The sequence below is a fragment of the Cottoperca gobio genome, chromosome 3 (assembly GCF_900634415.1).
Source record: "Cottoperca gobio chromosome 3, fCotGob3.1, whole genome shotgun sequence".
Classification (NCBI taxonomy): Eukaryota; Metazoa; Chordata; class Actinopteri; order Perciformes; family Bovichtidae; genus Cottoperca; species Cottoperca gobio.
In genome coordinates, this window is record NC_041357.1 from 17,443,786 (window position 1) to 17,587,964 (window position 144,179).

General features: G+C 38.2%; 5 protein-coding genes and 1 long non-coding RNA gene across 8 annotated transcripts in view; 3 read left to right on the forward strand and 3 right to left on the reverse strand.

The window, feature by feature from the left end:
- Positions 1-16,367: 16,367 nt before the first annotated feature.
- Positions 16,368-36,679, reverse strand: LOC115028129 (uncharacterized). The gene is made up of 4 exons (XR_003834521.1): positions 36,544-36,679; positions 17,437-17,560; positions 16,884-16,950; positions 16,368-16,769 (listed from the first exon to the last, which is right to left on the reverse strand). It is a non-coding gene; the product is annotated as an uncharacterized LOC115028129 (long non-coding RNA).
- A 536-nt stretch (positions 36,680-37,215) lies between these two features.
- On the forward strand, positions 37,216-69,159 carry lgr4 (leucine-rich repeat containing G protein-coupled receptor 4). Its single transcript, XM_029461570.1, has 18 exons — positions 37,216-37,434; positions 46,413-46,484; positions 53,829-53,900; positions 54,654-54,728; positions 57,484-57,696; positions 58,997-59,068; positions 60,426-60,494; positions 61,141-61,212; positions 61,445-61,516; positions 61,693-61,761; positions 61,849-61,920; positions 62,261-62,326; positions 62,484-62,555; positions 62,660-62,731; positions 62,854-62,979; positions 63,708-63,805; positions 64,532-64,585; positions 64,697-69,159. The coding sequence occupies exons 1-18, from the start codon at positions 37,253-37,255 to the stop codon at positions 66,103-66,105; spliced, it is 2,937 nt and encodes a 978-aa protein (XP_029317430.1). The 5' UTR covers positions 37,216-37,252; the 3' UTR covers positions 66,106-69,159.
- A 1,858-nt stretch (positions 69,160-71,017) lies between these two features.
- On the reverse strand, positions 71,018-103,077 carry mybpc3 (myosin binding protein C3). Of its 3 annotated transcripts, XM_029426142.1 has the most exons (33): positions 103,011-103,077; positions 98,439-98,708; positions 96,721-96,873; positions 95,998-96,075; positions 95,495-95,643; positions 94,955-95,072; positions 94,792-94,840; positions 91,439-91,498; positions 91,321-91,323; positions 90,521-90,544; positions 89,255-89,418; positions 89,034-89,166; positions 88,896-88,898; positions 88,627-88,751; positions 88,422-88,527; positions 87,303-87,469; positions 85,619-85,784; positions 85,429-85,535; positions 85,290-85,319; positions 85,066-85,205; positions 84,521-84,592; positions 83,209-83,368; positions 82,370-82,474; positions 82,084-82,272; positions 77,812-77,946; positions 77,060-77,227; positions 76,844-76,932; positions 75,705-75,900; positions 75,458-75,597; positions 73,708-73,867; positions 73,473-73,609; positions 72,756-72,942; positions 71,018-71,435 (listed from the first exon to the last, which is right to left on the reverse strand). In XM_029426142.1, exons 1-33 carry the CDS (start codon positions 103,033-103,035, stop codon positions 71,407-71,409), a joined length of 3,837 nt encoding a protein of 1,278 aa, XP_029282002.1. In that variant the 5' UTR covers positions 103,036-103,077; the 3' UTR covers positions 71,018-71,406. The 3 variants fall into 3 exon arrangements, with proteins under 3 accessions (XP_029282002.1, XP_029282009.1, XP_029282016.1); XM_029426149.1 differs by lacking the exon at positions 84,521-84,592; XM_029426156.1 differs by lacking the exon at positions 98,439-98,708 and having other exon boundaries at positions 71,407-71,435; positions 103,011-103,071.
- Positions 103,078-107,068: 3,991 nt separating this feature from the next.
- On the reverse strand, positions 107,069-117,171 carry spi1b (Spi-1 proto-oncogene b). Its single transcript, XM_029428540.1, has 5 exons — positions 116,795-117,171; positions 116,188-116,278; positions 114,630-114,826; positions 112,270-112,420; positions 107,069-108,705 (listed from the first exon to the last, which is right to left on the reverse strand). Exons 1-5 carry the CDS (start codon positions 116,834-116,836, stop codon positions 108,395-108,397), a joined length of 792 nt encoding a protein of 263 aa, XP_029284400.1. The 5' UTR covers positions 116,837-117,171; the 3' UTR covers positions 107,069-108,394.
- An 11,567-nt stretch (positions 117,172-128,738) lies between these two features.
- On the forward strand, positions 128,739-140,397 carry slc39a13 (solute carrier family 39 member 13). The gene is given in 11 exon segments (XM_029455124.1): positions 128,739-128,979; positions 129,934-130,299; positions 131,958-132,065; positions 132,580-132,617; positions 132,619-132,726; positions 134,562-134,681; positions 135,820-135,909; positions 138,127-138,177; positions 138,366-138,498; positions 138,600-138,699; positions 139,643-140,397. Coding segments are annotated over 10 exon segments (1,152 nt in total). The 5' UTR covers positions 128,739-128,979; positions 129,934-129,971; the 3' UTR covers positions 139,719-140,397.
- Positions 140,398-142,587: 2,190 nt separating this feature from the next.
- tmem276b (transmembrane protein 276b) overlaps positions 142,588-144,179 on the forward strand; it is a 10,500-nt gene continuing 8,908 nt past the window's right edge. Inside the window, exon 1 of the mRNA XM_029428670.1 lies at positions 142,588-143,243. Coding sequence (XP_029284530.1) covers positions 142,847-143,243 — 397 coding nt within the window. The 5' untranslated portion in view covers positions 142,588-142,846. The remainder of the gene's footprint in view (positions 143,244-144,179) is intronic.

The following is a 144,179-nucleotide window of genomic DNA, read 5'->3' on the forward strand; positions in this document are numbered from 1 at the left end:
TGCTGAGAGTAAGATGAAAAAACAAAAATACCCCTCCCATTTATGTCGGGAAAATATGTAGCTGTAGCCAACAATTAGCTTAGCTTAGCATAATGACTCGAAACAGAGGTGAACAGCTGCCCTGACTGTGCGAAGGCGACACAACCTACTCTAAGCCCCTCTAAAGCCAAGTAATTAAACTTTAAAAAATCAACACAATACAGTGAACAGACTCAAAGTGGAAAAAGAAGGCAAGATTTCAATTATGTTTTATTAGACTTTTCTAAGTGTAGAACCTGAACCATCACACCAATATGAATATCTACTTTATCAACTTGCCAAGCTTGTCTTCTGTTTTCCCTTTTTGACTGTCTGTGATCTGCACGCTGGCCTGCAGCTTGACCTACGCTCTGTCTTTCCCAGTTTCTGCATCCTGGCCTTTGCCCTTTACACATCCCAAGACGCTTTTGGAAGCTCTTTCTAGGGGTTAAGAGCATGTTATTTATTATAGTCAGAATCTGCTTGCAAGCTGTTTTTCTTTTTTTTAAAGAGGACAATGTCACTGTCACTTCCAAGCTGAGTAAAAGCAAGACTCAAACAGATGCCTGCTGAGTTAAAGACAATGATACAAAGTACAAAAACATGGCATTTTATTTCACAATATCTTCAGCACTTTCAGATAGAAAGAGCTGAGTGAAAGGTACTAAAAGGTGGTTACATGTTGGTATGAGAAATGGATGTCCTTTGAGTCGACCTTACTATTGATTAAATATTGATTACTTTGAACATTTAGCTTTTTTGCATACATCTTTTTTATGATCACTGAAACCATGTCTCTTTGGAATTATGTTAACATATTACTAATTTGTTTTGGCAAATATGTTTTCAAGGAAAACTTAATAGTTGTAACATAACCATAAAAAACAATCCCACTTTAGTAGTTATGAGCAGATTGTTTAATTTGTAAAACAAATTAAATTTGTCAGTAAACATTTTGTAGATATGCTCAACCTCAACATTTTGATATGTTCATTAACAAACACGTGTTTCAAATTAATAATGTATATATGTAATTACCAGGAGACAGGGTTGTGTTCTGTCATGGCTTTTTTTCTTTTCCATTTTGATTGACATTTGGCAGATGTGATGTGACTGAATTAAACTCACTTTCACTTTTCAACTCGCCTTAATATCTCTGTTCCGCTGAGTTTATCTGACAAAACAGATTCTACTCTTGAAAGCATGTATTTACATAATATTCAAACTTAGATGTTACTCACGTATCAATCTATGTCATTTAACAACTTCCTAATTCATGACAGATGCAAAGAGGGAATTAAATAATGTGTAAGCTCTGTGACTGCTGGGTTGCTGGTTTAAGTCTCTGGACCGACTGGATGAATCATAACTAAATCACTCCCCTGTATTTCAAATCTTTCTATGGTGTGTCTTTGGCCAGTTCCTCCAAACTCTGATTGTAGACTGTGGCAGCTTATATGTTGAGTTCAACAAACAAAAAAATCTACTTTTGAGTCACGGTTTGTTCTGAAAGTTTGTTCGATCTAGGACTTGGGTTCCTCAAGAAGAACATATATTCACAAAATCTGGACAATGAAATACAGCTGGCCAGGCCACTCATGTCAAAGTGCCATTCTCTGACTCACGGTGCCTACAATGGGGGAGGGAAACTCAGGAGGCAGAGAGAGACTGGAGAGGTCTGATACTGAGAGTGGGATGAAGTGTTTTCTCCCCCTACTGACTGAAAAGCTGTCTGTTATTTTCAGAGGAAATTTCACATAGATGCAGATGACAAAAAACTGCTTTTATGAAACATCTTTCTGTCTAGGTTAAGGTTTCACTTTCACAAATGTGTTTACTAGTAATGTAGCATGAAGCATTAGCATTATTGTTTAATATACGTTGCACAATCATGTTAGTAGTAGTAACTGGCGTATAAAACTGTGAATAACTTTATTTAAAGACTTTTCCACGCCAGGTGCGGCCTGCAATTCCTTGTGAGGCGGTTGCAGCGCCTGACACTTCTCTCATTGAATCTGTTTAGGTCTAGCTTTAAACTATTCTGAGTAGAAAAAGTTACACATAACTTAATAACAAAAAGATTAACTGAATCTGTCATCATATTTAATTGACTGAGATGTCAGAAACACTACAGGTTTTAGTGGAAGCCTGATTGATGAATGAGTTGAATACATGTTTGCCTTTTTTCTAGTTATGTACAGCATTGAAGTTAATAATGTAAAAACATAACTCCTTTGTATATTGCTTTTTGCAAATTAAAAAAAGGGAGGAGAGATTCACATTTTATTCAGGCCATTTTCAACTTAAATAACTTCAATAGACATATAACAAATATTAAATAAAACATACGAAGTCATTACTTTTAAAATAGTGACAAACTAAGGTAAACTTATACATGAGTGAAGAGGTGTAGGCTGAACTCTTAGCTCATGCACCTACCCTTTATACATGATTAATTTTGTACAATCCTCATTAAATGTATACACTAAAAATAAAGGAAAAATAAACAAAACATATGTATATTATATATTCGCTGATCTGGTTTACTTTATCAACCAAGAACCTGACATTTTGAATTCAAATGTTAGAGTACATCTTCCAAAACACAAATGGCAAATTACATTTAAATTTGATTTAAATTTAATATTGGTAGTCCTGGCTTTCCATACAATTTTGTCAAAATGTGGTTATTAAATACTTACTGTAAAATAAAGTAAAATAAAATAGTAATAATGACAATAATCTTAATGATTATAACAATAATAATAATAATAATAATAATAATAATAATTATAAGTTAATTAATTATGTATGTATGTAAAAAATGTATATATTTCCTATTGCATAAAAAAAATCTCAATGAAATCAAATCTCTCAGAAAAGAGGGAAGATACCATTTTTCAATCAGTTTGAATTTAAAAAAAAGAAAAACAATTAATGTATTATTGTCACAGTTTAAATATGCATCCAGACAATAATTAATTTCTTTAAAAAGTACTTTATATTTTGCACTTTCAAAACAGGCCAGATCATATTTGCTTTGATTTGTTGTCTGTCAACATCATAAGTTGTCTGTTAAATGTGTGTTCTTGTGTTAAATACAATTCACAGGTGTAAAAAGGCAACTTAATAACTTTCAGAATTATTTATCAAATTAAATTCATAAATTAGTGCATGATCAATACTACACGCTTCAATTAAAATACTGCATGCTACCACTACAACAAAAGAATAATGTCACAAAACAACCACATTTTCTTCCTAAAACAGAGTTTTTGTTTGTCTGACTTCACAAAATTCAGTTGGTCCCTTTTTGAAGCAAGACTTTATTGTATCATAATATTATTTCATAGCGTAATCGAGCAATAAAAAATGAAAACCAAGGAGGAATAGAGTTTATCATATTAAATTGAATGTCATCACACAGTTATCACAGTAGATGCAGTCACTTACAAAACAACAAATATAGTTTTGAATTGAATAATGATAATTATATTTTAATGTCAATACAACCTCCAGGATATCTTTTGCAATGTGCATTTTTTATCGTTTGATACTTTAAGGAATATAAACTTAATATAAACAAAAACATGAATAAATAGTGGAAAAAAGTATGTTTTGAATCTGATCACACAAATAGTAACAAGACTACAAATCTGAGTGAAAAACTCTCAATGCTTTCAGTACTTGACAGTTTTCAATACTGTGTGCTGCAGGGACATTTCGGATAACTCCAACAAAGGATAGAGCTTTGCGATGCAGCCCTATCCATCAGTAACAGTCTTTTGTCTTTTGACTGTGTCTTGCAATATTTTACATGAATTTATTCTCTGTGATGCAATTTGTAACTGTTGTTTTGAAAAGCGCCAAAGATGTTTCTTTCCAACCACACCGTTTCCATATTACATTTTTCATGAATACTTTTTTAAGCATGTTGGATTGCAGAGGTCCATGTGAGCTCAGAGATCTAGATGTGACAAACCAGGATAATTCCAGTTAATACTTTCCCCTGTTGTGAGGATATTACAGGTGACAGACAAAACATGTCTGAAATCCTTCCATATCTGATGCACCTCAAAATGTTTCCAGATGTTGAGTCTTAATAGTCTTAGTGTTTCTGTATGGTTTACGCACATAAACATAGTAACTCCTTTTAGTTGCTGCATACCATTACATGTGCAAACTAATTTAGCTCGTCAGCAGGTGTGAATATGCATTTTCCTGCTGCACACACACACACACACACACACACACACACACACACACACACACACACACACACACACACATACGTGATTGTCTGCCCATGTGCACATGAGTGCATCAGTGTGTGTATGTTATGTGTTTGTATTTTGATTCTAACATGAAAAGGCACTTCCACACCCATATATTACCTTCTAAAAATAAAGTCATGACGTCAAACAACAGTTATTTCAGTTGGTCAGCTAGCGTTCCCCCCTCCCTTCTCAAAATGCACTCAATAACAGAGCAACTTTCAGGCTTATAAAAATAAAAGTATAATAATGTTTCTTAGCAAACAAGCAACACACAGGATAAATATGCAACATTGTATCTTATATTAATGATTCCATAATGCAATGAATTACTATTCTCTTTCTAAACCAATAAAAGTAAGGCACACTCCAGAAATCACATCAAATATTTCCTTTTTTATTCTTTTTCAAACAGCACATCTGCATCCTTTCTGTTGTCATGGCGTTAAGTTGTTGATATACTTACATATTAAAAGCAAACATTATGTCCCACTGATTTACTGATAAAAGATGTATATGTTACTACGAGGCTGAAGTGTAGTTTAGGATTGTTGCCATGATAAGTATTCACATCACATATAACTCTCTGCAGTGAGGCTTAGATATGAGTCATAGTCTAGAATGGTAGGAGGGCACATTAACAGACTGACATTTTATCACCACTCAGCCGAAAACAATAATCAACGACTGGATGAATGACTGTGGAACAATAATTAGGAACTGACTAATTAAAGAAACATTAGGGTGCTTATATACAAACAGTACATACTATAAAACATTGAATTAAACAGGAAGTGTTGTGGGAAAAGTGATCAGGCTGATTTAAAACCAACAACTTTAAAAGCACGTACACGTTATTTACAGTTATAATGTTTCAAAATAAATATTGACATGAAATTAAGCTTTGATTACGGAGGCTGAAATGTGCCAATGGGATAATACTTTTTTTTTAGTGATCAATTATTAATTATTTCACTGATGTAACTACATAAGGTAATTCAACTTCAGTTTAAATAGTACAATAAAAAAATAATGAAATAAATAGAATAGCAATATTAAAAATAATTATTTATTTAATTTATTTGAAAAATAGATTTCTTTAAAGGATTCTCACTTCAACATTCTTGTTTTCTCCTGCTTTAATATTCACATTTTCATTTCATCCACACTTTAAAGACAACTTTGTTTGATGGAAAGACACAAATAAAAATATGAAATTAAATGTAAAATAAGGTCCAACTCCCAGAGTAATATTAGGAGCTCAGCCATCATTTCCTTCAAATAAAACTGCTCTGTTTTGTCTTGGAAGTATGTATTAAAATTAAAACAGCAAAAAGTATGTACAATAATGTACATATATTAGAATATGTATGTGAGAGAAAGTATATTAAATATAATAGAATAATCATAGTGGAAAAGGATAATCCCCAATTAATGTAAATGTGTCTTACTAAATTCAGTAAAATGTGCATTTCCAGTTCCATCCCAGTAAAAGTCTTGCTGCCTTACTTCATAGGCAGGCTTTTAATGTGAAAAACATTTGAAGCGGTTGCTGACGGTATCTTAAGATCGGTGAAGTCTACGGCAAAGAAGAAACGACTTGAATATGAAAAGATTTTCTGTTAAAAAAGAGAAACAGCAGCAGAGTGGTGATATGGATATTTTATTGTACGATGGAGTTAGTGCTGTGAAATTGTTTGTTTTTTATTAATGGCTGGCCTTGATTCGTTCCTACTGGTCACATCCTATAATTTGAATAACAGCTTTTATATGAGAATTCACTGTATTCCCTTGTTTTTTACTTCCGAGCATACGACAACCACAGCTGTGTGAATATGTTTTTAAATGGCCACAGGAAGTTTATTCAACATTTCTCATCCAACAATACTTCTTCACTTCCTCAAACTTTATGTCTACACCTCATCTGATCTCTGCTGTCCAGTTCCTCAGAGGATTTTCTTTGATCTCCTCATACCTACCTCTGTACCTCGGAGAAGCATGAGGAGGTGATCCTCAGCCTTCGGACCTGATGCCACTCTTGATCTGCTGCCTGCTTTTGTGTCACCTTCAATTTTGTAAGAAACATCCCGTGTGATCATGAGGACTGGAATCCATCACAGACGAAACAAAACAAGGATATGGACAAAAGGAAAAACAAAGAAGCAAATCAAACTCCCTCACTTCCTATTGATGGTGTGCGATCACACAAATGTAAGTTATAATGGTATTAATTAAATGCCAACAGACTATAGAAGTATACAAGTGCTTATTTTATACACAAATATTACTATTAAACATGAGTTATATTTGATATGATGAAAGAATGCAGACTTAAAGTCAGATAACAATACCCGAGTGACCTCCCTGTCTTTTCTTTTTGCTCATAGACACAACTTGAAAACACCTGTGCAGGTACTGAATGTGGCTGAAGCAGGGCTCATTATACTGCCAACTCTTTACACACAATGATGACTGAAGATGTATGTTTACAATAAGTAAGTAATAACTGCGTTCTCTTGAAACTCTTAACTTTATCATTCAATTCTCTGTAACATTGTTAACAAACTACTGATTATGAGCCTACTTTCTTTCTCATTTGGTGCCACTGGTCAGCAGGTGTCACTTATGGTTACCATGGAAACATGGCGCTTCTGCTCTGTAGTAGGCTAACTTTTTAGACTTGAAATAAGTCAATTTTTATGTTTGTGAAACTGTCGAGCTTGCATCAGAATAATCTAAGAGGAAATGTAAGACTGGCATAAACAAAACGAAAAAGAACACACAAAAAAAACTATTGTCAATATAATATAACATTTCAATATAATGCATTAAATCAGGTTTCCATCTCTTCTCTAGGATTAAATAAATAATAATATTACCCGTGCCAAACCTCTATTTTAGTAATGTAAATCTCAAACAATTAATCAACTGACAGAAAATGGATTTGCAAATATCTTATAATCAGTTAATCCTTCACCAGCTTCACCAGTTGAGTTTATTTTCTGTGCTTTGTATAACTGTAAATTGATTATGTATTTGTTTTGTGCTGTTGTGAATAAATACGTCACCTTGGGCTCTGGGAAATTTAAATGAACATTTTTCAACAATTAATCAGGGAAAATAATCAGCTGATAAATAGATAACAATTATAAATTGCAGCACGAAATCAATTTATACAAAACAGGCACACAACACAATACAAATACAAATACATGGAACAACAGGTATTCTTAAACTATAAAATGACACTGACCCTCAACACTTAGCGTTTTGACAGTTACAAGACAAAGCCTGTAAAGGCTTCAAATTCCTCAGAGGGAGCACTTCAGATATTTTGAGGATGAGGAAGTGTTTCGTTTTGAAGAACAAAGCAAGAGCTCTGCTCAATATTCATCCCTCTTTTGTTAAGTCTGCTGCATTTTGATGCCACAGAAAAATGTAAATATTGAAACTTGTCAGGAACTGCTGCGGGAGCAGGAGTCAAAGCCGGCTAGCAAATGACAGTTTACATATTTTAGTTGTGAGAAACATATTTCTGAATGAGTCTTACATAAATATCTGACATCAGCTTTGTCAGTGGAGTATTTAACTCACTTCAATAAAGCAGTTTCAGTTGCAGGTTTCAGTAAGACTTTTTCCGATAAACTGTTTCACAAGCAAGCTGGGATGAATGGCAGATATGCTCGTCCTACAACTTCAAAACATCCTGATGTTCCCTCATAAACTTCTTGAACATTTCTTCCCCTCACGTTCATTTTCACGAGTCATTTTGAATGCTGCTCTTATTCCATCTGGGGTGTTTATTTCAGGTTCTCTTAATTTCCTGCATTTTTTTTTACTATGCAGTAAAGCTGTTCCATTTTCAACTCATTTTAAACAGTAAAGGTGTCATTTATGAAAGTGTGACGCCGATCATTTACCTTCCATAATGACAGAATTAAACATTGTAATTTTAACATTTACATTTTCCCATACATGTATTCACTTTATACAAATAATTATGCACAGCAACGGCAAAAACATCGTACAAAGAGATTCTGGAAAAGCAATTTTAAACAATATATTTTAAGGAGGCTGTGTAACGATTACTAACCAAGCACACAGTTTTCTGTATGAAATTAAACAGATAAATGAAGGTGTTGTTAATGAAATGCTATAACATGAGCAGCGACAGAAACACTACAAAGAGAGCTTTAGATGCAAGTTGCAGCAGAGTAATAACATATGAAGCTGTACATGTCCTGCTGTCTCACTGGTAGTTTATGTTCCATTAATTATTGAGATAATGTGATATATTGAGGTAAGGAAGGTTGATTTTGCTCATATATTATTCTCCAAATTAAAGTTATTACAACATCGTCCTATTTTCATCACAAGAACAATGCAGAATATATGTTGTGGAGAATGATGAGGCTGAAGTGCAGCTCTTACCTTGTGAATAATGCGTACAATTCAAAAGCTATGTTTGTGAAATACATTAGCACACTTTGCTATTTATTTGAGGTATAATTTTGAAATTAAGTGAAGGAATGATAGAAATTATAATTCTGTTCTCAAGTTAGTAGACACAAGTAAGGATTAAAGGTTCAGCAGGTTGTTTGTACATGTGTGCGTGTGAATGTACACGCGTCTTTGTTTATAGAGCAGTTGTCGAGGCGGTGAATGACACAAGGTGCTTGTAGCTACAGCAAGAGAGGAAGTAATAACTCTTAATGTTGGGCACTTTGGAGATGCACGAGGGCCTCATTATCTTCCTAAACGCCTGAGGCTTTCCGATGTTCTCACCTTACACCCACTGCTGACCTATGACTCACCAGCCCCTCTATCCTAATAGTAAACCTTTATTACATTACCTTAATCGTGAAGCATCATGTTGGGAGGTTGGAGGGCAAATCCTCGGCCAGACATCATTTATAATTTTCCCATCTTCTTATAAATGATGTAAGCATGACTTGGTCTATTTGGCAGAATATTGCAAATACTATGCATTCTTCTGTCATGATGTACAAAAAGAAGCATTTCACTTTTATTTAGATTCACCAGACTGGTTGTGGTGTTGGCCGACATCCCTGCGTGACAGAACACAGGGCTGTTTAGATAGACGCTGACCTCACTCCGTTGAGGTAAGGAGTGACTTTTCTCAGAGAACTGGTATGTTTCTGCTCAATAATGTATCATCAGTTGTTTGAGTTGATGTAAATGTGAATTTGTCAGTGAACACCTTGAACCATAAAACTCTAATATCTCAATTTTAGGTTTACAAATTTCTAAACTAAACTCAGAAATGAGGACCCTCTCCTTTGATTTCAGTACAGATTTAACCAACATCAGACCAAGTGCTGTAAATGTAATTGTTATTATTTAAGTGTCTCAGTTTTTTTGATCAATTGTATCTAACAGAAAATGAGTCTGTATTTATTTTATTTTACTGCTTTTATGATTTATTGTCTAGGAGCTTTTTAGAAGTATCCTGAGTCACATAGCATAACGGTAGCTTTGCAGTCGTATCTCAAACTTTCCAGGAGCCATTTTTGGTGTTTCAATCATTCAGGTACAGTATTGCTCAGTCACAAGGTATCCATCAGAGACGATCTGTAAAAATACATTTACTATAGTTTGGTAAAATGTTGGGTTATTTGTGCACGTAAACATACAAATCTGGATCTTTAGAGATATTTAAAAAAGCTCAAATTGCTTATGCAACATGTTCATCAGGATCCTCTTCTTCTTAGTAATCATGATTGCCTCACACTCCGACTGACATTTTACAATCGAAATATGTGTTGTATTGTTTCGCTGTTGGTCAGCTTGAGTTCAGGCAAAATAAAGTTCCAATTGTGACACATTTTCAAGAATCAAACATTCACAAAGATCTCTCAAACAAACCCTGCTGCGTAGTCCACCTCTTCAGTGTCCAGCCATATGCTTAGTAAAGTTACCACAGAGACACAGAAGCCAAATTACAAATTACATATTTAGTAAAGAATTTGTTCCTGCGTAAAGAAGAAAAACTCTGGGACATACTGTTTTAAATATATATATTATTTGTTTTAAAAAAGAAACATAACAAGGCTTATAGAATATTTTGTTGTAATTCTTCAAAATGATCGGAGGAGTTCTTTAGACTCATCATGACTTCAGTATTTTCTTAGCTCTACTTAAACCTATGAATATGCAACATACTAGGATATGGGTGAACAGAGGAAAAATGTGAGCAAGCTGGATTTAAGGAGATGAGTGTCCACAAAGTGTATTCTGAGTTTCAGCATTCATGTGTTAATTTCACTAAATTTAAAAGAATGTGTTAACTAAAGGAATCACTCCAGCTGCGACACCGAATCGGGCAAGGGGCGTAAGGTTTGTGTAGGGGGGGAGTGATCTGGAGTGCTCGGGGGTGGATCACCACCTCACCAGCTGGATCCTGGACTACCTCACCAACCGTCCACAGTATGTGAGGACCCGGGAGTGTCACTTGGACACGATTGTCTGCAGCACGGGGGCCCCCCAAGGAACGGTTCTGGCACCGTTTCTCTTCACCCTCTACACTGCAGACTTCACCCACAACACAGCAAAGTGTCACCTGCAGAAGTTCTCTGACGACTCTGCTATTGTCGGCCTCATCTCTGATGGGGATGACGAGGAGTACAGAGAGCTGACACAGGACTTTGCCCTCTGGTGCCAGAGGAACCACGTCCTGCTCAACGCAGGGAAGAACAGGGAGCTGGTGGTGGACTTCAGGAGGCGCCATCATTCCCCCCAACACCAGTGAACATCCTGGGTACGGACATTGAGATTGTACAATCTTACAAGTACCTGGGCGTTCACCTGAACAATAAACTGGACTGGTCAGATAACTCTGCTGCTCTGTTCAAGAAGGGACAGAGCAGCTTTATCTGCTAAGGAGACTGAGGTCTTTTGGGGTTCAGGGGGCACTCCTTAAGACCTTCTTTGACTCTGTGGTGGCATCAGCTATTTTTTATGGAGTGGTCTGCTGGGGCAGCAGCATCTCGGCTGCTGACAGGAAGAGACTGAACAGACTGGTTAAGAAGGCCAGCTCCAGTCCTGGGGAGGCCTCTGGACACTGTGGAGGTGGTGGGAGACAGGAGAATGACAGCTAAACTGTCCTCTCTATTGGACAACATGTCCCACCCCCCCCCAGGACACTTTGTCCGCACTGTGCAGCTCCTTCAGTGACAGGCTGCTTCACCCGCTGTGTCTCACAGAAAGATACCGTAGGTCCTTTCTTCCTGCAGCGGTCTTATATTACTGTTACTGTATTTTATTCTATTGAATTCTTACTCGTCACTTTACTCTCTTTGATGTAACAACGTAAATTTCTCCGTCGTGGGCCAAATAAAGGATTTCTGATTCTGATTCTGATTCTGATTCTGATTAATGGCCCCTTCCCCATTCCCTACCCCCCTACTTCCGGTCCTGTAGCTCGGCCCATCTTCGAACTTGCCCTTCATTTTGATCTGAACTGCACACCTGTAACATTTTGTGACTGCATCTTCCCCGGTTGAGACGCTATCGTGTTGACAAAATCTGTCCACAGACAAATACCAGGAAGATCACTCAAAACATCTTCTGTGATAGTTTCCACTGCAGTCGGTGTCTCAAGGAGCACATTTTGCCACGATGACACATAAACAGACTCACAAGGTGAAAAGCGTCGCTGTCACAGCTGGTAAAAATAACATGGGGTAGAAATGTCTGCACATTTATTTGTTAGTAAAGTGAATCACTGTGTTGCAGCCATGAGGAATTATAACATTATCGATTTATGGTAACTGAGTACAGGCTCACCGATACAACAAGGGATGCAGCGATCTTTGTGGGTCACCTTAGTTGTGCAGGAATGTGTCTGTTTCTCAGAACCAAAGGTTTTCATCTCAGCCAGAGGCCACAGTCTCTACATTCCTTGTTTCCAAGCCTCACTTCTGCTGATGACTCATCTCCCCTGCCTTGTTACAGGGAGCAGCACTCACTCTCCATCGTCGGACAACAGGGTTTCTTTACTGCACGCACCTTATAATGAAATGGTGAACGCCGACTGCGAAAGGCAGAGAGAGGCGACAAATTGATTCTGTTTTTAGTTTAAGACTTGAGACTTGCAGTTAACCTTAACCATGTGTTTAATATTGTAACCATTAATGTACATATTTTTGCATTTTATTTTTCTCCTTTACTATATTTATGTGTATTGTACTCTTTACAGTATTTTTTCATATCCTTCTTGTGTTTCTCTTCTATTCTATATGTATCCTTCATTAGTTTTGCAATACTTGCCTTTTTATTTATTTTATTTATATTATTTGTTTATGTTATGCACCAAATGATATGTGAAAACCCACTTGGTTCCCTAAGTGATGAGTTATTTTAACCCAAACTATGGTCTTCCCTTAAAGCTAACCAAACCTTGAACCGGCTGTAACTGATTTGTTTCGGCCACTTGGAGGCGTCAGAAACGAGTTACTAAAGCCAACGTTGACATATCATCACATTATCTGCGGATTGTAAGAACTTGTTAGGAAACAGTTGCTTTAAAATCCATCAGATACAGAGCATCATTATCATTCGTTTGGAGTCGTGTTTCTGGCCACCTGATGAATGCAAGTCCAATATTTACTCACCTTTTATGTCTGTTCCAGCAACTCCTGAAGGAAATATCTGGCTCTTTAGCTGCTAAATGCTCCACTATGTTCGCCATCTAGTCGCTAACTGTGTCTGCTGTTTGGTAGCGGACAGTTGGTTTTTAAAGCTTTATCTCTGAAAACAGCTGCCTGCTGTGACGCCATGAGAGCGGTGAGAGTGAACCAAAACAGTAAAGTCGCGGACCGAATAGCTAAATAATGAGAAGAAACTCTTTAAACAGCTCAATGAAGCCCGAGGGGAGTCAGATCAGAAAACATATTTTGTTGTTTATTTGGTGGACACAGTGCCGGAAACTGACTCCAGTGGGATGACGAATAATTAACAGCTGTGTGCAATCAGCTTGTTTTGGAGTTCTTCTGCCCCCTAGTGGCCACAAATTGATTATTGCAGCTTTAAGTGTAGGTCTCCATGGTCACCGTTCAAATAACACTGCGGAAACTCGTGTCCACATTCTCAGGATCTGCTGTCCACTCTGTATACATCTTTAATTTATGTTATACACTAACCAGACGTGAGATAATTTAACTTTTCAAATATGCTTTAAATATACTGTTGACTGCTGCCTGTGCAGTCTTTATAACCTTGTTTACTGTATTCTCTTTATTTATCACTGGCACATGCATAGGGCCCAGTATGTTCAATAACCCTCATTTTTCACTTCCTTTATGATTTAATCAGTGAGTTTTGGCAGGAGCCTAATGGCAAGGCCAGTGATGAGTCAGCCAGGCTGCAGTTTTGGGAGCTGGAGGTGAGAATAACACTGAGGGGAGGAGGAAGGCAGGGACAGAGAGAGAAAACACAAGCAGAAAATAAGACAAGGAATGAGGGATGCCATTGTGAATAACACTGAATTTGTAAACAGGATTTTGTTTGCCTCTAGTATTCATACAGCTTAAGAACTGTTGGAATGCAAAAGGCATTTACGTGCCAAATCTCTTGAGACACCTCGTTAATTGTCCTCTTTAAAATGTTTAACATCAGGATGACAACTAACCTTTGAAATTAGCGGATTAGTTCCATACATAGATCACATTCCAGTCAGAGGATGCCTTCCCTTAACCAGGAGACTGAGTTGGACTCATGTGTTATCAAGGCAGCTCTACTTGGTTAAGATAACATGGAAATTAAAATATTTCCTCCAGGATGCATAACTACGTTAGAGACATACCTCCTATCAGACTGATTGATGAGCCAGACTTGTAGCATTCCTTCCATATCACACTAAATACTATTATGACAGGAGAGCTTTCCATGCCTGTGTTTAGTCCGTGGCCTGAGGTCTTTATTTTCAAACATTACGGAAAATGTTAGGCTAATTATGGACCCATTTAATAGTTGACTGTAATTTCACTTCCAGAGGCATCTAGTGACATTGTTTGGGTATGAGACACCACAGTTTAGACAGTGTGGTATTTTCATTCATAACACTCTAGCTATTCCTGTTCCCGCTATTGAACCAAAGCATCCAAATATGTTAGAAGACATCCTCCAGCTGTGAAATGCTTATTTCTGTATTTCAGTCTCATCTAAAAGATATCTTGAATTTTAGAAAAAACTATTTGAACACTCATTTGTTAATCTGTACACTGACGACAACGTGGTGCCTTAAAATAACTACAGGACATGGATCCATGAGAACATTGTGTTTGTCTCTTATTTAAACATTAGACCTTGTCAAGGGATGTCAATCAGAGAATTAACGATGGCTGAATTCCATTTAGCTGCTTCAGTTTCACGGTCCTGGTATTGTGGCTCACCGTTACACTGTCATGGTTTACTGGTACACTTGAATAAAACAGTTATTGCTAATTGATCAACCAATTGAATGTAAATCACGTTTAATATATAAGAATTCAAATTAAAGATGTTTAGATGTTAGAGTTTTTTAAAAGAAATGTTTAAAACAAAAAGTTGTGGTTTTACTGGAAGTTTCATGTTGTGACGATTTCTTGGCTGGGCGTAGTGACTTCCTGTGGTGTGGTTGCCAGGAAACGTCAAAGGTATGAGAAGACTATATATAGCACATGTAGCATGTTAACTAATGATCTTAAGAGGTGCTGGTATGTGGATTTAGTCATTTTGGACACAGCCAGGATAGCTCTTTCCCTGTGTTTTCAGTCTTCATTGTTAAATTAAGCTAATCAGCTGCCGGTCTTAGATTCATGTTAAGTGTACGGACATGATATGATATTTAACTTTTGGCAAAAAAAAGTGAATAAGCGTACAGTATTTCACAAATGTTAAAGCAAAGTTGCTGTTTTCCAGTCTTTCCACTGGTGTATGTTGAGCAAACATTGGCCCATCTTTTGAGAAATGATATTATATAACATAACATAAAGCAATATCATAATCATTGAGAAAACAATTTAAGTTTCTTCATACAACAGTAAGGTTTTTGTCTTAAAAAGTCTTTCTGACTGAAAAGGAGGCTGAAGTGCACAATCATGGACAGGACGAGGACAGAAGGTCTCATTCTATTCTTAACAATACAGGTTACAGACTGTTTCTTAATCTGTCTACACATTTTAAAGTAAAAACTCAAGGGCCGATGGTCGGTGAGGTGGGATTTCTCACAGTTATTATGAGCAAGAACTCAAAACTCTCACTCATTTCCATCCATCCAGCCACAGTGTTCACAGGCAGCCGGGTGAAGCAGATGATTGTAAATGTATAAATCATATGTAATCTGGCTGGTATCTGTAAGAAATATTTTTCATTGATAAAATGTCAGTGACATACAAATGTGTGAAAATATGTGAATTCTAATTAATTATGTATTCAAGAGCTGGGTGTGAAATGTCATCATGACATGGACTGCCTGTGAGCTGACTTTCAAAGAAAAAGAGGATGACGCATGAGCTCAGGTTCAGTCCGTGTGAGAGATGGACCCGGAAAACTTCTGACCATTAGGAGATGTAAGTGACATTCATTATTCTGCAACTTTGAAACTGTAGCTGTAAAGATACTTATATATCACTGTAAAAAAACATCCAATTCAACAACTAATTTGTTCTCAGGTTCAGCTTTCAAGACTTTCATAGAGCAAGAAAATATTTAACTCAGCACACGAGACAACACCACTCATTTCCCAGTATAGATTTCATGTTCCAGGAATATAATAGAAGTGAGTGTCAATATCTTGAAACAAGACAGAGTGGGCAGAATGGGCTATGATTCTAGAAAAAAAACATCTCACCTCTTGTCAGATTTTATATAATTTTTATGGTTTTGTTAAGAAAATATGGTTGTTTCCCTCTGAATAGTTCTAACTTCATCACCACAATGTTGCCCTGTTCCCCACATTTGTTGTGAACAAGTCTGACTTGCATGCTGATCAAAAACTGTTTCAATGTACAAATGGGCATGTGAGTATTGAAATGTAAACCTATACTTTAATCCGCTTTTAAAGAATTAATGCACTGCAGTTTATCCAGTTTATTAATATTATGAAACATATGTACCTTATAAATAAATAAATAACCAATTAAAAAAACAAACATCAAACAGCAGTGACTTTGTCCATTGGTCTGCTTCATGTAGTACATTTACCGCTGACTTTCTATCCGTTATGGAGTTGATGCAGGTGGTTGTGGCTGCAGGCTAAACGAGGTAGCCCAGATGTTTATCTTCACAGTCATGTCTTCCAGTTCTTTCTGGGGAATCATGAGGCTTTCCCAGTCCAGATGGACTCCAAGTTGGATGCAGAGAAGTGTCCAGGAGACTGCCTGATCAGATGCCAGAACAACCTCGAGTGGTTGGAGGCAGCGGTTTGACTCGATACTCCTTGTTGATGTCTGACAGTGACACCAACAGACAATTATACTGATGAAAAGAACGCAGAGATAGTTGAAAGAGTTTTCTATGCAAAAAGAAAATTGCTTAAATATACTCTTATAAAATAGTTTATACTTGCATTTCATAAAAGGCATTACTTACCCAACCCACTTAAATCGCCTTCTGTATCATATTGTATTATTGTAACCTTCTAGATGTCCATAAGAGCCTTTATAGAACATAGAAGCAAAAAAATACTGCACGTATAATTTACTGAACTGCAACTCCATATAGGCACTGGAACAACTTACTAATTAAGACATTAAATGAATACTACTGCAAGTAAACAATATCAGAAAATACCAGCCCAACAGATGATGAGCCATATATATATACATATACATATGTGTTATTTTATAATAATATTTTTTTTAGTAAGATAACAGAAAGTGGAGAAATGATAGCCTCTATATGCGTCATAGTAATCCAAGGCATGTTTAGTTGTTGTGTGTTTTCAAAGCAGACTGTTGAGAGCAACATTGAGAGAGTGAGCCGCTAAACTCAACAGACAAGTATATCAAAAGTATTAAGGTTGTGTGGGCATTCAGTAGGATTAAGACAGCCAAGAGTGAGAGAAGTATTCAGGCCTGACACTATAGATCGGCTCACATAATAATGATACAATATGTCATTGCAGATGCCTAACAAATGTCACCTGACCACGAGGGACGGAGCTGGAGCAATAGGTCGCAGCGGTCATGAGGCAGGCTATGGATGAGGCAAGGACAGGAAGTCGCAGCATGTCAGGTTGAAAGTAGTTTTCATCTGATGCCCGTCACCTGTAGATACAAAAAAGTGCAGAACTTGTTTCCTACTGATATGCCGCAGTTTGTAGGCCATGCTCTGAAAATATGTTTTGTGAAGATTTATTTTGTAGATTAGCCTATTTTCTCATGCATTTTTTAGTTTTGTGGGGGATTAACAAGCTTACTGTGCTATGACAGTCAAGTCAAGTCACATTTATTTATGAAGCACATTTAAAAATTACCCAAAGTGCTGTACAGACCATAGCAGGAAGTTAATACAACCTTTATCACAAATAAAAGAAACATCAACATAAACATCAATGCACACAGCTCATAGGCAGAAATTAAAAATACATAAAAATACATAATTAAAAACGTTGCAGTAATATACTGTTAATGTGATATATTTTGTTAGATTTGAATCTCCAAATCACAATAATTGCAAACACAATAAAAACGCACTGTGGGGATTATTACCATTGTTTTATAGTTGTTTCAAAGAAAATAACTTACATGTTAGTCCTCAATTATAAACAATTAGTGGTAAAAGATTTAAATTGTCAAGTAATTGGCCTCTTTATGAGGCTAGCTCACTTTACTGCGCTGTTATAATTTAACAACGCAGCACTACCATACAAAAGTGCAATGTGCTAAAACAAAGCAACTCATCTCCTGGGTGTCGACACACAGCCTGTGTCCGCTGTGTTTTAGCAAACTGCTGTCGGCTTTGTTAGTCATAATATCTGCGCATAAAAACAGAGTTTCTTTTTGTTCTTCACACAACTCAGTTACAGATCCAATAAAAATACTGAATGCCATTAAACGTCTTTCTAAATAACTTTTTTTCAGTTTGAGAGAGTCTGTGAGCTTTTGTTGCCTTCTTAGTCTAAAATGTCAACTCTGCACACAAGATGTCTCATAATATTATTGGTGGTTTGCCATGAAATTGACTGCATTCATCCTCCAAAGAAGATAAACCATGTTGATGTCAATGACACCTATACGACCTCTACTCTATAGCCACCTACAGCACAGACTTGACATATTTAACCCCACTATAATAAGTCTCCATGAGCAGTAAGTAAATGTTGAGAATGAACATTGCAGATGTCGGATTCACATTAACACCTTCAAGCGAGTGAGTTTTTCCCCTTCAAATTCAGCCTGCACGCTTTTGACTTTGGGAGGAAAACTGAGCACCTGGACGAAACTCAAGTAGACACGGGGCGAACATGCAGAAACCCAGGACCTTTTTGTTCTGTGCAACTGTGCTAACGACTGTGCTGAATATGACAATCATTTTCCAAAGACTCACCCCTGACATCATTTTCATCATAGCTCCACCACAAAAACTTAAGCAGAGGTCTGATCAGCCAGAGCAACTAAAAACACCTGTGTAGGTGTACAGGGCTTTTATTAGGTAGTCACGCATAAACCAATGTCGGAACCCATTGGGTATCGGCCTCACAGCGATTTAGGCTCTGAGGGCAACAGCCAATGTTTCCAAGACTTCCTTTTCTGTGCGTCGGCCATTGTTTACAGTTTGATTGGAGTTGGAGTTGAGAGATAATGTCTACGACTGGATTGTCATCAGATGACAGCCAACGGGTTCTAGGATTACATTTTGTCCAATGCATACGCCGTCTTTTGCTCTGCACACTGCCTGCAAAAGGACTACAAACGGAAACCAGAGCACTTATGATACAACATCTTGACCCGTTGCTTACAGATTCTGCATTCATACGCATAAACTGGACTCCTCATGTCAAAGAAGCAGAAAACCATCCCTCGCCATATCTGGTTCTATCAGCCATATGCCAATACAATAACACATGTGGGTCCATGTAATGAACAAGTTTGTGCTTTATGGGAGCTTTATGGAGCGAGCAGCTTGTTCACTAAAGCACTCACTGATTCTGCAGTCTGTTCTTAACACCTTAACTTGACTATCAATGTTCATCTTACTCTCAGCAATAAAGATAATAAGTGTCTTTCCAAAAATGTTTAACTATTCCTTTAAACACAGTGTTTTCTGGTTCAATTGGATAAAAGTGTCATATTTTTGAGAGCACTGTCTTGAATTTGCCACATCAAGCTCAAAGAAGGCACAAATTAAATGTGAGCATGCCACATGTTCAATGTTCAGTGTATTTAGTTAAATAAATAAATGGAGAGAACATGTCATATAACACATAATCACATAACATATCATATTTTCCATTTCTTTTAAAACTTGGGTAGGTAACATTGGATAAGTCAGCTAGAGTAAACTAGATTTATTTTTTAATTATCCAACTGAAAAACCCAGCCCAATGTTGCCAACTCTTTTCCAATTAAAGTAGCGAGTAGCACTCTCTCCAAAAGCTGCAAAATCTGGCGAGAAAGTCGTCAAGTTGGCGACACTAACAGCCCCTCCGTGTGCGCAGCATAGTCAGGCAGGCAGGTAGACAAGCAGGTCAGTCGTCCAATTTACGGACTTATTCCAGTCCTGCACTCAGAGCATTTTATATATTGATTGCTGTCGGGCTGTAAAGAGAGTTTTAACAAATATGACAAAGAATATTCTAAAATACATTACGCACCTTAGCTTTAAGTGACTAATCTGATCTTTTTTGGACAATTATTTTACTGGAGCTTCTGTTGTCAGTGACTTTCCACTTTTCCAGGACCTAAGCAAATCCTGTAAAGCTTGGGTAAGAAAAAAATATTAACAGGCCAGATCTAACTCACCAGCTGCCTATTGATGATGCCTGTTCCAGGGACACGGGAACTTGTTACATCTGTTGTCTGGGTGCTGTGAATTTTATCTTTCCACTCTTCCCTATTTGTTTCCTGTTATGTGAGCCATGTGGGAATTACATCTTTCTACTGCTATGCACTCATTCTTAGTTAATTTGTATAAAGTCTTAAATAGAAAATAAAAAATATTAATAGCTCTAAAAACCTAAATGGAGGATGACAGAAACAAGGAACAAGAAGCAACAGTGCAGTGTCTTGAGCTGTGTTTCTGCCACAGAGTGGGACATAATCACTATCAACTCTTCCTCAATGGCTCATATGGGGATCATTCTATGGTAAAGCAATATGCTGTAAACTTCACGGTTTCCATTTTACAGCAAAAAATAAGTTATATTCTCTCGTTAATCAACATAAAGAGAGTTCATGTATTATCACTTACTAGCAGTTCTCAGGCCTGATTGATTACTGCTGCATGCAGTAATGTGTCAACAAATATTTCAAAGGGGCAATAATCAATTGTTCTATATTAACAAAGGATCATAACAGTACTTAAATGTTTTAGTTCACTCTCGCTGTTATATCATCATTTTTAGTCACAGGACAAAGATGTTGTCAGCAAAGAAACCTCGCTATATGTTACCTGCCCAGCACCACGCAAGCAGACACAGTGAGAGACTACTGTAGCTGGTCAACACAGAGGAGCATTTAGCAGCTAAAGAGGCAGATATTTCAGCTAAAAGGAGAGTCAATATTGGACATACATTCGCCAGGTGGCCAGAAACATGACTCCAAATGAGTGACGTCACTCAGTAACCGCTAGATGTGTAAGTGAGCTAATGTTTGCTCACATGTGTGCCATATCAACTTAAAAGGTGATAATATGTCAATGTTGTGTTTAGCTTGTTGCTGCTGCCCGCAAGTGGTCAAAAAAGTGTCATTGCAGGTTTGAGAGTTATTAGTGGTAAGAGTACAGTGTGTGTATGTGTATGCATAACAACATACATAATTATGTGTTTGTGCATACTCTGCATTGTTTTGTTTGCTTGTTCATGATTGAGATATGTTGTCAACATGAGAATATAAAGATCCAAAGCTGGTGCAGAGAAATAACAAACTAAAGTGAAAACTAGCTTCATATAACATTGTGTGCAGTAAGGCACTGTGTAAATGTGTGTGTATGTGCTGTGGCTGTATGCATTTGTGTTGCATGACACAGACCATCAATTGTGAGAGGCAACTACAAGCAATCCTGTCGAGAAAGAAAACAGGCGAGCAGTCCTTCTTGTGGTTGCAGTTATGAAATAAGCCTAAAGCATGCAAAGCCCTCTCTTATTGTAAATGTGCAGTTGATTAAGCCACTATGTCAAATATATGCCACTGTGTTGCCAAAACAGTAAAACGTTTGCCTCATCACAGCTCGTGCACAGTTATTCCCTCTCAGCCCCGCTGCATTTCTTTGCTTCATGGTTCCTTTATTAACAGCATCCCATCAAACACACAAACGCCTAGAGGTCTTTGGGAAAGCCTTGCTTAACTGTGCTGGAAGAAATATGTGCGCAAGAGAGATCCAGTGACGTGCTTCAACCCTCTGATGTCTCTCATGGAGGACATCGGCTGAGAAATTATTAATTAGTTTTGCACAAGAGCGGTAGGCAGGAAATACTATCAGCTATACTTAGGGCTATAAACTTTGGCTCCTATAGACTGGTATGGTTTCTTTTAATGGAAAGGAGGTCTTGTTTATATTTAAACTGTACATGTATATTCCTGTCCCTTGTATTACCTTAATGGCTTACAGTAATATGGTTTATTTGGATACCACGGGAAGACACGGTGGTAGAATAGACATGATGATACCTATCTGAGAAAAGTAAATCTCAGTGTCCATGTGGCAAATAAAATAACATTGCATAATAAATTGAACTTTGATAAAAGTAACTCACAACTACATAAGGAGCTATTAAAGTGAATGATGCGAGGCAGAAAAAGAGGTCTGATGACCGTCACTAAAACACAAAGGTTACACAGAGTAAAGTTAAATCTCACAAATAGACACGTACAACTATACAAATCTGTTATTTTTAAATATAGCAATGAATTGCCCCCACACATAAGACATTTTAAAAATGTTCATCTGGTTTCATTTAAAGGATGAATAACATGCAGGTCGTTATGAAAGAATATTTATATTTTACCATTCCTTGCCTCTGACTTGCCACCTAGTGTAACCCCTGCAGATATGAATTTTTAACTGTACTAGGTAGAGATAGAGAGGGGGAGGTGTATAATTGCTTCTAATGCAAAATGTCTCACTTATTGAACAAAGACTTGGCCTGAACTGAACTGAACAGCAAACATGCAGCACACAATGCTTTACTTTTTGAACACACCAACTAAACCCTTCTACCGTACCTGGAACTTTACTGTTTTGGTTCACTCTCATTAGTATTGTTTTCAGAAGACAGACAAAGTTAGCAACTAGCTAGTGAAGTGGAGCATTGTGCAGCTAAAGAGCCAGATATTTCCCTCAGGAGTTGGTGGAGACCAAAAACAGAGCTAAAAGAGAGTAAATTATGGGACTTCAAGGCCTGAAATACGATTCCAAATATGTGACGATTGCCTTTGCAAGAACACAGTAGGCAGAACAATGGCACCTCAAAATGTCTGACTGTAAAATATTAATTAATTAATTAAACATGTTTAAAGAACCGTTTTCAAGCCATAAGCACAAAGTACTTTCCAAGGTAAGGAAATTCAAAAACATATAACATAACAATTTCAAGAAGTAAATTTCTTCTTAAAAGAAGATGGCATGAATTGAAGCGGTGGAAAGTCTAGGCGTCACCCCTTATAAATGCGCTTTAGTTACCATCAACTCTCTGCGGTCGCTAATAATTTCACTGTAACTGCGTGCGGCTATTAGCGCTGGTCTTTGTGAAATCGACTGTTTTTGGAATGAAGCTCATTTGAATAGAGAGGGGCCAACTTTGCACCAAACATTTGCATATTGCTTAATTTAAATATACAAATAGCACTGGACAACCAAGACTTTATTTGCTAGACAGTACAGTTAGGGTGCATTTCACCCTTGTGCATTGAGCATTACACAGTTTCTTTTTGTCTTATGTGTGTAGAATTAGGGGCTGCAAAATCCCTGCAATCCTTTTGTGAATTTGCCACTAAGTCGTTAAGCACAGCCTTAAGGCAGTCTTAACTACACATATTTGGATGTGACAGTATTGTTTTTGATCCCACAGACCCAACATTAGATATTGCTGGATGACCTTCCCCACACTATCCAAATCTAGTCATGCTCTCTTAGCATATTTACAATAAATCTAATCTATACTGTTGTCATGTGGGGTAATCTATATGCCCCTCAACAAAGTCTTACAAAGCTGGCTTGTGGTGCACTTTAATAATGTCCATCCATCTTTCTTCTAACCGCTTATTCTGGTCAGGGTCACAGGTTCTAGGGCCTATCTCAGCATTTATTGAACAAGAGGTGATCCACACCATGGACAAGTGGCCAGTGTATGATGTCACAAGGTATCAATACACATAAAAGACACCAATGGATGATTTAGATTTACAATTAACCTGATCTGGATGTCTGCAGTTTGTTGGAGGAAACCCACACATGCTAAATCCACACATAATGGCCCCAGCATGCTTGCATATTTAAACCCAGATCCTTCTTTCTGCAAGGGGACGGGGATAACTGCTGAGCCACCATGCCATCATTAACATAATGTGTTTATCATAAAGGTTAAATTGCATTATGCGCCCGAGCTAAGCTGACACATTGTGCGTAGTTAGAACAATTTTCAAATTAACTGAGATTCAGAGCTCGATTTCAGTCTACAGAAATATTATTATACAGTGACAGGCTGCTTATTAGCAGATGAATAATATCAAATTAGCCACTTCAAACAAATTTTAATGCTCTTAATTATACTAAATTGAGTTTGGCTGGACTGAGTTGCCTCTTGCTTGTCAGTAGAAATTCAACATAATTTTTATATAAATAGATAGAAAGCAGCTTGGAAAAAATTAATCTTTTCCAGGCAAATGTACGTAATATGTGCGTAATCTATACATTTATGCTGCCAGGAATTCATACCCACACACACACAAACATACACACACACACACACACACAGTCTGTGATCCTATATTTTGTTTGCTGAAAGTGCTTTAACAGCAGCATATAAATAGACTCAGGAGTCAGAATCTTTAAACAGCTCCTTTACAAGAAATGCTTACAGTGCGATGCTTTGTTCAAATGTTCATGTACTTTTATTCATCCTCACATGATTAGGCCAGCTGTTCAAAGTGAGCATGACTGACGCACAGTCATGTGCGAGCAGCGCATGAATTGGTTGATTGCTATATTAATAGTAACATATTTTAATGATTGTGTCCACGTTTTTTGGAGGGTGTGGTGACTCATATCTTGTTGACATGGAGACCAAAATAGCAGCCAAATGGAAGAGGACATTCAGTCTACCCTTGAGACTTTGCACGATGGTGAAGAAAATGGAGAGAGAAACATAGAATGAGAGGAGTGACAGAAGGAGAGAGGAGAGGAGAGGAGAGGAGGGCTTAGAGAACTATGAAGGTTTGTGTTGTATAAGCCAACGGTGAGTCACACTCACCGTTTGAATCTTGAGAACTAATAGAAAATCGTTTGTTTTCTCTCACTAGGGAGTGGGTTAACTCTGCAAGGACAAAAACGGAAATAGGGTGATTTGAGAAACAAGAAGGAGTTGTCTTATGCAATGCATGTCAGGGTCATTGCAGAGTGACACCAAATCTTTGTACATTAAATGCACTTGCAGGAGTTCAGGTGAGGTTCTGAGAGGTAGGAATTTTACTGCTTTGATTTGTCATCACACAGCGATGTGTCAACAGTGCAACAGATTTTACCACCGGGGTGAACTCTAACGTGCCACTTACGGGTCAGAGGCTAAACCTGTTTTTACTCTACAGATAGCAATGTCGTCAGTTGTTCCACCACTTTGGTCCAGACACATGGTCATCAGTTGGGATGTCATGATACCAGAAATTTAGTAGTCGATACCAATATCGGTGAAATTCCACGTTTCTCGATGCAAATTCGACACCACTGTAAAAAACGAAACAATAAATCCCATGTTATTCAACATACACTCCTTTATTACGTTTGAATACTTGTTTAACAGGTCATAATTCTCTTTCTAATATATGGCTGTAAAAACATCTCCTTCAACTGTAAACTTGAATAAGTTTCTCGGCAAAAACTACATTTTACAAGATTACACATGATGATAACGTTATGTTTCACCTTCGGCCAAAACACGTTTTTACTAACGTGAGCTGTACACCTCCCGATTTGATATCGGGGGAAAATAGGCTGCGTCTCATGGACGCATAGTGAGTTTAAATAATAAATTATCTGTGTAACCTAACCCTAACCCTGCGTACTGTGTGCGGAGCGATTGTTTAGTTGAGCAAAAGAGAGAGAGAGAGAGAGAGAGAGAGAGAGAGAGAGAGAGAGAGAGAGAGAGAGAGAGAGAGAGAGAGAGAGATACAGACAGACAGATAATAAATAAAGAGAGAGAGAGAGAGAGAGAGAGAGAGAGAGAGAGAGAGAGAGAGAGAGAGAGAGAGACAGACAGACAGACAGACAGACAATAAAGAGAGAGAGAGACAGAGACAGAGGGAGAGAGAGAGAGAGATGGGGTATGGAACCCTAACCCACTTTCTTATACTTCTTTTATCTAACCTTTGCTGTGTTTCTTGTGAAACTCTGCACAGTTGAACCTTTTCAGGCCACAAAGACTTATCAAGAGACACTCAATCTGACAAAAACAGTTATTCGATTGATCTGCTCACAACTTAAAGTAATTATGTATAGCAAATAGGGGTTTATTCATATGAAGGAGTTTTTGCCCATTAGTGGCGTTATTGAGCAATATTTAGTATATATATTTAATATATTTAGTTTAATGAATAACAAAATTACAGATTATCCTAAAACCCTTTTGAATTTTGAAATGTGAATTTACACAATATGAATCAACTTCAGAAAGTATAATATGTAACCAGTTTATTAAACAGCTTTTGTTTCAATTCTATCCGTCAATAGTAAACAACTGACTAAGATGACATTTGCTTTGCCAATAATTTCAGCCGAAACATGTAACAAACTTGCAACCCTTTTAACTGATTTTTATTCCCCACCCCCTACGTACTGCACTGTTCAAATTACACCACTGTTTATTTTCATTGTCTAGACTTTGCAGCCACACAAAAGGAAAGCAGCATGGTTTTCTGGTGCTCCATCAATTGCAAATGTAGCCCCACAATGAACAGGCAGGATAAGCTAAACCTCGCCATCAGCGGGACTTTAAGATTGAGAGGTTGAAAATTAATCTGACAGCATGCTTTCAAAAGACAGCCTGGAGCTACAGGACACACATGGGCTAATATGTGTTTCTATGTTTCTCTTGCCTCTGTAGTTTTCAATTATTATGTTTTGGAACTGTTTGGGCAGAGTTTCACACAGGGCTGCTCTCTGTGGCTAAACAGGCTCACATTTAATATATCATCAACTGGGTTTTTTGTGTTGTTGTATACTATTGATATGTTTGACTGATACCAGCTTGTAAATGTTTTATTACCAGGGAATGTACCAATGCTGATTTATTTTAAAGCACAGATACCTTACTGTAAAAACAAAAACACATCTCAAACAGCAAGGTGCCATGTAGTATTAAAAAGACAGAAATAAATAAATAACAAGTCTCTAAATGTATTAGTTGATTGACATACATTTAATCTGCATACATTTTGATAATTGATTAAATGTCAAAAATGTACTTGTACAACGTGCTCAAATGTGGACATTTGCAGTTTTTTGTTCTTTACGATATTCAATTTAATTTTGTGTTCGTTTGGACTGTTGCGATTGGCATTTTCTCCTATTCTCTGACATTTTTAGACCAAACAATTCATCTATTTGATTATAAATGTCATAAGAGACTCTAATTATTGTATTGTTAAGGAATTGTATACCCTTTATTGTATATTAATTGCTATGCATTGCATGGTTTAATCCAATATTCATGGATAGTTAAAATACAAAGAAAAAATAGGAAATCCAGAGGACATTTAGGGTCAAGATACAGACAGTAAAATCCATCATGTCATCGTATAGTCAGTTCTGAACATTGACAGAAGTCAGGCTGATGAAGACACTTCCTGTTCATCTGTTCATGTGAGAGGATACTATATATCAAACATGTCACCAACTGCTGATAAACAACAGTGAGCACTGTACTGACGCTCACTAGAATATGTAGCTTGAGGGGGGTACTATCACAATGAGCATTTATACAGACAGAAAGGATGAATGACAGGACCACATAGGCCGATCATTCAAGAATGGAATTACTGGACACGCATTCTGTCAGATTTTAAAGGGTAATTTGAGGATAAAACGCCTTAAATTTGTGCCACAGTGTTCCTTTGCTAAGAGCCTTTTCACACAGATGACAACTGAAATGTATGCACCAATATGTGAGAGTGGCTTCAATAATCTGTAACAATTATTCTTTGATTAAAAATCCTGGAACAATTTGCCCTCTTTTGTTGGTAGGGCATTATATCCATGAGTAACTTTTAATGAGAGTGGTAGCTTTAGGCCTTAAGACTTAGACGCTTCTTTAGAGCAATTTGTCCTCCATTGCTGCTGAGGAATTATATCCATGAGTAACCTTTAATATGAGAATGTTAGCTGTAGGCTTTAATAGTTAACATTTCTAGGTCACCATATCCGCAAGCCTCATCTATCTGAGTCAGAACAACCCGATCCAGTTTCTATTTAGTTCCATCATCGCGAGTTTATAGTAAATGTAGTAGCTCTTGGTTGGGCGATATAAAATTGGTGTAAATGACACTCATGAGCAACAACAGCACATTGAAACTTTGAATGACTACAACTATGTACATCCTCAAAGCCCCCTTTCAGAGGCTCAAAAACACAGAATTGTCCCAAGGTTATTTATATAATACTGTCTGAACAAAATGATAAGTGCTTCATTACCTTGAAACACCAATGAAGACTTTATTTTCATTCGTTCACTTCAAAGCCCGCTTTGTTTCTGTGGTCTTTTCGCCTGAGATAGTTCTTATTTTGTGTCAGCTAGGTCATCAGACAAAAGAAGCTTTATAACAGTCTGGAAATGACGAACATCAGACTTCCAAAGCCGTTGTAGAAGAAGGTGATCATTGTGACCACACACTCCTCTGAGGACAGACAGATAGCGTCATCTGGCGTTAGGGTCACACTGTCCCTTACTTGCTAATAACTGTTCCGGCCTAAGCATCAAATTGTCCCTCAGGGCTTGCCTTTCTTATTGAGCATCAGAGCTAAAAGGAACAGCCTAGCAGAGAGAAACAACAAAGTGACAATCACTGACATTTCTTAAAAGCTTATAGTGAAGCTACATATATTTTATGATAACAGGACAGGAAAAGTCCAACTCGACATCAGCAGAGGAGGATAAGCCTGTGTGAAAGCAAGGTTGTGTTCTGCATGAACAGGAAATCAGAGTTGTTTGAAAGAACTCTGTTCGTCATATCAAAACAATTACAGAGAATTAGATGTGGATGTTGCATTATGTCTATTCTATGTCCCGTTATTAGGGCCAATCAGCACTGTCCGCCCGCACACACACACACACACACACACACACATCTGAGCTTGGTTGAGGTGGGGAAAATAAGCTGCAGGCCTGGGTAGTTTAATTTATAACAATTTCTGCAAAGGTACAAGTACCGTACAGTACTTTAGTAACTTGGTTACTTTCCACCTTTGGGGTTACTTTATTTATTAATTTGAGTTGATTAATGACTTCTTTATATTCTGTTTAATGTTACAACTTATTTTGGATGTGTGCTGTTCAGATGATTCCTTCTTTTCAAGTCTTCAAGACACAAGTCTTTCTGACAACAGAGATGACATTTGGTACAATAATGAAACTCATGTGACACATTTGAATTCCTCCATGCCTTTTTTTCTGTCGTGTGAAATACATTAAAGTAAAGTTTTCCTTCTACTGAATGCAACACTTGCACAGTTTCTGCTTCAATACAGTGGTATACTCCTGGGGGGGCAACATTCATTCAGACTAGAGTGTGAATGGATAATAGTTTGGAGCACTGAGAAAATCTAACCACTGTGGGGTAGTGTTTCTCTTCATAAGAACTCGTCTACACCCACTGTGTTAAGAAAGAAACTATTATAAAAATGAATGCACAATTGTGGCTCAATATCTGTGTGCTTTTGCTGAAATATCAGGGTGTACATATTAAGTAAAATAGTGATTAGTCCTTGTTGGCATACTGGCTTTAAAAACCAAGATAAACTTTTACATCAGGTTTGTTTTCATTTACTTCCTCACAGACCTTTCACATGTATGTCTAAGTTAAATGCTATGCTTAATTGTTTTTATTGTTTAAACAATATGTAGTTTAGTTGAAAGCATCATTCTTGAAAACAGGCTAAGTGCAAGAATGTAAGAAAACACCGTAATTAGGTAATACTATCATTGTGGACCAAAATAAGTTGTGGAGGAAATCTCATATAATTGTTTCATGTCTGTTCTTGATTTTTACCTCTAAACTTTAACAAAAACTAACTAAAATAAGAAGAAACACAAGAGGATAGCACTGATATTAAATTAGATTATTTAAAAAAACACTGCCCCTCAGAGCATGTTTTCATCCATGCAAATAGACACAGACATCTCTTGTCATAGTAATGCAAGAATTCATTTTGGATGTTTCAGGGAACTGATTCAATAAAGCAAAATGGAAGATATCCACATGATAACCTCTGTGTGGGTTGATTATTTATTTATAGCACGTGGCACAATGTCCTCCAGGCACTACTACTGGTCTCAAGGTTGTCTACAACTTCACTCTACTGGATAATTCATCGTGTGTTTTGACTTTTTGCCTTGTCTCACTCAACCAGATCAGAAGTATGATAACTCGTCCTACAATAACACGCTTTAGACATTAAATAATTGCTGCCTTTCACGCTAAATATCTTGTACTTCTTTTCCAATGCTAAAATAAATTAAAATCCTTTATAAAACAAGAACAGGTTTTAGCGTTAAACCTTCATTTAGAGGTCATTACTGTTACTTTAAGTTATTACCTGTTATTCTTCTTTTAGGTCCTAAAATATCTTACAGAAACTCTCTGGAAAATATGCTTGTTTGTCATTGTACCATATGTTGTGGATCCAGGATGTCTTCAGGCTTGCTTACACTAAAGGAAGAGACTGTGAACTTTAAATGAAGTATTAGTGTGCAGGATTTAGTGACATCTAGTGGTGAGGTTGCAGATTGCAACCAACTGAATACCCCTCCACTCACCCCTTCCTTTTCAAGCTTGTCCAAGAACCTATGGTTACCTTCAGGTAACGTAAAAACGCGAAAGGTCTTCTCTTGAGCCAGTGTCTGGTTTGTCCTTTCTTGGCTACTGTAGAAACATGGCAGTGAAAATGGATCCCCCTAAACTCTCAAAAGGTGCAATGTGTATGAAATGCTTAGAATAAGATGTTTATAATATAAAAAAATTAATAAAACTAACATTTTCAACAATATTTGAAGAGGTTACAGTGTTGACGTTATTTCAAAAACTTCTATGTATTGTGTTGCCAAGATATCTACCCGACCCGTCCAGTCTTGTAATACCACTTGTTCCTCGAGAGGCGATAGTGAGACACAGTAACGCCAGTCTGCCCTCAGTACAGATAAAGAAGAAGGGGAGCTGCACTGACTGGCTTGTCAATAATACCGCCGCGGTCTATGCCTGTTTTATAGTTTGTTTATTGAATTATATTCAAAGTGGCCGAAACAAGAAAATGACCTGCACCCTCGCCTCGTCTTCACAGCCGCCCGGAGACTGTTTCACCGCGTGTAGAGTAGTCGGCAGTCCCGGAAGACTGACGTAGCTTCTGTAAGCAGTTAGCAATTAGCTTGAGTTCACAGCAACGATTGTCTAATCCTGGGGGACTGCAAACTTTATGTTGCTGCAGATAGACAGGTTAGACCCAGCTTTGCCGGAGCTGAGGCTTGTGCTGGTTGAACTCAAGTTGCTTCGCTTGCAAACTGGGGCTCCGTCTCCCAGAGACAGCTGCCAAGTGCCGGTTACGCTGACCCCCGGCGAGCAGCTCTCCTGGCCGCACCGAAGCAGGTAAGGCGAGACCAAGGTGTGAGTTGTTTTCTAATTTCTGCCTCTTTGAATTTAGTCCAATAAAGTGTACAGCCCCGGTTAACGTTAGTGCCACAGTACACACACAGATGGGTAACATAAACTATAGGCCGACGCCACACCTGAAGATTATATGATAGCAGTGCTATTTTGACCGGGTCTCTGCACGTGGAATTAGCATATTCTTGCCCTGCTGTTAGTTACTAGTAGGCTTCTTCTTTTTTAAATAACTTTTTAATGACTATACATTTAGGCTGTATCGACCCAGTAGAGGTGAAATGCTGCCCCCTACTTCTTTGGCGCATGTGGCTCAGAAATACACATTGCACCTTTAAATCCTGCACGGTGGTCCTTTAAAAAGAGCAAAAACATGCACACTACTACTCTACTTTGCATGTTGTGAGCTAGCAAGCTAGTCAGCAAAACATTCAAGAATTACCTGGAGTAGAGCACAACAGTGTGCAAAGCTTGTACCAGGACTTCAGAGAAGCTGTCGTTTTTGCTGTAAGAAATGTTATGAGTGTAACAGCATTATTCCACGAGCCATGTGGCAATGTAGTATTTTCAGAAATGTGAATATAACTCTACACCTTCTGGAAAAGACATTCATTCATACCTGGGAGAAGTCAACTTCCTCACACATTAGAGAGGTGTATGCCACAGTGGGCTGATTTCACTGACCATGATTGATACCATACTGTAAACCACCCCACTGATAATGTATTGCTCGTAACCAAATCCCAGTTTCCATATGCTGCAGGTGCGCCATATGCCTCTGGCTGCAAGAATATCAAACAGAGTCACCACTCCCTGTGTACATTGTGCCCTGTCTGGTCGATTGCCCTTTCCCCCATGCACCATTGATTATCCCTAATGTGAAGGGCGGAGATGCTCCAAGTGTCAGTTGCTGTAATAGTGATTTTGTAAGTGATGTGTTAAGAAAATAAGTTATTCATGGTGGAAATATCTGTGAGAAAAAAATGATTACTTATAGAAATTAGGTATACAAGGCTGAATTATTGCGATGTTATTGACGTGAAGTGAATTTCTGTTCTGGATAGTATATGTGTTTGCCTTCTCCGCTGGCATTGCGGCTTCTTTTCCCATGTTAAGCTTGCAGTCAGCATTTAAGCATGATTATAATAATAATAATAATAATAAGCTTTATTTGTATAGCACCTTTCATACAAGAATTGCAGCCCAAAGTGCTTCACAGCAAAAACATAACAATTAGTACAAGATTAGACAGAATAAGAGCATTTATAGTACAATAATCACAGTGTTGATGTAAATGAGTCTGAAGAACCATTATAAAAATAGCAGAATTAAAATAATATGAAATAGCAGATAAAATAGCAGAAATTAAATAGTATAAAATACCAGACATTAAATAGCCAGAATTAAAATAGTATAAAATAACATTTGCACACCATTCTTGTAAATGTTTTAAACTATCAGGGCCATATTTTGAAAGTATGAGATCAACAATGGGCCCCTGTGGCCCTTCAACTGGTTTACTCCCTTTGCTACACATTATTTACGTTTACAGTGTCAACCTCTTTATTGACCTTTTAACGTATAAAACACAAACGTCTCCGTGAGTCCAGATTATTTTGGCAAAATCTTGGTTAAAGCCCGCTTCATAAACAAACCCCTGTTTGTTAAGTTTTCTGAAACTTATCGGTTAAAGCCATCTTTCACTTGATGTTGATGACAATCTTTGCAAATATATTTACAAGTGTGCATCTAATGTAATGTACACACTATTTAAAGTTACAGAGAGTACTAAAATAATGTGAAAAACTGCCATAGTTTACTCTGGCACAAAAACAGGAAGCACTTATGCAAAGGAACAGGAAAGAAGTAGTGAGGAGCCACAAACACAAATAACATCTGTATAGTAAATTCAACACCATGCCTTAGCCATGCTTGAGTATTTTTTTTGAAGATATGCACCATATAAATGTTCTGCCTGACATGTTGAAGACAAATGTAACTTCCAATGCAAAATACTCACATATGAATTTCTTAAAATATTTAGTTGGTTTTCATTTTGTTGGTAATTCTTACAGTCACTTTCACAGCAACATCATCAAGCTGTTTGTCAGACATCACATCAGACCTGCCAAACCTGCACTTCTATTCAATTCAAATTCCACATACGAGGATTGTCAGGATTTTTGCAAGACCATTGAAGTAAAAGACGCTCATGCTAATTTAATTAGGTATTTTGGAGGGATTTTTAATTTTTTTTATCAAAAATTATATTTCGTTCAAAATCTGTGAAACAAATGGTATCAACAAACAACATATGAGACATAATTGAGCATGAAAGGATACATTTCTTAGCCCTCATTAAAAACAGTGCTGAGCTGTATATAATCCTAAGGCTCTGTTCCCAGCTTTACCACTTCTATGTGACATATACTGTTGACCTGCTATCTCCCCCTAAAGATGCCCTGCCCCCCCTGAAAAGACAGAAATGGGTCGATGTTGGTCTCTAAAGGGTAATATTCATGTTTTCTACATGTCATTTTATATGTCAGAAGGTGCAAATGTAGGGTGTGTATTCACACACGTGTGTGTGTGTATGCAAGTGTGATGGTTTATTATGACTTTGTTTTAAATGTTGTATACTGGGATATACATATAGAATAGAAACCCTGAATAACAAAATAGTAGCAATGTAAATGACTAGTCATCCAGTCCTACTTGGTCATTAAAATTGTGAACATGTTTGTCTGCACTGTTATGGATTCTGTAAATAACTGGTTCTCCACATTCAAAAGGTCAAATTTAGCTGTTTAGTTTTACAACAAGCTCATGGTGCTTCAATCTTCATTATTGTGTTTTCCTGTGTATTGTGGGTTAGACAAGGAGGTAATAGGTAACCCTAAAAACAACAATATGCAATCCCTGTTAAGGCAGGAAGTGTTAGTCCCTGCATTCTTCAATGAAGCTTGTAGTATTTTGCTATTACATCCCCCACTGACATGGCATGTAAGGATACCTGAATTTTCCGAGCATACTTAATGTGATCTCCACTGAACTCTGTTCATTAAGAATCTCCCTTGTCAAGTGTCCACCCAGTCAGTTATCTGCTGGTATTAAACTGTAGAATGTTAAATGTTAAATGTTGGTTACCCTATCAACAATTTAACTCTGTATGTTTAACGTTTAATGCTATTTTACTTAAGATTTTTGTTAATGCATGCTTATACACAAATGTTATATTTTAAAACTTAGGTACATTTTGCTGCTAATACTTTACTTTATAACTGGTTGCAATAGACTGTGACTGTAATGGACTGTTTTTTAAATTGTGATTTTACCTAAATAATCGGATTATCTCTTGCACTGATGAACATTACTGAAAGTTGCTTAAATAGTATGAGCAAGGCTGGGTTACTAGTGGGGCAAAGCAGGTAGATGCTTCAAGGCTCCAGAACACAAAAGCCCCAGGTTCATGTGTCACAATAATTCAATCAATTACTAATTGTTTATGAATTTGTGCCATTAAAGTAACATATTAATTAAGTTGGGTACTTAATTGTGGCCCTCTGTTCTAGTGAGTCACTTTTAATAGTTTATTTTAGTTCATATGTTGCTCACCTAGTGCATACAAACACTGAAAACCTGCATTCAGCCAGTTATTATTCTTTAGGAAAGGGGTGACATTTACTATTTAAAGACAAAAAAAACTAGCCAGGTTGCTGAAATGCTGCTAAACAGTGGAGAGTAACTAAGTACATTTACTCAAGTTCTGTACTTAGGTACATTTTCTGTACTTATACTCCAGTACAAATCAGTGGCAAGAATCGTAAGAGTTGTCAAAATGTTACTTAAGTAAAAGTACCAAAGTATTATTGGGAAAATGTAAAAGTACTCATTATGGCTCCTTTCAAAGTGTTATAAATTATTATATGATTCTGTTTTTATCACTAATGTTGTAGTTTGTCGATGTGGATCGACATTCGTAGTATAATACTGCATCATATCATATATTTTTCTTTATGTAAAAAGTATCTAGTAACTATAGGTAGATGATTGTAAATCTGAAAAGTAACTAAGGCTTTCAGAGAAACGTAGTGCAGTAAAAAAGTACAACATTTCCATCTGAAATGTAGTGGAGCAGAATTGTAAAGTAACATACAATGGAAATACTCAAGTAAAGTACAAGCACATGATGAACACATTATTGCAACTATAATTATGATCCAATAATATAATTGACATGATTCTGAAATGAGCCATTCTGCATAATGAGCAAATTTACACTTGATACTTTTCTAATTTTACTTAAGTACAAGTTTGAATGCAGGACTTTTAATTGTAACAGAGTATTTTTCATTAGTAGAATGTTACTAAGTACATTTACTCAAGTACTGTACTTAAGTACACATTTGAGGAGTTTGTACTTGACTTGAATCTTTTCTTTTCATGCCACTGTCTACTTCCACTACATTCATCCGACAGCTTTAGTTACTTTACAAATTAAGATTTTTTACATAAAAAACTAACTATTCTATTCTCACTTTTTTCAGTATTGGTACAAATCAATAAATGAAAAATTATAAGATTATTTCATAATGAAAATAATCAGTTAAAAGTTAAAAATGAGCTCTACCTCAACCAACTGCAAAAGTAAAATCCTGTTTATATACATTAACGCATGAGTAATAATAATCTAAGGATATAATGGGACTTAAGACGCATTTTCAATGCAAGACTTTTACTTGTGACAGAGTTTTTTTTACATTGTGTTATTAGTATTAGGGATCTGAATATATTTTATGCTGTAATGCTGCTACTTCTACTCATTACATATCTAAATAGCCTACTTTTTCCACCATTGGTATTTTCACAGTGTGGTATTGATACGTTTACTAAAGGAGGTAGAACTTCCACCACTGCTGCTTTTGAAACATGGTAAACAAGTTGTTTTACAGGAAATGCACTGACGCATTACCCATACTGGACCTCCGTACTTGTGTAACAGTTTTTACCTGACTTTTTTCCCCCCTAGCTGGTGAGTGTGCTGCGGTTGGCAGCCTCTGACGTTGTGGTGCAGGTCTCACAGTGTTGCACAGGCCGGGCCCAGTGCTGCAGGTTGTCCGGTAGGGTGCCTGCCGAGCCACAAGCATGCTGTTGATGTCAGGAGCAGAGGAGGGGAACGTGAGGAATGGCTGAAAACTGTCGGTGATCTCCTGTTAGGAAACAAACCATGGTTGTCCGGTATGTTTAACTGAACATTTCACCGCCACCGGATCAGCCTGTTAGCGACCCATTAGCAGAGACCGCTCGTTTTGGGTTTATTATTATTTTTGGTTATTTAATGGGACAGCGAAAACGCAAAAAACGTAAGGTAGGCTACCGCTCTTGTCGCCACCAGCCCTGCTACTTTATTTTCATGGACTAATACGACACACAGGGGGGTTGAGAAATGTTTCACAGTAAGGTAAAACACTCGTCCTCGAAGTCAATGTTTGCTTGTTAACGCTAGCTAAAACCGTTAACGTGGATATTTCTGGTTTGGCTCGTGAATGTATTAAGTGCTCGGACGTTATATTTTGTTTTGTGTGAAAAGCGACGGCTAGGCTTCATCTCTTCATGCCTCAGCCGACCAACCACATGAGAAGTCGACGTCCGGAATAGATTAAACCACAAAGAAAGGCCTCCTTTTTTATCGCTTTCACCTGAACCGACGAGGAGAAAATGCGTGTGGATTTGTTTTGGATATGTTTGTGGTGTTTCCTTCGCCCTGGTGCCTCCGGTCAAGGGCAGTCGACGGCCGTTTGTTCGCCCTCATGCAGCTGCGATGAAGATGGGGGTGCAGACTGCTCCGGGAGAGGGCTGACCACCGTCCCAAATGGGCTCAGTGCTTTCACCTACTACCTGTAAGTACTAACCAACATCCACAGTGAAATACAACCTCAAAACATGTCTGTGCACTCAGAAATGCCTCACCGTACAGGCCTGAGTATGTGATGTTGTTGTGTTTACCTCGCGACTGAATAATGGACATTTAATACCATGGGGTAAACCTTTGGCCCACCAGAGAAAATGTGTCCTAATGAAGATGTTAGGAAGAGTTTAGGGGGTTTCTGCTTATTATTTATTGTGTCATAACTCAGAGTTCAGTTAAACCACACACAGTTAAAGCTTGACAATTTGTCACCAACTTTCATTTGCAGCCAAAAAGTTAAATCCTTAACTGAAACAACAATAAATCAGCTCCCAGTTCCTGCTCATGTTGTTATAGACATGTGTAATGTAATGCTGCAACTAATGTTCATATACATTCTTAGTTATTCAATCAATCCTTTTAGAGACGAAACAATCAGTAGAGTCATCAGTCAACAACTAACTAATTCATCATTTTAAAGCAAATGTGCTTAATAATTTACGATTCCAGCACCTTAAACTTGCAGATTTATTTATTTTTAATTAAATTAAATTAAATTTGTCATATGATAGTGAACTGAATATATTTGGTGTTTTGGATTTGTTACTGATCCTCTTAGAATAATAAATGGTCATGTCTCACTACTTGTTGACGACTTTTAGACTGAACAATCACGTGAGAAAACAATCATCAGGTTAATTGAAAAAGAAGAATAATTGTTAGTTGCTGCATTTAGTCTATAAAATGTCAAAACAGTGAAACATGTCCACCACAGGTTTCCAGAGCCATGGTTCTGTCTACATGTTGCTTGTTTTCTCTAAGTCATGGTCCAAAACCAAAATTATATTCAATTTACAATTAGGCCTTTTATAAAACATTTGAGAATCTGTAGTCCGTGAGTGTTGAACAGTGTTGCTTGATCAATCGATTTGTTGACGAGGTTTCTTCCCCACTTTATGATTGACAGGATTTGGGTTTGCCACATTTGTGACCATAGCACTCCATACGTTCCTTCAAAGCATTATTTTTTTACCTGTTGTCCAGCAGCAGGTTGCATCTTCAGAAGTATTTACCATAAAGGTATATACACTTTTATATAAACAATTTTTATTTGTATGGACAAACAGAAGACATTTCTAGGATCACAACAGCTTTTGCAGAAGCAACCTGCTGCTGGATACAGGTATAACCATAATGCTTTGATTTTTCCCCCCTTGAGGTTTGGTTAGGAAATGCTATGTGACTTAATCACCAAGTAATGTACAGAGTGCTGAGGTCACAAATAGGGCCATATTTGGGTGAGTAATGTAGCATGGATCATAGCCAGCATTATGTTCAGTACAAAATAATTAAGAGTCAAGTTTGAGCCATTATTTGACTAAGTCAGACTTAAGACTTTAAGTACTGCTTCATTTAAGGGCACTCATTAAAAAAATTAAATAAAAGTGGCGCAAATGTGCACCAGATAGGTCAGATCGTTATGGGTGTGGGTGCAGAGATACAGTTGATGATTGCCCCATGAAGAAACTCCTCAGTTTGTTTCACAACCTCTGGGTTAATCATAAACTAAATTAACCACCTCTGCAACAACATTGTAAATTGCAATTTATTGTGGCTTTTTGTTTCACTGTGCTCAAACAACAAATAGAAGAAGTTATGACTTTAAGTTTACATAGGCACTTGTGTATTTGAAATGTGTTATTTGATTAAGAAAATAACCTGTCGGCTTTTTCACTAAAACCTTGCCTAAAAACATAAAGGTCTGTTCTTGTTTGTGGAAACCTCTGTGTTGTGTTGCCACACTTTTTAAGAATGATGGCTAAAGCCTCGCTACACCAGAACCAATAGTGACACTTGAAAATCACTATTGTTAGGAAAGTGTTGGGTAAAGTAAACAGAGGAAGTGGATTCATATGCCAAGCTTTCAATACATGTCACACTGAGGCAGAGCCTACTGCTTTCAGCTGAAACTATCAGCATACCTTTTCCTTATTATGGGCAGTCTGACATCTCGATCGCAACATGAAGCAATGTTTTCACAAAAAAGTTATATTCGCAGCCCTTACTGCTACTCTGCTGGCTTATTTTGTGCCAAAATGGAAAACAATTTGTTGTTTTCAAGATTGTGCTATTTTCCTGTATCTGCTCTGCACATCTATCTACATTCTCTGTCACAGATTGTAAGAACTAAACTGCCTCATATATTCACTTCAACCTCTTAAAAGTATGTGAAAGGTTGTTTGTCCCCCTCTCTGTCCTTCTCTCATTTGTTCTCCTGGTCTCTTGAACTTAAGTTGTCCTCTCCCACTCCCTCCGTCTTTTGTATGTGGAGAACTGGGGTTAGGGATCATGATGGATTAGTGAGACATATTGCAGCTGCAAGGGCTCCTTCTCTCAGGGCTAATGCACCCACAATGGTCTGCTGATGTGTAAAGGAAAATAAATCTCATATGGGTGTTTTGACACTTATGTTTGCAGTCATCATGTCTCGAGAATCAGTTTGATGACTTTGAGACACTGAGAAAAAAATGTAGTCTCGTTAGTGGCAACAACAGGAAGGAAGGTGTACATATAAAGATACAAACATACACATGATCGTAGAAACAGATAGATTCCAGGTTGTGTTTTGTAAGCATAGCAATGCCCAAAGGTCAAAAGGTCCTCAATACAAGGACAACTATTTATTCCATTGTTGCTTCTCTACTTTAGATTTGTCCCTTGCTTTAGAAAAACACTTATGGCAATGGAAGACCACACATTTTGCGATGAATCATGTGACGATGTTGGAGTGGACTCTTACCTACAGCCCACAGGGGCTTGAGTTTTGGCATTGGTAATGGAAACAGCCCTGTCACAGAAAAGCAGATGAGAGAAAAGAGGAGGCCGTGCAGCCAGTAACAAAGCAAACACTCCTCCTGAAGGTATGTAGTTTACCTGCCACAGAGTCTCTCTGCACACATTTTTGGTACAGTGTCTGCATGAACTCTTGTGCTGTTTTTAAAGGAGCAAGTGGGGGTTATTACAGTTTACATCTCAGTTTTGTTAGGCCCTTCCATAGAGAGAACAAGGTTGAGACTTAGGGGAGAAAGAGGGGTGGCGTCAGGGGTCTTGCACTCTGCTGGTGGAGCTTGCCGGCTTCACCATTGGTGCCCTCAATCCATTTTTAACTGAATGATACTTTTGTTCTTGGTCAGCAGAGGTGAAAAGAGCCAGTCAGTGGTTCCCATTCCCAAACAGGATGACTTGTGGCTGGGCGAATATTAACGCTCTCTCCCCCTCTCGGAGTCCCTAACCCTGTCCTCCACTTATACACCTATTCCCATCCCCCCATCACACAGTTGCTATCTGCTAATGCTTGCTGGTTTTCTTATTCTTGTGCCCAGTATTCAAAAATAAAAATAATAATCCAAGCTGAGTTGGGTAGAAATGTAAGGGTTTAAGTATTTGACTTAGTTTATATTGTAATAATATTTGATAGTGTAAGCTAGCAAACATCTTTGGACATGGTAGTTTACTTTGAACTATGACTGATTGCTTCAAAGTAAAGACTGTGATGTCTTGTGGGTCACCAATGACAGACAAGTGGGAGACGATGTAAGAGTTTTCAAAACGATGGCCAGGTTCTTGGAAGTTTGTTTGAAATATGTCAAATATTATTTTATAAGCAATGTTGGAGGGCTAAGTAAGTAGTAGTGGGTAGTTGACATTTATTCAGGTGGACTATTGAGAACTTAAAGTTTAGTAGCTTTAGACTCGAGCAGAAGGGAGAGCTGCTAAGTTAACATCCCACCATTCATCCATAAAATAACTATGAACCTCTCATTATTTTCTAGTTATTATTGGGGTGTAATAAAGACAAATAAGCTTTTATATGTGTACATATTTACTATGTGTTATATTAACTGTCTATGCATCACACATACGCTATATTTGATAATGCCGATGATTAGATTTTGAAAAAACTATGCAGTGTAATACTTGTCAGAGATCCTTTATTTTCAGTGTGACACTGAAATGTCTGGGAGTGTGCTGCAGCATTAGTTTAATTGTAGCTTTCACACAACACTGTTTGTTTGTTTTGTGGAAAGTATGATGCATTGCACCATTGGCCTATTGGAGTGATGCATTACTTGAGGGCGACACAGTTACTATGGTCTCGTGGGTAGTGAAAATAAGGCTATTTTTCATTCAGTGCCTGATTACAAAAAAAAGCGGACAAAAAATTGTGCTGTGCCAGACTTTCAAAGCCAAGAATCAGACAAAAGATCTGCACACTCTATTAAAAGCTCCCAGCCTATTTTAATTGTGCAATGTTGCGATCTAACGGAGATCTTCATCAGGCATTGTCAAATCATGATCATCAAAAAAAAAAACTTTTCCATGTTATTTTTAGATGCTTCATCTAACATTTATTTTCCTGAATGTACTCATACTCTGCGTTTGTACATCTCCAAGTCTTCATTACCGACATTGATTCAAAAAACCTTGAGCTGCAAATAATAATAATTTTCATTATCAATTAATCTGTTGGCTAATAGCTTGATTAATCGTTTTGGGCATTTTAAAAACGATTAATGGAGTATCAAAATGATACTTAATTAATTATTTGTGGATTGACTCAACAAATTGATAAATCAACTAATCCTTGAATCTTAAAAAAAAGATTAAACCTACTTCCATTAGTTACAAAACCTTTTTTAAAACATGATAAAAGGGGCCTTTACCAGCACCTCATGAGAGGCCGAGTAAATGGGAAATAAAAAATAGTATTGCAGACTTTAGAGCTGCTCCTCACTTCGGACCAGATGAAAACACTTGGACCATTTGACTCACTGAGCGATCAACAGACCGCCTGAGTGACCATACTGTTCTTATATCCATTACTACCAAACTGTGACACAAACGTGAATGAGAACATGTGACAGATGTCTCTCTAAGTGCCATCGAATGTCTCCACGGGAGAATGGGCTTTTATGGATATGTTTTCTAGGATTCCATTAAGATCATATAACGGCACACGTGAAACATTGTTCTGGTAAATAGTTTCATCAGCGTGCAAGGTTTATTAACCTGCAGATAACCACAGCAACAGCTCTCCTGCTTTGTGTTACATTACCAGTTAACTTTACGGAAACAGACCTAGCCATGTGTTTAACTGACTAATGCTAGTGTCATTGCATAATGTGTAACTCATTTTAACATGTGCATTTCACATTACATAAGGTTTATTATAAGTTCATAATGATTTATAATGTGAAGTAGTTAACAGTATTATCAATAGGATTGTAATACGGACGAGGTCATATTAGGTATAGTTGCTCCTTACATTTTGAGAAGTTGTGTGTAATAGTTATTTTAGAGTGTGTGTTTACTGCATGCCACGTCTTTATAACAGCTTTACCAACATTGTCTTCATGCACATTTAATGATTTTTTGCTAGCATTATGTTGTATCTAACTATTGGAAAGCCTGAACACTATAAGAAGATGCGGGTCAACTTATACAAGCTTTGAGTCGGAAACCCTTCTCAAATTAGACAGGTGATACGGGTTCCCTTAATTGCTATTTCTTAAAAAAAATATAATACACGTTTAACTTTTTTATGTTTTATTGTATCACAGTAATGAATCGCATAACAATGGATTTAATAGGCTTATTTCACGCGGGTCGACAGAAATATGTTTTGAAATGATTGATTGCACACATTTTTACAATATGTTGTTGAACCCAAATGCAAATAGCTTCACATCGTCACATTTCAGAAGGTAGAAACATACAAAGATTGTCACTTTTACTTGCAAATGTACTTACACTTTGGGGTATCATAAGACTTATTGGGGTGCATTGTTTGATTGACTTGGGCACAATATGATGATTCATAAACTGAAATAAAAATAAAAACATTGAAAAACTGCACTTAGCATTATAGCAGGGCTTACATTATTGTAATGATGAAAATTAGTCATAGTCAACAAACTAGAATCATACCAAAACTTTAAATTACGGACAAAAGTAAGTGCACTCAAGAAGAGTTATTACTTCAATTCATTTTTGAGTTCATGGGATGAGTCTTTGGGAGGATTAAGTTATGTTAATTGACTTCCTTTATTAAGATGTGCTGTTGGGTTTTACAGTGTACGATGGTGTTAAATGGATACATACAGAAGCTGTTTCTTGTTTCCAAGCGGCATTGTACTTTGTATTATGGCTAAAATGTTGAATTTTAGTTTTATCAGATCACGGGATCTTTGTTCAAAGCATTTGCCTTTTTTTTGTCTGCGAGTGCATTTGTGTTGTCCACTGACTGCCACACAGGCTTGATTTGTGAAGTCCTGCACTGCATGTTGTCCTGGTGGTGAAACCTCCCACAGGAGCCAATGAGCTCTAGTTATGTCACTGCAGTTTCTTGGTTCTTGGCTAAGTTTTGTTTGATCAGGTGACAAGCTTTAAGGGTCTGATCTTTTTCATAATTATGAAGCCTTAGAAATTGTTTTACTGTTTCCCAACAAGCACTTTTTGCCAAATTCTTAAAGCATCACAACAGTTACACTCGGTAGTTATTTGATGGAAATATTTAGTAACAACTAGGCTCTTTGTAAGAGTTTGCGTGATTATTTAGTGACTTGTAATTCTGTACTCGGTAAACACGCTATAGCCCGGCCAGAACTTACAAACAGCAGGTGCAACTGGCTGCAGATCTGTGTTTAAGTACTGTGGACTGTTATATGGACTTTTGGGGAAGGTTATGGTTTAGCCTATATTATAATGTTGTCCAATAAACTGAATGGGCCACAGGTCAGGATTATGAAGTTGTGCACACATCTTGAGAATGTTTCAACATTTTTAGGTTATTGCCTGCAGATCTAATAAACTTCACGTCGGGTTGTAGATGTAACAGATGTACAGAGATTAACATACATGTGTTGAGGCAGGACGGAAACGCAACCGTTCAGATGCATTACACGTGTAGCACAAAACCTCTGAGCACAAATATGCTGTGTGTGTGTGTGTGTGTGTGTGTGTGTGTGTGTGTGTGTGTGTGTGTGTGTGTGTGTGTGTGTGTGTGTGTGTGTGTGTGTGTGTGTGTGTACTGTTCATCCCATTCATTATTTCATTATTTATTTCACTCATTTCAGTATATGATCATTACACAGGCGTTAAAAAAGTCAGTTGGCCCCAGGTAACATGATTGACACATAGTTTCCTTACATTTGTCTCCACTTTTGTCATTATGCATTTAAAAGCATCATTTCAATCAACCACACTTTATGCAGTGTTTTTAGTGCTTCTGTGTGCGCTAGTGCTTAAAAAAGGTTAATGGTAGTATTTCTATTGTTAACCGACCAACACAGAAATTGTATTTTTAAAGTTGTTATATTTTGACTTTTAGAATATGTTCATGCTTCAGTTTAGCAGCCATATTTCCATTTTCTCAAAGCATATCTGCTACCTTTCTCAGATTCTCTGCTTCCTCTCTGCTAAAATGAAGCCAAGTGGCACATGGGATAGAAATGTACTGATACCTGTTTGTAGAAGCGTTTAGGCTTGTCACCATTTATCACAGCTGCATTTTTAGTGTCCCCTTCAATCTATCTTAGCAGGGACAGGCCAGGACCTTGATGAGTAAAGCAGCCAGACACAGAGGGAGGGAGGAAGTGTGATAGAGTCATGCAGGCCTCCCATATTCCCCAGCCCTGCATGTGGTTCAGACCAGTCAACAGTCTGCAAAAGATTTAGTCAAACGGTTTAAAATGTGGTTCGGGATGTAGCCATCTGACCACTAGTGGTGGCAGATCTGCAGCAGTGGTTGCAGAACACCACCGGGGATGTTGTCTGGGTGGGAACGAAGGATAAGGAGTGGGTGGATGTTGATGGAAGGTTTGTTGTAGCTGCACAGTCGGTATGGTAATTGGATAACCAGGTAAGTGGAGATGGGACACAGGTCGCAGGGATGATGAGGGTTCTGTCAGGGCCCGCCTTCTAAGGCTTCTGTGCATGTGTGCGTGCGTGTGTGTTTGTGTGTGTATGTGTGTAGTTGGGACTGCAGAGGAAGGGCAATATGATCCTTGTAGGATTCAGGGGCCCACACACAAGGTCCTAGAGAGATCTGGCAGTGAAACTCAAGATGGCCAGTTGGAGAGTGAAAAGGGGGCAGGGGGTTGCTTCATTTGTGAATCCCGGATGTTTTTTCAGGCTTGATATGTGCCGTCTCTTTACACATGGCCTCAAGAGGGGGGGGGGGGGGGCTTCTATGAAGCAGGTTAGTGGATTCCTAATCAGGATTAGAGTAGAGCAGAGTGTGCTCATTGTTTGTCTCCTCAGTCCTTTACTTTTTCATTCATTTAACACATTACATATACAAATGTGTTTTTAAAATGATCATTATGAAGATGTAAACTATACTCATATTAGATTTGGTGGGGAAGCAAATCATGTCCTGTGTGCATATTTGTCATGCTGCTACATGCCTATCTTTACTTGAAAGTTGGTTTGAAAAATGAAGATCCCTGGGGCTAAAGAGAAGGGCTTTTTCAAGGCATTTTTTTGGGGTTGAGGTTAGACTCATGCAGGCACAATCACAAGACTTGCCATAAGGGATTGGTGACAGAACTGCAACGACACAATGTTTGTATACCTAGTTTACGTCAAAAACCTCATTATGTTAATATCTTAACTGCATCTATGCTATAGTTTAGTTGATTTAAAACAAGGCCTTAACACATTTTGAGAATTGAATGTTAGGAAGTACAATGTTATTTATATAACACTTCCCAAAACCAGAGTTGAATAGGACTTCACATTTACCAAAGGCAAGTCAATAAAAATAATTTAAATGAAAAAAATGGTTAGAGAATAGAATAAAATCGGGGCAAATAAGCATCAATAAAATACGTTGTTGGAAACTGCTTGAAAACTATACAAGTTTAAAATGTTTGTGAACTCTTTCTAACTGATTATTTCTTTCAACAGTGACCTGAGCATGAACAACATCACGGAGCTTCCAGCATTTATATTCAAGAACTTCCCCTATCTGGAAGAACTGTGAGTACATGCCCCGTCTTTCTTTTGCTAATGATGTATTTACTCTGTACAATGTTGACATGAGGGCTTATGATATGCACCTGGGTATTCGAGTTTGTACAGTATAGGTGCACACCATGCCCTTCTTCTCAGCAGAGGAAGATAAGCTAAGCGTAACATTACGTGAGGTTATGAATCACTCAATCATTCAGGAGTTGAACAAGGGCGGTTATAAAAGGTGCAGTATAGCTCAATTAAAAAGGTGAGGTGAGACGACATGCATTGAAGCTGTGATCATGTGACATCCTGTGTGGATTTTTGCTTTTAAGGGATTATCAGGGTGGAAACGGCACATCTGTGCTCTGGGGCTTTGTTGAGTGGCGTACATCTAATCTTAGTGGGTGTTTGTTATTTCTTTGCTCTTTAAACACTCTGATTTCTGGCTTGTAGCGGCTGGGAGTCAGAGATAAAAATCTGTCTACCTGATATCAGGTAACATGCAGCCCTGAGAAAACAAAATGACCAGTGAACTCCAGCGGTTGCTGCTCCACTTGGTCCTTGCTGTCGGGTTTTTTCAGCTCTCGTGCATCATTCAGCCGGCCGAGTCTTCACCCTCACCCTCTCTCTTTTCCATACACCACTACAATCTGCTTTGTCGAAAGGCAATTTACTTTTCATCGCATTGTGTGGAGGAATGCAAGGCAGGAAGGAAGAGGGCAAAACAATGGTTTCCATGGCAACAAGGCTGAAAGAAAACCCCACCCGGTCTTGCTGCTACCTTTTCTCTCGTCTTAAGTCGTCATAATGGATGGACTGTCGTCAGGAGGGGGGGGTCATTGATTGACATATACCCTTAGTTCATATGTGTGTTTTTCTAACCTTCTTTCTGCGAACAAATCTGCCAAATCGTCTCGGTGAACTTTGGTGGATGACTTTTTGGCTCCAGGGCTGCAGCAGTGTCAGTGAACCAGAGCAGGGGCCCTGAGTGCAAAGACAGAGAAGGAAAAGAGAGAGGGACATCTTCATACAGGACAGGAGCGGAGACGGGGGAGGAATATTGCCTCCTTCATAGTCACGCAATCTCCTCCTCTTTCTTTCTTGCCAAAGGCACCACAAAGCTTAGCAGACGTGATGACAGGTATTCTGTCTCCTTCGCAGTTTGTTTATAGTCTTGAAATAATCTGTGACCGATAGGTTCTCTATTTGCTTTTAGTGAATTGTGGTAATGACGTTTGGGTCAGTCTGTTGTCAATATGTTGCATTTTGTTGACAGAATGATTTAAAGTATTTTATTTTAATGCATTTTTTATCGTTTCTGTTGCAACTTTGTATTTCCCTGTGTATTATTCCTGTAAAAAAAAAGAAGTAAATAATAATATAAAGATTGTTTTTCTTTCTTGCTATTTTTAATTGGTATGAATCCGGCAGAATGATATGCCATAAAATCCATATCAGTATAATTTATCCTTTACCTTGATTGCAATGTTGTAAAAATAACTTTATTTATACAGCAGGGCATGATTTCATTTTTTAGTGTTGGCTCACAACTGATATGTTTGTCCTGATCAATTATACATCAGTGAAGAGGAATTCTACCCTAGTGTTTACGGCATTACACATATTGTGTGTAAAAATTGTTATTAATTTTGCTCAAAATTAGCTTGTATGCGTCTGCTTGGATTTTAAAGTTTGTACTTCGGCCCCTCCCTTACTGTGACGAAATAGGCCTACGAGTCTTGCCTATTTCGTACGTTGACACGACTCCTATGCCCGACGATTACTGTGCTGTATTCAGAGCATAACAAGATATTTAGGGCTGACAGACAATAATGTTAACATGATAAACAGCAGGGCTACAGCTATGTACTGACATTCCCCCACAGTAGCACGCCGCAGAGTCAGCCCAGCTACAACATCGGTACCCTCACAATAACACAAGGACCCTAAATGTGCTTCAAGTGACCGTCAAAGCTCCATCACACTCTCTTCAGCAAAGAAACAAAGAGAAATTGTCTTAGACATTTAGAAACTTTTTGATTGCAGTTTGTAATAAAACACAGCTGTGCATTTAATCCAACATTAACCCAGATACAGAAGTAAATTGATTTAAACTGCAGATTGCAAAACAAGTTTATAATAAAACATTGTTTTCCCTGAAATGCACCGTGGGAGTCGTAGCTAACTTCTACCCACAGTTTTTTATGTACACATGACTTGTGACTTAGAAAAAAAAATCAAATAACTAGATACTTTAATATCTAACACAGTTATTAACCTTTTTCTACTGATGATTCAACCAGGAAAGTGTCATGCCGATACAAGCCGTAGAAGTGCTCCAACTGTGAGCCATATTGTCTGTGAGAAAAATAATGCAATGTTTTGTTCTAGAACCAGAGGCGCCTGAACTAGCTCCTCTCAGTCACAACTCTATTCAGTTATAATTACATGATTATTGGAAATTGGGGTATAAACATCGTCATTTCCAACATGAACATAAATTAAATCACATACTGATTCTCACAGCTACCTATACCTACAAAAAGGTGCGTACTGCACATGTGGGAGCATGTCATGGGGAGGGGTGCTTATTTGGCTTTTGCCACATTAGTTTCCTAAATAGAAAGTCAAATTGTATTGTTTCAATTCAATTTGGAGCCAAATGCTTTTTAATTTTTTAGTGGTAAATCATCTCTGTAACCCTTTACCGTCAGAGTGCACTGCAGGGCCCTTTTGTGAATTTGCTATTGACAAAGTAGACCTGTGGGAGTGGTGTTTCACAAGGAGAGGATTTAGCCTTTCCTCAACAAGATTTAGCACATTCTTCTTTACTCGTCGAAGCCTGGGGGGACATGTACTGAATTTGCTGAAAGATGCAAAAGGAGGAGAAGCTCTTTATGTTGTGGAACCTGACGGATATCTGAATGATTTGTCAAACCATGTTTGCATATGGTAGTTAGTGGCTTGTGACAGTGATTGCAGGTTCTGGGTTGTGTGAGTTCTTAAGGAATGAAGTCATATTGACATTACCTACATTGGTCACTGTATGTTGCAAATCAACAAGAATGACTCAACGGCTTCAGATGACATTCGTGTCATTTTGAATTTGTAGGCGTCCATCTGCGTGTGACAACTTGTACTTGTCATGACTGTAACTGCAGATAACGTTCTTGGAATTTAAAGTCTTATATATTATTTAAGCTGTCACAAGGCATTCTCTTGAAAGATTGTGTCTCAGTAGAGACGCATTGATTGGTTGATTTGGTGGTATTTTCAATTGTTGATGTCAGCTTTGGCAGTTATTCTGCGGCTTTGTCTCAAAGCAAAGTCAAACTGAATTGACAGCTTTTTTATAAAGCTGATGAGCATTCACATCCTGATATGACAGGTTTGGTCAACCACATCAAATCTAACTGCCTGTGAATGTGGGTTCAGAGCAGTTGGTCTGCTGTTGGTGGAGTCTCTTGTATAATACTTTTTTCATCTTCTAACTTAATGTTCACAGTTGAATTAAAATACAACAAAAACTAAAAACTACATTTTCAGTGTTCAGCTCAGTATTCTGTCTTCATTCTGTATTCAGTCACTTACTCACTTGCTTCCCTGTCAAGCTCATGCAAGCTTTTGATTTACAAGCACAGAAAGATTGTATTCAACTGCTTCAAGCAATTTCTTTTGGGCTTGCCATCCTCTGGGACACCATGTTTCTTGGCTGTTTGACATTTGACTCTTGTCTTTTCCATTTATGTGGCAGATGGAGAATTTATTAGGAATGTGTGTGTGTGTGCCTCTTTAGCCAGGTTTCTATCCAAATGTAGTGCAAATACTAATTTAATTTCATCAACGTCCGCTACTGTTATTGTCGGTAAATATTGTCGGTTCATTGAAATCAGCTGATAGCGCTGATTCTCCAGTCGAGTGCCATTAAACCACTGCGCAACAAAATGACGTAATTAAAAGAGTGCCAGTCAAATCTCAAAAGGTGAAAAACATTGTAGAAAACATGATGGAATTAGGACTTTCGACCACCGTCAAGGCCAATGGCGCATTCACCTGCTCCTTGGATGGTCTCATTTCCCGAGTTGGGAAATTGCTACAAAGAAGATGTGTTGCATTTTATAGTTCGAAGCGTTTAAACATCACGATAGCTTTTTCTGAGTTGTTGTTCTTGAGGTGGCGTTGACTTGAATTTTCCCTTTAGGGAAGTCTTTTTTTTTATTATTATCAACACCACATAAATGCAGCACAAATGCCCTGTTTAGCAATGATAATGAAAGTGAAACATAATTTGTGTATCCGCCCTGTGATTTGGATCAGCTCCAAAACTTGCGGGTCCATACTTTTAGAACTTGGTACTTGTGGCCCATGCTACATCCTTCCACCAAGTTCCATGAAAACCGAGCCAGTAGTTTTTCTGTTATCCTGCTGAGAGAAAGTTAAACAGGCAAACTGAGCCAAAAACATAACCTCCTTGCCGGAGGTAAATATGGTATTTCTGTTTGTTTCATGTATCCATTTGCGGAAAGTTACAGTTTCCTGATCGCTTCCCACCGATCTAATGTTTTTGTTTGTTGCCATTTTCAGTCTCTTCAGTGTAGCAGAATCTTCAGAAGACACATGCGTCATGTATGTCGTCATTAATTATTGATACAACAACCTTTCCATCTCAACCAAGCTGTTTTCCCTAAAATTGTCAGTGTTTTATGCGCAAATTGAAAAAGTACATAAAAGCTGGTGAAACAGTTGAGCACTTGTAGGGCTGTATAACGTTTAGCAAATACACTATAGACCAGGGGTGTCATTGGCCCATTTTTAATTGGCCCGCAGCAAATTCTAAAAGTATAATGGAATATGGCCCAGATAGAAACTTACGCTTGAATGTTTTGTAGTTCTTAGTTCTAACACAGAAACACAGCTGTTCATTTTTTTTTGCGGGGAGTTGACGATAACTTTGGCGTTACGGAAGAGCTGCTTGGTCTTAAGAGTCTAAAGGGCACAACATAATTCAAGCACGAGGACTTTACCACAGAGAGTTTCAAGCTTTACTGTGATGTCGATGCTGAATACAGGGAACGCACTCCACCTTTCTGATGTGCGCTGGCTGAGTCGCGGCTCCGTGCTGCAGCGGTTTTATTCCCTGAGATCAGAAATGAACATGTTTTTGAAAGAGAAGGACCGACCTCTTCATGAGCTGAGTGACCCTCCATGTTTGGCAGACCTGTTTAGTTGATCTTACTGGTCATCTCAACACTGAACAAGAGCCTCCTGCGCACATGAAAGCATTCTGCGTGAAGCTCCGTCTCTTTGATACACAACTACACAACTTCAATGTTGCGCACTTCCCCACGATGGCCGAAATCAAATTTTTCCAAACGCCAAGCTTTCTGATAACAAGGGGAAATATGCGTCTGTGATCTCATGACAGCATTCAGTCAGCGCTTCCAAGATTTTTCTATCATTGAGAAAGAAATCGAGCTGATCAATGCAGAAGAAGTTTAAGAGAGTCTGCAACTAGAACTTACATATAATAATTTTATACGATAATTCCCTGAAGAATCAAAATCAGCTTCTCTCCCTCCCCTGACTTCTACTGGAGCTTGGAAAAGTTTCCTCTGATGAGACTCCACGCACAAATAATGATGAGTTGGTTCGGCTCAACATATGTGTGCAAACATTTTCTAACAAAAGCAGATTGAGAACCTAAATGACCGACAGCATCTCTGTGATGTCCTTGGTAGCTCAAACACCAAACTTACTCCTGACCTGCTTACCCCCCCCCCCCCCCCCCCTTGAGCATATTCAATTATCAAGCATAATCCACCTACATTTCATAGATTCTTTTAAGACGATATACCTCACCTCGAGTGAGTGTCCCAGCCCTTCATATATCTTTCTGTATGTGGCCCTCAGTGAAAAAAGTTTGGACACCCCTGCTATAGACAAACAGTTAGAAACTCACTAGCCCTACAACATTACTACAAACAACCCATCATGCAACACTATTTTAAAGTAACTTGATGCTTAGTTAAACGACTATTAAAAATAAAACCTAATAATGGCAACATTTCTTTTTTTATCTTGAATCTTTTTCCGATTAATAACTTCCACACCATAGACATGATGGTGCAACTTGCCGCTGATGCACCCCTGCCATGAATGACTTCCAGTTATGGCTCATTCATTCAGTACAAAGTTGATGGATAAGGATTATTTTTTATATAAGGCACCAGTCAATCAAAAAATATACCTTGATCAGGTTCAATTCAGGTCTTGGATGCGGCACCCAACATCTGTAGTCTACTGAAGGCTAACAGAATGGCAGAAACTTATGCTATTGTAAAACTTCTTTGGCACGTTATACTCAAATACACAAACGTAGGCTTTGCGTTACACTATGATACTAAAAAAATGGGTCTTCACACTCAATCAGACTGCTACCTATTTGTGTTTTGTGATGCAAATCATTGATTATGTTTGTTTATTGGGATTTACCTATTCCTACCTACAGTAGATTTGTAAAAGCTTTTGTGAGAACTATGGATGGAAAAACTCAAATAGCTAGTCATACTTGTCAACTCATGGTTTTAAAAGATGCATTACAGTGGACTAGCTCTCTAATTCAGTGAAATGTATGGTAAACAAACTCATACCAGTTTTGAGTCTACGTGAAGGGTACATGGTCTTCTGATACAGTCAGCATTGATTCTCAGGCTCACACCCAGCAGCTCTTGTTGCAGGGAATTCAGCCTGGTCTGACTCACGTTGCAGAGTGATAAATATATTGCTAATCTCTTAGGCCAGATTGTATACTTGGGCTGTTTGTCCTAGTCAGCCTGTCCCATGCTTATTTACACCCTTATTTCCTATACACTTCCTGTTCCCAACAGGAAAGGGAGGTGTCCCCCTTCGTCTCAAGCAATTCATGACTGAAGAAGCTGCCCAGTGATAAATGTTACAAGGCAAAGACTGTTACAAGGCTACACTTGTTTTATCAGCCTCAGAGGGGTGAATCAGTTTTTCTCTATAGGGAGCACTGAATAGTAATGGTTGGGAGGCTCAGAAAGGGATCTAAGGAGGGGGGATATCCAGGAACAGCTCTAATCTCTTGTGGGTGACAGACGAAGTGACAACAGGCCATGGCACAGACACATGTCTTTGACACCTCAGGCCCCATGTTCAGCTTTCGAATTGAAACTTAATCTACTGAGGCACTGGATGTGGGGACGTTCTTTAAACACTATGCATTGCTTTATTCAGAAATGAAATATACTCTGTGGTTTGGTTACACTGTGTTTTTTTTATCCCCTGTAGCTTTTAAACATTTGAGAAATTTCCAAAACATAAGTGTGACTCTTTCTCTCACCACAGACGACTTGCGGGGAATGACCTGTCATTCATCCACCCCGAAGCCCTGTCTGGACTGCATCAGCTCAAAGTCCTGTAAGCATGCACCCTTTCCTGTCACCACCACAGCCGTCAACACACACAAACACACACTTATGGCTGTGACGGTGTGAAGTTTTCCACACACTGGGGGAGAGAGTAAATATTGCAGTTTGTGGTAACATTGTGGCGCTGTCAGTTATAGCCACCCTAAACATAGTCATACAATTTACATCCACTTGGAATAGACTTAATGCCCTTTTCCATCCTTGCTCAACACAGTATCTTTGGTTGTGAGAACACCTAACAGAGCATGGCATACAAGTCCGGTGTACAAATTAGTTCTGCATAATTTACATCTGGCAGCACACCCTAGTGTGCTTGCACAGACTCGAACACACTCAGCGACGCACACAGCGCTGCCCTGTTGATTCTGCATGGGGCCAAAAGTTCAAAGTCCTGTTGATCTACAGGTGAGGTCTTGGTTACATGACTGAAAACACAAATACATGGCGGTATCGTAGATGCTTATCATATCAAGTGATTTATTCATATTGTTGCTTGTAACCACACACGTGAAAACAGTTAGAGTTATTTTGACATGCAGCTCAAACAAACCCCATTCACATCAGATTTGGGTCAGTTTTTAAAAGTGAAGATATGTAGAGCCACAACAACAACAACACACAGAGGAGCTTATTAAGATCCCTTACATAGTATCGAAGCATCGAATGTATTTGGATGCATATTGTTTTAAATTCATGGTGCAAGACCGTGTTGAAAATCATAATTTTGACATTTTACCTCCAGGATGCTCCAGAATAATCAACTGAAGACTGTGCCCAGTGCAGCCCTGAAGAACCTTCAATCTCTTCAATCTCTGTAAGTCATCTCACACACACACACACACACACACACACACACACACACACACACACACACACACACACACACACACACATTGTCTACTCAAAGATCATTTGAGTTTCAAGTGGACCTTTCCGTCCGTACTGTATTAGGGAAACACTCACTGCTATTACTGCAGAGATTGTAATAATTATTTGTCAATGTCATCATACTGGTCAATTCATTTTGTTGGATTAATGTAGTTTCAATTGGTTGTTGACTGCCAAGCATGGCCTAAAAGCTTTAGATTTGGACTGAAAAATGTCTCCGATGATCAGAAAGTGGTGGTGTTGCTGCGCTCATTCATGTTAATATGTAATAAAATCACTCAAGCCACACCAGGCCTATTAAAATAGTTTTCTGATTTCTGTAGAAGTTGCAGTTAATGAGAAAGCTATTTTGTCCCTGAATTCCTGGACATGAAGATACGCTGCAATCTTCAGTGCAGTTGTCAGAAGAAGCACTGCAGCGTATTTACACAGCTTACTATCCAAAGTGGAATTCATAGCGTTTGTGCCAAACTGACAACCATATTCTAGACAGTTACTCACAACGGTTGTATGAAAAGCAAGAGGAGTACTGCAGAACAGCTTATCTACTAATGTATGTAAAGATCTAAACGTTTGGTACTGAAGATTTGCTAAACAAATGTATAAAAGAATTGGTCTATGGTCAACAATGGAATTTAGTTTGAAGTCCCTGGCCACTAATTTCACAATGTGAACGATAGACGAGGTACATTCATGCTTGGTCTACCATTTTTGTCCGGACTAAAATATCCTAACAACTACTGGATGGATTGCCTTGAGACTTTGTACGGACATTCATGGTCTCCAGGGGATGAATCTCAATGACTTTGCTGATCCCCTGACTTTTGATTTAGCAACACCAACAACTATTGGATGGGTTTTCATTTAATAATCGTGAAAGGTCAAACTAAGGTTGTGAACGCTATAGGGTGCCGGGTGGCCGTTTATTTTCTAATTCCCAATTCAAATAAATTGTTTCACAATGGGGATTCTTTTTGTACTTTTAATGTCAATAAGGTACCAGAGTGTGTAAACTAAACTCAAAAATAGACTAAGAGAGCTTGTTTTAAAAATAAGTGCCAGTGCAGGAGCCCTGACAGACGTCCAGGCTCTACTAACTGGCCCCTGGCCTCCTGTCATTTTGCAAACTTGCAAGTTCAGTATCTCTGACTTATAGTATTTAGAGTGTCCCACTACTGTAAGATGGCAACATAATGACAGTTAAGACTTTACTCTACATCCAAGTAGAGAACAATCAATTATTTACTCAAGACATTGTTGATGTCATTTAGGGGCGGTTCCACTCACATCACACACTTTACTCCTGCTGCAGTGTTTGTTGTGCACTAAGCCCAGCAGTAGCCCTGTGCAAACGTAGGTCGGTCTTATTCAGCAGATCTGTAGCTAACCTTTCTAATACTTCGTCAGGATTGTTGAGTTTTCCAGGAGCTTGTGTTTTTCCTCGTGCTTACTCGTAACTGTCGCCCCTTTCACGATTTCCTGTTCCACTCGCCCTCAGTCTTAGCATTGTTTTTCTGCCACTCCTGAGTGTCAGGTTCATTGAGACCATGATATGTACATGGCTCTATTTTTGCCACCTCCAGGGACTAACGGAGGAATGGATCCAGCTGGAGAAACGTGCTGAAAGTCCAGCTTTCAGCTATTATCACCCCTCTATAAACCTCCCCTTGTCCCTTGCTTCCCCTCTTCTTTTTTTCTGCCGCTCTTCTTTCTTTTTAACAGATGTCTTTTCCCTGTGAGGGTTTTAAGGTCTGTAGCTGAAGTAATATGCTTTGACAGAGCCGGGACTTGGTTTGTATAAAGCCGTAGAGAGCTAAATGTCAATCAAGACTGTTTTTCTTGCAGCCCAGACACTTGAGGAATTTTGAGGGAGGGCGAGACACTTGGTGAGGGAGGATAGCTGGAGAAAACAGGGTGGTGATGGTGAAAAGAACATTTGTGCATTCATAATACTGCTTGAAGTAAAAAATATTTCCCTTTTTACCACCAAACTATTGGCTCCTGAACAGTCAAACATCAGATTCCCTGAATGTTCAATTCATTAAACTTGAGAATGTTGCTCTTATTATATTATGAAATGACAAGTTAATATATCAGATTTATCTCCTGAGCTGCATTGAGAGGACCTGTTTTAGGTGCAAACCCCCATCAGGTGCCTATTTTTGCCGTTATACAGGCTGTGGCTAAACGGGTGGAGTTTGGACGGTCCATGCATATCAAAAATAAGTTACTGGTCATTGCATTACCATACTTCCCAGACCTATCAATGCCTTGAAGAAGTCCAAGTGTGAGCGAAACGTTGGTGATAAAATCAAATATTGGAGCTTAGTGTGCAATTAATGGCTTTAAAAAAATAAATAACCGTCTGGAGACCAAAAGTCAAACCCAGGATAAACTAAATACACTTCAATAGATGAATTTGGATCTGGAAGACGGACTTTCTGCTACAGGCTGATTGCTGTTTTACTTGCCATGACCATGACCTAGGAAAGTGACAATAAAATGTAATAAAGAAGTTTAAAAAAAGCTTGTAATGTGATAAATATGATGTTTTTTTCCTTTGCTGTTTGTAAGGCATGTATAGCAGTGGCATATGCCTGAGTCAACGTCAAATCATTATCATTATGTCATCAATTATTGAATGAACCATTGCTTTGTCCTTGTTTATCTGTTTTTGCAGTCGTCCTGGATGCTAACCACATCCTCACAGTCCCAGACAACAGTTTTGAAGGCCTTCAGCAGCTGCGCCACCTCTGGTTGGATGATAACAACCTGACTGAGGTCCCCGTCGGTTCTCTGAGACACCAGGAGAACCTTCAAGCTCTGACGTTGGCGCTCAACCGCATCACATACATACCAGACAACGCCTTTGCGAACCTCACCAGTCTAGTTGTGCTGTAAGTTGAATTAAGCTTCCGTTCTCATTGTGGTCTATAATTAAAAAGATCGGCACAGTAGTGCTGAAGTACACATATTTACTGATTTTAGACAATTACATCCCATTGGAATTTCATTAATCACGGCTTTTGGTGAGACGTCATTTAAAAGCTACAGTGTTTGAGGGATATCCCATTTCAGAGTCATTATAGTGAAGTGAACTTCCCCAGGGCAGCCAGGAGAACTGTGCAAGCAGTCTTCATAGACATATACACTCTGTAAAAAGCTCAGCAGGAACAAACCTGCTGGTGTACTTTTTAAAAAAGCTTAATTAACCAGGCACACTGACTGAGAACATTCTCGTTTTGGCTAAAATTACATGAGGGAGGAACGGAAGAAGTGAAAATCATTGGGTGTTAAGAAGATTAGGATGTTGAGAGCAAACACATGCAAATTCTCTGTCTGAGTAAACGGTAATAGTTTCATGTCTCTTTAGTTTCTGAGACTGTAGATTACCACCGAGTAAAATATGACTGCACTGCTAGTGTTCAGCTCTAAATGAAAGAATCTCTTAATTTCTACTTAGTTTTCCATGTATCATATGCATTATTCTGTCACAACAAATCAATGCAAAGTACCTTTCCTTGTTTCCTGCCTTAGCTTTGAATGCATCCTCTGAGCAACTGCAAATTCCAAACACAAACATACTGTAGTATTTCTTTCAACAGCTTACAGTTAATAAATCATCAAAACAGGTTGTTACTCATGCCCAGCTGGGTTTTTGCATGCACACTTTTCCAATGAAATGTGCCATTGGGGTTTGAATTTGAATGTTAACAACACAAACGTTACTCAGCTCCTACAATTAATGTAAAATGTAAGATTATTTTGCGGAGGGTACATGCTAAAACCTTCCACGAGAGGAAGTAAGTGGTGCATTACGAATCTGAGGGATTGTTTCAAACTGTTATATACACACACACACACACACACACACACACACACACACACACACACACACACACACACACACACACTGAGTGGTATTGCTGCAGGGTTAGTATAAACACGTCAGGGTAAACAGGAAGAAAAGACCTTGAATGTATTAGGTCAGGAAAGCCTTCTACGTACACACACACAGCACAGACACCTGATTCACAAATCACACTCTGCCGTTCAGAAATGATTTGTAGAACGTCTCACAAAAGCTGCACAATGAGACCCAAAAACCCACAATTAATGTGGAAGATCTTTTTTTTTTAAATCTGTCATGATCTGAACATCTCACAGATGTGTGTAAAACTGCTTTTGCTTTTCCAGACATCTTCATAACAACAGAATTAAGCAGATAGGAGACAACTGTTTTGCTGGACTTGTGAACCTGGAGACGCTGTAAGTGCGCAGTCATACAGTAGTGTGTCAGTGTGAGTGTGTGTCAGTGTGTTTGTGCTCGTGTTTGTGTGTGCTAACAGCTCCCCCACCCACCTCTGCTCCGGTCCTCCAGACATCATTGTGTCCACTTCCTCCTTTAATTGCTCTAGGATAAATAGAGCAAAGTACATGATACTTATCAAATCTGCCCTCCCACTGTTCACTTCCTCCTGTCACAAAGCCATGAAAAATCTTTTAGCGCCAGCCTTACCTAATGGCAAACAGATACTGTACAACACACAGGCCTTTACAAGAGATTGGGGAAGTACTTCATACGTTTTTAGTTTTTTCTTCTGAATCCCAATGTCATACATTTAAAGTTAAATATCTGTTGGTATTCAGGCTCAGCCAGTATTTAAAATGTCCGAAATAATAACACAGCACAGTGGACATTTAGCCACAAGTAGGCCTTTATTAAAATTTGTTCATTTCTGCAGTCCTGCATTAGAGCTTTTCTGCAAAGGCTTCCAGTGGTGTTTTATAACATATAATGTTCTGTTGTGTTTTATGTAATATCTGTGGAGAGAGAGGGTTGAGGGGCTCCCTCCCTAGCATGAATTAAATACTGGAGTTATTTATAATTAATGCAGTTTTACACCAACAGCAGCACTTCAGAAACGTGTACCGTGTTCCTTTAACCCAAAGCAGGTTGAAACATAGTGACTCATCTGCTGTTAGCGATGATACTGGGTTATTAAAAGTACTGGTCTACTGTTTGGTTGTTTGCACGGCTTCATGTTGTGCTGAAACGATAACCATTCATCAATAAGTTAGTAATCTATTACTTATTTACTAATCTACTAGATTACTAGCATTTATGTCCATATCATTTTGCCTCTTCTGTTTTCTGAAATGTGAGAATTTGCTGCTTTTCTCTTGTTTCCTAACTTTGGAAATTGATTTGGTGTTGGACAAAGCAAGCGGTGTGAATAATTTTTTTTTGAAAATATCATTATCTGCAATGGTAGCACAGTTGATTGCAATATAGTGTGTCAGGAATAAGATAATATAAAAACAATGGACTAGGGATCAGTTATTAGGATTATATGGTTATTGCTGCTAAAAGAGTAAATCATTCAGAACCGTTAGCAAGTCAGATATTTTGTTATTAAAACTATAACAATGCTGTTAAAACCTAGTTATTAATAATTAGTATGTGACTTTGTTCTGACGTCACAGGGAGAACCTGATTGACACAATTGAACATTACTATTAGCAATGCTTAATTATAGACGTTCTTGTTTGAATTGGAGCGCTTTGTTCCGCCAAAATGGAAGAAAACAGCGCTGACTTCCTGCGTCTCTCTTTCTCATCCTAGAGATCTTAACTTCAACAACCTGATGGTTTTCCCCAAAGCAATCGAGGCCCTACCCAAACTGAAGGAACTGTGAGTATACCGTCCTGTTTCTCCTCCGTGGGGGAAACATATTGTACCGACACTATAGTCAGGGGCCGGGCAACTCACCAGAGCATGAAGAAGAGATTTCAATGTCGTCTTTAGTTTTATGTGATATTCAAAAAAGACAAATATCTGACAAAGTAACTTTGAACTAAATAAGAGGAAAACTACAGCTTAAAAAAGCAAAACAGATTTAATATTTTCTTCTTTTTCGTGACTAAAGGAATTGTTAAAATTACAAGTGTGGTTAAAAGTAATGACACCTATACTCTGTATTATAATATTATTATATCATTACTTATCTGAGCTCTTATCAAGTAGATGTGATGATTTAATAGAAATATATTTGTTGAAATCTGTTGCAACTTGTTTTAAAGCACAAGTCTTTTTTCCTGGTTTTCCTGATGAGCACATTTATTATTTAATTATTTATTTTAATAATGACAGACGGAGACATCTGTAGCAGACACAGAGTTAATTCCCACCTTTTATTCATGCTTTTTTTTGGTAGAACTGTACAATTCATGCGTCATTATTTCTGGTTTTGCATCTGTCAACTTAACTAACTTGAAATGTCGGGGTTTCATATTGAGCAAAGCGTCTTGACATTGTCTCCATGATGTTCTCCCTGCAGCGGGTTTCACAGCAACGATATTGCTTTCATACCTGAAGGGGCCTTCCATAACAACCCTCTGCTGCGAACCATGTAAGTTCAAACTCCCCGACACTACTTAGAAACTGACACAACACACACATAACTCACATTTGTACAAATGCTACCATGCACAATTCACAGTATGCTTTCTGATAATCACACGTACAGTATGAGCTGACAGTGTGAGGCTTCAACAGATTAATGTCCAGAAGATGGTGCCATTCTCGCATAGTAAATTATTTTTGGTTTGAACTCTCCCCCTCTGCTCTTGCTGCCCTGCCAGACATCTTTATGACAACCCTCTGTCCTTCGTGGGCACTTCGGCTTTCCAGAATCTGTCTGACCTGCACTCCCTGTAAGTCCCTGACAAATCAGTGTCAACAAGTATTGTCTGAACTCTTTAGTGGTGACTTACAAACTCAAAACTGCAATTTAGTTGTATTTGAAAGAGTCCTTGTGTCCGGTTTCATCCATCCCGACTCGTGCGTCGTGACTTTGTAATTTTACTATTCGTCACCGTGTGTGTTTCAGGATGCTGCGTGGCGCCAGCATGATGCAGGACTTCCCCATCCTTAAGTGGACTAATAACCTTGAGAGTCTGTGAGTGAACTTGGATGCAGCATCTGTTCCTGCTTGTGCTTTTGTGCGTCTCAGGAGTGACTGATTTTTTTTATTTTATTTTTCCAGGACCCTGTCAGGAACCAAGATCTCATCCATCCCCTCGAAGCTTTGTGAGGACCTCAAGTTGCTTCGGACGCTGTGAGAGACTTTTCCTTTCCTGCCGCCCGCAGTAGTGCTTAAAATATATCTTCTACAAATAATTGCACTCGCTGAAGATTTAAGATCATTAGAAACTTACAGGGACAGTCATGATTGTCCCATGTGAAGCTTGATGGGTAAACTATGGTTTTAAAACTGATACAGACTGAAAGAATGTGAGACTTCTGAAAGGTGTGCACAATGAGGAATAGGGACATTCTTAAGAGACCAATTCTATCTCACAGAGTGGAGCACGATTAACAAGCCAACTGTTTTTGCTTCACTCACTTTAATAGTCCCACCGGTCTATCTGTTGAAACGGTTTGTTTTTCTCCATCAGAGACTTGTCCTACAATCAGATCAAGGAGCTCCCATCCCTCCAGGGCTGCGTCCGGCTGCAGGAGATGTGAGTGTTGAAAGTGTAGCAGTCAGTTCATAGATCTTAAAGTCCTAGAATACATTTTGAGGTTACACGATTTAAAATGTAACACAAACAATTAATAGTAATAAAGATAATCATTAGCTTGTTTGTAACCTGTTAAATTCTTGTTTTCAATCTACAGAAGCTTTCAGCACAACCATATTCAACAAATTGACAGGGACACTTTCCAAGGTCTCTCTGCTCTCCGTTTACTGTAAGTCCACTCGGTCACACACACACTGGAATGCTGTAGAAACAAATGTGTGTTTTGTTTTGTATGCCTGGGTTGTGATTTGACTGCGTTGTTATTTTACACAGTGACCTGAGTAGAAATGAGATCCGAGTTATCCACAGAGATGCGTTCCTCTCCCTCACTGCCCTCACCAACCTGTGAGTATGACCTGTAGTATTATTGAACCACCTCTCATCACAATGAGTACAGAACTCCAGTCACATATCATCGCTTCGTTTGACTGTCTGTTGAACAGGATTAAAATGCTTGTCTCCCGCAGAGATCTGAGTATGAACTCTCTGACTGTGATTCCCACAACTGGACTGAGCGCGCTCAGTCAGTTAAAGCTTTCGGGGAACCCGCAGATGAAAAATGTGCTGACTGCAAAAAACCTGCCCAAACTCAGGTGAGCAAGAACTTCTGTGGTCAACCGTCAATTTCTGTTAGTTGAAGTGTTTTGTGCTCGGCGCAACGTCTCACATTCGATTTCCTGGGGAGCTTTGTTACCCACCTCTAACTCTCCTCGTTTTTTGATAATACGGGCACTAATTGTTCATGTATTTCTTGATTTGTATATTACCATTTCACCTCCTTAATTGCCTTAAATGTCTTATATACATACTGTACATGAACAATACAATTCCCCAAGGGAATAAATAAACTATACTACTTACTATAGTTTTCTCAGGTAAGTACTTTCCTCATGATCATAACAACTTCTGAGTGTGCAGAGTTCTGCATTCTAAAACAAACTTGCTGTAACACAAATGTAAAATACACTTGCTGTTCTGCACAAACTCAAACCTAATAAATTGGACAAAAAATACATTTTAAATAAAGTTTCTCCGTATGTTGAGATTATACGTATGTGACAAAACTAGAAACAACCTTCTTGCATTTAATGAGAAAGCCAGCTGAATCGGTTTTCTGCACAATTGTTGACACACTATGGAAACATCCAAATGTTATTATTGAAAAAAAGCACAAGAGCCAAATATTTGTAGACACACATGTTATTTATTCTTTACCCGGTATTAAGATATTAAGACTCGGGATCAGGACCGTCTGTATTTCCAGCCCCGCACCTCAGCAGGATGCTCGCAGCCTTTCTAAATGCTTGTTGTTTGTTTGTAGGTCCATCTCTGTCCCGTACGCCTACCAGTGCTGTGCATTCGTCGGATGTGACTCAATGACGAGTTCTTCTGAGGAAAATGACATAAAGAAATCAACAGGTGGGAATGTTGCAGTTTACATGTTTGCTAAACTTTTTCTGGTTTTATTTACATAAAAGCAACTAAAGAAATCGACAAAGAGTGTGACCTCAGCCTCGAGGTATATAAACATACTAACAGCATTCCTTCCTGCCAGACCATCAGATGCTTCTTTTACCCTCTGGCTGCATGCTTTTAACCTTTTCATAGATTGTGTCGTGCAGATGTGTTTCAATGTGCGTCAAGGAACAGTTACAATGTGTTTTCTTATATTAAATATCTTAAACTAACCTTAAATACAGTCCTACATGTTCTACATTACTTGTCATGGAAAAGAAAGAAAGAGTATTTTGTGTGCATGATATGGGCTGATTTATGTGATGTCATCAAAGGTCATGACCATTACACCCGACTGACACAAATCATTTGCTTCAGATGTGTCTTTAAGTTAGTAAATAAAAAAGTGTATAAATGTGTATTGTATTTAAATATTACTTCACTTTAATAGAACATGAATTTCAGGTTCTAGAATAAATGATTCTTATTTTGGTGGATAGTTAAGTCTGTACTAATTAACTTTAAACAATTAAGTGTTGATTGTTATAAAGCAGAAACAAGAATCTGGAAAGTCACACAAAAGCACTTGTCAACATATTTCCTACTGTATACATCTTATTGCTTTTTTTGTCCTGGCTACTATTTCTTTTTAACATTTGTGTTTTTTTTACATTTAATATTTCATTTTAGGCGGGGAGGATGTGGAAAGAATCTCAATGATAATGCATTGCTCTCCTTCACCTGGTAAGCATTAAGCTTTGTTAGATTATGTGTCTATGTATCAATGTTGACGAATGTTTAAATAATCCAAAAATAAATGACTAAATAAGTCAACCTCATTATTTCTGTCTTCAGGAGCCTTCAAGCCTTGTGAGCACTTGCTGGGTAACTGGATGATTCGTCTGACAGTCTGGTTCATCTGCCTGGTGTCGCTGGTCTTTAACAGCCTGGTGCTGGTGGCCACCTTCTCCCCCACACACCAAGCCCCAGGCCATTCCCACTCCCTCACTCCGTCTCTCTCTCCAGCCCGGCTGCTGATGGGGCTACTGGCCCTGGCCAACCTGCTCACAGGCCTGTATGTTGGCGTGCTGACCGTGCTCGACGTTGCCACCTGGGGCTCGTTTGCAGAGTTTGGTGTGTGGTGGGAGATGGGGCCTGGCTGTCAGGTCACGGGAGCCCTGGCCGTCTTTTCGTCAGAGTGGGCTGTCTTGTTACTCTCACTTGCAGCCGTGGAGCGCAGCGTGGCGGTGCGGACGATTCTCGGGAAGGTAATGATGTCACCTAGGAGGAACGGAGGCAGCCATCGCGGATGCTGGAGAGGAGATCGACGCTTCAGCCTTGCTGCAGGACTACTAGGGCTGCTGGCTGCTGCCGGTGCCTGCCTGCCTCTCCTGACCTCCAGTGACCAGTCCGCCTCTCCTCTCTGCCTGCCCTTCGCTGGTGGAGAGAGTCCAGCTCTGAGTGTCACAGTCGTTCTGGTGCTGCTCAACGCGCTGGCTTACCTGTTCACTGCAGCTGTGTACACCCAGCTGTACTGCCACCTGGGCCGGGTGGAGCTGGCGGATCCAGAGCAGACGGGTGCCCTGCGACATGTAGCCTGGCTCATCTTCACCAACTGCATCTTCTTCTGCCCCGTCGCAGCTTTCTCCTTTGCCCCTCTCTTGACTGGCTCTACAGCCGGCGGCCCAGAGATCGCCAAGTCCGTCACCCTCATTTTCTTCCCGCTGCCTGCGTGCCTGAATCCAGTGCTGTATGTATTCTTCAGTCCGGCCTTCAGGGAGGACTGGCTGAGACTACGCGGCCGCGGAGGATTGACCAGAGAGGCGAAGGCCGGTGCTGAAAGTCTCGGAGATGATGGTGACGGAGGGTCGGAGATCATAGACGGCGGCTCCTCCACCCACCTGGGCTTTGACTGTGGGGTGTACTCACAGCTTTGTGGAGAGACAGTTGTGTGCGAGCAGTGCGAGGCTGCGCTGCATGCCAGGACCTGCTCTTCCCCCTCGTCCTCCACAGTCTGTAGACACTTTGTGAAGTCTCACAGCTGTCCCACCCTGCTGGCGGGAGCTGCCGTGTGCCAGCGCGCTGAGGGGTTTTGGGCAGACAGCGGCACACCCTCTGCTCAGTCTGAGTACGCAGACGAGGGGGACTCGTTTGTGTCGGACAGTTCAGACCAGGTTCAGGCCTGTGGCAGAGCCTGCTTCTGTCAGAGCAGAGGCCTTCCTCTGGTACACTACTCATACAACATACCTCGAGTCAAGGACTAAAGACGCTTCACAGCTCCAGCATGTCTGTGTGCACAGATCTCTTTGTCATGTGAATTTAGATGCTACAACAATATATATAAACATTTTTATATCAAACAACAAAATGTGCCAACTACCCTGCTAAAAGAGCATTCAGCAAGCACTTACGTTTGTAATTACTGTGTAAACAGAGATGCAACCAATCATTTAAAGGGAACTTGGAGACCATTTCTACGTGAGCTGAACTGAGCACATCAGAATACAAACTGGTCGACTAAGGATCCCGCAAAGGAAAATCTTGCCACCAGTGCCTGCCTCTTGCTTTCTATTGGATCTCATGATGTTGCGAGCCTCAATGTATGTGTCAAAGATTTTTGTGATTTCTCTGTTTTACCTGTCCTTATAAGCTTTTTCAATTTTCAATTTTAATTGTAACAATTTTGTCAATTTTTAAAGCTTCTCCACAGCAACTGTTGATTTTATACTTTGATTTTTTTTACATAAATGTAGCAAATGTAATAATCATCCTAGACTTTTTCTGCGTGAATGTAACTTTCAGGTGGTCTTCACCTACCAGAGGGGGGGATAATGTAACGTCAGCAATAACTTCTGCCCTAACTGCCTGTGATCGTTATCTGTCAGCATGAGAATGGTAAACGAAAACGCCAGTCTATAATAAACACGTCTTTGCTTTAAGTTACTAAGACTAAGAATGTGATCAAAGTAGCAGATATCACTGTTATAGCAACAGCTGTGCTTGGTGGAGGTGAACGATGTTATTTATTGTTTGAGCAGCAGGAGGGTGGAGATGATTTCAGGTGGCCTTGTGAATGATGAATATACAATACAACCCAAGCATTCACCAAAACAACAGCACTTCTCTTTGTTCAATTATTCGCAAAAAACTAATACACACATACAGGTTTAGGTCATTGTTGTCATTGGTCTAAAGGATTATTACAGTTACGTATTTTTAATCTGGGCCTTATTTTCAGAGTTTATTACCATCATGTTGGTTGATTTGGATCTGCAGAGCTACATATTCTATTTGTCATTTGGTCAAGAGACCTATCAAACAAAAGCAAACATTTCCTTTTCAGTACAGTAGCACTTAAATAATTATAGAAGTCCTGCTTTTATCATATGTTTAGATTGTTTTTAGCTGTCACAGTTATTGTTGACTCCTTGCTCTGTTGAGTACAGTGCATTTTAAAAAGCATAATCTGTTTCTTGTTCAAAGGTAAATACGCTCATTTGATGTCTTGCTGACTATAAGATGAGAAGATCAACACCACTCATCACGTATCTGTATGCTAAGTAATCGCAGCCAGCAACTGGTTAGCTTAGCTTAGCATAAAAACTGTAAGCAGAGGAAAACGGCTTGCATTTTTAATCTATTCAAAATTGAAGGACTGTAAAGGGATTAAGTTACTGTTGGACAGAATAAGGCTAGCTGGTTCCAGTGTTTATGCTCAGCTAAGCGGCTACTGGCACGTGCTCCCTATTTATCATACAGGTATGAGAGTGATTATCACTATTCTCATGTCACTCTGCCCACGAAAGAGAACATTCCCCAAAATGTCACTAATTGTAATAGTTTGATAATCAATGAGCAACAAACAGGATATAAAAAAGTCACCTGTATTCACGCAGGTTGAACTCATAAAGAGTGATAGGTAACGTACATTTCTGGTAGATTTAAAGCGTATCATTAAACATAATTTGGCTCGTGAGCGACGAGTTAAACATATTAATACCGTCCAAGTTAAACACGTGAATGTAATCCCACTCTTCCACTTCTTCCAACACGATGCGAACGCAGCAGCAGACTGGCAGCCAGCTGAGTCAACAAGAACGTGTGTAAACTGCCAAAAAGTATAAAATGGACTGTTCATTATTATTCAACCAGAAATATTCAAAGACAAGTATCTGCAGTGTAAATCTTTTTGAGGTTGAGGTACTTTACAGCTCTACAGCGAAGTAATTGGCAGGATTGTGACCAGAATAAATAGGAAAGATGGTGTAAACGTATGAAAATAAGGCCTATGTTGAACATAAGAGGAATTATCTAATTCACTGTCCTCCAGTGTCTTTCCAATACAGTTACATTATACACACTTACTCGTATGTTCATTTCAGTCTGTATCATTGTACAGGTCATGAGAAGAGCATTATTAAATCGTAAAGTATATTAACGTAGATGCCTTTTCACCCTGAGAGCTGACCTGAGTGAGACTGTGACGAGGGATTGACTGATGTTTGGTGTGCTGGAGCATGACTGTACACATTAAAGGTGGATACACCCTCAGAGCGTGTATCCACAAGTGCACGTCATGCGAGTGCTCAGGAATTTAGGCAATGTAGGGAAACGTTTTCTTCCTCCAACATGACATTCTTGTGTCCTAATAATGCACCATTTAATTTCAGTCTTTTAAGGTTTTTTTGTCTCGACCGGGTGTGTAAATTCTTGCACCAACCAAAATGTCCGTTGATTGTTTGAGATGTCCCATCTGGTGAAAATGTACAAATCTTTTAGTAGGTTGGTTATTGTTTTTTTTCTCTCTTTTTTTCTATGTAAATTATTTGAAAAGAAAACAAGTAATCAAGAATGGGATACTAACTAAGGAAGCTACCTCCTCGACTGTAGTGGCGACCAGCAGTGCTTTGTAAGAGAAAAGTCTTTTTTCATCTGTTATTCTTTTTGTTTGCATTCTTAGCTTTATGTTGACATGTGGTTGTACATCATCCTTTTAGATAAGTGCAAATTGTGGGAGGAATCTATGTACTGTATACTGTGATTTTTTTTTTTTAACCAAACTATAAACTATGAATTGTTTTGTTTTATCTTTTTTATAGATACAAACTTGCAGAATTATACAAATTATAATAAAACGGATCTCACTTAATTTCAGTTCAAATTAAATTTCTTATTTGTAGTGTTTCATGTGAGATCTCCCCAAGGTGTTTGATTCTGTTCAAGTAGAAAAATAATTATATAAATTGTGAATGAATAAAATTGGAAGAACACAACCATTTTTATTTACCTTTGTGTTAAAATTAAAACACTTCAGTGACCTTTGTCTTCATTTCATCTTATATCTGAAATTATTGTACTTTCTGCTTTGTTTAAAACTTGTTGTCATATCCCTCCTTTCTGTTTTATTTCGCGGCACAGAATGAATTTTGGGATTTGAGATGATATAGAACATTCTTGTTCATTGCAATATGTCATATAAAAGGTCAGACCCTACAATACTAAAATCTTACATATTTTTTTTCCCAGTAGAGTTCCTCATTGTATTCTGAACATCAGGCTGCACAGGTTGTTTATGTGGAAACATTTTAAATAGTAATGTTTTAACAAAAAGTGCATGTGTTGTGCATGTGGGAAGTAGTGAGCACACGACTGGATAACGTTTTCTCCAAGAATTCAAGGTAACACGGTGTGAGTCATTTATAAACAAATGGTCATTTTGTGGGTAAAGTATTCCTTTCAAAGCAGCTGACCAATCAAAAGAGAACTTACTATGATGATGAATTAAGTTTGAAGTCAATGAGGACAAACAGAGTAGGCTACCTTCAAATATTCCATCCACTGAAGAGAAACTATATAAAAATGTTTGCCGGTTAAGATAAAGTGTCCCCAAAATCAGTTTTTAGACCATTACATTGGTCTAGTCTGAAACATCTCTACCGTGGCATTTTGTACAGACATGTTCCCCAGGCGAGGAATCCAAACACTTTAGTGATACCCTGACCTTTCCTCCAGCACCCCCATGAGGTTATTCAAGTACAATATTGGGGTACTTGTACTTCCTTAAGTATATCCATTTCATGCTACTCTGTAACTCTCCACTACTATTTGACTGCTTTATTTACTAGTTATTTTGCAGATTCAGTTTATTAATACATAATATAATCAACTAATAAATCCTGAATTATTTATTTGCTGCACCTTTAAAAGCTGCAATATTTATTAGTGTTCATTAATGTATAGAGTACTTTAAGTATATGATGATACTAATACTGTTCCTATCATGAGGTATTGCTAGTCTTACGTAATGTTGTTCAACTTTTTCTTTATCAGAAGTTGATCAAGGAGACATCTTTTTGGGAGTGAAATGTTTTGTCTAATACGTGACCTTTCCAAGCCTGTTGACATGGTTGACCATTTGTGCCATTCAGTGGAGTTTCCTTTCACCTCTGGTCGTGTTTTCCTCCACTACTGGCTCCCTTCACTCGCGTCGTGAGCTGTATCTTGGTGATGAGTGAAAAATAACCTCTGGGTTTGTATATAAAGAAACAGACATTTGAGAAGTCCTGTTTAGCTTTGAACCGTGTAACCATTACACTTGTAATTTGCGGATTTTGGTGAAACCCCATGTCAAAACACCTGGCAAAAGTGGAGGCGCTGTAAGGCATTCATCATGTATGTTAATAGTGGCCTCGGTGACATGTACAAAGGCTCGCTGGATCTTTTGCAGCTGTATGTTGAGAGGGCACAGGAAATATTTACAATGAAGGCATCAAAGGAATAACTGTTGAGTGATGTTACAGCAGCACCCGCTCAACGAACACCACCATGTGTTCCTCTTCACTCACGCCTGTCCTCGGAGGTAAAAGGACATCATAGCTATTCCAGCCCTTCGCACACATCCCTCCGTGGCGTGCACATTAGGCACATGCCTCACACCTCTGGCTTTAGTGAGGCTTTGTTACAATAAAACTAAGCCTTTGACAACTCTTGTCCATTCCTCCGGACCTCTTGAGTATCATTGGCATGCTCTTTGCATTTCATAAATTCCACGGCTGCTACAACTATCATGATGGCAGTTTTGGGAACTGTCCTCTACTTGAGCACCATTAATGACAACGCTTTAGCATAACACCACTACATGATCATATGACTAAAATCACTCACGCTTGTGTTTTTGAAGCATTTTTATTGACCTTTATAAACACACAAACAAATCCAGAAACTATAATTGCAGCTGTAGCCAGTGAGGAACAAGATAACACACCCTGAATTAATTAAATAAATATAGCTACCTTCTTTGACTAAAATGCTATTTACTGGACACCATTATCCATTCATCTGGGAAATTAGTGTAGAATTCAGTAATCCAGCGGTTCACATCATGCTAACACAACAGTGAGTATGACGAGATGCACGAGGATTCCAGAAGAGGAAGGTGGTGCAAAAACAAAGAAATATGTGGGCTAAACACAGTTTGTGATGCAAGTGAAGAGTTTCTCATGACACAAAACAGTCAACATGCAGGAGACGGATCCATATTCTCTTCAGTCAGCAGCTCGAACCTCTTACTTCTTTTCTTCTTTAACAATTTGAGCTGCAAGCCAAGAACATAAGTCAAGATACAGAGGCAAAGTTAAATTGGTAGCACAGTTTTTAAAAGCAAATACATATTTTGCAACAGTGTATCACTATTATTGTTTTTTTTTAATAATAAAAAGAAGAAAATCTTATGACTTTAACCTGCAATGACATATTTTTGTGTATTGACATATCATCATCTTCTAAGTTGATATAGCAAACCCTCTATTAGCTCTGGTCCCACAGGGAAATATCTTGCTCTTACTGCCAAATGTTTTACTATGTAAAGTAACTAACTGAGTCTGTGTGCTGTTTGGTTTTAAAGTAGCTATATATTGATTATATAAACTAAACCCTTTGAACATTTTATACTACAGTACATCAATAAAAGTACATTTGAGCCCTCCAAAACGTATATCTTGAGTCAAACATGTTGCATAAGTAAAGAAGTCCTTAATATCTACATCAGATCATTTTCTTTGACAAATCCTTAAAGCATTCATCACAGTGTGGGGTTGGGTTGGGTCTTACCTCAGGATCACAGGTTGGTTTGAAGCATGACGGGACAAAACATTGTGAGTAAAGGGTGAGAGTTAAACGAGGGAAGGAGTCGCTCATTGAGAGCAGCTGGATCATGGCTTTAGGATCTATTTAAAGCTTTAGAATGTATTCACAATGCTAATGTTGTGATTTTGACCACACGATGACACGGTTTCATGTTTGTGATTGATGTTACTATTGATACTGTCATATAAACTCAAAGTAGATTCCTGTTCTTTTAACACTTCATTTTACAGGTTCGTAATTTCAATTATTCTCAAAGAGGTTATCTCGGAAATAACTGTAATTTTGTACTAATAATAAGAAACAGTGTTCAGTTGACACGCTCTAGCAGTTCTCTAATTAGTACCAACTCAGCAACTCAACGAGAAAGGCCACGAGATGTGGTTAAGAGCTTCATAAACAACACATATCTAGTATTTTGTACCTAGTGTTGATGCTTTTTTTTGGGACATTATTTATTTGGGTTTACTGTAAATTCTGCACATCTTTCAGGGAAAATACTATTTTTCCAATAACCATAAACACCTAAATCTCTCCAGGAAACTTCTTGGAAATTGGGAAACCCATAAAATAAAAGTGTTACCCATTTTTGCATCACATATTGTAATATTTTTAGAGTTTCCAGTGCTATTATTTAACCTGATCTTTTACTATATCTTATTATATTTACACTTGATGTGTTTTTCTTTATAACAGAACAGAATGTGTTTGTGGGTCATGAAAAAGAGGACACATGCGTTTCTGTCTCTGAACCATCATGCAGGATACTTACGGCGGACCTCCAGTTTACACTCCACTATGTCTTCTCCGCTGGCGTTGACAGCTTTGCACATATACACTCCCCCGTCGAACGTACAGGGCTTGCGGATCTCCAGCGTCAGAACACCTTGTCTACAGAGCATCCGGTACTTGGCTTCATTTGAGATGTCCATCTTGTTTTTGAACCAGGTCACTTTGGGCTAACAAGGTAGGACAAAGTATTACACTAGCCTATGTGATACTTTTCACAGTCTGCAATACTCTTACTACTGCACAATTATAGTATCATTTAGTACTTGTCCATTAGTAACAATCATGATCACTTGGTTTATCTGGTGGATACTGTTTCACTGAGGATTGGGTGCTACTTGCTACTAATCCCCTAGTGAAGAGTGGGGAGTGTGTGTACGTGTGTGTGTGTGTGTGTGTGTGTGTGTGTGTGTGTGTGTGTGTGTGTGTGTGTGTGTGTGTGTGTGTGTGTGTGTGTGTGTTTTATCAGAGGGTTATAGGTATACATTTATGTTGTTTTGTAAGTTACTTTTCCATTGCTCCCATTTTTAAATAATACAAATATTTAAGCATGACTCAACTGTACGTTTTGCTATTTCCAAAGGAGTGAACTTTCATGCAGCTGTGATGAAGTTACAAGCTCTGGAAAAAGCAAAAAGTGGACCTCGTGTAGAAACTGTTTTGTGTCAACATTTCATTTAAAATCTGTTCCCATACTGACCTTTGGTGAGCCGCTGAGAGAGCAGCTGAGGGTTGTGCTGTATCCTGCGATGATAGAGCGGTTAATCAACGGATGTGTGAACTTGGGAGCCTGCGAGAAGTCATGGTCCTTGTAGGTGGGCGGCTTGTACTCGATACCTGAGGAGAGAGACAAACAGACATTTGGGTATTGTTTTCTTCAGGACATAAAATCATAACTGTTTTGCGCTGATTCTATATGTGCAGTCGGAGCCCACCTGTTTTATGGATGTAAGCGCTGTCTGTTGTGTTGCAGGGATCCGGGCTGGGGCCCACCAGGTTGTTGGCAAAGATTCGGAAGACATACTCATTCCCCATGATGAGGTCAGACGCGACACAGTTGGTTCGCCTGTACTGCTCGTAGACTGTAAACCAATCCTTGATAGAAATTACAAAAAAAAACAGGTTCAGTTTTTCCAATTCTCAATCCTCTATGCGTATTTTGAATACTCAGTCATGCTTATGTGTACATTAACACTTGACAACACTTTGTGCATCTAGTTGGAGTGCTAGATTCATTCCCCTGTAACCTACATCTCAACATGTGACACTTTAGCTGGCTTGTATTGCAATCACTTTAAATCAAATATCTGTGCAAATACAGTATACAGTGAGGCATGCACATGAGTAAGAGTGACGGTGAACTGATTGGGGATTTGTAATTAAGGAACTAATTTTTTTCACAGTCATAAGGATTTAAATAATTTGTCACAGTCTAATTTGAATCCGCTGTTTGTTCACTGGCTCTAATTAATATAATTAATATCTGCAAATTAAAATACGGCAAAAGACATCATACAATAATATTATAAAGGTATCATTGATTTGATTTCAAAGCACCTTCATAATCTAGACGCTGAAGGAGTTGTGTACTTGCTCACAGTTTAAATGTTTTTATTTAGGTACAAGAATGAAATAGGATATCATCAGCAGTTATCTCTGACATCTCACAGGTACACAGTACATTGTTATTGGTAACATGATAATCAGCATCCCCAAGTTTGCTATAAAGAGCTGCAAGTGAAATTAATTTGATCTAATAATGACTACAGTGAAACATGAACCGTCAGCTGAGCCGGGCAGGAGCACAAGGGCCCTGCGTCACAGTACAGACAATCCTGACCAGGTCAAGGCTACGAGGATAGGATTAGGACATTCCTGGCCGACATCGTTCCTGGCAGCTCGAGGCAGAGGAAGGTGCCAGTTGGAGATATTGCCAACAGGCCCATAATGCATCACTCCTGGCCCACAGTTAAGACCGTGTGCTAAGCATTTGCTGATTACTATTTATGTGTCACAAGGCAGGGTAAAATATCTCTGTTTGTCCATGCAGCATCCATCCTCACACATGTACGGACAAACTCATTCATGTCAATAGAAAAGAAGGTTTGCAAATGTGACTTCACAGCAACGCAGTTGTCGGTTGCCGGGTAAAACTAAAGGCCTGCAATGGATCAGTGAACAAGAAACGACCTCTGGATGTCATATTTAACTCGGTTCAGAGTAACCGTGAGCTGACCCGAGACTGGAGTTAGACCAGGTCCAAATAACTTTCATTTTAGTCAGCTTGGGTAGCGTCAATATGTCTAAGACCCAAATGAATCATAGTGGACCAGCTGCAAGGTGACAAGTGCAGGAAAAAAAACTCCCTTTGTTGCTACTCATTTTGCTATTTGGTGGTTCAGCATGCTAACAAGATTTGGATTTGGTCTCTTCAAAAAATATATAAATATTTGTTTATCTAACCTTTTTCATTTTTTCAACCCAACTTTTTCAGTTTGGGTCCAAAATGTTCCACCTCTTAAGACCTCTAATGTCATGTAGACATACATTCTTCTCATGGCTTAATTGCTGTAAAGTCATTTAATTAGCATATTATTTGCCTTCCATCAATATGAGAACTTGGTTTCAGCTTCATTTGAATGTAATATAAAAACAGACGTAGCACCCGAGGGTGTAGAGTCTCACCATGGTTTTCTTGTCAGCTTTCTGAATGGTGTAACCAGTTATTTCACAGTTACCGTCGTCCTTCGGGGGCTTCCACTCGAGTGCCACATTGAAGCCCCAGATATCTGTGATCTTCAGTGCCAAAGGGGGCCCTGGGAGATCTTCAGAGGAGAAATATGAATTGTGAGTAACTGTCTACTGCAGAGATTGTATTTATTCCTAATAATAAAACCCACAGCCAACTCTCCATGTGTTCAGTCCTGCTTACCAACAATCTGCAGTGTGATACTTGCTGTGTCTTCCATGTTCTCAATCTGCAACTGGAGCTCATACTTCCCAGAGTGTTTTCTCTCTGTCTTGCGGATGAAGAGGATCGTATCCATATCACTGTTCCTCACACTAGCGAGTGTGGAGGTCAGAGGCTCCCCGTCTTTGCTCCATGTGACCTTTGGCCTTGGCTTACCCTGCATGACCAGAAAAGACAAAGGAGGGGTTTTAGTTCAAGATGCTGTGTGTCAGGTCATAAATTAGATGATTTCAGATGGCGATCTCTTAAAGAAACATTTCCGTAGAAAAGTGGCCACCGTCTGTCAGAACACCATGTTTGTTACAAACACGATGCCACCAACAGGTCAAGATTTCCTCTGGTCCAACACTTCAGTTAATCATTGACAGTTGCATATTAAGGTAAAGCTGCATTATTACGTTAGCATGCTAGATAAGAACATGGCTTTTTCTCTGGTGCCACCTTCAGACCAAACGTTACATTTCTTTATCCCACTGGTGGTGAGGATCTAACCATACTAAAGGTGCCTTATATATATATATATATATATATATATATATATATATATATATATATAAAAGTGAGTTTAGAAACTTGTCAGTTAGTTTGTCAAGCAATATAAAATGACATTTAGAGTGATAAAACAGCTTTATCAAAATTGTCGACCCCCACAAGTACACCCCCTTTTTGTTTTATGGTGTGTAATCTGTCTCATGCTGAATCTCTCTGTCACTGTGTCATATACTGTAACTTTCAAAAATCAATCTTACTTTAAAAGTCAATCATCAATCATCAATTGGCAGCACGTATACATACAAAGCCAGACACACATCAAAACATTACATGTGCATCCACATCATTTTACTTAATGTATTTGTATATTTGTAATTACATGTGTACATCATTTAGAATAAATGTTGTCTCAAATAGCAGAATAATTAAAAGAATATTCTGCATCTCCCTGACAAGTTATTGGAAAATAAATGTCTTATGTGAAAAGTCACTTAGTCTTTGTGCATCGTTCATGTTTCACTCTGGTGCTTAGACTGTATAAAGACATACAGTAAATAATCTTGGTGTTTGAATCATGATTTGAAGAAGGTATAAAATATATAGTGCACCTGGAATTTAATCACAATGTTAACAGTGTCTCCAACTTTCTTGACGAGAGTCTGGCGGAGATTTCTGGGGAGCCAAATTTTAGGGCGTTCTGTGAAAGAAAACACACAAAACATTTTGTGAGTTTAAATGTGGAGAATTATTTACCTATATAATATGTATCGGTAAAGTAAAGGAGCAGTAAGTCGTCACAATCCATCCAATCTCAAAACACTCACGCATTATCTCTCGGATGGTGACAGGCTGAGCCAGAGTGTTGGGAGCACTGGGTCCTGCCATGTTGTAGGCCCGCACACGGAACTGCAGCTTGTCTCCGGTGGTGAGATTTTTGATGATCAATGATGTCCGGTCAGTCAGACCCTGAATGGCAGGTATCCATTCATCCGCTGCGACCAGAAAACAACAAGAAATACAACAGTTAATGACAGCAAATAAAACTCCGATATAACTAGAATTCCAGCCATTACAAAGGTTAATGTCGTCATAAAATCTCCATGCCTAGAGGCATCTCTAAAGCACAACACATTACAGAAAGAGGGTTATGTATTTATCTAAACGGACGAGTTGAAAGAAAGCATGAAAACCCAAAACGTAATTATTCTTGGTTGATAGCCTTTGAGGTTTAAGATGAATTAACTTTGTTTACATGTTGCAGTAAAACATTACAAATTGACCAGTTAAAATGTCCACATTGTAAATGAAATCAAAGTGGGGGGTTCTGTTTTCTCAAAGTGAGAGATAAGAGTATGACATATGCAACAGGGGATGTTGCAGTAATATGGTTTGCATCATATGCCAGACATTTTCTCATCCTTCTCCTAACTGACAATAGTTTTTGGTACTTAGACCGTCCTGTATGGGCTGTCTTGACATATCACTCTGGTTACCTGATTGTGTATATAAACTTTGATGATATATTTAAAAAAAACTCCATATCAAAAGCATGCAGGCGGTTGGCTCCAGCACTTACTGCCCTCCTTGCAGTACTCAACCTCATAACCCTCGAGTTCAGCTGAGCCAATCCTCTCAGGCGGCCGCCACTTCAGCGAGATGGAAGTGTCACTGATGTCGTCGACGCAGAGTCCGATGGGCTCACTTGTGGGGGCTGAGAGTGAGGCATAGAGCAGATAAAGAGCTTTGTTAGTCAGTTAGAACATAACTAAAATAAATAAAAGTGGATGAACCTAATCAGGCTAATGGCTGCAAATTAGGTAAAGTAACAGAAAACTGCATCAAGTTGTTTTAAGGTGGAATGAGCAGCATGGACATCTACATTTTCTCAAGTTTTGCTTACCTACAGGCAACAGAAATGCTTATTATTTGTATTTGTTTTACCTATTTGTTACTCAAATAAATTAAATCAAAAATATTTGTGCCCAATTAAAGGGGAATGACTTTGTGTATATGGCTGTATTGTGTCTACTGTTTCTGTCCACACCATCTGTGCAAGTACAGTTGTGAAAAATGTAACAATCCAGTGCCTGGTTGTGTGAGGAACCAGTTACACTTAACATTCATTTAATCTACTGCCACTGGCGACCTGGCCCCGGTTAAGTGGAAGAAAATGGATGGATGATGAATTTAGAGTGACGTAAATGAGGTCCTATGTAATCTAACAACAGACTGCTTGATCCTGTAACAGTCCTAATTCATATAAAAGCAAATACATTATCAATATTAATATCAGACCTCTGTGGTTTTGTTATCAGTCTATTATCCCGTAAGCCTGCGTACGTCATCCCGGGAAAGATCAGCTGTCTGACGGATCTGGAGTTCACGGCAGGGCTGAAGACTAAGTGCCTGCTGTACTCTCTGTCCCGCAGGGATGAAATGACATGATTTCAGTTCGCATTAAATGACTCTGGTTTATCAGCTACTTCCCACGCATTGCTTTCACCACAGAAGTGCCAAAAGCAAACAACCAGTGTCACAACCTGTCTTAGCTGCACAGAAGAAAGGCCTTGTTTTCAAGTGAAAAAGCAAATGACGAGGCAATATTATTATTACAGAGTTTAGCATTGGGATGAAGAATCTCTGCTCTCATCTATTGTAAAACTGTAGGAGTCAGGAGAAATTATGGAGTGGGAGAAAAGACGCATCATTGCTAGTAGAAATAAATATTGGTCATAGATTACTAAATGCCCATTTACTTATTTTGTGTGAGACTGCAAAGTAACTAATTTAGTCATTTTAAATTACAAGGCATAATTCCAGATGACACCTTGAAAATGTCTTTACTGATTCATCATATCAAACACAGACCCTCAATGGCTACTTCAACATCTAGAGCAGTGACCTCCACCAGCAACTAGATTCTGTCGATTCACTGTCAAGACATCCAAAATATACAACACCAGCTACTGTCACTGGAAGTATGATCATTTAGAGTGAGTAACAAACACATATCACAACTAGTTTCAAATGAAAAATCTTCCAAAAATGTCTACAGAAAATAACCCCTCTTCATCGTTCCAAGGTAATATCTAGTCAACCTTATATTTGTTTGATATTGCAAACAAATTGATAACATCATGTGGTCTGACTGAAAGGTGATGAATTCTAGTTGAGGCCTTGTCGTCACTAAGGCCAGGACGCCACGTCGCAGGGCACAGGCTCAGTATTTAGTTCAAGCACACAACGGGAATACCTGTCAGAGGTCAAGAGTTTCCTTGCGTGTAGATAGTCACAGCACCAGGAAATGTTTTAAAAGTAGCTCAGCGAGGTCAAAAGGTGCAGAGCAAAAATCTCAATCATTGTGTTTTAAAAGCAAATCATCCATAGTGTGATGACTAAACCTGACAACACTTTCAAACATGTACACCGCTGAAACATGGGGGGCTGGAATATGCATTCACATTTCCCATTACTGTCATACAAATACAAACAACATCAAGTTTAATTTCTATTTCTAAATCCTACATGATAATCCAACATCTCAAAATGAATAATTCCTACTACCAACAGGTTCTGGCTCTGGTTCAGCAGCAGGAACGGGCTCCACAGTGGTCTCCTCTGCCGGGGGACCACTTTCGATATCCTCTGCTGCTGGGGTCTCATTCTCAGCTGGAGCTCCCTGTTCCCCGCTGGGCTCTGCGTCTGCAGGGGCGTCTGCTGGTGGTGGTTCACTACTGACTTCTGCTTCCTGTTCGACCACAGGAGGTGGATGTATCTCTATCTCAGGCTTACTGACTTCCACCTCTGCTGGTTCCTCCGCCGGAGCATGGTTCTCTTCTTCTACAGGTTTATTTTCTTCCACTGGCTTCTTCTCCGCTGTCTTTGGAAGTTTAGGCTTTGTCATCCTTTCTCAGTGTATAGCAGTCCTGCTGATGATTGAAGCTGTTGGCTGTGTGTGTCCGCCTCTTCTGCCTGTGTATGCCTCTCTCTAACCTATGCTGTCATTCTCTCTCAAGCACACATACAGTCTGTTGTAGTCTTTGCTGTAGTGGCAACAATGCCTCCTCTGGAGCAGCCTCCTCTGGAGCAGCCTCCACAGTCGCGTGAGCCCCTCTGTGTTAAGCAGCTGGTCCAAGCAGAGTCGAGTGCTACCAGACCATTATTTATAGAGAGGGATGCCATGGATAGCTTCCTAATAGGCTGTCTTACAAGCAAGTGGCCATCTGGATACAATGATGTTCCCACTTAGATCAACAAGAGGAGAATAAACTGGTATTTATAAAATCAGAAAAGACAATTCAAACCTGAGCCATCTTATTAAACTGGTCCAGGCCTCTGGATCACCACACACAGCTCAGATTAGCAATTCATATGGAAGGACGTGAAACAAGGAAGTGTTTCTAAGTTCAGTTCCGAGATGAGGAATGTCTTGGTGTTGTATATTCATTGGTACCTGCTTCATAGCATACTTTGAGGTATATACAAGATTTACAGGAGGAATATACATAAGAGCATCATCAACAAGTAGTCAACTCTTTAAAGGAGTACAGAAGAGCCTTGGTATGTGAACAGTAGTTACAAAACGTAGACACAATGTAAGTTCCTCATTGAAAAGGACCTAACGCCATTAAAAACGTGGCTTTGAATATTAATTATTTCTCTTTAACATTAAATATTAATGGCTAAATAAGCAACAATCAAAGATTATAAAATAGCTTGAGGTATTGTTTATTTAATTACACTGAAAAACTATGCTTTGATTTCATTAACCTTTCAGAATTTGTTTTTGCAAGTGGTCATGTGATATGTCCATTCAAGGCTGTTCAAACTTTACATGGATGCAATGCTGTGAATACTGTAGTACAGAGGAAAGGTTCTTTGGACTGCATGCACTGCATTTGTGCTTTTGCAGTAGCTAAAGTGGCATCATTCAACCATGCACGCTCAAACGCTGATGGCAGTGGAGCGATCATGCGATCATACGAGGTACTAAAAGGGGATCTCCACTTTTAACAGCAAAGTCTGTTTACAGGTCTTGTGGACTTGTATTACATATTTGACTCAAGAGGGAGCTGTGCAAAGATAAACCGCCTTGAGTGATGTCCCTTGAGTCAGCGACGGTTTCAGCTGAAGATTACAAGTTTGAAAAGGAAAAACTTTAGCTTACTAGACCTCTGTGGCCCGCTCCTCATAGCCGATTGAGCCTCGCGGCTCAGGGTTTCATTAGCGGCCAATACTACTACTAGCATAACACACTCTCTCACCGAACTGCCGGCGGTCAAGTTACATAGTTGCTAATGTAGGCACCAGGTTTTGACAACAACAAAGAATGCATGGAATAAAACATCCGCTTGTGTTGCATCTATTTTGGACCTTTTAAAAAGTCCATCAATTGAGAGTCGGACAATGCTAAATTGGTGCTCTTTGAACCATCCGGACCAATAGAGTTTCAATGTCTAGCTCAAGGACACTTTGAGATGAGGACATTGAGAGCCAAGGACACAGACAATCCACAAACTTCTTTGATTGCAACAAACATACAGCAAAATTGACCGTGTCCTGTCATGACCACAAATCAAGCAGGCCCCATGACCAGAGTGAAACCTAAGACTGAGCACACCAGGCATGAAACAACCATCAAAAGACAGACATGCCGTCCACCATTGCTCCTCCAGATAAATCATCATCTTTAAGATACTGTAGTGTGGCGAATGTACAAAGAATATATCTTTTATTTTCATTGAATCTACTGATAAATGCATTTTCTCTGTCATGGAACAGTTTCAATAGTAAACAGCTCCTTTCAAGTGTGATGGGAGTTGGTTTAGACCTGTATGTGAAGACTCACCGACTGGCACGAAAGGCTGTGAGGCTGAACTGTGACGAGACATGCCGATGCCGTTGACAGCATAGACTCGCATCTCGTACTCCATTCCTTCAATCATCCGCTTGGCTTCATAGGTAGTTTCTTGATAAGGGTCAAAGTTCAGTCTCATCCACCTGAAGCTCTTCTTCTTCTTTCTCTCCAGCACGTAGCCTGACAATTTAAATTGTTGTTGTTATAGACTACGCTTGACAGGATATTAAAGAAGGAGAAGGCTTCCAAATAATTTGAACAAATAAATATTTTTTACCAGTAATTGGCTGTCCACCATCAAACTGAGGGGGGTCCCATTGGACAACACAGGAGTCTTCTCCCACACTGAGGATTCTGGGAGCCTGGGGGGGATCTGGAACATCTGGGGGAAAACATGGCTCATGTGTTCAGAAACAAAAGATGTATATTTACACATACAGGTGCCGTCAAATCGAACATCTAATATGTGTAGCTTTATGATTACATGAATTGATTTAGCTAGTTTGACTTGTATGTGTGGTAGGGCTGTTTGATCATTCAATATGATAATTTATCGTCTTACCATGGAATTATATCAAGGAGAAGTCATATATATATCGAGATATCCTGATACACAATGACTTTGTTTAAATTGATAATAACAAGAACATACTAACTCACATTTTTTAAAATATCTGATGTGAAATATTACGAGGGAATATCATTTTAAGATTGCGGTTTTGCTTTTACACCACACTTTACATTACAAAATGTACAATGTGATTAACAAACACTGTATATAGTTAAATATATATATATACGTTTTCTCTATAATTTCACTACAAACTTATTCTTAATAAAATGAGAAAATATTTAGTATTAGTATTAAGTATTTCATTCACACAAGAGTATACAAAGATTGGCTTTATGAAGTGGTTATTTAATGTAGACTGTTGACTGACCAGAAAACATGCTATATTGTGATATATCGTTATCGAGAGATGAAATGACCTGTATCGTGTGAGAAGACTTCAGCCATATCGTGCAGGACCAGTGTGTGCTAATAGGCAGTGGTCTAGTCTACACTGGGATGAACCCGACTGGTTTAATTCAAATGAATGTGGAGGTCAGTCTTACCCACAACTTTCACATTAATATCTACAGTGTCCTCCCCAGCGGGGTTTCGAACTACAACAGAGTAGATGCCCTCGTCCATCCTCTCAGTCCCCTCGATGGTGAAGATACAGTGTCCCTTGGTGGTTTCAACATGGATCCTGCCGTCTCCCTCTGTGATGACCTACAGTCCACAATGAGATCCAGAGCAGAGTTACTGGATTGATGCTCACATGAAACTGATTGATAGTTCTGTTGCACATTCTGGAGGTAAAGACGTGGGTACAGTACATGTAGTATATTAATATCATGCCACATTTGGAGAGATGATATACACTTTGTATTTAGGGAAATCAGGCTTTTCAAAAAGAGCTGCAACTAACAGTGCAATCTGTCATTTGTTTCTCAATTAATTGATTAGCTTTTTGGTCTATAAAGAAGAGTAAATAAACCAGGAAATATTCACATTTAGGAAGCTGGAATTAGAGATTTTTGGCTTTGCTTTTCTTTCTTTTTAATTACCCAAACCGATCAATCGATCGGCGATTTATTTAATAGTTGAAAATGTATGAATTAATCTTTGCAGCTCTATTTTTAAAAGCCAACCACACACAGCTCCAAATCTCACAATGCAAATGCAGGACCAGCATCTGAAATGTAACATTCATGAGTTGATGTACTGATTAACAATAATATAGTGTTAGAATATTATCATTTAAATAAGAATTAAATTGTGCTTCAATAACATTTAACTTTATTTAAATATATAAAAATGTGTTTTAGTCTGTGATCCAAGGATTATTTCACAGAGTCCCATTATTAAGTTGTCATACAAAAACATACTTACTGCCCAGTTTCCTCTGACCTGTGTCTTTGTGTAGTAATATTCAGAACATGCTCTTACCTTAATGAAATGGACACTGGACAATGGATGCTGGCCACATGCACCGTGTTCTTAATGCTATGTAAAGGTGAGACGTAATGCAAAAGGTGCACGTGCATCGATATCCACTGAAGAAGCTGCTTTTCATGTATTTGTCCGAATCTGTTTGTCTTTGTTACTGCTGCAGCCTGTTCTTTCTCCAGGGTTATAAAGTAGTAAATCAATTTAACACACAACCTGTTCAGTCAAGTAGCTGCACAATCAATTATGTTATGTCTTGAATTCAACTACGAACATAGTTGCATGCTTACATAGGGTGAAATGCTCATAGACTGCGACTTTTCCACTAGCTATATATTGCATTCTTTACGGACAAAGAGGTGGCAAACTGATTGTTTTGTCTTGCAGACTACTACAAACAGGCATCTATTCCAACGGGACATGCACACTTACTTCCCCATCCTTCAGGGTCCAGGAGGATGTCGGCCCTTCTTTCTCTTCTCCATCAGGTTTTACAGAACTATCCTACATTTGAGCAAAGCAAAGCGGTAAAAGCCAAAGAGAACAGAGAGGCCTTTGTAAACCTCTCTTTCTCCTCAACTCAAAACTCAGCACGCAGGTGTGCATCATTGAATTGAGACGTTAGTAGCATTGTACCTATTCAGCTTGGTTAAAACATCTTAGTATCCCATCAGCCACATTTATTAGCAGCGAGAAATGTATTAGTTATCATAACGTCAGTATGTCTACAGAGCTTGATAGCAAAGTAGTTGTAAATAGAGTTAAATATCATTAGCTTGTATTATTTTAGAATTCCACTACATATTGTTTAAATTTGCCAAAATGTATCTGAAATCTGCAAAAGGCTTTCAAGTATATTTTTCAGAGTGAATGAGGCTCAGATTTCAGACCTTACCTACAGTGCTGAGGACAGACAGTAGATGTCAGATGATGGGTGTGTATCTGATTAATAACACAAGTCTAATTATCTCTTTAACCTTCTCTCCTTTGGTCCAGATCACTGTGGGAGCAGGGTCTCCAGTGATGGGGACATCCAGACGCAGTTTGTTGCCAGCCACAACCACGATGGTCGAATCGGGAGTGCGGCCCATACAGTCCAGGTGGATCTTTGGAGGATCTTATAAAGAGAGAGAGAAATGGTTCAAATAAACAGACCCTTGCATTTCATCTGGTTTACTACAAGACAGTAAGTTTGTGGTACCTTGCCGTGGCACAAAATCGATCTTCACCTCTAGGAAAAAAAGAAAAAAAAGAGTGAGAAATCGTTTGAATTCAATTTTGCTTGTGGAACTATGAATGATATTAATTTTGAGGTGTAAAAGCAAAACAATCAATATTACCCAAGAAATTGAGTTTAGCAGAAAGGTTGAAAGCGTAGCCATCTGGCACAAAAGTGTAATCCCCCTCATCCTCTGGTTTGACCTCATCAATGGTCAGTTTGTGGTTCCTAAACATTTATTTCAAATGTTTAGTTCATGGTGTCATAAAATATATGCAGCATATTTAAAGCATGTGTAAAAGCATCCTTACCTGCCAATATGCGAGATAATTACTCTGGCATCCGGCTTGACTTCTACACCATTCTTGTACCAGGTTCCCCTTACTGTCTCATCCGACACCTCGCACTTAAACACCGCCTGATCCTGTGCCTTCACTGTGAGGTCTGCAATGCTCTGGTAGACCTCCAGGTCTTTCTCTACACATTCACAAAAAAACACAAGCTTCAAATAACAGAAACTATCGAATGATGTACGACTGTACAGGGCTGCATAAGATGCAATAGGATGATGATGTGCGATGATAATATGATAAAGAAAATCAGATGCAGCTATTGTATATGAGGATAATACAGTAATAACATGAACGAGCGTGGGATGTTCATTATCTTTGTCTGGCTTTTGTGTGTTGTATCTTAGCAACAGGCACAAAGGGAATGGTTAAATGGATTTAGGGTAGAAAATAAAGTGGGAGGATATGAAGACCAGATGCAGGAGCTTCGGGATATTACTGTATATCACATGAAATAATTTACACAGGAGTTATTAAAGTTATCTCTAAAGTAGAGAGTTAAGGGTATAGGGGTTCCAGGTCAGCTCCCTGCCAGGGACGGCAAATAAGGTGGGAATGGCACTATAATGGGAGATCTGCTATGCACTAAGGCGTTGGACACACACACACACACACACACACACACACACACACACACACACACACACATATCACACATACACATGAATATATATGCAAAAGTGAGAGTATATATATTCAATATATAGCCAGGTTTAAATTATAGGCTTCTACAAGGAAAGTATATTATAACCAAACACGGATGGCTGTCATATGATGATTTTGTTGTTGTTTATAATGAACACTTCTGCTCTGTGAGCTGATGGTACTAAGATGAGATGGTTACTGGGAGGTAAAAAATAATAGAAGAGGGTGAAACTAGCTGAGGTTTATATTTTGCCTACGTCCATGTACGGATGAGTTTGAACCGTCCGCATCCATCATTTCTAGATCATCTGTGGATTGAAATTAAGCATATTTATCCACCATAAACAACTGCAAAACATGCCACCTTTCAAATACACTAAAAACCTTCACATTAGTGAAAAGATCAAAAGATACAAATCTGGCTATTCTCTAAGAATGTAAATTCTGAGGGGCCCAGTACAGCTCTTTCATCGGCTTCTGCAGGCTGCTGTGATTTAGTACGAGATATAAAACCACAATTTACTCTTTGTATAAAATAAAGACACATTTTCCTTGAGAAATTGAAGACCTTTGATGAGATTACTGCAACTGTTAACTGAGTATCTTAAAAGTGTAGCATTACAAGCGTCAACATATTGTTGTTTTTTAGTTATTTAAATTGTAGGCTTCATTCTGCTCATGACATTGCAGCTATTGAGTGAAACATAAGGCATTAAATCAACACAACAAAACAACAACACAGAACACAGAGAGAGAAACTGGGTCACCTGTGCCCTTCAGGTGAAATATGGTCTACTTCTTCTAACTTTAGCTGGCATGTGGACACACGTCGCTGCAGTAACCTTGGCAGAATAATGTGGGCAAATAAGCCACTGTATTCCAAAGATAGACAACATGCCAGGAATGGCAAAGCCACGGGACTATTGTATGAGAATGTACACTTGGAGATCACTGACAAAAGTGTCTCATGCTGTGGTCAGCACACATGACTGACACTCACCCTGCACCATGAGTTCAGCCATAGACTCGCCACCGTTCGTTTTAACCTTGTAATGGCCACAGTCTTCTTTCGTGGCCTCATTAATGATCAGGACATGTTTGCAGCCATCTTTCTTGAAGCGATACTTGAAAGACTCATCTCTTGTCAATTCCACTCCGTCTTTCTCCCTGTACAGAACCAGAATCATTGAGATAAATAGTCATGATCAGAAGTATCTTTGTCACACTTAAAGGCAGGTATTTTAAGGGTTAGGGTTAGGGTTAGGGTTAGCTGGTGAATACTTTTATTGTGGAGATTTCAACAGCATCTCACCTTTTTATGATCGCCTGTCCCTACAGTATGTGACCACGTGTTTTTTTATGAGACAAAACATTAGGATGTTGTGTTGACAACTAAACTAGCATCGTTTTATGAATGAAGACAATGATATTTGGTTATAAGCTCAGAAAACTAGCAATAAAACAGGACTCATAAGCATCAAACTAAACTTCCATGCACTGACTACAAACATAAAGTTAATACCCTTGAGAATGACTTCATAAAGGTTAATAGTACATAACATTTATCACTGACACTGTGGACAGAGTTTTACCAATTTTAGATGTATCAATGATAAATCTATGCCAGTTTCTTTATTATGAATTTGACTTTTTACACCACATACTATAATAATTATTTGGAACTCAAATAATTGCCCTTGAGCATTAAACATCTTTCTCCTTCAGATGAAGGTCACATGGGACACAACAATACTAAAATGTGACCTTTTCCTTGAGGTGATAATTTACAGCTTGTAGTCAAAGACAGAGGCTCTGGCTGTGGACATGATAAACTCAAATGCCACCTGCTGGGTGTCTAAGAAAGTAACACTGTGTAAGGTTGACTGAAATGTTGCTTTGAATTCAGAGAAAGGTTTGATTCTTCTCATTTTTGATTTAGTGACAGTTAAACTGGCAACATCTGTTTATCAATCCAGTCATGGCTCACTGATTTTATATCTTAATGTTTTTTTTTTTATAGTGTCAGCAACAAAAGGTGTACCCTTAGGATTTATGATCCAATAGCATGGACATGTAGCTCTTAACAGACATGTTGTGAGTGCAAAGAAGAATATCTAACCATTTCACATTGGCTCCTTCCTCTGAGACTTCACACTCTAACTCCACCCGCTCACCCTTCATCACCATCTGATCCTCCAGATTCTTCACAATCAAGATGGGAGGCTCTGCAGGAAGCAGATACAAATTAGAGATTGCACTGCAACTCTTAAACATGCACATTTTCTGGATTTGTTATGTTGTAAATGTCTCTAAATTGTAAATACCTTTAACAAAGAGCTCGGTGGTGCATTTCTCCTCACCCACCACGCAGCAGTACGCTGCATCATCTGCCAAGGAGCAGTGGTTGATGGTGAGGTATCGCATGTTGCCGACACTCTCAAAGATGTACCTATTCAAAGACCGGGAAGATTTTAGTGCATGTTGCCATAATTTGAAAACATGAAGTTGATGAAATGGCAAACATGTTGGGGAAAGGGCTCATATTGATTTGTGAAATTCAAAAGAACGTTAACAATTTAAATTTGACACTTACTTGCTAGGAGTGTGAGGGAAGATGGAGTTCATCCAAGCACAGGAAAAAGAGAGAGAGAGAGAGAGAGAGATTTAAAAAAAAAAAAGTATGTTTTATAGAGTTGAGAGGAAAGCTTCCATCTCCTCTCTAAATGCTAACCTTCCATTCGGTTGAATTTCTTGTCCGTTCTTCAGCCATTTCACGACAACATCTGGATTGGCAACCTCAATGGCCAGCTTTATTTTTTGTCCCTTTGCCACTTGATAAGCAGGATCCAACTTTTTGAGGAAAGCTAAGTTTCAGAAAAGTTAGACGAATTTACAATTTGGTCTGTACTCAGAATTAGATCAAGTGCATCCGACTAGGAGCTGTAGACAAACCTGCACTTTTCTTCTCTTCTTTCTTCATCTTCTTCAGTCTCTTGAGCATGCCTCTCAGGTCAGTGATGCCATGCTGAAAAGCAAGCTTCTCATATTCTGAAGAAGGAGCACGGCTGAGAACATTCCAGACGTCCAGGTCCGGCTCTGCGTTCACCTGCACCGCTCTAATAAACGCACACCAACCAAAAGAGGATGTTAAAATCATTCACTTAGCACAGAGTTGGAAGTTTCCAACATGAATATAGATGATAGGAAGTAGGCTATAACAGAGGTGCAGTAACAGGATGGTATTAACAGATACAGGTACTACTCACTATTACTAATTTAATTCCAGTTATTTCACTTTTAACTATTAATGAATACGTAACAAGTAACTGATGATCAGTCAACTTATTTAAAAAAAAAACTAATTTAGAGGATATGAAATAGCATAATGAAGATATTAGTAAGTGTGTTGACCATGCATGACCAAAGAAGTGTTACAATATAATTGCTTTTTGTGTGGGCATGAAATTCAGAAAAAAGGATAATATAATGTGAATGTACGTTTAAAGCTCTTGTTTATTAATCGAAGCAAATATTATATTTAATATTTCTTTATGGCCCACCTACCTTCCTCCCCCAGGAGAGTTATTCTGCTTATTATTGTGATATATTTGCCAAAATGATTTGGTGCTTGGATTTCAATAGAGAGTATAAGTCTAAACTATGGACAGAACAACTTTCAAGAAAAACTACTGAAAGAAGAAACATAAGCTAGTGAACACTTGTGCCAGTCTTCCTCCTTCTCCTCGCTCCCTCTCACTAGTGTGTGTTTTTCCCACACCTGTCCACTAGGTGCCCCCATCCAATCACCTGACAGCCTTTGTGAGCTGCCATGTGCCTACAGCTTCTTTACTTCCTATCAAGCTGTCTGTGTTTCTTTTTGTGTACCTGTTATCTAGTTGTTGCAGATATTTTTCTTGCTGCAAGTTGTTGGCTCTAATCCTGGCTGACCAAGTGAGTAAAATGCTACTATTATGAGCACCTTATTGTACCTAGATAACAAAGAATTACCATTATGATTTAACTGACTGCTAAAATAAGTGACACTATTTAATCAACAATCAGGATAAAACATACTGTTAAAAAATATCTATATTATGATATAGATTTTCTACTGTGTTAAATAAATGCATAACTTTAAATAACTGAATCCTGACACATGAATGCATGCACAACAAAGTTTTCCTGCGACACTCAGACAACACGTCATTAGTTTCTTACCGATTTGAGGTTTTTAAGAAACTGCTGCTCATTCAAAGGTACAACCCAAGAGGCAAATATAGCAAAACAAACCAGACACGTTAAAACACAGCATTTCAACAGCAACACAACCAGCATATTATGCCTTTAAAACTTATTAAATATTATAACAGTGGTTAAACTGTAGGGAAGCAAGCATGCACAAATTAGGACTAAATAACATCATTTTTTGTTTAGGGTTTGACATCGTGTCCAATTTCCTTCTGCACAGGGGACAACGAGTATCTGGTGACGCTGTGTGAGGAACAGGTAATTGGGGGGTTCTGGGTGGAAACTGCAAAACATCAGGGAAAGTGGACCCATAATGTCAGGGAAACCCATCACAAACATGTGAAGGGGAGAGAAAAACAGTAGAAACACTAGGACGCATTGATACTAAAGAATGTTACTGTGAGTTATTGTAGAATGAGTGAAAAGGCAAAGAAGAAGAGTGCAACATTAGTGATCACAGGATTAATCTAGGATGGGATAAAAGTGAGATACTGGTATAATATGGTGGGAAATTGGGACGTAGATGGACGGATGCATATACGGTATATTTCAATGTGGTAAAACACTCAACTTTACTGGCAAAGATATTTAGTTACTTGAAGAAGCTTTTGCAAACCCAAAAAGATGCCAAACCTCATTTTCAAGTTAAAATCCTGATTCAATGGACACATCATGTCACCCTAAATTATCACTGTGCTCAGAGTTATTTCAGGTAAGTGTTATCAGGTGATCACTCCAACGTTTAATATGCAAATGAAGAAGTAGCTTACTCTCTGAAGACGAAGGACGATCCAGAAAGAATGGAAGTGAGACAGAAATAGATTATAAAAACTGGAGGTAAAACCTTATCTTGAAAGTCTACAAAAGGCGATCAGGTTTTGTGCTTACCTCTTTCTTAATAAGGTACTGAAGTCCAGCTCTCCGGAGTCATCATTTCCATCTGCACTACTGCAGAAACAACATCAACAGCACAGTAGGCTACTTGATTGCTCAAAACAACAAACATCAATGTTAATACTTCATAGACATGGTTTGTCTTAAATAAAACAAATCCACTTTTCCAGGCTTTTATACAATTTGAATCATTTCCTGTTTACTCATGCTCCAATATGCAAGTGTAGAGAGATACTGAATGGTGCTGTACAATACACATATGTAAATACTAAAATCAGGCTATTAAAATTGTCATTCTGAAATTGAAAAGAGTGCAAAGGAGTGCATTGACGGATAAAAGAGGTGCATATACAGGCAGATGTTGTGTTGTAGAGACAGGTGTTGCCATGTTTAAAAGAAAGATATTTGGCACTTTGGGAAATACACTTGTTTATTTATACCACTCTAATGTTTGTGTGTTAACTATGGAACCAGAGAGACCAGTAGCTTAGCATAAAGACTGGAAGCAGGGTGGAGCAGCTCGCCTGGCTACCTCCAAAGTCAAATAATCTGCCTATAGGACCTCTACAGTATATTCAATTTGTTTAATCCATACAAAAAGCAATGTGTACAAACGACATGTTGTGGTTTTATGGGGCATTACATTAGCTGCCAGAATGACTTGTTATCACACTGACGTAGGATGAACTTTAGTTCCCACAAAACACATCACAATGCACCGCCTGACTACTGCAGGAAGACGAGTCCACGAGAAAGTGTTGGGGAGATGAGCGCACATCGCTATCTGTACCCATCTACCTCAATGAGTGTACTGGCAGAGTACGAACAGGTAGGAAGGTAGGCCATCTAATCATTTCATGACTTATTACACGCCTGCGACAGCAACCGATTTATTGATTGCTGTTAGGATGTAAAAAGAATTTCAACAAATATAACAAAACATGTTTCTAAAATAAAATGCCTATCGTAGCTTTAAGAGCTGATTCCTTATATTAATAATAATAATAATAATAGTAATAATAATAATAATAATAATAATAATAATAATAATAATAATAATAATAATAATAATAATAATAATAATAATAATTATAATACATTTAACATTTTTAAAATAGACTTTTTCACTCAGGTATGATTAAATGTGATTTAATTTGGACATTAAGCTTATTTTATTGACATTTTCTTCCTTATTGAGAGTTTCCAGTAAAGAGGAAACCAGAGGTAGAGAGAGAAAGGGGTATGACATGCAACAAAGATCCCCTGCAGAGATCAAACTAGGGATGTTGTGTTATTACGTGCTGTGCACCTTTACAGCCATTATGTTACCGGGTCACCCTTCAACTAACCAGGCCAGTTGTTAACCCTGCCTCCAGTTAAACACTTTCTGCCTGTGGCTTCAAACGTAATACACACATATGAGAGTGGTCTCAATATTCTCATCTAACTCTCAGAAAAATAGTGAATATTATATTTCCCAAAATATCCAAATTATTCCTTTAGGCCATGAGCAGCAGCAGTCATCCAAGCAAGAACAATACAAAACACTCAAGGTTAAAGAAAACAACGGCCACCACAGAGTCTGCTCGACTCTAATCAGTGGGATGAAAGATAAAGAAAGGGCAATATATTTGACTGTGTGCTTGTCTCCTGCCTCTGATCCGACAGCAGGATTAGAAGCTGAGTCTCTGGTTTATGTGGTGAAGTTACAACACGCCATAGCTGCACTTCCTCTCTGTGGCAACCCTGTGGAAGAGCTCATTTACTGAAAAGCCTGTGTGTCTTAGCACTTCCTGCCCTTTCAGTACGATCAAACCACCGTCAAAGCTTACTCTCCCGGGTAGCTGTTTGTGCAGCTGGCTCTGCTGTTTTGATCGAGATCCAGGAGTAGATCAGAGAGAGCTGATGGCTGGAACAAGCCCTTGTTACTCAATAGTTTAATCAAATCTCAATGTATCAAGATCTGCCTGAGTCAAAGGTTAACACAATGACAGTTACTATAGTAAGCAACTGCATCCAGGATTATGAATTTGAGTCCGCTCAGCTCTCTCGTGGTCTTCCTTCTGTGGTCGTTCTCTCAAAATTCAGCAGCTTGTCTGCACCATCCACAACACCGGTTCTGTTTGACTTGATTCAGAGAGGAAACAGGTCAAGAGAGACAGTCTCTGATCCTGGACCTGCTTCCTCTGTGCCTTAACAATCAGAATCCTCAGAGTTTGAATACGAGCCTCCATTGTTGCAACAAACCCCCTTTACTACCTTAATTGTTGTCCACCTTTCTTCTTATTGGCTTCGTTCCTAATAGGTTAGCATTTCCACAATTATTTGTCACACAAAACATGGCAATATTTCACTGAAGTTCACTGAATGCTGAAGTTTGGCAACGGTGTTACCCTCTTGAATCCTGTTGAGCCAATAGTGATTAATATAAAATCTGACCTGGTGGTAATTAAGTCTGACAATAAACTAATGGTTACTATTTTGCTCCTGATTAATTTAGCTATCTGGTGTCTTTTTTAACAATGAAATGGCTATTGATGTCCTGTGCTTATTTGGACACTAATTACTGCAAAACCCCTTTAACCTCTGAATGATCTTAGATTCTTTTTTACTCCTTTTCCCATCACTGTGCTGCTTGTACAGTATAATATCAGTATGCACAGTCAACTGCACTGGATGTGCATGAATATAATTTAAATACACCTGACCTGGAACAAACCTATTCAGTACAGCAATGAATAGCACAATATGGATAATTATACGGCTTTGTTTTACTGTACAGATAACTTTTCATTTGAACTCATTTGAAAAATACCTTTCATTTTAAATCAATTGGAGATTGCATTAATATTACATTTATTAATTTTAAATAAAAGAACAACTGATGATTTATTATGAGCATAAAAAAAGTATAATTTTAATTTACTCTTCATATTAACTTACTTTTAAAATGAGTAAATATGAACTATTCTCAGTTTTAAAACATCATTTTTAAAATAAAAAATAAAATAAAATAATAATAATTAAAGCAGTATAGTAGCTGAAACAATATTTATGATACATATGTATGTATGTATCATTACACTGATAGTATGATTAAACGTTTGTTTGTAAATGATCAAGTATTTCAGTATTTAAGGTATTTAAGGTTTGCTTAAGCCCTGTAAGGAAAATAAACACAGGTTGACTTTTATGGCTGTGTGACACTGTTGATGCAATGTGTCAACAGTGATCAGTCAAACCTTTGATGTGAAACTCATACAAATACTCAAAACATATAATCAATTGTAATGTGACAAAAGGTATTTTGTGTTTCATATAAAGTAATAAAGTCTCATAAAACTTACGTTCGCCTAAAAGCTGCTCTTATGTCCAAACCTTCAGCAGCACAAGCCTCTGAAATGTCATTGTTATGCAAGAGAATCATATTATAACTAAAATGGTGGTATTGGAAATGACGATAATGAGTGCTACAAACAAAACCAGCATAATAACAAAAGGCCCACTCACCGTGTACAGCCAAGTCAAAATTACAGCTGTCAAACTTGTCCCTGGATGCAACCTCACATCTGTAAGCTCCAGCAAAGTTTGGCTGCGCTTCGATGATTTGCATCTCAAACGTGTAGACCTGCAACCACATGCATGAGGAGAAACGTGAGAAGGATAACACGACACAGTGAGGCTTTCACTCAAAGCCTTGTTGTTCAGATGCTTCATATGAATAACATTGTTAGTCAGTTTCAGATTTGGGGTAACATGTCTTCCAGTCTCCCCAGGACATTACCTCTTGGTGCCTGTGGTTCATAATGCTTTCAGGATGAGTGACTGAGGCAAGAGCTTGCAAAACTGAGGCTGAGAAGGGTGAGACTTGCCTCAAAGTAAAATGTTACATATTGCAGTTTTTAACTAATTCTAATGATAAAATACATTTGATGGGCAATTGTTCCCTAAATTGCAAGCAATACAGTCACTCATATACATGTTATGTCCCTCAAGACATCAACATATGATGTCTATGTTTTTGTTTCAGTGCCTGCAGCATTCTTCTACCTTACTGCTGCGGTCATACGTCTCCTTTAGCTGCAGGTGTTTTCCAGACTTGCTGGCGAGGTCCATCCATTTCCCTTTGAACCATTTGATGGTGGGTTTCTTCAGCAATGACTCAGCATTCACTTTAGCCACAAACGTAAGGTTTTCACCTGCATAAAAAAGAATTTGACATGTGGGTCAACAAATCCTTCAGATTCTGATATCCAATTCAACATGTCATTGTATATATATCTATGCAAATAAACATCCATATTATTAATCATTTGTATCTAGGGCTTACATATTGGTTTTGCTAATTAAATAAATGAATTGATCACAATTTGGATTTCAAATTAAAAGCACAAATTAAATGTTAATACATTGCCTAGCTCATTGTTTGAACTGAAAAGATATAATAAAAGCATGAACACTAATGTTTGCTGAGACTTGAACAGTTTAATCACAAAAATTGAAACATGTTTTAGATTTTTTTCCCATATATTCCTGTATTTGAAGCCACTTACCCACAGTGACCTCCCCACTTGTGGGTTTCTCTGTGAAGAGTCCAGTCAGGTCCTGTCTGGTGTCTGGAGGCTGTCCGTCTGAAAATCCAACAGGGGCAGAGCAGAATGCCACAATATGAAGTTGAGGGATCAACGTCAAAATTGTTTTATTACAAATTCAAATTACAAATCAGAGCAGGGAATGAAAGCGATCTCCATTCGGTGGGCTGAAGTAAAACATTTTAAGTTACTGAATTTTAAATTTAGTTGTTTATTTTTGTTATTGATGATGAAAATAAACACAGTATAGATCAACAGAATACATACAGAAGAGAGATGCAAAAACTTCCATTTTAAATTGTATTATTTTCAATATTATTTCAAGGTAACAAATTGTGAATTTGACACTTGAATAAAAGTAACAATAAGTGTAATACACCCGAGAGTTCTCAGACTCACACAGGCTTACGAGACACTTCTTACACTGCAGACATGTGTCTATGTGTCAAAACATAAGATATGAGATATAAACTTGATGGCAGCTAAACACAACGTCTTGAGTGTAATGTGATACGTAATATATTAATGTCCTGTCATGTACATTTATGTGACCTATCAAACAGACTTTGATGTTTTTTGGCATGTTGGACATTTTCAGGAAAAGTTTAACTCAAAGATAATGATATGATGGCCAGTATGATTCACATTAATGAGTTAACAAAGGAAAACAACTGTGTAACTCACCCTCAACTGGAGGAGCATCATGTGCTGGGGCAGCGGGCTGCTCCTCTATGGGGGCTGCTGCAGGCGGAGCGGGCGGAGCAGGCGGAGCAGGGGCCCCTTCCGGTTCTACACCGGACTCCCCTGGTGCATCAACCGGGGCCTTAACTGGAGCTTCTGTGTTACCACAGAGTTAATCATTTACAAGAAATAGGTACAATAAAAAAAATATTGATTCAGTTCGCCGTACCCCTGTAAAAAAGTAATCAGCTTCAAAACTAAATAATAATAATAATAATCTACCAAACTTCATTTATATTTGTCTAAAAAATGTTTCTAAAAAGCTGAATTTGGAAAATGTATTTATTTCTCTTTATTTAAACGAAAATTTTGCACATGATTATTTTGTGTACCAAGGCACATAATCAGTCAAATGTATACATTTATACAATTTAATGTATTTTATATTCTTCTAAACACTGTGAAAAAACTCTCTGCCGAATATTTCTCTCCGAAATATCTCTGTCTTATCATCTTTGAATGGCTGAACGATTTTCCATGTGTTATCAGCTGCCTCTCATGCCTATCCTGAGCGCCAGTCAAGTGGTGGTTACTCATGAGGAAATAATGTGTTGGTGTGAGGGTCAAGGTCTCCGTGCAGACAGAGTAAGGGTGGCTATGATATGAGCCACAGACAGCTGTGGGACGTCTCTTGTAGCACACTGGGCCCATTAGTCTGCTGCCTTTCTTCAGGATTTGTTTCCACCTTATCAAATCCAAACAATCGACCTCAGCGGGTCACACTGACAGACTAATGGCAAGAAAGTTGCTCCGTGACACACTTAGCACACAGTCAATGCAGCATACAGAACAGTGCTCTATAGATGTGATAAAGTGCTGGGCAAAATGATCGTGATTAAGGCAGTGATTTTAGATATCCAGATTCTTAAAGGAATAGTTTGACGTTTCAGAAGATCTCATGTCTGTATGGTAAATATTAAACTACAGCCAGCAAACAGCTAGCTTGGTTTAGCATGGAGACAGAAAGAAAGGGAAAACAGCTAGCCTACCTCTGTCCAAAGCAAACACAATCCACCTACTACTAGCTCTGCTGGCTTCACCGTTACATTAAACAGACACATATGAGTGGTATCAATCTTTACCAGCAGTGACGCTGGTATTGTTTTCAACTGGTGAGTCAACGTGTGTGTGCTCCTGGAAACAGGAGGCTGTGTAATATCACAAGCACATTTTTACACATGGCACTAAATTACGTCTTTCTCAAAGTCACAAAACTTTACAGATGTTTAGTTGAGACCAAAATGAAGGTTGCATTTTAAAAAATGCGAGCCCGAGCATGAGGGGCGCAAATAGGGGGGAAGGTAGAGGGGGCAATTTGGCGGCGCAGCTCGAGTGATCCCATCACAACATGGTCTCAAGTCTTATCTGTCACCTGCAACAAAACTATTAAGCGTATTTCCCAAAATGTCAAACTATTCCTTTAAAAGCAGATACATCTTAAAGATAGACCACACAAAGCCATTTCAGAGACTTGTCGTTGAGCAGCTGTCAGAGTGTGCAGAATGTGAGTTCATGTGCATGCAGTGCAGTGCATCAAGTATTTACTGCCTCAGTGGTTTTCTGCATTGAGTGCTATTTTGCTTTGTGCTCTGGGACAACGCAGCCTGTAGGTGAACAAGCAGAGACCTCAAACGAACAGCTGCAGCATCAAAGTCTCCCACCTGGCTTTGATACGACCTTCAGGTCAAACTTGACCTTTGACCCCCCAGCAATCACTGCATACACATTGGCATCTTCCTTGGTAATAGCTTTTATTGCGAGGGAGTGCTTGTTTCCGTCGGCTGTGATCACATATTTGTCGTCACTCGCAATGTCCTTTGAGTTGCACTGCCATTTTACTTTAGCGTCAGGCTTCACGGTCTCTGCTTCAAAGAGCACAGAGGACCCCTCCTCTGCTTCCTGAGTCTTTGGTTTCTTGGCAAATGCTGAAACTGAAGAGGGAGGGTGGGTTCATAATAAAAAGTAAGCCTTTTGAAGTGTCAATTAGACTTTGTTTTAACATTTCTGCTGTCAGAGTGTAATCCCATATACTATAATTGTCTTGCTGAGTGGACATTGATGATAATTGTGTTTCATTAAAACAGTTAACAGTAGATGGTGGTAAAACAAATGAAATAAATTATCCAAAATACTGTTTAAGATGTTTTTATATGACTGAAAGCTAATCTTGGAAATGTTCTTCTCTTCAAAAACAAATCTCATGCAATAAGAAAGAACAACACCTGTACAGAGGGAGGGTAGAGACGGGGGATGGGTCATTCATATTTGAGAAGAAGAAGAAGAAGAAGAAGAAGGCTCATGAGCTTAAAAAGTACAGTGTTGTACAGTCTGCAGCACACTGGGTGGGGCTAGCGGAAAACCAATGAATTTGCCTTTTCCCACTCCACACAGAATTTCTCAAAGCACCAATATCTGCCCATATAATAAGTCTTGTTTGTGTAGTCTTGCTCTCTTACATAGTTGTTGTACTCACAAGAGAGTATTGCATTCTGAAGTATACAGTTTGGGCTTCATTTGGGGAGTCATGAAAGAGTAAATGTAAATAATACTTGAGCGAGGGATAGCCTTGTTCAAAAGAATAGATTCAACATGACACACATTACTGACAGTCATGACAAAATCAAAGGTGTTCCTAAGAATGCCAACTCAGTAGTGGTGTCCGTCTGTATAGTGTCCTTGCGCTTATAATGTGACCACTGGAGCCAATCCATATTGTAACTGTATCCAACAGTCTGAGAACAGAAGTGGATCAAGTATTAACAACTTTAACTTAAGGAAAGTAGCAGTACCACTGGTCAATGTGGAAATAAGTTTAAGTAACTAATAAATGACATGGTACTTTAATCTATAACAAGGCATTATATTTTAGAAGCTAATAATATATGTTATATTAATGTAAAATATCAATCTGCAAAGTAATTACAGCTGTCAGAAATAATCAGGGAAGTAAAAAGTACAATATTTCCCTCAAAGTATGCATGTACAAAGTATAAAATGAAGTACAAGTAGTTCAAAAAAGTGTACTTAAGTATAGTAGGCCTACTTGAGTAAATAGAGTTACATTTCACCACACACAGACGATGTTGGTTAGCACAAAATAATAAGAACATCTTTTTACTTTCGCTAATTAGCATTCAATTAAAACATTAGCTTGTTTTTATTTTTGCCGTTTGTTTTGTAATTGAACTGTCTGATGAAAATAAACCCAACAGAGACACAACTGGAACATCTATAACAAACTGAACATCAGCACACAATAACCAAACTATGTGGAGAGATAAATGAACCCATGGTGTCTACGCTCAGTCTATTAATACTGTTGTAGGTTTTACACTTATTGTGTAAAACATCAGCTGTTGCCTTTCCTGCTGTTCAGAGAGGTCTCTTTATCTGTTGAAAGTTATAAAATGTGCACAGCAATGTAATTCTCCAACACTTGTCATCTTTAAATAAAACCTAAAAATAGTGATTGTAACTGAAAGCCCCTAGAGTCGCCATGTGTTTAACAGTAACACCAGGTGTTTGGAATCATGAAATGTATGTAGGCATAATTTAGATGCATAGTTGTGACAGTTCAACATACAGAACAAAAAAAACTCCATGTGTTGCTAGATGACCTTAGGAGTTTATATATAGGATGCATATGTACTGGACTAATAAATGAGGCTAGCAGGCTTCAGCTGCAGCCGGGGCGCAGGTATCATAGTCAAGGGATTAACTTGACTCTATTTTTGTGTCTCTGGAGGCACAGAATGAATAATGTGCCCTCAGACTGTCTGCAGACAGCGGTCTCCAATGTTACAACACCTCTTGTCATGTTGTCAGTCACGCTGCTCTACATGTCACACCGTTACCACATTTAAAATGAAAGGACCGTCCTAGTTTGAGTTACATTACATTTCATTCCCAGGAAATATGTAGCCAGTGTTCTTTCAACAACTTTATTTAGAAAGATTAATTTAAGAACATAAAGATATGTGTTGAAGTCTGTTGATTAGTTTCTCTTTGTTTGTCTAAATACAAGACATTGTTGAGTTTGTTGACAAGCTGTCCAGAGCTGGGAATCAGAACGTAACTACATTCGTCATTCATTTATAATGGCTCTAATACCTGCATGACTTACTGTAGTTTTCAAGACTTTTCTATATTTGTTTTTAATTCAATCACTATTTAATTGTATTATTTATTAATGTTTTCTTTTTTTTATTACATGTTTTATTTCAATATGATCATTTACAAGTGTATCGCTTTAGTTAGTTACTTGTTTATAAGGTAGGCCTACCCCGCGGTGGGAATTTGTCTCAAAACTGTGATAATTTATTTGTCCCTTGAGGGCAGCGGAAACAAGCTATCACCTTTTAAGTTGATAAGGCGAACTTCTTAGCACATCCATCAGATACAAAGTAACATTATAATTCATTTGAAGTCATGTTTGTGGCCAACTGATGAATATCAGTCCAATATTACCTCTCTTTTAGCTCTGTTTTTGGTCTCCTGAGAGAAATGTTTGTTTCTTTAACTGCTAAATGCTCCACTATGTTCATCAGCTAGTTGCTAACTGTGCCTGTGCATTGTTTGGTGCTGAGCAGGTATACAGTGGCTTTTTCACTGAAAACAGCTGCCTGCTGCAGCTGAAAATGACACTGTGAGAGCAGTCAGACTGAATCAAACCAGTAGAGCTGTGGGTCAGACAGCTAAACAATGAGCTTCAACTCACTGAGCTGAGAGGAGCTGCAGATTCAGGTGATAATTCTCTGTAGGTTCATCCCTACTAGCCCCCTTTCACATTGTCACATTGTTTTCACATTGTCATTTGATACACTGTTATTTAAAAAATATTGAATATAGACACTTTAAATGCAATACTTAAAACACTGAAAAGCCTCCTGTTTATTGCAGAGTGTTAATCATAATTGATAAGAATTCTCTGAGGGATCATAACTGTTATTGCCCTCAACAGATCCACGACACTAAAAGTCTTAGCACACACAAGCTGGCCATTTGGGGTGCAATGTGTCATCTGATATGTGATATATCGTCCGTCTAACTCCACAAACAACAATCCGTTCCCACCTAAGAGAGGGGGGAAAAAACTGGGACACATTTGTCAAGTTGGAATCCTGTCAGGCATTTTTGGATCAGTGATGCATTTTTTGAATGCAGTGAAGTTGGAATGTTTCCACCTGGAACATGTGACATGTAAGTGAGTTCATGACACGACCAAAAAGAAGCTTAGAGTATCTATCACACCACTGGAAAACCCTTTGAACTAAGGATGGACAATTACATGTAGTGTGTTGTGATTTTGGCTTCTGGCTATGTGAGCATTTGTACCAAGCGACTTTATTAAGCCATGGGATTATATTATTATTTGAATTATATGTGTTGGAAGCATAGACAGTTGCAATACTTGATCTACTGAATTGTTATGACATACTATCTGCAGGACATTTTACCCATCATGCAATTAAATGCATGATTTGTCTCAATTCACTTTATAGTTACTTTTCCTATTAGTCTATATAGCATTTTGCTATATTTTTGCTTTTCATATCATCTAGACTTTTATAGTTTTTATCGATTTAGCGATCCTTGTCCTACATGCTGCTGCAACTTCAATTTTCCAAACATTTATTTTATTTTGTCTTATGTAATGGAACTTCTCAATTTTAGATATTTTCTTTGTCTGAAAACAATTTAAAAGAGATATACACTTTTTCAAATATTGTAGAATATATTAAATACATATTGGTAGATGGCACAGAAATATTGACTTACTGTAAAGAACACTGTGGTTACGCAATTAAACAACAAAATATGAAACAAACTTCCATTTTCTTTTTTTTTGTGAAACGTAATCATCACATAATTCAGCAAACAGTCAAACAGTATATTACTGAATATAATGAGAACAATGTGAAGCTCTCAAGTGAGCTTGAGCTTGGTGGTGGTTTGTAGTTGCTTAAGAGGGGTATGGCCCAACACAGTAGGATATGTTCTCACACATATTGTAATGACATTGTTAGTTTCTTAGAAGAAGTTTGTGTTTACGGAGAATATTGCACAAGAAAGTAAAATAAATATTGACATCATGATGATTCTTTTTTTTTGTATTATAGCTCATATGCACTAATATAAAGTTTTTAGATCACTTACTGTAAGTTGTTACATTTTCACGCGTTAAAGAAACGTTATGATAAACCTTTTTAAATGATCTGAATGAGTACACTTACCTGCTTTTTTGACTGGCTCTGGCATCCTGAATGATCTCCTCTCCTCCACAGTGTGACTCAATGTTCCTATACAGTCTGCCGTCTATCTCGACCCCTTGCCTTTAATAGTGCCGCTGCCAAACCCCCCCCCCCCCCCCTCCTGCTTTCATGAACCATCCCACCTCTCCTGCCATTTTTTTTCCTAGGCCAAACACAATGTCCAAAAACACAACAACCACCCCCACGTACTTCCCATCCCATCCCGGCCCCCAGCCCACCCCTGCTCACGTCTGACCTCGGGCTATATTTCAACCATCCTTTCCTCCAACACCTCGGCTGAATGATAGGCCTTGAGAGGGAGGGGAAGGGATGTAAAGCAGTGGCTAAATTTAGAGCCTTGAATCCAAAAAAAGTCTGTTTGCTTTCCCCACATCTGTGCTGCACCTGGTACACCCTGTAAATCTAAGAATGAATACAAGGTTTAGGTTTGTTTTATCTGTTGGCGGAGATGAGTGTGTTTCCCTTTAAATAATCCTTATAATCCTTCTGTAGAGTCTAGGTTTATTTTGGTATGCCGATATGCCTTGTATGATTTTTCCAGCACAAAATCAGCTACAAGTCTGATTTATCATTTTAAAAAGTATAAAAGCTGCCAGGAAGACAACATACAAGAAAAATAACACAGACTCTCATACAAAACTAAAAATACAAATACAAAAAATGTTTTATAATGTATTTTACAAAGTTATACTATAATATATTTCATTATGCTATGTTTTACTGCACTGTAATTGCACTATAATATTTATTGTTTTACTGTATTGTACTGTAGTATACTATACCATACTATACTATATCATCATTTATTTTACTGTAGCCTACTATACTACAGTAAACTATACTATATATGCCATATTTTACTTCACTATACTTTACTATACTATACTATACTATGTTTTACTTTACTATACTATATTTGATTTTACTATACTTTACTATACTATACTATACTATATTTTACTATACTATACTATGTTTTACTTTACTATACTATACTATGTTTTACTTTACTATACTTTACTATACTATATTATGTTTTACTATACATTACTATACTATACTATATTTTACTATACTATACTATATGTTACTATACTATACTATATTTTACTATACTATACTATGTTTTACTTTACTATACTATACTATGTTTTACTTTACTATACTTTACTATACTATATTATGTTTTACTATACATTACTATACTATACTATATTTTACTATACTATACTATATTTTACTATACATTACTATACTATACTATACTATGTTTTACTGTACATTACTATACTATACTATGTTTTACTTTACTATACTATACTATACTATATTTTATTTGACTATACTATGTTTTACTTTACTATACTATACTATATTTTATTTGACTATACTATACTATACTATATTTTATTTGACTATACTATGTTTTACTTTACTATACTATACTATACTATATTTTATTTGACTATACTATACCATGTTTTACTTTATTATACTGTGTTTTACTGTACTATACTAGACTACACTACTTAATGCCTACAGTGTAAAAGTCTACTATAAACATAGATAAGTAAATGTACTGTACATACTTGACTGTATTTACCATATATGAGACGAGGAGAAGCAGAGGATCTGCATCCTCTCACAAGCCTTTCAGTTTTCCAGCCACCATCTCAATCTTAACTGTTTTTGCTTTGAGATCTTATTTAGGAGAAATACTCTGAACCACCTAAGTCCTACAGACGGCAGCTCGACCAGTCACCACATTTTGGATTTAGTTTGACCACAGCAATGACCAGTCCTGTTTTTAGAAATGTATCTGAGAGACACATTTCTTGCTTGAGTTGGTTTATCATGGAGTATTTGTTGTTGATGTATTTACTGACCCTTACTTCTTTTTCTTTCTTCTCTGATAATGTTTTCTAGAACTCATATTATCCTACCTTTTGATTAATGTAAGTAATAAGACTGATTATCCAGCTCTGGTTATGTCCTTTTGCATTGCATTGTATTCTACAAACATTGTATTCTATTCAAGGCCATTTATTTTAATCTTCTCACCTGTTAGTTCTGGGCATCAATTACAACTTGACCATTGAGGGAAACTGTTGGCTCTTGGGACACCAGGTGCTGTAGTATTTTTATATTTACACACTCCACATTACATTTTGATAAATTATTACTCAGTGTTTTTATATTTAATAAATATAATATAATATTTTATACTTAATTTTCTTTGAGGTTTTTATTGTTATTTTTTACAATTTTATTGAATTGAATTCCATGTGCAAAAGTGGTTTTGAAATGTGGTAAATAAATATGTTAAATAAATATTTTGCCATTAAATGGCAGATGTGATGGTAGTGACATTGATAAGTATTTCAAAAGCAAGTGTTCAGTGTTTGCTGAAAACTGCCTTGTTGAGGAAAATTATGAATGAAACGTTTTTTCCCAATAGGAAACAAATTACGATAATAATTACAGGATTTTATTACAATATCAAGCCATTCAAGGAAAACACCACACGCTTCATTTTGGGCTTTGCCTCTATAAGTAGAGAGCTGGCACCTGCAATGTGTCAGGATCACTGGCAGATACAAGAACTGGGTGACAGGCCACTTCTCACCTCTGCTCTGCATTAACCTCATAGTTCCTCATAGTCACCAGTTATCTTTGTAGCCTTAGGAAATGTGAACAACCTCATCTGTAAACCTACAACTATAGAACTTTATATAATGTTAACTTCTTCTTCTTTTCATTGTGTTTTTATCTCTGATGTGAAATATTATCACTTATAAACAGTTACCACACATTTGGTATTTGAACATTGCACGGCCATTTGAGTACTTTGTGCCCTTCTTTTTATATTGTTTTTAATATCTGGAAGCGCCATCGTAATTTCATTGTATTGTCGTCCTGCACAGCACTATAATGACAATAAAGTATCTTATCAAATCAAATCAAATCAAATTTATTTGTATAGCCAAATATCACAAATTATACATTTGTCTCAGTATGCTTTACAGACTGTACAGGTTACGACACCCTCTGTCCTTAGACCCTCGCATCGCACAAGGAAAAACTTCCTAAAAGAAACGAAAATGGAAGAAACCTCAGGGAGAGCAACTGAGGAGGGATCCCTCTCCCAGGACGGGCAGACGTGCAATAGATGTCGGGTGTACAGGATAAACAACATAGTACAAATACAACATTTGACAGAAATGATGTTGTGTTGAAAAAGAGAAAGTTTGGATGAATCCAGGAAAATGTCAAAAAGGCTTCCCGGTGTCCAGCAGGACCAGGGCAGCAGGCACAGCCACTGATTCCTGATCCTGACGTAAACTTTATCAGTGGCAACCTGCCACATGAGAGACAGACACTCCGGGCTGATACCCCGGATGATGAGTTAGTAACATACATTTACATAAATGCATACAGATAGAGAGGGAGAAGAAGAGAGGGAGGGGAGGAGAGAGGAAGAGAAGGAGGAGAGCAGGGAGGTGTCCCCCGGCAGTCTAAGCCTATAGCAGCATAACTAGGGGCTGATCCAAAGCAAACCTGAGCCAGCCCTAACTATAAGCTTTATCAACAAGGAAAGTCTTTAGCCTACTCTTAAATGTGGAGAGTGTGTCTGCCTCCCGAACACAAACTGGAAGCTGGTTCCACTGGAGAGGAGCTTGATAGCTGAAGGCTCTGGCTCCCATTGTACTCTTAGAGACTCTAGGAACCACAAGTAACCCTGCAGTCTGAGAGCGTAATGCTCTAGTTGGTTTATAAGGTACTATGAGATCTTTAAGATATGCTGGAGCCTGACCATTAATTGCTTTGTAAATCAGGAGAAGGATTTTGAATTCTATTCTGTATTTTACCGGGAGCCAGTGCAGAGCAGCTAATACAGGAGTAATATGATCCCATTTCCTTGTTCTTGTCAATACACGTGGATCAACTGAAGAGTCTTAAGCGACTTTTTGGGACAACCTGATAACAATGAGTTGCAGTAATCCAGCCTTGAAGTAACAAATGTTTGTGAACAATTTATTTTTTACAAGCAATTTTTCATTATAACATACAGAGTTTCATGTATTTTTACAAAACATTTGTAATATAAGTAATCACAGTAATGGTTTTACAATGGTGCTAATGGTCTTCAAAGGTTAGTCTGTCCCATTAATGCCTTGTTTGTGTCGCATTACTGTTTTAAATATGAAATTGCAAAGAGTATTACACATAGTATTACCTTGAAGATAACTTAAGCTTGTCTAACTCAAACACAGTAGGAAGAAGGCCCGGGCCTACTGGGACATTTCAACTCTCACTAGTTACATGTCATGAAACTAAATATTGACCTTAAAGGTTCAATGTGTAATTCTGAGCCACCTGCTCCAAACAAATAGGGGGCAGTATTTCACCTCTAAACTTGCTTATATTTTAGTTGTAGTAGTTTGTCATATTTTTTATATTTTAAGTTTTAGAGTATTCTAAAGTATCTGTTATATTGTGCATTGTATTCTACCGCCATATATCTCCCTCTCTTCTCGTGTATGTTCAATGTGTATTCTTTATTCCTGTGAAAGTCAGTCTGTCACTCAGTCTGTCAGTTCATTAGACCAGACTGCTGAAAGTCTGAGAGATGGTCTAAATAAGTTGTTTTCCCGTTTCTACCACTTTGAATTAAACTAATACAAACTATCAAAAAACGGGGAGGGGGGATCATGGATGTAATGTTGACAGGCCCTGAGTCTGCCTGAGTCAGGGAGCTGTACTTCTTCTCCCTCTGGTCTGAGGGCAGACTGGCGCTACAGTGACTCACTATCGCCTCTAGAGGAACAGGTGGTATTACAGACTGGACGGAGCGCAGCTAGTCAGTTAGCATGCTAATTTCAATGGATATCTCTGCAACACAATACATAGACGTCTCTGACATAATGTCAACACTGTTACCTTTTCACATTGTGTTGATAATGTGAGTTCATTGTTGTAATGTGTTAAGTTTAAATTCTGGTTGCTCTTACACATTGAACCTTTAATATGGAAAATATATAAACAGACAGGTCCAAAAAGAGTATTGATAAGTACTTGCACCCACATTACACATAAATGCATACTGGGCGTCACAGTAACCACAGTAACAGGATCTAAGATGCATACGGTATAACTGCAAGGCCCCCCCCCCGCTTTCTCTTTCCCCTTTTGACTGTACACCATCAATTATAGGTCCAGCAGTAATGTTACTATTCACAAAATGCAATATACCAGATTAGCAAGTTTGATTAAGCGTCTTACACCAGGAACTACACCTCAACACTTTTCATGAGTAACTCTTAACATTTTAGTATCCCTCCTGGCTAAATATATTTTCTCTCCAGGTGAGTCTTGCCCAGCACCTCATCACTGAACTGGTACGTCAGCTTCTTCTTTATCTTTTTCACCTCTCCAGTTTTGCCATAGTTGCGTAAGGCACGAGCCATCTTCTGATAGGTCATTTTTTTGCGGTTTCCCTTCTGGATTCCCCAGCGGTGTGCGAGAGCCTCCTTGTGTTTGGAAGAAAACTGGAATGTCCCCTTGTCTCTGTCCATCCACCAGATACTGTCCTTCATATCACCGTTTCTTAAAAGGTCCAACAGGAACTGGTACAAACGGATCTTCTTTTTATTGCCTTTTGGAAAAATCAAAGAATTGCACTGTTATTACTTTTAAACTTAAATCAACTATAGAAGAAATAATAATAAAAAGAACGAAACTAAATGAACTAGCTGTGGCATAGTGAAACTATATAAATTAATATTTGATTTGGTCATTTTAGCTAGAGCGAGAGCTGGAGACCAAGTGATCTCATACAAGAACATTTGTAACAAGAAAAGCACAGAGACCACTGGATGTAATCCTCCATGAGTCATTGTTGTGTTTTCCACATTGTCATGGTGCTATGTGGTAAACCTAGCTGATGACATATAAACTGTTTTTTTAAATAGGTTATTAGATACAGTATTAGGATAGGACATTTGGTGGTGTAAATGTTTTTCACATCTCTTTATTCACTGTACCAATACAGAAGCATTGATCAAACTCAAAGTTTGAGTGCTTACTTCAAAGACAAGCCCAGAAACAAAATGAATGGCACTGTGCATGTGCCTCTTAACAACATAAACTTGTACCACTATTATCATTATTATTAGGGAAAGTTCTTACATTCACTAAAAATAAGTAGTAAATCATAAATTACCATCTAACTGCCCCCCTTAAATAAATTCACTGTTACCACTTTGTAAACGGGCAAATGACAAAAACTGTCTGATTGTAGTTTACACCCCTTATATTTAATAAGTGGAAATTTGTACCCACACAAAATATTTGTAATGACCAGTCATCAAGTGCCTCCAAAAATGAAAAGAAAGCTACATCTCTCACTCAATATTCAGTGTTTAACAGACTCCAAAACATACTGGATGCTCAATGAACTCCTCCTGCTTCATGTTGGTGTTCATGTCAACCAGAAATTTTGATAACGACAGCTGTGTTAATTACTCACAGGTCTACTACACATGTAAAGCACAGTCTGTTTGAATTGCAGCATAACTGATGCCTAAATTGAATATAAACCAGTATTTTACTGCTTTGTTGATGAACCATACGTGTCATTTACACTGGGGATGCTGCAGACGTGCCCCCACCTCTTTTACAAATGGTCCATTTTGTCCCCATCACTTTTTAAAAGCATAGTTTGTTAAAACAAATCTGGAAAGTAACCTGCACCAAGAACTGTGACCTAACAAATGAAAACACTTATTTGCAAAATAACAAAATATAGAATACAATGTAAATATAGAAAAGTGGGCATTGTTCAAAAAAAGTGACATAAATAAATGACTTAATCACATTCTTGACAGTTTCTTTGTGTCCAAGTTTTCCGTTCTGACTCTGTGAATCATGCAAACGAATGACTGTTGCTTATGAGGTCATCAATATTTTCATATTATCGACTCTGTAATAGCCTAGGCCCTAGGCTATGCCCTTCTGATGGACTATTGGGCAAATGTGACGCCTTTGTGATGATCTGGACGGGTGTTTGTCAGTGTCACATGCTGGAGGATGATCTGAGATTCTCAGTGAGTTGTCTTTTGAAAACTGGGTGTGTAGTTTGTAGAGTGTCACTAAACTGTGTTGCTATGAACCGACCAGGTTATCATTGTGTTGGTCACAACCCTCACACTCTGTGTCCTGTGCGTTCTGTGTTTTACTGAACGCCCAACATGTATCTGCTGTTTAAAGAGTTATTACTGAAAATACGTAGCGTTTCGTCCTTTTTACAAAACCTCCTCATATACAGACAGTATGTATGTCTCTGTATGTGTGCGTATATGGATTCAAACAGGAGCTAGTACAGACACAGCCTCATTTCAAAGGTCAGCAACATTGACCATTAGTGCTTTAAGTCAATGTGTTGATGGCTGTACACATTATGCAGTAGAGCTTGGTAAAGTAGACTGGGCAGACCAGAAGATAACTCCTTAAAATCTCTTACAAGAGGGCGACTCATCTGAATGCCCAAAAGGTAGCCATACAGTTTAATAATTTCCACAATCCAATATACAGATCCAGCCTTGGAGACCAAGAACATTTAGAACTACTCTGTCTTTTTGTGAACCCACTTCTTTTAAAAATGCATGGCCAGCAGTGTAAAGGCAGTTGTGCAACGAGTAGCTCATCCTAAAAGTGTTTCTTAAATTGTCAGCAGAACACAAAGCTGACATGACTCAATACCGAACCTCCACCATCCCAATGCAGGGACGTGCTGTCAGGGGAGGCAGGGGAGGCAGAACCTCCCCCGTCATCATGAATAGTAAAAAAACAAATAACACTGGTCTGTGCTATAAATGGATTTTCTGTATGATTCCAATAATTCTTGTAATTTTTATAGTCAAAATCGCTGAATTTGCGTATTCTCTGAGGCAGCGACGAGCTGAGCCTCCCCTCGGATTGCGCAATCGCTCGCAAACTAAGTAGGTTTGGCGCGTGCCTGTTGCTATATCTCTGTATGTCGCCAATATAATGTTTACTGACACTTTTATTATGCGTCCTGACTTTCCATAGTCCAGTTAATGTATATCATGTATGTGGGTAACATATTTAGTAGGGCTGTCGAATTAACGCGTTAATTTCGATTAATTAATCACAGAAAAAATAACGCGTTCGAAAATATTAACGCAGATTAATCGCACTCCTAGATGCCTGACTTTTGCTCCGACAGCACGGAGCACGGCACACGGAGCTCCGAGAGCACGGAATTAATTAATCACAAAGCTTGTAATTAATTAGATTTAAAAAAATAATCGCTTGACAGCCCTAATATTTAGTCTTGCTGATGTGACATAAAGCCACAGTGAAAAAAACACCAGGTGAGGCAGACAATACTCTGCCACACTGAAGAGGACGCACGTGAGCCCACAGGTTCGTGTTGTTGCTGTTCTTCCACGCAGAGACGGTAAGCGCCAACAAGCTACTGCTAGCTAATATCAGAGTCAGGTGACAGGTGCACTGTAGCACCGTTTAGTTTAGTTTCTTGCTCTGACTGAAAAATTATAGATTTTACAAGTAAAGGTAAGACCACAATTTTATTGAAAATGGGATCTGACTAAGAGGAAACAATAGAATATTTAAATTAAAACTAAATTTTGACCTTAAATAAAATATTATTTTGTTAATAGTGCAGTGAAATTAATCAAAGCATCAGACTAAAGAGGGTGCAGAGCAAATACCTCTCTGAGCCGCTATAAATGTAACATTCTTTTTTGGCCAAATATGTACCTTACCTGTGTGTGTATAAAGAATGCTGATATGAGATATGAAAAATAACCAGTAGTCAATGTTCATGCTGCCAAGAAAATGGTGAATAAGCTACTCAGTTGGGTTCATATATTTGTAAATATGACTCTGAAACAGTCAGTGCCTCCCCAGCCATGAACCTCACCGCACGTGACTGTCCCAATGCAAGGAAGACCATACTGACCTTCTGCAACACTGCTTTAGATTCTTGAGCCTGAAAATCTACACCCGTCCAGTGACTTAGCACTTCTAGATATACCATGACCTGGATGATTAAGAATCCTCACATGACTAGCACAGTTGGTTCGTCTTAAAGTGTCTGTGTTAACTTCTCAGAAGAGAGCTGGAGTGCTTCCTTACTGCACATATGAAATGACTTGTAAATCTATATCCTTACCCAGCTCTCCTGGTGTGACATAAGGTACTCGATCTCTCAGACACTCCTCATCAGACACCTCAAACTGGGGACTTCGTGCTCCGTGTTCCTCATCATCAGAGCTGCGCTGGGACATGTGTGGTGGATATACAGCCCGAGGGAAGAACGCTACCTACAACACAGGAGTCAAAGTTAGTCTTAATATCAAAACCTCTGCAATAGTTTAATTTAGCTTATTGATCATATTATAATTCCCTTCATGTTGCTCCAGGGATTTTAGAAAAATACTGTATGAGATTGTTATATACAGAATATAATCCGTATTATCTGTATTTGTTTGGTAATACAAAAAAAACTAAAAAATATTTTTTATGGAATCCAACCTGACATGTTTGGAAATTTTGGGATCTGCCTGGGAAAATAAAACAGACAATGTTTGTCTGTAAAAGATTCACTTGTCATGATGGATGCACAGGTAGGTCAGTGACTGAACAGATCCTTACATCGGGAGAGTACATTTAATCAAAGAGTGTACTCGTGCAAAATGTACTTGGACGTGGCTATTTCTATTTTATGCTACTTTAGACTACTTCTACATTCCAGAAGTAAATATTGTAACTTAACTCCACTACATTTATTTATCAGCTATAGTTACTATAGTTTAAGATTTTGACATATAAAACATATGACAATTGTGCATTGCTGTATGAGTACTTTTACTTTTGATAATTAAAGTATATTTACTTGCTATTTCTTATGTGCCTTCAATTAAGTAAAGTTTTGAATGCAGAACTTTTACACGTAATGGAGTATTTTTGTAGTGTGGTATTGATACTTTTACGTAAGTAAATCCAATGAATACTTTTATTCTAATTCTCCCAAAATCCCTTTCAAACAATCATGTTTGACACTAATAATTTTGTAATATTTTAGGGGCATATTTTTATTTTAAACTAGTTTATTCAAAGAGATTATGTTGCTACAGATATATTATACTGTACCTAACATCAGACACATGTATGTAGTGAAAGAGCTTTGTGGCTTCTTTATAAAGGAGGCACACTTAGCTTAAATAAATAGGTAGGTGGGTAGGTTTGTGTATGTTAGTGTATATATCTGTGTCCCAAGCTGAAAACTAATTTACATTTTAGTCAATACTCTATTTGTTCATATATTATCAATGTATGAGTTGTTCACAATATTCATAATAACATGTAGGTTCACTTGTGAGCAGTGGTAGATGCACAAGAAAATGACATGAAATGAAATGCAATTCTGGTTGAAAATATATGTACTATGTATATATAGTGAATAATCAGTTGGTAAATGATCTGCTATTTCTGGAAACAACAATAGTGGGAACAAATAAGTTCCCAGTATTGCTTATAAAGATATTTATAATCAGTTTTTTTTTTATCATTTAAAATATACTTTAGATTTTTGATATATCTATACTGTATCTGCTTGTCCCAGCAATTTACTGACGCTACATCACACATGTGAATTATTTAAATCCATGACACCTTTGGCTTCACTGTGACCTCAAATGGAGAAATTGTAATCCTGTAATCTTGACTAGACTTTAAAATAATTAATAACAGAACAGTAAATCAAGTAAACCTGTTCATTTGTTTTGTACTTAAATGTATATTTTATTTTGAAATTAACTCTTTTAAAGTCTGTATTTTTTTATATATTTTATATGTTTCCAATTTGAAAATGTTGACTTGGTTGGCACTTTAATGCAGTCCAAAACCAGAAAGCTCTGTTCTGGTTCACTGGTTCACAACTGGAGGAGTGGAGCGTGGAGCTGTGACACTGAGTGAGTTTAACTTCAGACTCTATTCAAAGAACACTTTCTTTTTAAACTGAAATTAAAAAAACAGAATTAAAGTTTTTCTTATAACTCAAAGATTCACTTCCTGATTTTTGTCACAGGACCTTAAAAGGCCTCCAACTCCCTGAATGTTCTCTCTGATTTGAAACCCAACTTTGAATTAGGAGAGTTTGAAGATGTCTGCTGTGAGCTAGAATGATATGTGGAGATTTAGAGTTCTGTATGAGTGTCATAAAGCATCAATCAACAGTGGTCTGTTTCTTGATTTTGTTTTTTGTTTTGTGGAATTAGTATTACACTAACAAAAGCCTTTAGTCATCACCGCTGTCATCATTTCAGACGGTTTTAGTTTTTCTGCATTTTAGTCAAATTAAAATGTATATTTGGATCCATGTGTGTGTGTGTGTGTGTGTGTGTGTGTGTGTGTGTGTGTGTGTGTGTGTGTGTGTGTGTGTGTGTGTGTGTGTGTGTGTGTGTGTGTGTGTGTGTGTATGTCTGTTCATTCCTTTAATGCATGTTTATGTTGGCTGACAGAAAGACTTACTGATGGCTGTAACACATGTGGATGTGCCCCGAGGTTTGGATCAAGGAGGCTTTCTGCGTCGTACCGTATGGCGTCGTGTCGTATGAGGCCGGGCGCGTGGAGAGCCTGCACACTCTGCAGCTCTGTAAAGTTGGCCTCTTGGAGATTTTCAAACTCTACAGGGTGTACGTGAGGGTGAGTGTGGTAGTCCCAGTGATCTGAAGAGAGAGAGGGGTGAGAAACAATATAATGTCCACAGTTTTATACTGTTTGTTATCATCATTGTCTCAACAAAAGACTGTGTAACTCCCAAGAAAAGACAGAAATTAAACCCAGTAAGATTAACTGGAACACACTGCAGCTTCACACAAAATACATGAACATGCCTTTAAAAAGATTTGGTGTAGCAGAAATACACGTCTAATCTGTTAGAAATGACAAAAAAACAAACAGACTATGTCCATGAAAATTCAACTTTGTTATAAGATCTTTAAAACCGAAAGAAGAAACTGGACTCGATGACGAGCTGCTTACTCATAGTGCTTAAGTTTGCATAAATCGAGTGAAATGAGGAGAATAATAGAGAATTCAGCATGAAGCTCTTTCCTGTTCGCTGCCTCACTAACAGTGTTGCTGCAGCCGTTGGCTTTGAATTTGCACTTTTTTTTCACGTTGCCCTGTTTCTATTTACAGTTTTTTTCAGAATGAATGCAAGAATTAAATAAGAGAATTAAACAAGTCAGCTTTCAAGTTAAAGCTTTAGATTTTCAAGTGAAACTATGGAAATAGAGGAGAGACAAATAATAAGTGAAAACATATTTCACATACAAGCTACAACAAATACTAGTACTATACTAATGTAAATCCTTTAAACAAATCCAGCTAGATAATAAAGCCATTTCATACATCCACAGTAAGGTAAGTATGTCGTATATCAGTATGTGTTGTCTTTAAATGTGTATGTTTTAGGGATATTATAAATGAGATGTTAAGATATTCGACATGAAATATCTTTATCAAATGACAACTAGCACTTTCTCAGTGGTGGCACCTTTTGCTATAAGGTGAGGAAAAGTTCCCCCACCCCCTCTATTATAGATTGTCTTGGTGCAATATTCAAAACTGTTGATTACAAGGGAAAGTAAAGCACCTCTCTTGTATCAACAAAACCCCATGGGGCGAAAGTTTGTTCTATGTCTGTACGTTGTAGCGGCCGAAAGAAATGGCATCTGTTTCCTGTGTTCCATACACCCAATGTGGTGCGCTCCAGCTGCACACACTGCAGGCTTCTTATGTACAACGCACCAGAAAAGACAGGTCACGGTGATTGATTTGAAGATTAAGAATAGATGACTAAAAAGACTTTAAATTAAATTCTAATTAGAAATGAAAAGCAATGTATTAAAAACAAGATTTATGTCATGTTTATGTTTGCCCCCACAGTCATTCATTTGCATTTTAAAATGTTTTTAATTCAAACATTACTCACTGTAATTTAATATAACAAGTAGTGGTTATAATTAAGACACTGTTCACACGAGACACAATGTTTATGTACACATGTTGAAGTAAAACTCACCTGCCTGGATATCTGCATCTAGGACATATGGATTATAATATTCTGCGATTTGATGTCTGTAGATCTCAGGATCGTACATTTCTTCTGAGTGCTGCAAGAGCAATTTAAAACATTTTTAGCCACAAAATCTTTAACTGTTGATGTATATGATGCAGATAAAACACATTATATCATTATTTATTTAAACATTTAAAGGAAATAATCATACTCACCATTTGGCTTTTATAAAATGCTCACATTGTATATAAATATGTTTTAATTTGTTAGTCAGATGAAGCATTAGTAAAATCTGTGTTAAAATAATGCCTTTTTTTCCCTCACCGCTACTGTTCTGAAACTATCAAGAAGTTTTGAGTTTCATTTTCATGTCGCCCGTAGTATAAAAGACTCTTACAGTTTGTGTGCTGTATTCAAATTGAAGTCGACTCACATTAAGTCATCTTATTTTAATTAACACATGCTATCCATCCTCTTGACTGTTAAATGTGTTTCAATTTAATGCTGCATTAAAAACTACAAACAAACTACTCGAGGATCTGAGTCAAGCTTTAGATGCTTTAAACGTCTCCACAGAGTTTAGATAACAATACAAATAAAAGATACTTACAGGCGGGATGAGATAGCTCTCCATTCTGTATGGATGCAACATGGAGACCTCTTCTTCAACAGACCGAGTCTCAGACGCTTTGCAGGCAAAAACACTCACACAACCTTTCAAAACTTTTGCGGCACCATTGCACAATGTTACAAAATTTCCTCTCACTCAATGAAAAACTGAAAAAGAAAATCTTTCTTTCGGATTGTATAGCACACACTTACGACCTGAGCTACTCTCTGAGGCCTTCAGCTGTTTCAAATAAATGAAATAAACAAGGCCCGCTGTAAAATAAAAAAGGAACTTTTGACTTCTGTATAATGTGTGTGGGTGGGTGCAATAGAGTGTGTCTGCTAAAGGATCCTGGCCATTGATGATTTGTCAGGGGGGACCATGAAACTTCACATTTATCAGGGTCTATATACTGTCCCCTCCCTTAGCAGCCAATCATCATCAAGGCTTTTCCTCACTGTCAGTCTCTTCCTCATGCCACAGGGTGCATTGAGCTGTTATATTACACATTTAAGGTTTTATGTTTGGTTGACTTTAATTATTATCTAGCTTTAACAATGATTACATTATGAGAGAGTTGTGGCAAAATGTGGTTGTTGCCATACAGGGCATAATGAGTACCATTCAGCATTTAAAAGTTAGTAGATAGATAGATAGTTGACTTTATTAATCATCAGAAGGAAATGAAATCATCATAGCAGCCAGATACATTAAAATACAATGATAAGAAGTATCATGTATGAACAGAGCCAAAGGTGGCACTAAACTCAATAAGCAGAAAGACTAGTGAATGGATTAGTGGGGTTAATGACTGATAGTCCAGTTGTAAATATGGTGCAAATAAATGAAGAGCAGAGAGCAAGATGATTATTAATAATAATAATAATAATAATAATAATAATAATAATAATAATAATAATAATAATAATAATAATAATAATAATAATAATAACAACAGAGTAGTAATAGAGTAAAAGAAGAAGCATATTAGTTAAAAAAACCATTCCTGATATGGTGAGCAGGTACATAAAAGTGTTCTGGTTTACCTGATGTTCAGAAGAAGATAAATCCAGTTTAAGAGCAGTAGATAAGCACTTAATAAAATGTTTATTAAACACTATAATACACTTAAATGTCCTTTATTTGTGCACAACTACATTTCTTACCTATGAGTACTACATACTGGGGTTTCAAGTCATGTTTCAAGATTCAATAGTATTAGTATTATATTAACACATTGATTATGTTTACTAAATGTATTATATACTGAGCTTTGATTTTGAATCTACAATAGTTTTTAATGTACTCACACAGAGTGAAAATAAAAAGCACTATGAAGCATTTAAAGAATTTTCACTTGCACAATCAAAACAGGATTCACTGTTAAAAATGAATATTATTTTTAGTTGCCAGTACACTGTGTGTGAAGTAAACAGTTATATGTTCGGTTCTGAAACTGACATACTGAAAGTTTACAATGTATCAGAATGACTAAAACATGTCGTGTGGTGATGTAAACAGGACTTTGTTGAGGAAAAATGCCCACCCACACACAGACACAGCTGGGAGATAAGATGAAGGTGCAGTATCAGTGTTGTAATCACTGGAGGTAAATGGGGATTATTGTTATCACATAGAGGAGATACTGCAACAAAAACTCCTGTGGTGGTGGTGGTGGGGGGGGGGAGGTGTTGAGTCCCTCTGCTACTAAGACATTGCAAAAGTCTGGTTCAGTAATGCATTGTTATGCAATATATATTATGATTAATCATTTGGTCTAAGTTCATAAGGCATTAGGGCAAAATAAAAGTTAAATATTTAGTTTTTGGCAACTGAAACAACTACAAATATTTCCCAGATGCAGAGATAACTGCTAAATAGTTAAGCAACAGAGAAGCACAACACTAAGTGTATATTGTTAGCGGTGCCTGTTTAAGAGGAAGACTGGCTGCAGCACTGTGATAAGGCAATGTGCTGAAAATATTACTTTCTGCAAGATTAAAATATTGAGGTTAGTTGTTCATCCCCGTGGGTGCTGAGACCTCGGCTACACATTAAAAACATGTTCAAATCATCATTCAAATACTTATTTATGTTATGCAACGTAGTCAGGTACATTATTCACACAGGAAGAATGATCAGAAGCTGCACCACACAGTGATTAACGGACATGTTCACAAATACTTGTACTTTATCTTCTTATGCACATTCAATGTTACACACTGTTTGACCCAACTGTAAAATAGTTTGTTTAGATCAAATGTTTTGATCAATACGACCCCCATGTTTTCCTTGTTAACTAATGGAAGACCATGATTGTCGAGTCTCTGTTTAGGGAGCTGTTAAAACCACACAGACTGTGGGCAACCTCGACTGGCCCCATCTTATTCACAGCTGGCTGAGCAAAACTGATGACATATACAGTAGCATTTTCCGAGAGTATTAATACACAGAGTGAGCTGCAGCACGCCAGGCACTATTTCCATCACAACTATTTCAGTTAAACCAAAGGATAAGGTTTTTTTTTTGGACTTTTTGTTCATGTCGTGCAAGAAAATGACTGTCAAGCTTCAGTTTAAAACATGTTCCATGTTCAACCTGAACTGTGTCAAAGTTTTAAAATCCAACTTACTGTAAAATCCTTCGTCAAGTTTGATCATTTAATAACAAGTTATGTACTAAGATGGATTCAAATATACAACTGAAGAGTAAGTTAATGTATTGTATTGTATGTATTATGTGTATAATGTTGCATGAAATAGAAACACTCAAGTTAAGAATAAGTACCTCAAAACTGAGAGCAAGAGTAAATTGTACTGCAGATCATTTTATATGAAACCCTTTATTAAAGAAACACTTTTTAACTCTGAGTCAGAGAGTTACGTCAACTGTTGTGGACACCCAGTCTTTTGTTCAAATGTATGCACATTATTCAACTATCACTATTGATCCGTCATTTTATACTCATACTCATATTCATTAACAATGTTTCGGTCCTCTGACCTTCTTTTAGAGTCCGTTTATGTTCCGATGCATCTGTCTATAAGGCTTTCTGAAGTGCAAGAACTATGAAGTAGGTAAAAAACTGATCTAAAAAAACAAAAAAAGGTTATAATTGAATGAGACTGGATCAAAATGATTTGATTGTTAGGCAGTAGGACTGATTCAAGGTTGTTTTTTTGTTTGCTTCTGACCTCAAAGACCTTCATACACTTAAAAAGTACAGTGACATAACTGTGCAGTACTTTATTTGGGAAATGCAATCAATCTTTCACAACACCTTAAAAGAATGATTCAGTTGATGCATAACTTTACCAAGTGTACGCTACGCTACGTGGTATTTGGACTCTTTAGAACTTTCTTCTAAATTAGTGCTCTCACAGGAACCACGTGTTTATTTGTTTTTCTTATTTTTCTTTTATACCCAGAGCACTTGAACTTGAAGTAAAATCATAGGTACATCCTTCAACATTTGTGATGAATTAGGAGCATACACTAAAACTGAATTGAATTCAAGTGATTCAGTTCAATTGTGTTACTGTATCAACTGTATCTCGTAGCTAGACATGGTCTCAACATCAAAAGACATCTCTGTTCCGGTCCTCTTCTTTGTTTCTGTGATGCCTTTTTAACAACTTTTCACTTTTTACACAGAATTTAGTCTCAGTCTGTCTTCCTGTCCTGAGAGATTAAGTACATGAAGAATACAGGACCTGCAGTGACATATTATTAAATGAGGAACTGGGTGTCTTTCAGATTCAGTTCCTTGAAGGTCGCCTTTAAATGAATCCATTTACTTGTCATACGGTCAGGATTATCCAGGATGTTAATGTCAGTGTAGAGTATAACAAATAGCTTTCTATACACTTAACATATTTGACAACTAAAAAGTGTGACATAATTAACAAGATCCTGTAAGACATGTTGAAAACTACAGTAAACAGAAAAAGGCAGATACCCCTTTTGACTTCATTACATGAAAATCATTTCCACAAAGCTTCTAAAAATGACCTACAAGAACTGTTAGAAACTAATTAACCCTTTTGTTTTGTATTTTTTACTAACAAATAGTTCAAGAAACCTAATTGCATAGAGTGTTTTTAATGAAGCCTTTAACTCGTCTCACTGTTTCACTTTCTGCAGTCCGATTGCAACATTATAAAAAGACCCTTAACCCCGACAGATCACATGCCGTGCATTGTTTTTTCCAAAATGCTTGCTAAAGAGAATAAAATCCACTACAATAGCCCTGCAAAACATGTGACTCTTACAATGTCCAAGTCTGTGTCATTTCAATTCTGGTATGGATGCGCCCACACAGGTTCACAGCTGACAAAATAACAGAGAAGCCTCACAAAATAATGTTGGCAGTGGAATGTAAAGTACATTTACTCAAGTACTTAAGTACAAGTTTGAGGTACTTATACTTTATTTGGGTATTTCCATGTGATATCTATGTATACTTCCACTCCACAACAACTTTTTGATCCGCTAGATGTAGTCTTCAGTTTTTAGTAACACGTTTCTTTACAGACTAAGATCTTACATAAAACATACAAAACATATGAGGAGCTTGTAAAATTTGATCCACTGTAATATATTAAACTATCCAACAATATATAAAATACTTAAAGTTAGCTCTACCGCAACCATCTACACATTCATTTATCAGTAATCAATAATTGGAATGTTTCTGCATTGAGCATACTTTACATACTTTTAGTTAAAGAAAATGTAGACAGTAGAGTGTGTTGAAATGAGCAAAGGAGTTTTATTGCTTCTAAATTTAACATTTCATATTCTAATGTTAAAATGTGTTGTTTCTGATTTGAAATGTTGCATAATCTCACTTTTATTAACTTTTTTCAAGCTTGAATTTGACTTGTGATTGAGTGTTTTTACAGTGTGGTACCCAAAGCAATAGTTTGACACTTATTTCCTCTCTTGCTAAGAGTTGGATTGATTGATACCACTTTAATTTCTCTACGCTAAACATGAAGCTACAGAAAGCAGATAATTAGCTTAGCTTAGCACAAAGACTGGAAAAGGTGAGAAATAGCAAGCCTGCCTCTGTTTAAAGGTGAAAGAATCCACCTACCAAGCTGACATGACATGTTGTATCTCATTTATTTAGTTAACAAAAGAAAGTAATGTAAAAGCAGCATGTTGTGGTGTTATGGGGGATTTTGTGATAGAGGTATATGTATGTATCGCATGTAAGTGAGCTTTAAAAGGTCCTGGTAAACAAATGTTGTCAACTTTGAAAATATTTTGTGGGACGTAGCGCACAGCTCCAAAACTGTATCTGGTGTACAGCAGTGCTAGTTTGTTTGGTGCCTAAAAAAATTAACAATTGGACTTTGAACAGAACCAGGCAATACAAAAAACAAAAAAAGTGCTAATGCACAGGATTGCCTTACACTGAGCAGGTTTTTAAGTTATTGTGTCCACCAGCAGTGACTGAATGGTCTGCTCTCACTCTATAAAAACTACATTTCCAACGAGATATACCGCACAAAATAAAGTTGCCAGCATTGTTATATTTATTTTTAAGTGTAACACTGTAAAGTAACATGCTTGAGACCTGCAGTAGCTCCGTTCGAGTGTTGCGTTCTTGGACCTACCAACACAGGGTGTTACTGAGCACTTCACAGTTTTCTGTCTGAATGCAGTCACAAGATACATATATTTGATGGTTACAGCGCTCACAAGCACGCAAACAGTTACATTGGCACCTCTTAATACATGGTCACACACACCTCTCGAATGAATGGAGGTGTGAATGTTCTCATCACTATCTTTGTATGCACTTAGATTAACAGACTAGTGATATTATAAAGGAAGTGCTGCTGGTACTGCTACAGCATACTTAACACTTCAAAACACAGGGCTTATACAGTGACAAATGTCTGTTATTTACTGTAGTCTTCTTCACAAACTGTTAGCCACACAGACCAAAGTCATTTCTCAACAGTCCTGGGTACATTTCTTGTGCTGTTATACATATTTTTTGCTGACATTCAGGGTTTTTCTCAGACACGCGGAGTCTCCCTCGATTCAGTCTCATAAGATTCACAGCGCAGGGTCACGAGATTGTGCCAACACAGCCTCGCAGAGGGGATTGACACGCATGACCACTGACTGTGGAAAACAGGATACAGGCTACGTCGCAACAGGAAGTGTTGCACTCCACCTCTGCAGAACATCAGTTTGACCAGAATGGCTGCAGGTTGATGTCCACACTCTGTAACTCTTGTGGTAGTATTCAAATTTCGTAATCGTCTTCGCTAACCATTTGCTCTGAGCAAGTTGAGTAATTCAATTGAAAAAAAAAGATTTTCTCGAAAACATTTAAAAAGTCCCCCAAGCAGGTTGTACTTTTCTTTATATTGGATACATACAATCGAACAATAATGACTTTAATTGTGTAAAGCAAAAAGCAAAAAAGAGAGAAGAAAACATCCAAGACAGTAAAACATTTGTATTTAGGCATTTATAGGCTTTTATATAAAAACATATGAATACATTGATAACTCCTAAATAACTGAAACAACATGTTTAAGCCTTGCACATGACACAATGTAAAGCATTTTAACTTTCATCACTCTTCTCTCTCAAACATAAAATATATACATTTGAATTATCTATATATTATATTAGAATATATCTATCTATCTATCTATCTATCTATCTATCTATCTATCTATCTATCTATCTATCTATCTATCTATCTATCTATCTATCTATCTATCTATCTATCTATCTCTATATATATATATATATATATATATATATATATATATATATATATATATATATATATATATATATATATATATGGTTATTTTGAGTTAAACTAAACTAGTTCAAATCTTGAATGAATTCTCACAAAAATTCCAAAAATAAGCAAACAACAAAACGCAGTTCTGTAAATAAGTAAATACTGAAATTTGAGTATCTGGTTAACGGATTTATCAGCTCATAACCTTAACAACACTGTATACATACAATACACAAAGTATTACTAAAACACCATCTCATATCAGCGTGTTATATCGTGTACAAGGAAAGTCAGGAAACGCCCAGTTTCACTCAGAGAACAAATCTGCCTCAGTCTTACCGTCTGTTCAACATCCAGTGATGAGCTGTAAAGGTGTCCGCCGTGGAGTTGTTGAACTACTGGAAGCAAATTGCCAAAGGTGGTTGAAAAATGCAGGCTTTCTATATATCACTGAATTAGCAGGGGAACTAAAAACTTCCTTAATTCTACCAATTTAGGTTGGTACCATAAGGCTTCTTCTTCTTCTCCTTCTTCTTCTTCCTTATTAAAACAAGGTGACAAACTCTTCCTACAAAAGGCTGTGAATCTAGTGTGAACTCCTGATGCTGATGACTTCAGTTCATTCGGTCACATCTTGAGCCTGTGGCCTGGATGCATGTAAACACATTTTGACAAAGGTTTGCCACATTAGAATCAATAACAACATGCACTTGTTTATCTCTTTCAGCTAAACAAAAGATATGCGTCCCCTTTATTGTTCTCATTTCAAGGTACTTGCTATAACTTAACAACTATATTTTGTGCTAGAATGTAAAAACATTTTTTTATTTAAAGAACTATGCTTGTGAAACGGGGCATGCATTTGGGTGTGACTAACATATTTTATTTAGATAATTCTGTGACCCAGGAGTGTCACAGCAGCTGTGGCACCCCTGTGATATACAAAACAAGAGTAAATATCAAGCATTCAAATCAGCTCATTTATTTTCATTTGATCTCGCTGAATGAATGAGAGGAGCTCATTTTAAAAACAGCAGACTGTACAGTACTGCGTTGTGTCCAGACCAGCTTATACAAAAGAAAACTACCTTTCATCTGCAGGAGGAGCAGAGTATATATGCAAATACAGTTTTTAGGTTAAATGTATATTTCCAAAGATAATGAAATATTGGCTCACACAGAATACATTGCAGAGAGTTTTTAGAAGAAACTAACTCACAATTATGTAAACAAATAAAAGTGTATGCTGTAAGGTGTAAAAAAAACTGAATTTAAGAACTCAAGTGAGCTAGATAAACGTTATGTAATTGAGTGGTGAGGTCTGCTGTTTATGCATATGAACAGTGACCAGTTAACAATTGCAGAATTCCAGTGCAGAAATGCAAATGTAATCAAAAAAACAGAAATACATGTGTCAGATGATTTATTAATGACACCCTTGCAGGCCTCATTACAGTGTGAGCCACACATCACCGGCAAACGGAAGAAATTGTCACTTTGACATGCAATTCAATTTCGCCCTGCACAATCTGAGCTGTCAACAGGCACAACATCATCAGCGAGCCTGACAAGCAATCCAGCCTCCATCTACTACAGGGTTGTATTAGCCTAAAGTTGGATCCACAAATGGGCTTTTAACAAAGTGCATTCTGTTTCACGATACAATTCTTATGAAATCTGCAAAAACAAGAGAAAATGACATTGAATATGTCCTGGCTGATAGTCAGCAGAGGTTTCAGTGGCCATCATGTGTTTCACAATGACATGAAGCGGTCGCTTGACATGCGTGCAGGGGGACATCCAGCCCTCTCACTTCTTATTCCTGATTCCTCATTTTCTCTGGACTCCACAAGATTCAACTATCAGACAAGGCCTTGGGTATTATTAGATAAGGGTGAATCACAAGGCAGATGGACATGCGGACACACATACACACGCACAAAACATTCAAAGCGGAAAAACACTTTTAAAAATAACAAATGTATATAACGCAGAGTAGAAATCTGAAACGTTAGGTCCGCTGTCTCAATTTCTTTTTGAGTATCTTCATTAGCAAACAACACACACACACACACACACACACACACACACACACACACACACACACACACACACACACACGCCTCTATCCTGCTAAACAACGAAGTTCCTCTTTCTGTATGTATTGCTCAAGTCAGAGAAGGATGACTAAGTGCAGATATTAATCATGTTTTTTGTTTTGTTATCTTCACATCTCACTCTGATAAGTCCGCCTTTCAGAGCCGCAGTTAGCTGGTCTATTTTTAAATATCTGTGAACTTCAGATTAGTTAGACTTCTTAACTGTTACAAACAACGTCCCTAAAGAACCTGGCGTCGGTTTGACCCCGACAAAGACCGCTCATCGTCATAAATGTTTTCATTGAAGCCATTTTAGGTTATTCCTCATTATGGTGGTGAGTATACCTGAACATGCAGACCAATATTATTCATTCTGCAACTCCCTTGAAACATCTCAAGCTGTGATAAATTAAGTAAACAGGCTTTTTCACAGTTGATCCAAAACGAGGAAGAAGGGGAACACAGGTGGACAAGTAGTCCTACTTCAACTCTAGAGAGACTGCAGAGTTGTGTTGAGCTTAAAGTTTAAAAAACAGATAGAAATGTAATTTCTGTGATAATATAATGAGATTTGTTTTCTTAGCTGTTGTCAGGGCAAATGTCATACGATAATTTATGCAGTGAATTCCTGTCACATGCACCACCTGCTGGTCAGGCATGTTTATTAAGAGCACTTATTATTGCTCTACTAGAGGTGACGTTGGGATACCGGTGCATACCACCTGTAGGGGCCCGACCAAGGGAGCAAAATGCTTGTTGTGGATCTTGACAGACTGTATGTTCAAAAAACAAACAAAACAAAGACTTTGACTGATTGTCTTTTTTTAAAACGACTTTTGTTTGAAAGACAATTGAAGAGAAGAAGTATTCAGGCCCTTTGATAAAGTAAAACTACTAAATAATAAATAATTAAACAAACTACTCCATTACAAGTAACGGTTCTGTATTTAAAATCCAACTTCAATAAAATGACAGAAGTATTAAGCCAAATGTCCTCATTGTGCAGAAAAAGGTAGGATGCTAATATATTATATATTATAATATACAGTATGATATTGTTAGATTAATATTGATGCATCACTATTGTAGCTGCTCGAGATGGAGCTAGTTTATATACAGTTTGGCAGATTTAGTTCAGTGGCTCCAACCAGATACATCTAAGGGGTTTTGAGATGATTAATGAGGCAGGAAGGACTACTACACAAATCCGGACGCATTTTTTGGTCTTTTCAAAACACGACCAGGAGCCCCAACTAGACACTGATTGATATGTAAGCGGTCACAACCCAAAAAGGTAGCAATCCACTGGTTTAATCTTTAACGATGCATTGTGTTGTATAAGCTTATCACGTGTTTTTGTATAAAATATTATCCATCCATCCATCCATCCATCCATCCATCCATCCATCCATCCATCCATCGTCTACCGCTAATCCGGGGTCGGGTCGCGGGGGCAGCAGCTCCAGTAAGGAACCCCAAACTTCCCTTCTCCGGGCCACATCCTCCAGCTCCGACTGGGGGATCCTGAGGCGTTCCCAGGCCAGTGAGGAGATATAATCTCTCCACCGAGTCCTGGGTCTTCCCCGGGGTCTCCTCCCAGCTGGACGTGCCTGGAACACCTCCCTAGGGAGGCGGCCAGGTGGCATCCTTACTAGATGCCCGAACCACCACAACTGGCTCCTTTCAACTAAATTATTAAAATATTATCTGTCAAATAAATGTAATGGAGTGAAAAGTACAATATTTCCCTCTGAAATGTAGTAGTGTATGGAGTAGCATACAATAGAAATATTCAAGTAAAGTAAAATACCTCAAAATTGTACTTTACTACAGTACGAGTTGAGTAGTTTCCACCACTAATGGAATTGGACATGTGCAGGCTACAAGATAACCCTCCTCCCTAGACAGAGACTGTGGATGAAAGCACACTTATTGATATACACGGGGGCTGTAATTTATTTGCTACTACCCTGCCTGGTTTCTATCAACTCCAGATATCTCCTGTGGCTTGTTCAGTTTATTAATAAACTCCATTTTGTCCACCTCAACTGATCTGGGGTTTGTATTTATACCATAGTGAACATTGTTGCGAGGATGGTGTGGCTCATACCAGTTATACATTCATATGGTTTTTCCTCACCACATATTGTTTGTCTACTTGAAAACTATCTGTGTTTCTGGTACCAAGCAAAGCAGGAATAAAGCTCATCACTGCAACAAATTCTCTTTTTAAAAAGGTGAAGGTGTGAAGTTTTTAGGGTTAAATTCTAGGTTAACATATTTATTTTAGCTGAGTTCTTGCTTTGTATTCATACCAACAGGCCGGATGAAACAGTTATGTTTCCACGCTTCTTGTGAAACGAGTGTTAAGAGGTAACTAAATTGACGATATGACTTATTTATTGACAACTTTAATTGATATAATATGAATATAGAGACATATAAACACCTGGCAAAGTACTTCTGTGGTACTCATATACCGTGGCTGGTATAGTGGTGCAAGCCTACCGTCAATGAGTACACTGCTGTTGTCCATATGCAGGCTGTAATTATAATAAAACACTGTAGTGAAAGGTGAATCAGTTTTAATGAGTTACAAACTATTTTATAGTCTATAGTTACAAATCATAGAAATATGGAGTGAGTATGGAACAGCTCCTATAGGACTTGGATATAGCCTATGGAAATGTTCTGATTTTGTAGTTTCAATCCCTATATTCAAATAAATACATTTGGTTGTAATATTTCAAAAATAATATGTAAACGTTGTGTTTAAATTCCCCTTAATGACATCAATTTAAGCGATGCTGTGATTTCCAATTTAACTAGCCTGACCTTATTGTTAAAACACATTGGATTTGTTCTGTAACTTTGTGTGTTAAATGTGCCTAAATGTGGACATCAACTACTCCATTACTAATGTATAGGCCTGAGCATGGCAGATTTGTACTTTGGGTTTGTTTTTACCCACCATTTTAATGAAACAAAAATATCCTCCGGGAGGCTACTCATGGATGTAGGAAAAAAGTTTCCTTGGGGCAACTAATAAAGTTACTTCCTGAAATCTTAGGTGGGGCGGGATCCATGTTCTGACTCTCCTCTCCTGTTTATAGTTTTTTTCTCATCCAGGATCCTGACACGTGGCTGTTTGGGAAAGCCTGGGTGACCCACAGTTACTCCTGCAGCTAGCGGATCCCTGCCCTCCGCTGCTGGAGTCTGGAGAAACTCAGCGGCGCAAGCCTGCCTTCATCAAGCCGGCCTGGATGGCAGGGACACACTGGTGCAAAGACTGCCGAAACCACAAGGTATGTAAAACATCAAATGTCCCATTCATGTCGTAATTTCATGTTGTCTGGGGTTTTCGGCCCGTAACGTTAGCACTAACTTACTCAAACTGATGTTATAACCGATAGCGTTGGTTTGCAGTGATTGCGTGTGTTGGAGCTAATGTCTGTAGCAGGTCTACATGGCTCTCAATGTTTACCAGCTAACGTTAGCTTGCTAACTTTTATTCACGGAGCTACTTCAGTGTGTCGTTGTCAAAAGCACGGCTCTGTGTGACGTTCACTTCCCGCATTGTTTGTCAGTTTAGTGTGCTGTTTTCATTTTCTGTGTATTTTATATTTAACTGAAGCGAGTTAACTGTTACTTTATCTGATCGCCTCTGTCCTGCTAACTCCCCAGACAGACAGGGGTGTGATCAACACAGGATTTTTAAACACTAATAAATGCATGTTGTTGCTGTTGCAACCTTTCTGCTAATTATGAATAATCAGTTGTAGTGAGGTTTACGCCATTTAAACTTTTCGCTGTAACGTTGTCTCTTAAAGAGGCATGGCCAGACTTTCCACAAGCAGCTGCCAAAGAAAGGGAAGCAAACACTGGAGTCTGGTATTCCTGGACTTTACTTTCCCTGCCACGACTTAACTTTTGACACAACTTAAGCATGGGTCTGTGGCTGGTAACAACAATTTACATCTGGTTAAAATGAAAAAATAACAGAACAATAATTGGGATCAAGCAAAAATGCAAACAAGCTGATTCCAGCTTTTCAATTCAGAGGATTTTAGGTTTTAGACTAAACAAGCTGTTTGAAAAACACTTTAGGAAATTGGGACAGGGTTTTCTTCTGACGTTTAACTTGCCGAAATACAGACCATATTAATGAAAATAATAAATCAATAAATGCTTAAATGTTCATACATGTTTGAGAAGGTGCAGGAGAGGCATGTGTGTCTGAAAGTGTGCTCCTCTTGCAGCATTACTGGTTGCAAGTGCTTTTTGGACCGTGGGACGGATGAAAGGTGGAAGCTGTAGGAAGCCCAACTGGGCTGTAGCTGCTCTGTTTATTCCAGTTACCCTGCTGGTGCTTACCTCCAGGGGGGCCTCAAGCAGCCACAAGATGACACAAACAGCTATGGCTCATGCAACAGCCTCGGCTGCAGGACCAGGCACCGGCCTGATGGAGGACCTCCCATGCCTCCGTGCAGTAGCAAACTTCTTATCCAGCGAACATGCTCATGTTTGGCTCTTGTCCCTAGTGGGCTCTGTTGCTGTAGGCCTCAGTGGGATTTTCCCCCTTCTTGTCATTCCCATTGAAGCTGGAGCTGCCCTCAAAACCGAAGGTAAGATATGGCAGCATGTAACCTAAACATGCCAGTGAATTACTCACAATGCTATACTATCAATATTTTTGCTTATAGCAATTATGATTACACAGCATAGACAATTCTGTATTCTGTACTCATTCATCAATAATGCATCATGATATCTGTGTAACTGAAGAGAAGAGATGCCCTTTAAATGGTGATATAAAGCAAGAATTAATTAAGTTCTGCATTATTAAGATTTAGTCATTGCTTTAAACAACACGACTATTCATAATTTAAGCATAATAAATAAGGTTAGTATTTTTAAAGCATATGTCAGCATGAACCCAAATGCCACCATGCAAATGTTGAACAGCTACAAACTGACAACAGACTGCAGTGTTGAAAGCAGAAGAGTTCAGGGTTCATATGTCTGCAGTAAAAGAAGGAAATAGTTGTGCCTCATCAACCCATTAAGTATTTACACGTGAAATTCCAGCTCTTTTGTGGCTCCGTAATAAATCTCAGCTCTCCTCACCCTGTGACAAGAGAACATAACCCCAGTGGGATCAACAAGCTGCACCGTCTTCTTGGTTTAAAACTGTAGATGGAGCACAACCTTAAAGATCCCATGAAACTTGAACTTCCTGGAAAACTGTAGCTTCCTGGAAAACATCTTCAGTCATGAACTTAAAGTATAAATGAAACAAGAAGACTTTGAAAGCAGGCTGTACAGTAAGTGATGCACATTTACAGGAAACGTTCCTTCTATAAAATGACAACATCAATTGCCACAGCTATTTGTTTGACTGAATAGGAAGAATGTCAAGTCAGTTTAAAAGTCATTCAGTTCAACATCAAATTGAATGGAAAACTGACAACGTTCACCTGCTGGTCGCACTAGATGAGAAGTCTAGACGACCAACAAAGTTTGTGAGTTTCTTCCTTTGGGGATAATACATGTCTGTCCAACATTTCAATAACCAGGCCTAAATTACTGTAGGTCAGCCTGTGGCCCCTTAAGTGGCCCCACCCACAAGAATGTGGCCTATATTTTAGGCTGTGGGATTTTCAAGTGCAGTCCTGACCGGAGGTTAGTCATTACTGAGGAAACTCCTAAAGCTTTTGTGTCATGTTTTACTTTTTAAAATACAAATTAATCTGTATAAAAGGTGCCATTTTCTAAAAAAAATAAAAAGAGGAAGGAACCGTAGAGCTGTTAATTCATATTTATGTCTCTAATCTCAAACAAAAATGAAAGAAAAACTGACCTGAAGTCAGTGACAAAATTCAAACAAGTATAATTTATTGTAAAATAAAAACAATGATGTAAACAAATATAATTTATTGTAAACTTAAGGTAAAATAAAAACAATGATTTTCATCAGGTAGATAAATAATTAATGCCGAGTGTGATGTGATGGGTGCAAACAAAACTTCAACCAAACCAGCTAGTAGGAAGAAGAGCGAAGGTGGAGAGGAAGCCACTTTAAGAGGCCTAATTTACTCAGGTTTATTGTAGGCAATTTCCTTCCACACTCACCATTAGCGTCTGAGCCAGGAAGCTAACCCAACCATACAAGCAGCAGGCAGAGAGGGAGGGACTTCACAACCACATGAAGCCAATGTACAGTTCTTTATTAAAAACACGATGTAACTTTTTTCCTCTTCTTTCTTTCTGTGTGTTTTCTCAGCTGGTGGTCAGAAGTTAAAGCAGCTCTTGAGCTTTGCTATTGGTGGTCTCCTTGGTGATGTTTTCCTGCACCTCCTTCCTGAGGTGTGGGCGCTCTCCGCCTCTTCGGGTGGGTCTCCTTTGCACCAATACCATCACCACCTTTTGTATTTGAAGTATTTTTGTATTTCTTTGACCCCTCTTACATTAGGCCTAAATGAGAATAATATATGTTTAATAGTAATTGGCTAATAAATAACTTTATTATTCACTGCTCCATTGCCTCACTAGTAGAGGTGTAAAAATTCTCTAAATCCACAGTTCGCTTTGGAGGGAATTTCTTTTCATTTGGCACAAAAGTCCATTTGGACTCGAGGAATGAACAGATTACAATTTGGTGGACAAATGTCAAAGTCACTGTGACCTCACAGAAAAAATGTATAAATAAAACAAAGGTTGGTATTGTCAATAACCTCATTTGAGAACAGTAGTTCTTTAGATATGATATAATAATGTATGTTTAATTAATGCAACTCTTGGTTGTAGTTTTTATAAACAGGGTTGTTTTTGACACTCGACCATGTTGTAGCTCGGTTGCGTTTGCTCACTCGGTCTTATTTGCAACCTCTCTGCTTCCATCCTAGCTGGTAAACACAACCACTACATGACCCAGGGCTTGTGGGATAATCGTTGGCCTTTTGGCCTTCCTTCTCCTGGAGAAGATGTTCCCAGACCAACACAGCCACGAGGAGGACCCCACTTCAAATTCAGACCTGAATTCTAACACTGCTGTAAGTGTTTCAGCTGAAAAGCTTTAAGAAGAATATGATCATACTGTCCACAGGAGTCTCGCTGCACACAGACAAGTCAATACAAGCCTTCACATAGTTTTGTTTGGTGTGCTTGGTCTGTTAGTGCTTGGTCTGCATATTTCTATCTGTGTTTTGGTGACTGAAGAATCCGATGACCTACTGTACAACCGGGCTATCAGTGATTTCTTCTAACAGAGAAGAGTTTAAAGGAATTGTTCAACATTTTCTTTCCGAGAGTTGGATGGGAAAACCCCCACTATTCTCGCGTCTTGTTATCACTGAGAGGCTGCCAGGCGGCCACTGGAGACCACTGGACCCGGCCGAGAAATAATCCAGCACATAACTCCTAATAGAACAACAAGGTGTAGTTTTTTATACAAATGAGAGATTAACAATTTTAAATAGTGAGATTTAAAGGCACGAGTAGGCAGATTTTGTTACCCTTGGACAGAGCCAGTTGAGCTGTTTCCCCCTGTTTCCAGTCTTTGTGCTAAAATAAGCTAAACTCTCCAACAAGAAACCAAATAAGAATATTTTCCAAAATGTCAAACTTTTCCTTTAGCATCCTCTCAGTATTAATAATTAGAAAATGTATGTTTATCAATGAGCAAACTAAACCACATGAAATGTTGTGTCTACTCTGTACTCAGAGTTGAAACAGCTGTTTATATTTATTAAGTGTGTTATCAAGTGTCAAAATGAGTTGCTTGAGTTGAAGTTTATTGTTTAGTAATGATATCATAAATAGTGTAACATTAAGTTTGACTCTGCAAGGTTGACCAACACAACTTTTTCTTAACACATGGCCTCTTTGTAGACAACGAATGGCTGGTTGCAGTATGTTTGTGGAATCCGTCTCATCCTCCCTCTTGTCTTTGAATTGCCAGTGAGGGAGAAGATTGGCTCAGCTCCTCCACTGGTGTCTATTAATAGCGCCGGGGTGAAGCAGCTGCTTTAGCCATTTCACTCAGTTTATAGACAGAGGCAACAATGGAGGTTATAACTATTTATTCCTTTTTTTAAATGTTTGTTTAGGCAACGGGAACAAAGACAATGTGGAGAAGAGATTGAATCACTTTCTTATTTTTAGGTTATTTTAAATTGGGTGTAATGCTTTGACAATTTAGCTCCAATCTCAGCCCTGGAAAAAATCTTGCTTTATTACATCCATATGCTTCAATCATAGACATGGAGCAAACATTTTGCTGCCGCGACCGGACGACAGCAGGCTATTTCCCTCTCACTTAATTTGCCTATCAGTCTAAATGGCAACATAAGGGATTTCTGAATGACGGAATAGGGAAGTTGGTTGTTCTCGGAAAATGGAGGCTTTAGCCTGAAATTAATCCGTCTTTCTTTTTTATATTCATAATACAAACATGTTGAGCAGTGTTGGAATTTAAAGGTCATCCTTTTTAAGTCTGAAAAATGAAGCAGAAGTACGAATGAGTCTTATTACTGCATATGTAGGAACTTTTTTTCAACAGCTGTTCTGCCGGCAGGAGGTAAAAGCCTTTCATACACAACGGGAGCAACAATAAAATGCATGTTTATTGCACTGTTGAATCCAGGCTACCATTAACTTACTGTTTTTAGCAAGTCTGATGTTAGTGGGCAAAGTGGTTTCCTTTTAGAGGAGACGAGCCCGTCCAGATTAATGTCGTATTACAGATGATGGACTCTGATGGATAATGGTAACCGAAGGACTATTTATTTAATAAAAGAACGTTAAAAATGTATTAAATAGAGGTTGGTGTTATGGTCCATGTTGGGACTACATGTTCATTTTTGCTTTGTTTCTTCTTTCTCCACAGTTGCAGTCTAATTCAGATTTCAGTGGAAAGGCAGTGGCATCACTCAGAAATGGGCACCATGCTGAGTCATGGAAATCCTCTAAGCAGCAGAGCCTGCAGGAAAGATCAGAGAAAATCAAGGTAATTCTGACAACCTAAAACATTTCCCAGTTAACACAAAAGACAATCTTTTTTTTATTTTTTTATTTTAAAGAGACACAGCTTGATATGGGTTGCTTATGTAAGAGATGCATTTTTTGCTTTTCCATCCTCCAAACTGATTAATGCAGTTTAAATCACAACTAGCAACTTGATAGGCTCAATTAAACTAACTTGTATTTCTTTTTGAAAATAATTTTTAGCCTTTCATTTATCTAATCCTTATTTTTCTACTACACTAGTCTTTTAGCACCACCTGAGGAAGGAGAACCCTTACCCATCTCAGCACACATTACTTGTGTATGTGCAAATACACCCTTTAATCATTTATACTCAATTTGACTTATGAACATATGCCACACGTAGGGATTTATTTATGTTTAGAAAATAAAGATTTAATTCCATTTATTTATTTTATTCTTATAATCCATCCCTCACCTTTTTAATTACATTAGTTAGACTTGTGTTTTGATTATCTCCAATCAGAGAGCACAGAGGGGGTTAATTAATATGAACATAAACAGCAAACTTAAGCTCTCCCAAGTATCTCAGTGCCGTTTAGTACCAATACATAATAAATAATCAAAATGGCCAATCTGGAGAAAAACTAACCTAACTTATAGTTATTTTAATTCAAACTTGCACAAAAAGAAACTTATTTTAAAGAAATGTTCTTTACATGCTTATCCTGTTCTGGGCTGCAGGGTTTGCAGCCTATCCCAGCACACACAGGGCGAGAGGCGGAGTACACCCTGCACAATTCAACAGTTTATTACAACAACAATAACAAAATTGGCCCAGGAAATTGTGGTACATAACCAGCAGCTGCTTTTTGTTTCCTGAGAGGAACGGATCATTTACAGCGTTATTTTAAATGGGTCAGACTACAAAGCTGGGAGGATCGTAAGCTGACACCAGAAGATCTATTTAATCATTAAAATTACAACCTATAAAAGCTTACATATTGGATATTGAAGTACAACTGATCAAATGTAACCAGAATTATATCTTAAAAGAGGTTTATGTGACTGATAAATGATGATATTCCTGGACAAGACCGTTCTTCTTTTAATTTTGATTTATAGAGTGTAACAGGAGCATTTTGTTTCGTATTTCACAGACGAGTGGATACCTAAACCTACTGGCCAACTGCATTGACAACTTCACCCACGGACTGGCAGTAGCAGGAAGTTTTATGGTTAGCAAAAAGGTAAGAAGCATAATCCCAACATGAAAAACACAAAACATTTGTTGTCCTGGAATGTCTATATTTCTCATTCAAATGTGACACACACACACACACACACACACACACACACACACACTTGGCTTTCCTTTTGTGTTGCTCAGATGCTTTGTCTTAATTCTTCTAAATATAGAATTTGCCAGTAAATATTACAATAAAGTTTTGACAATCTCACAAAGCAGAATATCTAATTCAAGTTGAGTTATTCCATGCAGTCGGTCCTTGCATCAGAAGTTCAGACGGCACATTTCACAGTGAAATATCTTTTAACTGCTACCTAAAACCAAAAGCAGTAGTGAGAAAAGTGTGTTTTTTAAAAACGCACTGCAGTTGTGGATCTTGGGCTTCAGTTCTCATCAGCGTGTAAAGCAGTGCTTTGTGCTGATAATGTGTACATTTCTAATCACACTGGTTTAACAAATGACTCGTGTGAGAATGTGATTACGTTCACATTAAGTCCTCAGCATGCATATTTATTATACATGAGCGCCTCGTCTCCATAAAGTGTAATTGCAGGTGAAATAGCTCCCCGGGTTCGTACACCAAATGAGCGCACAATCATGAACTGGCAATAACTTCTGATAAATGTATCGCGTAAACTGACACTCTGCTGTCTTTCATGTCAACATGTAGGTCAATTAAGATACTTGTATAAATAAAGAACTTTCAGTAGTAGTTATTGTCACTGACTCTATAATGTTAACTCCTTTCTGACCAACAGCCAGTTTATAATGATGGAGAGATGTGGTTGTGTAGTGAAGTGCTTGTAGATTTGTAACCCTGTCGTATGCAAATAATTGGTTTGGGGAAACTCAAATCCTGCCCCCAAAGAAACTCAATAAGAGCCCAGTTGTGAAATGTTCATTCCGAATATTTGGCTACGTCTGCCAAATTGTTTGTTGTGTGCACTTCAAAGGTTGAGTGTTAGATTGAGAGTTGCAAAATAGCCGTTGAGGAGCGCTATAATACCTAATGAAAGCGAAGGACAGAAATGTATCTGGGCAATTTGGCAGCGTACGCAGCCTCTCTGCAGAGCAGCGGACCTGTTTTATCAGCAGCCCCACAGTCTTAAACGTGGGCCGCTCAGTGGACATTCACTACAGGATACATCAAACTTTTTTTTTTTAAGTTTTGAAACCTATTCTTGTTGTATCATCTTATAGGCTTGATCAAGAAGGTGCACTTTAAACTGCAGTAACGTGTATTTGCGTCGCTTCAGCAGGTTACTGTATATTTGTAGCTGTTGGAAAGAGAGAGTCCAGCTGGAGAGACATAAGGCTAGCAGCGTGAACTACGGATCAATGTGCCAGAGAGGAAGTTAACTAGATCTCTCAAACATACACATACAAGACATCTCAGCGGGGTTTTCTGTTTACTGTCATGCTCATTTATTTCAATGTGACTTTGCCTCAGTGAAATGCTGTAGGGAAATGATCCGTATCGGCGCAGTGTTTAATCAAACACCGTTTTTTTTTTTTATTCTGAATGGCCGATAAACATTTTAAACTTTGATCTTTTATTAGTAAATAACACTTAAGGATATCAGGGTTATGTACATTTTCAAATTTCCCCTTTGCAATCAATGACACCTTTTGGCGTAACCACAAACCACATTAATTTAATATAATGAAGTCTTCGGCCATTATTTCCTAAATATTTTCAACTTTTTCAAATCTAATTTTCAAGATTATATTAAAATATGCAGAAGTAAGTAAGTAAGCGATTTTTATTTATTTATGAATCGTGGCCTTTTTTAGCTACTTTTTTTTCTAATGGTTTTCTAACTATCTGGCGCTTCGGGCTGACTGATGCAGAGATTCTGTTAACTCCATTTTGACAACATGCATAATTTCAATTGTCTTTCACCTGCATGTGATGTGATGTGTGTATAACTACTCTCTTTACACAATGGATAGGTCCCATCGTGTTTTTCATGGAGGATTATAAAAACTTTTAAAGACTTTAAGCTGTCACAGCTTTACGGGTCTTTAAGCAGCTCAAAGTTTTGTCTTTTACTTTTCCCCTCTTTGCACTATGTACTGGAAGCTTAACACATAGAGCTTAGCACTCAACTCAGGTGCTTTCAAGGATGAATTTGTCATACATTTCCCCTTTTGATACTACAGAGCACATTTCTCTACCACTTAAGACAAAGCAGTGTTAATGAATCTTTCCTTGCAGGTTGGGTTCCTCACCACCTTTGCCATCCTGCTCCATGAAATCCCCCATGAGGTGAGATTACAGAATCCTTTGTTAAATTGTCTGACAATATAATTTCTTAATATAGAACATTGAGGTTCACTTGAAGCCATCATGTTTACGTAGCAGAAAGTACTAGGAAGAGTCAGACTGCAACAGTGCTTGTAAACACGGTGAACGTTGAGCCATGTCTCTGCTGTGGGACATGTTATCGTCTGCAGGTGGGAGACTTTGCCATTCTGCTGAGGGCCGGGTTTGACCGGTGGAGTGCCGCCCGCATGCAGCTGTCCACGGCGCTAGTCGGTGTCTTGGGGGCTTGCTTCGCTCTGTGCGCTCAGTCACCAAAAGGCACAGGTAAGACTCTTGAGTATACATTCAATCAGATGCATTGTTGTCAACTGGAATCCATTTTACAGTTGCCAGAATGACACACAAGTCTGTCCTACCGTTTCTAGAGAATGCCACTGCCTGGATATTACCTTTCACCTCTGGAGGCTTCCTCTACATCGCCTTGGTGAATGTGGTGCCTGACCTGCTAGAGGAGTCCAGTTTAAGGTATGCATCCTTGTGTTCACATTAAAAACACAACGGGGACCCACTTATAACTAAAGCGGCAACCTCCAGGTCTGACAAGTTAAGCCAATGTGGAAGTGCCTTAAACATTCTTTCCTATTATACAGCAGGGGGCGACTACTGGTTGCAAAAATAAGTCTGATTCTATAGAAGTATATTAGAAAATGACCTTACTACTCTTTTGATTTATTACCTCCAGTAAACATTTTCAAGTGTATTGTCTCAATCGCTTCAAGTCTTCAAAACAGCATGATGTTCATTCTGTAAATAATGTTCCCCCTTTTTTTAAATTATTATTATTATTATTATTATTATTATTATTACATTACAGGTCATTTAGTAGAAGCTCTTATCCAGAGCGACTTTCGGTGAACTAACTACAGGGACAGTCCCCCTGGAGCAGCTCAGGGTTAAGTGCCTTGCTCAGAGGAACAATGGTGGCAGCCTGGTATTGAACTCAGAACCATCTGGCGTTGTATTTGGAAGCCACTAGACCACTAGGCCATCACCACCCAGAGTAAAATAGGGTATACTTTAAGGCGGGGTTGATTGAAACATGAAAAATGTCTTGTTCAGCGTTCACTTGCACTTTGCTCGTTTCATTTCTGGTTCCAAAAAACCAAGATGGCGACAGCCAAAATGCCAAACACGAGGCTTTAACACGGTAGTCCACAAACCAATTGGTGGCGTCACGGTGGCTACGTTCACCTCTTATAAACTGTCGGTGCTTATAACGTATATAACATGGCTCCAGAGCACTACTAGTGGACAAAAACTCCACAGGGTACCTCTAACCTGTTCTACACGGCAACAATGTATGAAGGCTGTTCACAAAGAAAACGTTGTAAATCTGGTTCTGTGGTGTAGAAATGGGCAGATTTCCTTGAATCTTTCTGAATCTGCTCCCTTTGTTTGTTTTTACCAGGCAGTCCCTACTGCAGATCCTTCTCATTGTCTGTGGCGTGGCTGTGATGGCTGTGCTCTCTGCCATTGTTGACTGAAGATGGAGGAAACCCCCCTCTTGCCTTAACCAAACACTAACACTAAGCATTCTCCACCAACCCCTTATATCTGGTACCTTTCATCTTTGTAAACTTTTCTTCACGTTTCACTACACCAAATATTTGACGGAAAAACGGACGACTGAAAGACTGACAGGACATTTGTGTGGACACTTTTAAAATGTACCAGCCTTCAACATCAAGGAAATGAAGAAGGTTTTGTCTGGATCTCTGTTACCAAATTGTCTTATATTGTTGATCGACAATCATGTTGTTTTGCACATACATCTACACAGGTACGCTTGATGTACCAGCTCAACAGAAAAGGTATTATTTGACAGCTAAGGACCTGCTTCCTTTAAAATGTATTCAACCCTAAATTGTTTAAACATTGTGTATTGTTACTGTTACTTCTGATGTGGCTGCTGCATATTTATTAAAAATTAGACAAGCAAAATATAGTTTAATCAGACGTGAACCAGCATCACTCCATCATTTTGTATTGTTAAGAAATAAGTCAGGATGGTCTGTTACAATAGCATCATGTCTTCACCAAAGTATATATTTTTTTCCTGTTTTGTATCTTCCCTGACACAGTACAGTCTGCACCTTTTTTTTGATCTCTGCTTGAATAAATAATTGTGATAAAGTTGAAATTGAAGAAAAGGATTGGTACGGTTTGTTAATATTCAGTTATGACTTCAGTTGCCGTATATTTCGTGAGACTAGGGACAGATCACGACGCTTAGGAATGTAACCATGCAGGATTATTCATGGGAATATATTGTTGATGCAGCTCTTGGTGAAAGTTTCCACCCCTGTTTATCAACTTTATGACAAAAAGAACGCACATACTAGCAGACAATTAGTATGAAGAACTGGGACATAACTGGGTGTTATAATGATCTCAGTGGGATTAGGATATCCTGATATTGATTGGTAGACCAGTGTGAAGATGCTGCCCCAGAGTGTTGTGACCAGAAGATCCTGTCCACCATAAGCATATTTTCACTGCAAAGATCCTATGCCTAAAATGTCATATGGGAGTGGAAGGAGGGGGGTATTGATTGTGTGTTCACACTCGTCCAATATCAACACAGTCTGTTTGGCAAGCTTCTGTTGCCATAACGACTCCGCGGCGGGTTGCCTTCCTTAGTCATCAGCCTGTGCGCAGCCTATTGTCTGTGGGAGCCTTCCTCGGTCACGGCACAGACGGACGACAAACAACCGCTATGTACAATGTAGTGCAAACACTTGAGTGACAAATCTTTCATTGATACTCTGCTGTGTTCCCATAACTACATAGTCCCAGTGGTAAATTCCTGCAGTCAGAATTAGAATATCTGACTGATCTTGTGGACAAATATAACCGTGTGCTCTGTTTTGAGGCTCGGCTCAGAAAATCCTGAAATGTTCTATCAGCGTTTTTGATTTGCCTGTGATGAGGTCATCATGTCATACTCCAAAACTGTAAACGTCTCCAACACGACCCAGACTTTGAGTTAAACACGCATGAAAACGATCGGATATATCAGTGTTTTACGATGTAACGTGGTCCGGTGCTCTCAGGAGTCGGTTCCTATATGCTCTGTAACAGATGGTCTGTCATGTACAGTGGCAGAGTCTCATTTCGGTGCAAGTCCTTTTTATAAATAAGGAAGCAAAGGTGTGTGTGTGTGTGTGTGTTGTGTGTGTGTGTGTAAGAGTTAGGCTTTACTTGTTAGTCAGTGTAGGCATTTATTCAGTTCAAATATGTGTTATTGTCATGATTATAGTTTAGAGCAGTATTGCCAAAGTAGGTTTTTACAATGTTACTGTAAGAATTAGGAATATAGAAAAACACAAACCTCATTATTTACTACACCGTATGAAACAGTTGTATAACTGATATAGTGTTGTAACGTGACTACAACACTATGTAGCCTTCTGTATAAAACTATATATCTACTACATAGTATAATATAATATAATATAATGAAAGAAAAACTTATTACAAACAAATCATTTAAAAAGGAAAAGATGAGTTACGGTTGTAATGTATCTTACTGTATCTTCTGGAGGTAACATTTGAGCTTGATTTAAATGCTTTGCTTCATTCAGATGTTATAAACGTGTCAGGGTCTCAAACTGGATCAACTTTAAGTATTAATCGAATCCAGCGTTGACTAAACCTGCAAACAGATCTTATCCGTCACTTTTGTATTCAAATGTATTTATGGCTGGCTTGATGCCCTTTCTTTTATTTGTACCATTCTCGTCTTTTATCTTTAGTTTTGTGTTGTCTTAATGTTTGTTTGTTTTGCCCGTGTAGACAAGGTCGCCATGCAAAAGTGCACTGCTTTAGACTACCCTGTATGAATCAAGGTAGCTTTAATGAACAATGTGTAGTGGCGAGAACTATTAGAGGTTGATATGCTGACATGTCACTTAGAAGAGTATAGGTTTGCATGACACAAGTCATTTATTTATTATTTCTAAATTTATCTTTAATATTCAAACACTTGAAAACATGTATCATGTCATCTAAGCTGTCTCTCATCTCATATCCGTTCATAAAATCCATAATAAAGTAAACACACAGTAATAAAGTCACCAATAATATTAGAACTCATGATTTATAGAAACCACTTTGTTTTGCTGCAGTTCATGATTTCTATGTAGGAAAATAAACGATTATTCATTTAAAAGATTTTTAAAAATCATAAAAATTCCCCCTCACCTGCATCTGTTTACATGTTTACCAAATCCAAAAGGTGTCCATTCAAGCATCTCAAATGACCACTCCCCCACAACAGAGCAGCTGTCCTCCCCATCCTGCAACAACCTGGAGGAGAGAGCGCGCAACTACATCACTGCCCCTGCATCCTCCTCACAGCGTTGGTCGCCATCCATCCCCTCTCCTCCTGTACCATAACAGATGGTGGGAACAACATTGCATCCACCGGGTACCACAACAATAGACCGCAGCATCCAGTCCAGACAACGCTGGCCTTGCACCATCATGCTCCTAGTGCAGCACTGCGTGAGGCTGTGAGTGCCGTCGTGATTCATTTCACGCGGTACCACCACCACCACGGCCACGGAGGAACCTTCTTGCGACTGTTTGGGCTCTCCATCGAGCGGGGAAGATGGCCGCTATGAAAATATTAACAGGCACGGGGCTCTTCTTGGCTTTCTGTGCGCTCGGGCTGCTCGCTATGGCGATTTGCACCGATTATTGGTACGAGACCGACGCGAGGAGACACCGAGAGAGGTGTAAAAACTATGCCAACAAGCGAAACGACCCAGGGTACATCTACATTTCAAACCACAACCTCCCCCTCCAGATGCCTCCAAAGAGCCTGGAGAGGAAAGGTATCGGCCCAGATGCTGGAGCTCTCATCAGGGGGAAGCGGCACTTTCTGGCCGCTGCGTCTGCCATGGAGTCTCATTGCAGTCGGCAGTTTAACTCCACCATCTCCGGGCTTTGGAGGAAGTGTCACCGGGAGGGATTCGACCTGGAGACCGAGGACCTTATTTACAAAGGTAAACACGAGCTGTCTGGCTTTTCTTGTGTGAACCAGGCCGTGATGCTCAGCGATGAGCTCACACCTAGCCTGACACAAACAGGATGGTACAGAGGCCCACTCTATCCTCTCACGTTACTGTCTGTCTGTGTTTTATATTTGAAGGTTATAAGCCTAGATACGGATGTGTTTTTAGAAAAAACTATTCTTTACTTGTATATTTCGCTGTCCATGGTGCTGAGTGAACCCCCTTTTACTGAGCCTCTCTAATGGCTGCTGCTCTATTTTCTCAACCCGTTTTGCCTTTATAAGAGACTAAACATCTTGTAGAGGTTAGTGTTATTTTATATTTATTCGTATGAAAGTCATTGATCAATTGGGTTTGCATTTTAGCCACAGAAGAGCAAACATAATGCACAGCCCTCCTCATTGAACAACAATGAGAAGCCATATTGCAGGCCTCACTTATTTATGCTAGACCTGATCCAGACCAAGGTCCTAAAACTGAGCAGACAAACACAGAAGGGAACCACTCTGTAGAAATCATGGGGGGCACAAGTTGTTGATGATTGTCAAATTATACCTAAAAACAACCCAGTGCAAGCATTGTCTCTCTCTACATCAAATTGTCCATTGTATTTCCCTCAAAATAATGAATAGTGGTGTTTTTGTTAAGTTTCACCATTAAAATCTGCAGTTTATGTAACAATACAATCTAATTTCATTTAATTAATAACACAAGGGCTCTTGATTAAATCATCTACAGTATAACACTTAACATTCTGCTTTTCAAAGACCATAACATACTGACAATAGTGGACAGTTAATGTGTATACGATGTATTATATCCACACATACAGTGTACATAATGACAACACTGTTGTTTTTGTTTAATTGGCTGTACCTCTCAGCCATACAGAGGGTATACTTTATGGTATGAACAAATGAATCCAAT

What these genes read in the sequence shown, in the direction of transcription:
- lgr4 (XM_029461570.1), top strand. Translation starts at nt 37,253, where the DNA reads ATGCGTGTGGATTTGTTTTGGATATGTTTGTGGTGTTTCCTTCGCCCT. An exon ending in ACTAATAACCTTGAGAGTCT is followed by an intron (nt 61,762 to 61,848) that starts GTGAGTGAACTT and finishes TTATTTTTCCAG; the next exon opens with GACCCTGTCAGGAACCAAGA. An exon ending in CTCAAGTTGCTTCGGACGCT is followed by an intron (nt 61,921 to 62,260) that starts GTGAGAGACTTT and finishes TTTCTCCATCAG; the next exon opens with AGACTTGTCCTACAATCAGA.
- mybpc3 (XM_029426142.1), bottom strand. Translation starts at nt 103,035, where the DNA reads ATGCCAGAGCCAGTCAAAAAAGCAG. An exon ending in ACATTGTGATTAAATTCCAG is followed by an intron (nt 75,901 to 76,843) that starts GTGCACTATATA and finishes CTGGTCATGCAG; the next exon opens with GGTAAGCCAAGGCCAAAGGT. An exon ending in CTCTCAGCGGCTCACCAAAG is followed by an intron (nt 72,943 to 73,472) that starts GTCAGTATGGGA and finishes CTACCTTGTTAG; the next exon opens with CCCAAAGTGACCTGGTTCAA.
- spi1b (XM_029428540.1), bottom strand. Translation starts at nt 116,836, where the DNA reads ATGTTGCATCCATACAGAATGGAGAGCTATCTCATCCCGCCT. An exon ending in AGATGCAGATATCCAGGCAG is followed by an intron (nt 114,827 to 116,187) that starts GTGAGTTTTACT and finishes CTCTCTCTTCAG; the next exon opens with ATCACTGGGACTACCACACT. An exon ending in CACATGTGTTACAGCCATCA is followed by an intron (nt 112,421 to 114,629) that starts GTAAGTCTTTCT and finishes CCTGTGTTGTAG; the next exon opens with GTAGCGTTCTTCCCTCGGGC.